This window comes from Agelaius tricolor, unplaced genomic scaffold (genome assembly GCF_023055355.1).
Source record: "Agelaius tricolor isolate 1412-34295 unplaced genomic scaffold, bAgeTri1.0.p SCAF_7, whole genome shotgun sequence".
Lineage (NCBI taxonomy): Eukaryota > Metazoa > Chordata > Aves > Passeriformes > Icteridae > Agelaius > Agelaius tricolor.
In genome coordinates, this window is record NW_027269267.1 from 32,999,325 (window position 1) to 33,133,766 (window position 134,442).

Genomic DNA, 134,442 nt, shown 5'->3' on the forward strand with positions numbered 1-134,442 from the left:
CATCATGCTTCAACACTGTTAGGTCTTGATAAACATTTCCTTTCCAACAAAGCATGTAATATGTCTGATTAAGCATCAGTAACACTTTAAATATTATATCAACATTTTTATTAACAAAGAATAATTAAAATACCTACCTGTTGCAGTAGGACACCAGCCATCTTGAGATGGGGAGAGTTTTCTGACCTGCCAGATGTGCTCTGCTTCCATTTTTTTGGTGGTGGTTTGAAGGATTTTTCATTTAGTTTAGCATTTTGTTGCTAAGGGGCAAGCCTGGGTTTTGTAGACAACCATGGACAAACAAAAACTCAGCCTGGTTGTTTTTCACTTCAACATCAACAATGTAGTTGATTAAACTAAAATCACAAAACATCCTATCCATTCTGTCTATTGCAGTTCCTGGTTTCAGTCCACTACTGTATTTTGATCTTTCCTATAGTCATCTTATAGTCTGGAAATTTTTACATCTTGATCTTCATACAGTCAATTAAGATGTAAATTTTCCAGCAGTCTGGTTAATATTTATTTCAGGTGGTATGAAAAGCCTGTTGAAACCTCTGAGAGCTTTTCTTTCAACTATAATGGGCTTTGGATCAGAACTCATAATAGCAGTAATTTGCTTGAATCTATTCTAGCTAATGAGTGATTAGCAGATGCTTTTTCCCCTCTTTACCTAACACTTGATAAACCAGAATCCACGAGGAGCTGTGTACTAAATAATGGTGTGATTTTACAACCCTCAAATTGCTTTAGAAAATAGATTTATAAATCATGCACATAAAGGCAAAGGATATTGACAAATTCTCTGCTATTAAAGAGGTGGCTTGCCGTGCTTTATGTGAGCCTCTCAACAATAATGTGTTACCTGTCATGGGGCACTGGGAAAAACTATCATGTCTTTATATATATTGGTGTCTCCTTTCTGTTTTCTTTTATTTGAGGTGATTTACATGTCTTTGGTATTTCAGCTCAAATTTCCTCTATTTTAGGATCAAATACTTATTTAAATGTTGTTAAACAATTGTTCCTTTGTGCAGAAAGAGAGTTATGCAAAGGAATTACTCGTTGTTATTCTCTAAGTCACCTTTCAATCCAAGCAACCTTTCCAAAACTGAAAGATACCGACTATCAGGATTTGTTCTACTCAACCTTTCTTGATATTTAGGCATCTGGCTTTCCAGCTCAAGTAATCAAGATGATAATTAAACCTACATCTTTGTGAATGTCAAAACTGTCATCTGCATTCAGGATGTTACAGGTCTGCAAGAAATCATGATCAAGAGAAATTTAACATCAGTGAGGTCATTAGTAAATTGTTCCAGCATTGGCTTCACCAAAAACTACCTTGTCAAAACAAATGAGATACATGGAAGTGTGTTATATTAACTTCCCCTACAGAATACCCAATCAGTGTTGTTATAAAATAACCATATTTGTCAAATAGAACTATCAGGAGTATTTTAAATAATGCCCAGCAGTTGTTGCAGGTAATGAGTATCCTTTAGAATGTTTCACTTCTAATATCTTGCACAATGTGCAGTTGTATATGCATTTATAACACCAATTAATCACTTTCCTGCTGCAAATTGTATCTTTAGAGAAACCAACAAAAACTCTCTATGCTTCATATTAAAAAATGGAAAATCAAATGGTAATTCAAAAATTAATTAATGATGCAGTAGCTTCCAGCTTAGAATAAGACAGTCAGGTCCATTAAGTTCATGCCAAAACATGTCTTGAAATTGTTCCCATTTGCAAATGAAGTAATGTCACATTTTCTTATCCCCAAACAATCAGAACTGATTTTCCAATAGCCAATGTGGTTCTGAGTTTTCAGCCAAAGCTGTGAACCCACACTCAGCTCTCACTGACACCAAAGGGAGGCATCCACTGTTGGTCATGATATGGGGTCACCCAAATCACAGGATGTCTTCTGTCATCTGCACTGAAATTGTTTCATCCAAAACATTATAAATATAGGCAAGTGTAGGAATTATTTCCACTTCCCTGGCATTATTTCTCTCTCATGCTCCCTATCACATGCAAAATTCAAGCACAGCAACTCCAGCTGCAGAGAAGCATGCAAGAGCACTTCTGTGCACAAGTTTCCTCAGCTCAAATCTTTCTTTGGAGATGCTTTTGCAGCTAGTCGAAGAAATGAAGCTAAAAATGTTGGCTTGGAACTCCAAATGGGTGCTTTAAATAGCCAGGATGATAGTATGTATTTTCATGTGTTAAAAATAGGGTTTACAAAGATGGAAGGACTAACTGGATACCTCAGATAAATGTGCCATGTGGGATGGAGTGAATTCAGTCCATGTGTCCTCTCCTGTGGCAGGAGAATCGTACAGCTCTGCAGGGCAAAGCTGCACGTCCAGTGTGCAACTGTCCAGGAGCAGTGGTAAGAAATAGAGAGTGTAGGGAGAATCCATGCCTTGAAGGCACTCCCAGAGACATGCCTGGCACCCAAAGCCTTTTCATGACAGGAGACTCCCCTCTATCTAAAATGCAGTTAGATGTAGTGCTTTTGTCAGCTCTTTACATCGGAGGCAGATGCCTAAAGCACTTGCCCAAAGAGTGCTCTGGGTCATGTCCCAGGATCATTCTCAGCTGAGCTGGAATTTCCATCAAAACTCTCCAGCTGCTCAGCCAAGAAGAAAGACCTTTGAAAGCAGGAGGAGCACACGTGCCTGACTCCAGCCTAGCTCTTGGCTAGCTTGCACAGGCAGATTTACTGTGCTGGTCCCTGCTCCTGTAGTTTGTGCCTTTCATGTTAAATAGCTCCAGTGGAAAAAAAAGATGTACAGATTGTTGCTAGAAATTTAAAATACTTCAGCATTTACCTACATTACTTGTGTTTTGGACTGCAAACTCTTAAGAGTAGCCCTGGGCAGGAAATTTTGTACCAAATTACTTCTGTCCCTGTAGATTAAATTTATAACTTGAAGCAAAATGTGAGCCTGGGTGAACGGAGAGAGGTTCTTAATTATCTGACAGCCTGCAAATTCCTCTTTTTCTAGTATTTTTCAAAGGATGGCAAAACAGGGTCCCTAGTGGCAGTGCTGGCATTTTAGGAGAAGGTGTGAAGCAGCAGCTTGTTGTTAGACTAATTATAGCATCTGATCTGTGAGAGACTCTCTAACAAGCAGAGGATTTAACGGCACAGCTGAGCAAGTCAGCCCTTGGCAGCACACGCCTGCAGGTCTGGGCTCTCAGTAGGGGGGTGGTTAACCTAGTGCAGGGGCAATGCAAACTCTGACCTGTGGTGGGGATGAGAAATGGAGGAAATGCCCAGGAGAGTACTTCTGGGCAGATTTAAAGTGTTTAGAAAAACTTCCCACGCTCTGTCCCAGGTATAAAAAGCACCAGCATCTGGAGAGAAGTGTGCTAACCCTTGAAGGCTAGAACAAAACTGAAATATAGTTTAATAGAATATTAGAATGGATAACCTAAAGATTACCATGATGTATCTTAGCCCTGAGTCCACATGCTGTTTGCCAGTGTACCTTCTGACAGCTGGGGTAACAGCTACTTTATCTCCAGGTTTTTACAGCAGGAGCAATAACAGCTGAAACAACCCAACTCCTTGTGGAAAGCTGGGGGATAATTCAGAGTTAGGCTAAGGCTCCCTCTGGAGTTAAAGGAATGATCAGTGCCTCCAAGGAGGGATTCAGAGATGGGATCAGAGTCTTTCTGGAGAGCTCAGTGTAGAGAAAACCCAGAGAGGTTCTCTCCCTTTGCCTTCCTGGAGCTATGCCAGTGCAGGGCCACTTTCTGGGTTTTCTCTGTTACTGGGGAGAAGAAAACTTGCTAACCTAAATTAGGCTGCAGTGCTGGTGCAGTGCATACCACAGTGAATGTTGCAAAGCTAAGGGACATTGTCCAAACAAATATTGTGCTGGCTAAAGCATTACCTTAAGTTTAGTTAATTAGTGATTTAAACTTTGGCTGGTTTTAGGGGTAGTTGTTTTTTTTATTTTTGTAGTATTTCATATTCTATCCACATAGCTTTAGTTTTCAAGTACAAGTGATCCTGAATTTTGGGAAAACTGTCAAAAGGTTTGATTTTCTGAATGTGTACATCAGGGTCTACAAGTCAGCTCTCACAAGCTATATGGAACACATAAATTAAACATCCACGATCTGAAATAATTTTTGTAAAGCTCTGACCCTGTATTTGGAGGAGTTTGAGGGCACTTATGGGAGATTTCTTTGTCCAAAAGCAATTCAGAGAAGCCTTGAGATGTCCACTGGTTTAGTTGTTTTCAGCTACTGATGTACCTCTCTTAGCAGGTGGCACTTGCTGTTGTGACCATTGTGACTATAAAACAAACCTCTGTGGAAATAGGCTTGATACTAACAGGACCATAACTATTTGGAGAAAAGAACCCATCATTTCTACTAGAACCTGAAGTCCTTTGATATAATGAGTAGTACTTGAGCAATAAATAGCATTTATCCATTCATCATCTCCAATATACACAAAGAAATGCATCTCTTAGCAAACATTCCCAATCACAAAACTAAGCTTGCCACAGGGTTAATCTCTCCCATTCTACAATGCAGGCTGGACTAGAAAAAATAGATCATAGATGTTACAACCTGGGAAGCATTGCTAAAAGTGAGCAGAAATGTGCTGAAATAAGAGGGAGCCTTTCTGTTGATTTAAAAGGCCATTACAACTATGGTGCTGAATATTTTTATCTGCTTTTAAAATTGTGACACGTATCATTAGCTACTATGAGATTTAAGCAAGCATAAGACAGTTTGTTCCTGCTTTCCAAATTTTCAAGGTATTTTTTGGTTTTGGGGGAAGGGGTTGTAGCACTAATATCAAGGTGTCTTTAAAATCCCCTTTCACAAAATTCTCTGTAACCTGACTCCTCTAAAATAACTTATTTAGCAATAAAAAGTTTAATGAACACAGTTTTTGATTACTGAAACATATAAATAAACATGGTCTTGTTTTGATATTAAAAACCTCTTTTGTGTCCTGGGTAGAAGCAGGCTTTTTCATACAAAGCACAGAACAAACTTTTTGCTCTCAACTGGCAATACCACAGCTTGAAGACAAATTGGTTTGCTATTAACAATCTTGCTAAGTCAGTGGATGTAGTTTTTCCTTCTTCCTTTATCTACTATATAAAGCAATAGGAAATATCGTTCAATGCTCCAGAGTCTCATCTTCTATTTGTGTGTTGTTCAGAAAATGCTTCCATATTTAGTCTTTTTCTATAAAATGTGTAAGACTAATCATTACATGCTATTTAAGATTAAATTTGGCTAAACAGTCATCACACTCCCTCCATTCCCAGAAAAAAAAACCCCAATCAAATAATTTTTAAATCCTTTTTAATAAATTAATATTCATTCATCAATATTTTCATAAAGCATCTCTTCATCATTCCATTTTACTATTCTTTTTTTTCACTGCAGAAGAATACCAAAAATACATAGCTGTGCCTTAAGCAAAAAGAACTGGGTTTTAGTTTATCTTTACAATGGGATGAAATCAACTTGGAGTTAAACCACCACAATATTTCTACTGTTTATTGACCCTTTGGGCTATAACAGAAGATAGTTCCAGTTTTCCTTTTTTTAAATGCCTTTTACAAACAAATTATGTGTAAATGTTATTTATAGTAGTGTTGAGTTACAAAGGAGTTAATTAGCTATGAAATACAATACTCTGGTGCGATTTAATTGAAATTTCTGTTTTTAGTCTTAAAGCAATCTATGGTTAAAATAATATACTGCAGCTAGTGCACAGGGTCAAGAGCCAGAAAATGGGAGGTCAAGGCAAACACTGCTCTTAACACATGGTTGTATGTGTGTTTTTGTGTGTAAGAAGTCGTGCTGGGACTGTAGGAACAGAATTGGCAAAAAAAGGCACAAAAAATGTGTGTGTAAGATGATGAAGTACTAACCTTAAGCAAGTTTTCCTGGCTTTTTTCAAGTCAAACCAAGACTTGGATCTGTTCAAGGTTAAAGCTGTTTGTGACTAAACCAATGAATGTGAAGTCTTTTGAAAAAGCTGAAATGTGCAACTGCCTATTTTTGCAAGGACAGGCAAGATGGGGAGCACACTTCCCTGAAGGGGGCTGCAGTAACGTGCTGCCCTCCAGTAGTGCAAAGGGTAAGAGAGGGGGAGAGTCTTCAGAGACTCAGCCTCTTGCACATGCAGGGCCCTGAAAAATCCACACTGCCTCTTTGCTCTGTACAGAGAGTCATTTTCTGCCTTCTTGGAAATTCCGGTTGAAGCCACTGAAGAATTGATTTCAGTGGGATTTGGAATACACATTTCTAGCACAACTAAAAAGTCACTTCTTATTGAAGGTTTCTGCCTGGCCATGTGATTCCTAGGAGGTGGGGCTGGAACAAAAGGGAGTGCTGTGGTACAATCATGAGGGCAGGACCATTCTCAAATCCGACTTCTTAGGGTAGTTCTTTTAGGGCACTTACAGGAAGACTTGCTTGGGGATAATTTCAGTAGGGAAATTTTTCTAAAGCAAAGCCTACCATTTATGATTTTTATTAAAATCAGATCGTTTTATTTAAACATATTTTGCTATTAAGATAAAAACTTAGAAGAGATTTTCAACAATTCTATCTAATATGTATTTTGGGAGGGTGCTAATTGTTAGTCACTTTGATTATAAAGGTGACAATGTACTCTATAATCCCTTCACAGTCTGGAGAGATATTCGAGAGCTCACAATACATTGCGCTTTACCAATGGGACTTAATACTGAGGAGCTTTTAAACACCAAGTTTTTCTGCTCCAGCTATACGGGTTCCTTTGAGGCTCTTCATGCTGTGTAGTTGTCTGCAGACACAGTGCTTAAAAACTGCAGCTTCAGCCACTTTGCACCCTTGCCAAGGCTGCAGCGGGACTGCGGCGCGGATCCTGCCCACGGCAGCAGCCGGGGCTCCGGTGAACACTCCCGGCTGGGGATCGCACTGCAGCGACGCCGCAAGGCAACCGTGCCAGCCCACCCATGCTCAGGGAGCAGCCTTGGGGATGGAACCGAAACACCTTTGCACACCAGGCTCATCTACAGTGAAATTTTGGTCCAGAGCAGTTTTGCAGTTCAGCTGCAAATAGGGGTGAGAACAGTAATGGGCCGTGTATCGCTGCTCTACTCACAGGTAAATCAAGTCCTAGCGAGAACAGGGGGCGGTTGTTACTGAGCCAGGGCAGCCTTTTCACTTCCATTCATAGTTGGTGGTTTTTCTAGATGCATATCCACACTTATTTTTGCCCATAGAACTCTCCAGCTAGCATTCAAAGCTCTCTGTCAAAAAATCCCATTGATATCCACAGGAATTTAGCATGCAGAGAACTGTCAGGGCTAAGCCTGAATTCTATTTATTTTAGATCTATTTAAGCTACTGTATTTGTTGTTATTTGAGAATGTACATGATAGAAACACTGTTTACAAAAAATATATCTTCTTTTCTTTAGAAAGATTTAGTTCTGCTAAATAACAAATTAGGTTTACAGATCTGAAATTGGCATACCTCGATGACTACAATTTACTAGACTGAAAAAAGTTGGAATCCCAGTGAGGGAACAAACTGGGATCAAAACTAAAATGGTCACATTTGCATGAAGGGTATGTTAGAACACAGTTAATGCTGAAACAAAACATACTCTTGTGATCTGTGATGGCAGCACACTACCTTGGTAAGTGTAGGCGTATACTTTCAGTATATAAATAAAATATGAAAATGCTCCATTACTGAATCAAAGTATCAGAAGTGCTCTATTTGCTCAACTCTAGAGAATAAAAAGTTATAACATCACAGAAACAAAAATATGACATAACATGCGGTCACGATAGCAAGCACAGGAAAGAAAAATATTGAGAAAATATACTTATATGCATATTATGCAAATATATTTTACATTAACATACAATGTTATAAGAATGTTAAATAATATGAATGCATGTTTAAAAAAGGCTACAGCTAGGTGATTTCATGTTGAAGTAACAAATAACCTGAGACATCTTCTATGCTTTCACTGGAATAACAATCTTTAAATCTACAGCAGATGTAGAGCACATTGACAGTAGTTGAATTCTCAGCTAAATTATACTAGAAATGTGCTGTTCTTTTTCAAAATGACATGGCAGCTGGAATCAGTCCAAGGGAAGGAAAATGTGCTGTACATTTACAGTACTTACAAAAGATTCATGTCACTGTTGATGGACACTTAAAATGTTTGTTTGAAATATTATAAACCTGTATATGTCTCCAAAGACCTACAACACTCCCATGATCAGCTCACTTACTGCAGAAGAGAAAGCAAGAGATCATTAAAAACTATGTCCATCCTGGACTGGGAAAATATGACATATATAAACCCAAAAAATTTTATCAAAGAAAAATAAATTTGGCTTGATGAAATGGTAGTTGATGGATCTGCAATATAAATACTTACTTTAAACTTACCAGTGTAACTTTACTGCTTTATGATTCATGTGTATGGCATCATTTACAAAGGATGTTACTAAACACTGACTTTATACATGATTACAGCTGTTCAAAAATTTCTATGACAAAGTTTTGTAGTGATAACTTACAACACTTACTTTCTCAAGGCTTGCTTCTTTGATGACACCTGCCTTTCAATTTAAAAAGTTCCTGTGAAGTGCATTCTATGTTAAAGTGTCCATAACCTCAGAATGAATGTGTTCATGTGTGTGTGCATACATATATTTTTGCTTTGCAGTATGTGCTTTAAAGTACACACGGTTCTTTGCTACATGTATTCACACATACATGAGTATGGTCTACATAGTAAAAGTTCATATATATATTTTTTTTATATATAAATATATATATAAATATATATATAAACTCTGCAGGCAAGTAGTACTTCACTTGTTATAGTTGAAGTCCTTTAAAAAAACTAAGTCACTCAGTTAACATAGTATAGCCAGTAAATTAAATTGAAAAGAGAAAATGTGAATGGAAACACCATTCTTGACCATCTGTCGATGGCATTCACATCTGTTAGATCGGGGATTTTTATTTTCAGTTGCGAAGACCTTCTTCGTAAATGGCCCCTCTTGCTATGGGAGCCTGTTCTTTCTGATGGACGCCTTCCAAAGCTTTCACGATGTGAGCTTTGCTTTCTGTACTGGATTCCTGAGTTGTCAAAGGATATGGTTGAATTTCGGGCTTCTGTAACGCTGGTGGTGACCTCGTTGCTTGCCACCTCGTTGTGAATTTCAAGCGATGTTAGCAGAATGTTTCCATGGGTGTCCACCTAGGGGGAAAAAATAGAAACATAAAGTCTTTCAAAAGACTTGACATCGATGAGCAGAATGTGGGTGTATGTAAATATCCAAACCCATACATATCTAGAAAAATAATGTAATTATTTTTAAGCATGTGATAATCTTAAAAAAGAAATGGGACTATTCAGCTGCCTAAAATTAGGCAAGTACTTGAATACTTACAAACAGGGTTATCATCATACTACCAAACATCCAGTACAAAACCATACTTAGCAAACTCCACTGTTTTCTTCTCCCTCTGAACCAGCCACATTTTAAAGGATGGTGCAGTTCAGTGAAACCTCTGCATTGCTGGCAATAGAGTGAGAGAATAAGGGATGGATCCTCTCTCTGCTACAGTAGGAAATTAAATTAAACTGGCTAGATTCTTTTTTTCCTAACTGTGATCTAAAATAAGATTTTAAAAAGTGCCTGTGAAGTTTGCTAAAATCACAAGAACAGGTCAGATGTGCTGAACTCTGTATTTTACAATCACGGAGCTTATTTACAACTTATCTCCTGAAGTTTTCCTTCCAAAGTCATTTGCAGTTTTCCAATCGTGGCAGTTTTTAACTGCAGGGATTTTCTGCCTGCGTGATTGATCTTAAAAACCAATGAACTTAACGCATATTAAAAAAGTGAATGAATTGAGGAAGTAGGAGGGACTCTTCCCTTTCACCACCCTATTCCAGAGGCAGTGACCAGCGTTTAGCACAAAGTATATTTATCATGCTAACAAAGTCAAAGTCTTGGTGAGAGAAACTTGACAGTGATTTCTATGTAGATATCTTGGTTTAGTATTAATAATACTTTGCTTAATTTAATAGCAACTACAACTACAGCAAGGTCAATGTTTATGTTAGCAGTAACCCATACCCAGTCAAGGACTAGGCATCAGCCTGATAGACAAAAAACTAGATCCCTGGTCAGGCATATCACAGAGAGCTCCACACAAAAATCAAAATAACCCCATATAAATTTCCAAGTACAGAGCAGTGTGATGCCATTTTGAGTAATAAAGAAAAGGTCCTGATCATTTAGCCTCTTAAAATCTGAGCCAGATTCTCCAGTCTCCTGAGTGGCAAAAGAGGAGCAGCACAGAGTTGCATATGGCTCCAGCAGTCCAGAAACCTTAAGAGTTTCCATGAGTGGCACTGAGGAGAAGTTCCAAGGAATGGTGTCTTAATCAGTATTTGATAGTTTCATTGGTGGGCAGCACAACCCCCATGCCCCAGGCCCTACAGGCTGAAGGATGAGCAGTCAATACAGGTAATGCAGGGATCAGCTCCATATTTTCTACCAGTTTTGGGCAAGGAAAATGATGGCTGTAGGTAAAAAGAAATGCCATGTGCTGGGTATTTTCAGACAGTTAACACACGTGTGACTCTGTTCAAGAGAATTTATTTCTCCATGTCAGAAATAGATAGTGAATCATGGAATAGAGGATAATTTCCAGTTTTACATATGCAATTTATTCATCCATAATTCATCGCACAATTAATACATTTTTCTAACCTGCCACATGATCTAGCTGTTTGAACTGTGTAGCAGTTGAACATTTCATTCTAGAAGCATCAGTTTAAAAGTGATTGTAAAAACAGGCTATTGTCACAGCCTTCTGAAGTTTGCACAGTCATCTCATACCATGTCCTTTGCAAGCTGTGTGATGGATTAAAAGTGTGCGCAGCTATGTGTCTGTCCATCTGCTTTTAACTTCTTTCATTCTTATTGAAATTTTGTGAAATTGATATTTCTTTCATCAATTATTGATGCTTCAGCTTATCTCTTCTCAGGGAAGACAATTATGATAGTACATCAGTAATGCTTTGCCAAGGTGCTTGCAAATGGAAAAAAAAGAATGTAAAATGTTACAAATGATATACAGGCAAGTAGGAAAAAAAATTTAAGGTATCTAACAAATCTTGCTGCTGTAGGCAATGGCACATTATGCTGATGAGTGCCTATAAATAAAAATAAACAACATGAACAAAAATAATGGCATGGAGAAGCCTCAGTGGTGATTAAGAAGAATTTATTTTCTCCATTGCAGAAACCCTTTGGGTACAAAAGTAAGATCTCAAGGTTTGTAAAAAGGAGTTCATGCTGTTGAGCAGTGTCTGTAACCAGGGAATAAACATAAGTGTAAAATACAGTCATGGATATCATCACTACTTATGGTGGTCTCTGAAAAAACTGATTTCAGTTTCTTCTGTTGCTTTTTTTTTTCCACTAAGAATACAAATTATGATCAGGGTATTTTTTGTGCAATGCATAAGATATCTCAACAACCTGTTTTTTCCTTGTGAAGCTTAAAACTAAATCTCTCATCCGGACCCCCATGGCATCAAATGTCATCTTTCCCATCTCCTCCCAGGCTTTGAGAAACATCCTTCAGCTTATAAAAATGTCATAGCAGAGACCATTTTGGTGGGCTTCACCCCTAGAGCCCTTGCAGATCTCTATTCCCTATCCTTCTACCAACACAAACGCCAACTCCTCTTTCCCTCAGGACTTCCTGATCTCTCCTGATTCTGTCTGCCACCTACATAGACACAGACATCAGCCCATCCTGGGTACTTTGTCCTTCTACACTGAACCTTGACTGGTGTGAACTGTCAGTTGAAAGCCTGTATTATGGAGGGTACACCTATGCATTCAGGCTTCTCCTCATCAAGGAATTAATTTTATTCCTAGAAGGAAATAATAGGAATAAAATTAATCCCTTGATCAGGAGAAGCCTGAATGCACCTTCTTCACCTTCTTCCACAGCCTTCTTCACCTTATCTGCCAACTTCACATGCCACCTTAACATGGCTTCTGCCTTTGATGTGCCAACTTTTCACTGTTTGTCACTGCACCTAGATGCATCTGCATCAAACCAGAAAGGTGGTCAAGAAAGTTGCAACTTTTGTGTAAATTCTTTTTCTAAAGATACCAGTATGTCCTATGAAGCTGCATAATAGTATACATTTTTCTCAAAATGTCAAATGAAACATATTTGGAAACATACTTTAGAAATTCATCTCTTTGCTAATGGAGTAACAGGCTTGCATGTCAAATAAGAGGAAGGAGCAGATGGAGAGAAGAAGGGGTCTGCAGAAGTTAAATCAGCCTCTGGTCCACAGATACGCTTGAGATTTATTCTCTCAAATTGATTCCTTCAGAGGTTTTGAATAAACCACCTAAGCTGTTGACAACATTAGAGCTAATACTTTGTGACAATCTTAAGGTGATGTCCTAAAGTATGAATACTTAATGCATGCAGCATGTTAGAAAGTATTTGCACATAAGCATGACTTTGGAATCATTTAAGCAATGATTTAAATTACTTTGACAAAGGTACACAAGCTCTCTCAACAAATAAAGAAGCTAACCAATAATGGCAGGGTAACCTGTGCAAGTTGCCTCATGCTTGCCTGAATATACAGGGAAGGCAAAATCCTTCATGAGTGAACACGAGTGTTGCTCAGTGGCTCCAGGGAAAATGTTACCCCAGGTATAGATTAAGAAAAGTAGCTCACTGGATTACAGGCAGTTACTGCTATGAAGGACAAACAAGGCTAATGTCTTTGATAAAATTTAGTTTTACTCTGTATGAGCCTTAGAATACAATACCTTGCTCAAAAATGTCACTCTGTGCACTGGAAATTCTCCACAAAATGCTAATATCAGGCTTTACTCTCAAATGCTGTTATAAATCAGAGAGAACACTGGATTTGGCCAATTTCCCCTCAATTTTTACCATCCTTCTTTGACCAAAGTATTTCCCTTTCGTCACTTCTCTGCCAGCCCTGTGCTTCCATTCTATCTGCAGCCTTTTTTCTCCCACTTTGGCTCCACTGAAGCCATTCCTTCCTGCTTCTCCGCTATGGTCTCCATGTTTGATTCTCACATCTCCTCCCCAACACAAGCAAGGGTTGTGTTGGGGAGGAGTACCAAATCATTAATTAATTCTCTGCTGAATCAGCATGGATACAAATATGCAAAACCAGTGCTCTTATTTCAGAATAAATTTTTATCAAACTCCACCCCTCCCACCTCTGAGTAACTACATCTCCTGCACCAGGGTGAAGTGACTGAATCTCACATAAGTGCATTTTGAGAAGCAGATTCACCTTTGAAGGTTTACCATTTCTGAACTATGCATATTACAGTACAAGTAAAAAGTTCAAATACTCCAGCAGCCTAATGTCATTACCCAAAAATGACTGTGACTCACCTAACTGAAGCCAGAAGGAGGAGAATTAAGACAACGTTCACAAAGAACCTATTCCTTGCTCTTGGAGTAACACCATGTCACCAGTGGGCTCAACTTGGATTATATGTTCCAGGTCCAAAACTCCAGTGCCCTCTTATATCTGGGAAGTCCTAAATCTACTTCTTAATTCTGCCTAGCATCCAGGCTCATTTAGATGTTAGCTATTCTAGTTTAAAAACAAAATATAATAGCTGCTATTAAATACCTTTCTCCAATATTTTTTTAAAACATCAACTTTAAAGCCAGTTTGAAAGCACTTTACTAGGGCCAGAAAACTACCATAAGCCTTGATTTATTATTAGGTAGAGTCTGAATTGTTTCAAGTTCATTTAGTTTTCTGTTTAATATTCCATAAATTTTAAAGAGTGTGTTACAATGAAATCTCTTTTTCCTCGTAAGTCTTTCAGAGGAAGCATTTTGCTCAAAAATAGGAAGCATTTTGTTCAAACCCCATAGGTATGTTTACTTGTTCATCAATCCCAAATTTTCAAATACCATGTAAATACTTCTCATCATGTGAAGCAATATAAATGCAAATAGGGGGTTTAAATAACATAATGAAAAGCTCTGTCTCTGTAGTTAGTCTTGCATTATTTTACATCAAAATTAGTATTTAAGTACATACAGAATCACAGAATATTCTGAGTTGGAAGAGACCCACAAGGATCATCTGGTCTGACTCCTGACCCTGCAAAGAACCATCCCCAAGAGTCACACCATGTGCCTGAGAGTGTTGTCCAAACATTCCTTGAACTCTGTCAGGCTTGGTGCTGTGACCACTGCCCTGTAGAGCTGTTCCAGTGCCCAAACACCCTCTGGGAGAAGAACCTTTTTCTAATATCCAACCTGAACCTGCTCTGACACAACTTCAGGCCGTTCCTTTGAGTCCTGTCACTGGTCACCAGAGAGATCAGTGTCTACCTTTTCACCTTCTTTGCTTATGCATAAATGGCTTTCAAAAATGTAGAAAAACATGCAATCAAGCTTAAAGTTTTATCTGTTCTTAAAGCTAAATACATTGACTACATTATGCCTTGGATATTTAAAAATTTTAAACTGCAGGCAAAACAAAAACTATAGTGTTGAGTGTTCTCCCTGAGTCTAAAAATTGATACTTCTCTCACTGCCATTTAAATATGTTTATATTAATTAATAAGCATCAAAAAATGGAAGAGGTAATTATGTTATATTAGCTTAGTAGATGAACCCAGGATAACCAGCAGAACTGGGAAGATGGAAAGACCTTGAAAAACAGGGAAAGCATGAAGAAGCAAACTAATTAGGAACTTCCATATTATTTTCACTGTCTGTCAAGTAATAATGAAGTTTTACAATTAGCCTTGATATATTTCAATGGAGGAAGAAAATGAAACAAATGCATAGTCCTCCTTTGCCCTGTATTTCACATTGTCTGGATTATTACAGCCTCTAAGATGTCCTATGCACATCCTTCTTACCATCTCAGGATTTGCACAATGCATACTTGTGCAAAATGGTTGTAAAATAAAACTTGTACATGTATGAGTCTCAGTGCACAGTGAATGTCCCCACCATGAGCTACAGGATGAGTGTTCTTCCCACAAGAACTGTGCTTATCACCCTTGACAGATATATTTCAAAATTTGGTACCTACTCATCACAGTGGTGATATAAAAATCTCCCACTGTTAAAAAAAGCACTGAAAAAAGTATCCAGGAAAGATGAAGATACACAGGAGAATACTGCCAGTTTTGCTATTCTCGTACTTTCCAATTTAAACTGAGTGATAATTCTTCCACAGAAGTCAAGATATTAATCTTCACAATAAAACCCCACTTATGAGAAGGGCTGCTACAATTAACAAAACTGCTAAGTAGATGTAAGTGGCCTGAGCCTCTATTCTCAGCAATGCCTGGTGGGAAGCAGCTGCCTTGGCCAACAGCGGGGGTTGGAGCCAGGAATCTCCAGAGCTAAAAATATATGTAGACACTGCCTGATGAGAAGGGCCTTTTTATAAAGGGTTATTGCATTATTCTTGTCAGAGGAAGCTCTTCCCACATGTCTGACAGCCATTGAGGGTTTGAAGCTTGAATGAGCTTGTGTGGTAATTACCCTCCTGATTGACACTCTGGGGCTGAACTTTTGGTCCCACCAAACTGAAAACATAAATTGCCACAGTTTGAACCAAAAAGCAATGTGTTCAGCAGGGGACTTTAGCACATATCACACAAGCTCAGAAGGTCCAGAAGGATTGGCCCAGAAGGAGCAATGCCCAAAACACATGCTCATCATCTGATTATACAAGTAGCCTCCACCACAAGAGTGAACCACAAGTGACAACAAGATTTCCTTAAAGCTCTCTCACGCTGATTTAGTCATAAATTAGGCTTTATCTGAGCCCTATTTAAAATTAACAACTTATGTAGCAAAACTGAAAGCTTTGAGAGATAAAAATGAAGCCTCAATCTGCCAACACAAACAGGATAAATGGAATTGATTCGTAACAATGGCAATCAATTTTCAAAGGAAACATTTTCCTTTTCTTTTCTGACCGTTTTTCTACAATCAGAGGACTTTAATTCAAGCATCAATACCATGTCAGAAGAAATATTTAATGAAAAATAAAAATTAATTTCTTCCTTGATCCTAGAGCTTGCCTTCATATATGAAGCAGAGCATCAAGGCTTTCAAAAGAGAGTTTTCAATCCCAAACGAGTATGTGTATGAAAATTGGTTAAACACACAAAAAAAACCCCCAGCATCCTGTGTTTGTCTCAGTAACTATGGTGTACTGCTATAGGCTGGAACAATTCAGTGAGGAATACTATTTACAGTGCATTATCTGAAATAAAATGTGATGCAAAAGCAGTCAAAAGAAGAGACAGCTAAGTGTGAAATTTCCTCTGTAGTCAGCTGCTGATCCACAGATGAGTCACTCAGAAAGGATCACTCAGGTTTCATCTCATCACCAGCTCTGAATCTGCTGAAACCTTTTCCAGAGATTCAATTTAGTCAGACGTGCTTCAGCCATAATGCCACCTTCAGCAGTGCTGCACAGGAAAATAGAGAGCAGAGTTTTTCTCTCCCCACTGCTTTTCTTTGTCACCTCTGCAACCTGAGGACACTGGCTGTGCCAATTCCATGCTGCAAGAGCTCTTCTTTCCCTTACACCTGGAGCTATTTGGCTCACTGGATTCAACACATGGACAGAGCTGGACAGCAAGCCATAATGGGAGCACTGAAGCCAAGAGACAGCTCAGCAGCAGCAGCTGGTGGAGCCCTCCTCAACACAGCAAGACTGAGTGGTAGCATATCAGGAATAACTCAGAGAGAAGTACCCAAAGGCCTGGCACATCCAGAGCAGCAGCACCAAAATGGGGGTGGCTGTGCCAATTTTGGCTTTTCAAACCCATAACCTCTGACAATGCAAATGCTTTCATTATGAAGAAGATTTACTGAGCATGAAGTTACTGCTTTGCAAAGCAGTTATCAAATACAACACCAACATATCCACATCTGTGCATTTTGTTGTCTAGAACATTTTTTTTTTAATAAAAACCTCTGTTGCTCTACAGTCCAATAGGAAAAGCAAGAAAAGCCCTTTTGCTACTATAAGAGGAGTGTTTTTAACCAAGCCTGCTAGCTTGCACTCCAGATTTCAGTTCTCTGATGTGTAAAAAATAGACTACAATAGTAGTATCATGCTGGTTTTCATGGGCTAATACACTTCTGGGTGGAAATAACATGCAATTTTCTCACTGCCTTCTCTTGTTCCCTTTGCCTGAAAGACACTGTCTCAGCAGCACTTCCAGTCTTGGCAACCATAAAAGAAAAGCTTGAACTCAGGACCTGAGCACCAGGCAATGTGTTGAGCTGCCCCTTCTCTGCTAGTGCTGCCTCCCAACACAAGGGATTTCCACCACACCACCAGCTCCTCCTGACTGTGGCTGGACCTGATACACCACTAAGCACTAAGTCACTACACCCACAAGTTAGAGCATCTGATGTGGACAATAAATTGAATAATGTTTATTTTTTTATTTGGCTCAGTTTGGTTTTTTGATTTGTTTTGTTTTGTTTTCCTAGCGCCCTCAGCTAGTATTTTTAATCAGTGGCAGGGAGTTCATGCACATGGTTCATAAACAAGCAAATTCAATTACTAAAACAAAACAGCAACAGAGCAACCCAAAATAGTAGTCAGAAATAAACTAATAATAATGCCTTCTTCCAGTTTTATATTTGAACATTTTTCAATCTCCTTTCCAGCACAGCTTACATTTGACAGTCATGAAACAGTGGTGATAAGTGCAAAGTGGGCTGCCTGCTTTTGGCATTCTCCCTTTCTTTAAAAATGTCGCTCAGCCCCAAAACACATGAGATTGGAAAAATTTTCCAGAATTAGAAACCTTCTCTTTCTGAATGGAATTACACTTCATGGAAGACTGAAGCCTCAGCAAAACCACAAAACCAATAATGTCATTGAACTTGCACAAAGAAGTCTTCCTGTGTGTCTCTGAGCCTCCCTTACTGTGCAGTACTGGGGTACACTGTGTGAGCCTGTCCCAGAACATCCAGCACCGGAGTCCCAACTCTAAAGCAAGAAGCTCAACAGCCACCAAAGGAGAGCCTGGAAGTTAATCACTCTTTACTATCCCTGAAGTGGTCAGAACCAAGGTTGCAGAGCTTTCAGGTACTGTCTTCCATAGAAAGTATGCTAAGAACTCTTGCATGACTCTAGTCCTGCTGCATCCATGGATATCTGTATAGCATGGTAAATGGTGGACATGATTCAGAAGATAGGACATTTTCCTGCTTCAAGGCTGTGGTATCTCAAAGCCATGGAAAACCTCGTCCAAAGTAGATCTGTTAGATGTATTTTCCCTGAGATGCACATCTTGAAATGCATGGGACCTCTTGCCTGTTCTGATCAGTTTCCTATGCTTCACATTTGCCAGTGTTTCTCAAATGAGAAATTTGACATCCTACATCCAATGAATCTTCTATCCATGTTTTTTTTTCAAAGGAAGATTTCTGATTAGCTCTACCTAATGTTTCTGTGTTTCAGTTGCATGCTGGCACTGCTTTTCTGAAGGCACTGAATCCAGAAACTGAAACAGAGCTCTGCTGAATTCCCCAGCTGAGGCCTGGAGACAAAATGATTTCTACTCAGAAAGGGATCATACCATATGATTTAACCTGTGTTATTTGAACATCAAATACAGTAAATATGAGTATATATGATTCTACAATGCATACAGAGTTCCCTTTCACACCTGGGACTCCAAGGGACAAAGTAACACACTCTTCTTTAAACTCTGGTACGCTGAATTTGTATCCTTATTTGACAGAATCATAGAATCTCTTAGGCTAAGAAGTCCCCTAAGGTCACTGAGTTCATCTGTTAACCCAGAACCATGTTCACCAATGAAGCTTGTCCCCACATGCCACATCCACATGAATTTTGAACTCTTCCAGTGATGGTGATTCCAATGCCTGACTTTCTCTTCTGTGAATAAATGTTTCCTAATATAGAATCTAATCCTCCCCTAATGCAACTTGAGGCCACTTCCTCTCATTCTGTCACTTGCTACGTGGGAGAAGAGACCAGCCCCCACTGTGCCACAACCATGTCTCCAAGTGCCACATCTGAACATCTTTTAAATATCTCCAGGGATAGTGATTCAACCACTTCCCTGGGCAGCCTGTTCCAATGTTTGACAACCCTTGCTGTGAAGAAATTTTTCATTCATGCACGGTTGATATTAAACCAGCAGAAAAAGCAGAACAGTTCTTTATATTTGCTTGGGATGCTTCAGAAACAAAAGAAAAGGTTGTAAGTCAAAAGCCAGGGAAAAAAAAAGGATTGCTATATAGTATGAGCAGATTCAGGATATAAAAAAATGGCATGAACTGGGTATAAAAATATACATTTTCATTAGTTAAGGTGCTTATGAATATTTTGAAAATTTAGATAAATTGATCTCGAGATAGAAGAATTGTCAGGCTTGGGGTAGTATTGGACCCATTAACAAGTCTTGTACTGAATTATGTAAATCATTTAAATGGATGAGATACACCAGATGGTTTCCAGCAGGAGAATTAAACCTTAGTGCATACATCTGCATTACCTGCTTGCAGTTAAAATCTTCTCCATGGCCTTCAATTCAGACACTCTTTTATTTCCCTATCTGTATTTTTTTATTATTAGGACTATTTATTTTTCCAGTAAAGGGAATTTCTTTGTCCTGATATCTTAGTTCTAAGTAGACCTGCCAACTGTGATGAGAATCTGGTTTCATAATACAGTGGAAAAAAATATGTTTACTGCTTCGGAATTGTTTCATATATAGAAGTGCTGATAATTAGGTGTAGCTCTGCATTACATTTACTATAGCAGACAAAATCATTAGGATAAACAAATATAGCCTGAAATTACTTTTATGATACTGGTTTTGATAAACAGGTAGGAGTTTTGTCACTGTGAATTCTTCTAATTTATAGCTTATAGAAAAAAAAACACAGTTTACTCAATAGAACTGAATGAAAAAGCCTCATTGGGAACATTTTAGTTAAAAAAAAAAAAGAAAGATGTTCTATTTGTTCTATTCAAACTGACATGGCTTGTTAATGTCAGATACTGCTGAATACCTTGAATTTTTCTCCGAAAGATTAAAAAATGAGGTATTCACTGGATAAAGTAATACTCCAGGCAAGGAAATAGGCTGGAGGATAATCAGCATAGACCTTGCCAATATCATGTTCAGAAATCAATCTGAAAGTTTCTCTAGGACTTACACTTTCCTGCTGGTTTTTAACAGCAGCAGATGACAATGCCACACACAGCATTGAACTATGCTAGCCAGTTAATTAGCATGGCAGAACTAATCCTTCTTTATCTGTTCTCTCCCATGGTAAATGCATCTCCTCTAAGTGAAGTGAGGAAAGGTGTGCTCAGATCCTGGATTATATTACACAGGAAATGTACATATGTACTTAAAATCACAGTTAGATTATATTTGATTTAGACAAATAAATGTCTTTGTAGATCTGAGCCTTTATTTTCAAGCTAGCTTCCCTCCCACTGTCTTCTTCTTACACTTACTTGTCATACAGATCATACTCCCTTCCACATCTGTATGCTTACATATGCTTACAGTCCTCTATGTCAGCTCCTGAAAATGTAAATGGCCAAGTTTGTCCACAAAAAGATGGATTGTATGTATGATTCTTTCATACTGATAGTCTTTCCAATTTAAAAATAGAATATATATAAATTCAAGAAACTTACCCGACTGCCTTCAAACCTTGAGCGATCGTTGTTTGCCTTTGTTGTTTTTTCTGCAAGTTTCTTCTGCCTTTGAGGGCCTTTTCCAAAGAAAATGTAGTTGACAAAGGCGTATTCAAGTAAGGCCAAGAAGACAAACACAAAGCAGCCCATGAGATACATGTCAATGGCTTTAACATACGGAATTTTAGGCAAAGTCTCTCGCAGGTGAGTGTTGATTGTTGTCATAGTCAGCACAGTCGTAATTCCTACACAAAGAAAAAAGATCACATATCTTACAACTCCAAGCCTTCAGTTTTATTTTCCTTCTTGGCAAACATGCCTTGTGAGTGGGAAGAAGCTGAAAAATTTGTAAAAGATATCTTGCAGGTGACATCACTGCAAAAAAAGAGCAAAATTAAAACTTGATACATTATTATTTTGTTACAATTATTTCCTTCCTATGAGTGGGGGAGCAGCTAACAAGGGGATCTGGCACCGCTGCCATGAGTTAATGTAGCTTCATGGAAGCCAAGTGTAGCTCCATTGAAAATCTCTTCCATGGAGACCAAACTGATGTGCAACAAGAACAGTGTTCACACAGATGGTGAAAGACTTCTCCCACAGTTTTAATTTTCTAAGAGTCAGGCAGTTTGTTGATGTCAGTCCTGTAGGGTCCCCCTGTGGCAGATGGGGAGAGACAGGTACCTTTCTAGAGCTGTTCATCCCATCTAGATTAGATACCTATTTCAGGAAAGGACAATCTATAAGTGGAATTTGAGATGACTAATTTGCAGCAGTAGGCTAGTTACATAGAAACAAATGAGGTGAGCAATGAGAGAAAGACAGGTATGTGAATTTTTGGGAGGAAGAAGGAGGAAGAACAGTATTTTTATAGCAACAAACTGGACACTAATAAAATATCTACAAAATACCTATATCAACATTATGTCAAGGTATTTATCTAAGGATGGACATAGCACCTGAAAATATATAACAGAGCACTGTTATGAAAATCTGGAAAGAAAAGTAAATTTATTGTCAGTCTGCCTGAATTCACAATAAACTGCAGGATCTGTTTCTCTGCTGGAAATTCTATGGGAATTGCAAATCACAGGTTGCTGAAAACACTGATTTGTGGAATAAGTCTCATTTCAAGGCAAGTCATTCTATTAGTTCTCCTCCATTACTATTTTCTTTGATTCCATAATTATACCATCAGTTTACATGTAGTCACTAAAATACAGGCAGAACAAAAATAAAGGACAAAATAAAATTGCTGCCATATAATAAAGCACAGCTTCTTTTACCTGAAGAGACCGAAATAAAGACAATGTAACTCAAAACCAAGCCATCAGTGTAAGCAGTGCCACTCCAGAGAACTGTAGTAATACCCTATGAGATTGTGTAACAGATATTTTGGATATTTAGTGGGTTAGTGTCATGCAGTTTTCAGTGTTTTTCCTCTAAACTGTGAAACAAGTGTGCATTGATGCCAGATGTCTGGTGATCTGGAAGATTAAGCACACTGAATAGAAAAGTAGCTATCACTAACCAAAGGGAAATACATTCCCTGGGAGATCTGGAAATCCTGTGGCCAAATGTCCTTCTGAAGCTCAATAATTTATTTTAAAGCACAGCTGGAGGAAAAGAAGCTGACACTCCCCTAAAACAAAAAAATAAGATAATCTCGTGATTATAGTCCTTCCCACAAGGGAGGACTCCAGACATTATTCTTCTCCTCACTCAAAGCACTGAATTTAGGAACCCCTAGGGGTAACTAGCAGAAAGTTGAGAGCAGAATTGATAGGTTTGACTATTTCTCTTGAGATCAGCCCTATATCACTATCACTATCTGTCTGCATTGTCCATAGCACATAGTCTCTGAATGAATGAGCTGGCCTTTGCTCTGAACCTTGGCTTCACTCTGGAGGCAACCATTTGGTTCAGTGCAGCAAGGGTTCAGGCACAGGGGCAAAACATGGAAGTGAATGAATAGAATCAGGCTCTTGCAAAGAATACCAGCTTCTTGTAGGGGTTGAGTAAAAGTTTGTGTCCCAAGAATTGCACAGGGAATGCTTCCTTGAACAAATACTTAGGAAATCAAGTATACCTTCTTTGTACTGAGCTTTTCAGAGCCAATCATATAGGACCAAAGGTGCTACATTGCCTTTAAGCTTTTTTACCACTTCACATTAGGATGCCATGTAAGTTCACAGGCACTACATAACAGGGAGCAGCTGTAGTCTCCCCTGGAGGCAGGAAGGCCCTGCAGAGAGACCTTGAAAATTAGAGGACTGGGCAGGCAATCACCAACCATGTGGAATTTCAATGAGAGGAAATGCCAGATTCTGCACCTGGGATGGGGCAAACCTCAATGTACATGCAGACTGGGGAACAAAAGGCTGGAGAGCAGTGCTGCAGAAAGTGCTGGGGGTCCTGGTGGATGGCAGCTTGAACATGAGTCAGAAGTGCCTTGACAGCCAGGAGGGCCAAGCGTGTCCTGGGGAGCATCAGACACAACATGGCCAGCCAGGCAAGGGAGGGCATTGTCCCGCTCTCCTTTGCACTGGGGTGGCCTCACCTTGAATATTGTGTGCAGCTTTGGGCACCACACTATAAAAAAGATATTGAACTATTAGAAAGTGTCCAGTGGAGGGCAACGAGGATGGTGAAAGGTCGTGAGGGGAAGCCGTATGAGGAGCAAGTCACTCAGTCTGTTCAGCCTGGAGACCTCATTGCAGTCTACAGCTTCTTCATGAGGGGAAGAGGAGGGACAGGGACTGACCTCTGTGGTGACCAGTGACAGGACCCAAGGGAATGGCCTCAAGTTGTGTCAGGGGAGGTTTAGATTGGATATCAGAAAAAGGTTCTTCACCCAGAGGATGTTTGGGCACTGGAACAGCTCCCCAGGGCAGTGGTCACAGCACCAGCCTGACAGAGTTCAAGAAGCATTTGGACAATCCTCTTGAGCCCATGGTGGGACTCTTGGAGATGGTCCTGTGCAGGGACAGGTGTTGGACTCCTGTGGGTCCCTCGTGGGACATTTCAACTCAGCATTTTCTGTGATTCTGTGATACCAGCTTAAGACTAATAAGAGGGGGTATACAAAGGAGCATAGGATTAGACCCATGATACCGAACTTTATTATATAAACACCACTGACACAATCACCAAGGCACGAATTCTTTTCTGAAAAGAAACTATTAGATGGATTTTTGTCCTCTCAAAAGGACTTTCTACCAATTGGAAATAGAACATCTGGTCTCCTGAGCTTGCCTTGTACTCTCTGATTTTCGTTCTAATATTTGTTTTACAGCACTTGATGAACTTGTGCTACACAGAAATGGGTCACATGAGACAGTCTTGCTCCTTAAACAAGAAAAAATCTCATTAACCTGTAACGGAAGGGCATGGAATGTCATTGGCTATGGTAACTTCTGTGTAGCCATCTGTTCTCTGCAGTCCTGGCCAGTATGTACCTAATGGTGATGGTTGTGTTTGAAGTGCTGCCCTCACTTGGTCCACTTGGGTGTATCTATGCTATCCAGTAGCTCATTTATGAACACACCAGAAGTGTTTGGGCTTTATGCCCCACTTCCTATTAAGCTACTACTTAGCTTCAAGCTGCTAAACAAGCCCTGGCTGCTGAGTGGTAATGCCAGACTGTGTGATGCCCATACGCACCAGTTAACCCACAGTATATGCAGAATTACTGCACAGTAACTGCAGTTAATCTACAGTATCTCCCTCTACCCAAATTCAGATGCTGGATAATATGTTGCACAAAGGTGGCTAGCCTGCCTTCTTTCGTATGTGGGACCTTGGGAGACATGGAGTAAGGAAAAGGGGAATCACAGGGACACAGGTTGGAGTCTGAGTTTGCTGTGGTACATTACAGAAAAATAAGGGAACTAGGGAGTATGCTCCTGTTTTAAAAAAATAAGATAATACAGCAGGTAGATAGCACAGATTTAGTGACAAGTTTTGGGTAATGGGGCAGTGACAAGGTACGTGCAATTGAGAAGCACAGGGTTGAAGATAGAATTTGTGACAAGATGAGAGGCAGAAATATTTGTAAGGATTTATAGATCCATTTAATCTTCCTTAGGTATAGCTATCCCTGAGTATGCTTCTGTAAAGGATGAAATATTTGCTGTGAGATATTGTTATAGAATCTGTCCTGGTTCTGGCCAGGACAGGGTTTGTTTTTGCAGTAGCCAGGAGGGGGCATGGCTAGGACCCAAAGGTTATTCTATATCACCTCACATCATTGCCACAGGTTGCTGGAAGGGAGTCTTTTTCTGGGAGGAAGGTTTCTCTTCAGGTTGGGGAAAAGGTGGCAACCATTGAGTCACAAGTGAGCATTTTTGCTTGGGAATCACTCTCTTTTGTACAGTCTTGTTATTAGTATGTTTTTTTGTGTCTCATTGCTGTTTCCAGTAAATTGTTCTTATCTCAGCCTAGGATCTTTGCCTTTTGTGCCTCCAATTCTCTCCAGCCACCCACAATGGGAAGAGGGACAGGGAAAGGAAGCAGCAGTGTAGTTTTAATAGGACCACTAAATTGGAAAATATCCTAACTCTAATCCTAACCCTACGCTATGACAGAATCACAGAATTGTTTGGCTTGGAAGGGACCTTAAACACTATCTAAGTTTGCTGCCATGAGCAGTTCAAGTTGCTTGAAGACACATCTAACTTGGCCTTCAACACTTCAAGGGATGGGGAATCCACAACTCCTATGGGCAACCCGCTCCAGTGCCTCACCATCCTTACAATCAAGAATTTCTTCTTAATCTAAATCTATTCTCTCTCATTTTGAAGCCATTCCTCTTTGTCCTGTCACTACATGTGCTTGTATGGAGTCCCTTTCCAGCTTTCCTGTACGCCCCTTTTGGGTACTGGAAGGTGCTGTAAGATTACTCTGGCTGAACAAAACCAAGTCTCTTGGCCTGTCTTGACAGGAGAGGTGCTCCAGTCCCAGATCACCTTCATGACCCTTCTCTGGACTCACGCCAACAGGTCCATGACCTTCTTATGTTGAGGACCCCAAACCCAGATCCAGTATTCCAGCTGGGGTGTCATGACAGCAGTCAAGGAGAAGAATCACCGCCCTCACCCTGCTGGCCGCACTGGTTTTGGTGCAGCCCAGACACAGTTGGCTTTCTGGACTGCAAGGGCTCATTACTAGGTCGTGTTGAGCTCCTTGGCAACCAACACCCCAAGTCCTTCTCCTCAGGGCTGTTTCTCAACCCATTCTCTACCCAGCCTGCACTTGTTCTTGGGATTGGCTGACCCACATGCAGGATCTTGCACTTGGCCTGGTTGAACTTCATGGGGTTCATGCAGGTTTACCTCTCAAGCTTGTCAAGGTCTTTCTGGATGGCACCCCTTCCCTCCAATGTGTCGACTGCACAATTTTCTAGTGACCTTCCCTTATTTAAAGGATACCTTGATCTGAAAAGTTCTTGGGCAGGAATCACACACCTGTGCCAAATCCATGTTTTTCTGTCATGAGGTAAATGACACTTTAGGCTGTCATAAACATGTACTTAACATGCCATGTACTCTGAGGGGTAGGTGGCACGGCATGGTCCATAGCTGATGTGCCCCTGCATGCTGAACTGTTTCTGCCAGTGTCATTTAAAGCTGAGGTCCTCTCCTAGGACCTCAGGAGGAGGCTTGGAGCCACATTTGTCCTCCCACACTGAGCTGGACTAAAGCCCACACTCAAGTATGATTGTGGAGCTGGTCTCCTAGATAAAATTACAACAGCATTAACTTGATGAGAACAAGTCTGGGACCTGTATGAGTAGCTCGTGTCAGAGATTTAGTGGTAGCTACACTCTTGCATGAAGGGGGAAACATCTCTTTTGAGGCAATGCTGGATGACATGATTTTGACGCAAATTATTTTGGAATTTCAAAACACTGACATCATGTCGTAGTTTTTAACAACCTCTGAAGGCTACATTAAATCTGACATTTTAATGTCCCACTCATTTTTAGCACATACCAAGGGCAACTCTTGCTGCTGATGCATCATAATTGATCCAGAATGACACCCATGATAAAATGGTAATCAGTATGGAGGGCATATAGGTTTGAAGAATAAAGTAGCCAATATTTCTCTTCAACCTGAAGCTCAGTGAAAGTCTTGGATAGGCACCTGAGAAAAGAGAGAGGAAAACAGTGTTATTTATACTGAAGGAAAGACACTTGTAGATAGCTGCCTTCAGTTTCTACACATTTTGTGGGGTAGTATGACATCTGCAGAACAGTAGGGATGACACTTTCACTGTATTATTCATCTGTATTAAAAGAAACCTTGCAGTGAATACAGTGATAGCCAAGTAATTTGTATTTGGGAAGAAAAAGAGTGAATTACTTTAGACTATTGAACAGATAAGTGAGTACCAGTTAGTTTTTACAAACAATTGCTTAGGTGTCCAAATAAAATAGTTATCCAAGTACAGAGTTTTCCGCATAGAATTTATATTGAGAGAATAAGTAATGTGCATAGTTTTTTCCTTTACAATGAGGAGTTGTTCAAGTGATGAAACTTCTTAATAACATCTGAAGTATAAGAAATATGCGGCCTGTGGTGTCAAAAATAAATTGTTATGAATTTCACTAAAGGAAAAGCATTCAGACTAGATCCTCTAAAATCAGTTATAGCCAGCCCAAATTTTTCTTCTAAACATATTTTAAACAAACAAACAAAAAAAATTGAATTTTGTGTGCATATATATAGTTCATGAACAGTTACAAACAGAAAAAAATTAATAATGGAAAGAATTAATAACCTCAATACCAACTTAATTTCAAATTGGTGTATATCTTACTGAATTGGTATTAATCTTACTCAATATATTTTAGACACACATACACCCATATATATATATGTGTATATATATGTATATATATATATATTCAGATGAATATATTTAGAAATCTCAAATTGTTAAAAATAATTGTGACTTTTTTCACCAACTGCAAAGATGATTAAATCTAAATAGAGCTGTATAAGAAAAAGGTAGTCATTCACACATTAGCTCCATGATTTCAGTGTTCACACTACCAGTCCTAGATACACTTCTAACAGCTCATCTAAAACATTTAGTTAGTCAACATCCTAAAAAAAATTTTAGCACATACCAAGAGCCCAACCAGATATTAGAACACTTCCCACCCATTCTAGCGCAAATATGTAAGATTACATCTAGAGAAAAAATGAAAAATTAAAAACTTCCCTTAAAATTATATTCATGTGTTTGCATATGGGCTAAAGGAACTATATTTGCCCATATAGATATGAATAATGGATTTCCTAAGAAAGAAAGGGAAAGAAGGAAGGGAAAACTGCAGATTTCTCTCCATCACATTCCTGATAAGTTTGTTACACTTGGAGTCATACAACAGAAAAATGCCACACCATTTCCAGGCAGCAGGAGCATCAAGGTAATATCAAACTTGTGCTAATATCCTTAACTGTTGTATCAAACAATCTCAGAACAACTATCACCAGGAACAGAAATAACTGGTACTTGTATCTGGTTGCCGTGATTGCTTCAATCAGTAGCATTTTTTTCAGGTTGAAATGCCTTTTAGTTTCACCAATAGAAGTATATTGGTGGAATCAGAAGGATGTATTTCAGCCTGATTAGACCAAGGTTTCCTGCTCTCTGGAGCAGTCGACACAGTTTTCAGCAAGCAAACATCCATACTGCAGCTTGCTTAACATCTTCATTTTCAGAGAAACAATGTTTCGTTTCAAATGACAAGTTTTCTCATTGAAACCAGCCTTGCTTTTTTTTTTTTTTTTTTGCAAAGCTTAACATTTTCATTTGGATTCTTATGAAAATGTTTCTGTGGCCTTGGGTCTGCAGATTATATAAATAAAACAGGAGACCATAATGAAATATATAAACTGTGCTGTCATGAAATACATTAAAAATGCAGCAGACCTGATCACCTTTCTGCAATAAGAGTAGAGCATCAGACAGAAATCTTTATAAAGCTCTGCTGAGAAAAATTATTTCATATAATGCACTACCCACTCAAAGGGATTCTCTATAAATGTGTATAAAATTTTTCAAAAGCCCTGTCCAGGTCTGGATATCTGTGGAATATTATTGATAGAGGTGACAACTGAAATACTGATTCTTTGATTAAATAGCATGAAGGATTAATTCAAGAAAGTTCAGTAGAACTGAATCACTGAATCAGACGCAATTCTTGGTTTCCTCCAGAGCCAAGGACCCTGAATGCACTAGGGAAATTCAGAGAAAGAAGAGAGAACTTCACCATTGATAAAGCACAGAAAATGGTGTGGGTGAAAGAGGTGTGTATCAACAGGGGAGGGAATAATGTGTCACATATGTTATTAATGTTCAGTAATGAAATCCCAAACTGAGAAACCATATAACTGAGTGAGCTTTAGACATTTATCTTGAATGCTTCACCTGTGACCATGAACCATTACCTCAGCACCATTTCTGTCTAATTAGGTTAGGTAATTACTGAAACTAGTGAGATGTGGCCTTAAAGGGGGACTTCCCAGAGAGCTGACCTCAACACCAACCTAAATATGCTTGAAGCAACAGGTTTTTGTTCTGAAATTAGAATCCCAAGAACCATGTCTAGGGCTGTCAGTGCCTTCTGTCTTCCTGCTCTAGAGTTGGAGTTGACTGCAACAGAGATTCACTTGTTAATCTGATGGTGCCCTGATCCTTTTGAGATGCCCTGTGACATCTCTCAGACACCAGCATGCAGCTGATGGATGGATATGATTTACCCCCCTACATCTTTTTGATGAGCATGTGGATACCATGAAGGCTGCTGTGTGCCCTCTGAAATAGCAGTTGATTAAGCAACTCACTTGAGCTGCTTACACATGAGCTTGGTTGTGCTTACACATAAGCCCCAGTTCATCCAGTCAATCTGGCAAATGAAACCTAGAGAATTATCCACCAACTCCTAAAATGGACTCCTGTAGGTATACTGAATTTGTTTCCAGACTCCACCAACTGCATGGACTCTATTCTGACCAACTCAGACACCTAGTTCAAATGCAGACACTGAAATAATTTGTGACACCACAAATCAGAACAAGATTAATCCAGACCCTGCAAGTCTCAGGGTAGATTTTGATGGTGTGAGGCTGCTGGGCAATATAAACAAAAGTCTTGCTGGCATTACAGCTGCTTACTGCAGTTGACACATATAGTAGAGTATAAACTTTGTTAAGGTCTGGTTGAAATTGAAACATGAACTGGTAGCCTCATTTTTTATCATACTACATAGCCAGGGTTCTCCTTTAGGTACCTCTCCCTGAGACTGTGAGAATTTATATTACTTTCAACTGAATTGCTTTTATGTCTTCAAAAATTATCTATTCACCCTGCATCCAGCCTGCCCTCTCTGCTGCAGTATCTCACCTCCAGCAAACAGGCCACATGAGTCTGTGGAAAAAACCTATTAAAAGAAGGACCCCTCTTTATTTCCTGTAGTTAATTCCCCCTCTTTGTCTGAATGGCTAAAGCTCTGTGAAAAGGATGGATCCTAACCTTTATGGAGCAAGGACTGTAAGTCAGATCTTTATTTATCTAGAAAGATCCATCCTGTGGATTACTTATTTAATATAAGTTGACTTCTGGGTAAGCTCAACAATTACACTGTTACTTGTCTGATTATGATTGCATAATGATTTGTCAATTAAGGCTCAGTACATTTAGAGATTAATTGCCAGGAAATTCTAGTTATTAAGTTTCCATAAAAAACTTTTTTTTTTTCCTTTTAACCTTGTTTTGCCTTGTTATCCTTCCTCTCATATAACAGGTTGATGTATATGGGCTGATTTAAATACTACAGGAATAACAGAATTTTGCCAGAAATATTTCAATCTAACAGTATTGGGAATGAAAGTATGAAAATAAATACTTAATCAATACTTGAGCCCCAAATGTTCCTTTTTCACAGTTTTGGGCACTTGATAAAAAGAGATTACTTGTTTCTGTTCCAATTTCATTAAAAGCTAGCAAGCTGAAATATCTGGCTTCAAGGCTAAATTAGTCTCTTGCTGTTTTATCCAAGTATGAAACAAGATAACAAAGTTGGTCAGTTACAAAATTTTTCTTTTAATATATTCTTCTGGGAAGGTTCTTTGACTAATTGGAAATGTACTTTACATACTGATCTTTCAGAATACAGCAAATATTTAATTTTCAAATCTTTTAAGACTATCCTCCTCTTACCAACAGGTTGCTAATATGGCTTTGGCTGCTATGTGACTTGAAGCTTTAAGGTGGTGTTTTACATATCCCCATTCCTGTTCACTATCCAAGCATTTTGGGATAACAAACATTTAGGAGGCAGATTCAGGTAACAGAATCTTAACACTACATTTCAGGTGTTTGAATGCAGGTATTTGCTCATGCATGGAGCATGAGCTGTTAGTGGAACCCATGGAGATCTAGCCTTAGAGTCAGCTGATTCTAAGGGTGTGATTTAACTCTCCATACTGAGGTGTCTAAAGCCATTTGAGATGTGATAGGCTAAAGAAGAGCAGAACAGAACACTACTTAAGCAATCAATACTGAAGCAGTAGATGGTGAACAGAAAACACAAAGCTGTAAGATGCCAGAACACCAGTCTAACTGCTAACCAGGATCTTCTACAGCAGCTCAAGAAGCAGCAGACTGTTTTGTTTAGGCAACTGAATATGTCTTAAAATATTCATTTGAGAAAACAGAGGTGTTCAAGAGCTGAATAGCTCTTCAGGCTTCACTGACAGCACTGACTGGATAGCATTTGACTATGGGCTTCATTCAATTACTGACACATGTGCATCCAGTGCCATTTAAATATCTTATGGTATCCTGTATGGCCTTCAGCTAGTGTGACAAAGATAGTCAAACCAGGTATTTCTTCTTCACAGCAATTCAAAAATCATGAATAAAGGGAACAGACTATTCTACATGGCTTTGCAGGTACTTTCTAGACACCTGAAGGTTTTATTCAATTCCCAATCAAGTGTTCTCTTTTTTTTAAACTACGTGACCATACTTGTTTCTCCATTAATCTCAGGTATGCCATTTGCTAGATTTTCACTCACACTTACTTCACACTTACTTCACACTTACTTATTTTCCATAAACCCTTTTCTATTGCTCCATTACTGTCTTCAAGAGTGCTACCCTTGACCAAAAATACAAAGCTTAAGCATTATCAATGTAAATCAGACTTCTTTTTATTATGAGATTTGTGGTTTTGTTTGTTTCTTTTCTTTTTCTCCCAAAAAAGATCTTATTGGCTCATATTCAGTTTGAGATCAACAACAACCCCTATATTTCTACACACAGAACCCTGGCATAACCTGGCATTCTCTATCCTTAATTTGGATAGGAATAATTAGTTGCACACATGCTGTATTTTGAACTTGCCCATACTGAATTTTATACTTTTCTCAGATACATTTTTTTGCTACTTTGGCAAGATAAATTTTAGCTTCCATTGTATACTTCAACAGTATGCAGTTCCTCCAGCATTCTTGCAGCTCCACCCAGATTTCTGCCATTATTGATGGGGGTTTTCCCATGCTTATCATTGTTTCTCAGTAGTAACTATGGGAACAGATTTTTCCCCTTTGCCTAAGTTACACAAGATTATACAGCACAGTTTCTTTTGAAGGATAGGAGAAAAAACTAATCCAAAAGCTGTTTATGGCATGACTCTGAAGTCTTCTTTTAGTTTTATTCAATCAAAGCACACTAGGACTGAAATCTCTGAAATATTCCCTGAGATATTGCGCTCAAAGAACTAATATCTCCCCCTGAGACTTCAATAACCTCAAAGCCAAAAACATGCCTAACTTACTTTCAAAAAAAATGTAGCAACTGGCCCTAATTACTAGGACTGTAAAAAAAACTCTTGAGAAGAAACTTGAAAAGTGTCTGCTGACTTTATGTATCCGAGCTGCTGGCATGCTTTAGATTTAGATTTAAACGTGGTTTTGAGAAACAAATGTGATGTTTCCCTGCATGGAATACTTGTCATAAAATGTCATAATTAATCAAGCATTTTTATAATGTCCTGTATCAAAGCAATAGTAAATTCAGTATTGTGTCTTTATCAGTGAAAAAAATTAAATGTTCAGAAAACAGCACAAGAAACATGCTGTTCTCTGTGAGTCCCTAATGCCAAGCTGTCTTAAACCCTGAAGCATGAGACTTTTTTTATTCCTTTCACTAGTACTTTTAAGAAAGAACCATTAATATTCTGAACATTTGGTCAGTCACAGAAATATGTACTCCTAGTTTTTTTAGTCTCTCTTGTATTTGTCACATATCTCTTTGGATTTCTCGTTTTCCTGATTTTTTACAAATCTCTCATCTCTACATTACTAAGTCATGCATTTAGTGAAATATTTCATACTGAACTAAAAGGTGGCCTTGGACTGTCATAAAAATCACTCCACAAATAAGTTCTCTGTATTCTCATTCTTGTCTAAACCAGCCTTCCTACAAAAGCATATCCAGTCCTGTGGAGAGGCAGGTAAGCCCTGGCTGCCAAAGGTGACACTAGCTGCAGGACAGAAAGATGTAGGATTAGAGCAACTGATTCTCTATATAAAAAAATCTTCCATTCACAATGGTAAACGAGAACAGCAGCAGCTGGCAAACCCCCTCATACTAATTTCAATCCCAGCAATATTTACATTTTGTTCTGAAATACAACTTGTGTTTCTGTGTACTTTGAAACAGATGCTGTGTCCAAAGAGTGGGTGAAGTGATGCTTACAAACATGATTCAGCTGTGCTTCATTTGTTCTGGTGTGCTGAGACAGATGGAACAGCACACTCCTGTGGTCTGAACAGCACTGAAAATCTGAAGGCCTCAATAATGAACAAAGTAATGGCCCCACATGTGATGATGGCTTTCTGTGTTGCTTTGGTTTTGTCACACATATTCCTATTTTGGTGTCTAACACCAAATATGTAAGCCAACCTTGCACTTTGTAATCTAAAGACATCCAGTACTGTCAGTTGCTACTAACTTTTATTCTATCTTCAAGGAAACAAGCAGGGATTGAATTTTAACACTTTAACACTTTACAAATGCTCTGGATGGCTATATATAAAGCATTGTATATCAGTGCAAATCAAGAGACAAAAGACATTATATTCACTATATAACAACAAAACAAACATGCACTGAAAAGTTGCAGCAAGGTGTTTATAAAATTGGTACCTTTTTGACCTAGCATGCCAAAACACATTTATGTACGATCAGTTACCTGTAGGTTACATTTAAACTCATGATTCAGAGGTGAATGACTTAACACTTATTTAGATCATAGGTATTTAGGTGTCTAGTTAAGTATCACACACATACACAAAAAATAAAAATAAACAAGGAGGCAAAGAATCTGAAAATGGTTTGGATTGGAAGGGATCTTAAAGACTATATAGTTACAACCCCAGTGCCATAGGCTGGGACACTTTTGACTAGACCAGGCTACTCAAAGCTCCATCCAACCTGGCCTTCAATACTTCCAGGGATGAAGCATCTACAACTTCTCTGGGCAACCTACTGCCTCACCACTGTTACAGTAAAGAATTTCTTCGCATATTTATTCTAAATATACCCTCTTTCAGTATGAAGCCATTTGCCCTTGTGCTATCACTACATGTTTTTGTAAAAAGTCCCTCCCTACCTCTCTTGTTGGCCCTATTAAATGCTGGAAGGCTGCTAGAAGGTTCTCTTCTCCAGGCTCATCCCCAACTCTCTCAGCCTGTTTTCATTGGAGAGGGGCTACAGCCCCTGATCATCTTTGTGGCCCTGCCTGGGACTTGTTCTAACAGGTCCGTGTCCCTCTTGTGTTGGAGGCCCCAGAGCTGAGTCCAGTACTGAATGCTAGTCTGGAATTTTCATGGGCTCCTACCTCCAGGTGTTGTCAAGTAATTTCTTTATCCAAACATGCAACACAGGCCACATATTGTGACTGGTAATAATAGTTAATTATTATTAACAAAACAGTAATTTCATGCACAAGAAAATGAAACACTAAATGGACAAATGGCAATACTTGCCTGTGGCAAAGACAACATTCTTTGACACCAGTCTGTATTCCACAATAGAGAACTGAGGAAGTTCAATCCTCTCCACTCCAGTGACTGCATTGTCTCCACCTCTCCAGTAGAACTCTATGTCATCAGTTGTGTAGCCATCTGCAGGCAAAGCAAGAGAGTCAGAAATAACAGCAGACTCAAACATAGCTTCAAACATGCAGCTTGTCATTTGTGACAAGAAAAAGAATTGGCACAGCTGGAGAGCTGTATGGTATTTTGCCTGTGGGAAGGTCTCCTAAATTGCTACACCATTACAGTCTGCCTGGGAATTTTAGGCAAAATACTCAGCTTTCTTTTTATTTTACTTTTTTTTTTATCACTCATGTATTATTCACCAATGGTCACAGTGAGAAGAAAACACTATCCAAGATTTAGGATATCAAATGCATTTAGCACTGAAACTAAATGTATATTTACACTGATAATCACCAGAAGAAGGTTGATTGTTCAATGAACACAGAGAAACATAACTGGGGCAGACCTTTTCCACTCACAGTAAACTGTGAGTTGCATTATTTCCACTAGCTTCCACTAGTGGAGGACTACAGCTGAATATGGAATATATACTAGTGTTTTCTGTATATGGCCCACATTTTCCAGCCAGTAGCAGAAATGGACCAGGTACTTCTGAAGTGCAAATATTGCAATCCAAGGACATGACTAGGAGAAAGGGAGAATACTGCTCTTTTTGTAACACAGTTTCAAATCATAAATGGGGTCAGTCTGAAAGCCCATGGTAGGTCCTGCACCAAGATGATCCATACATAATAAAGCATACTGAAAGGAAAGTGTATCACAGTGTTTGCTCTCTTGAAAATAAATCTGCTAAAAATACAAATATTCATCTCTCATGTTGAAGATAAGCATCCAGTCACTACCTCTGCCAAGTCAGGCAGGAATACTAAATGACTTCATTCTGTCCTCACCTCATTTTTCTAGGATGTATTCGTCTATCTAGGAATGGATGACTCCTCATATCTTTTAATAATTCAAATAAACAGACAAACAAAAAAATCCAAATGGTGATAATTACATGATTCAAATAGTGTTTATAGACACATGAGTAAATATTAAACAGTTCTATAAAACAACCAAAAAACCCAACTCTATCCAAATTAGATTTCACATGCATTTTTTTTAGGTACGTACAGCTTTCTATTTCCAGAGTACAGTTTTGTTCATCTAATGGGTATCTTCTCAAGTCCATCATACATGCTGCAGTGGTTGTGATTCTGAAAAAAAAGCATCAAACAGTTTTACCATAAAGCCAGTAATCCAGGTTTTGGGTGGTGGGGTTATCTTCCAAAGTGAAGACCCTCTGAAGAATAGCTTACCATAACTGAGAATCTGGTCCATATTTTTACATTGAGCAGCAGCCTAATAGAGCAGCAATTACACTGACTTTCAGTGGAACAACTGGCTGTGAATTACCCTTATGCAACCAGCCCCCTTGGGTTTCAATGGACCTATCCTCATATGCAAATATTACATGAACATTTGCTGAGATTAAAAGATACAACTTTATAACAGAAACCATGAAGTGAAAATAGTCTGCTACAAATGTCAAAATGATTGCAGCTGCATGAATAACTGATTTCTTGGTTTCGTGGCAGGTCTAGAAAAAAAACACTGAAATGTTGAAAAAAGTTTTAAGTCCAGCAAAATGCTTTGTTTTAAATCTTACTTCCTTGGTTTTCAAATTGAAAGAGGATTTTGTTGTGAAGCTCCATATTGAATTTTAGGTTTTCTCCTCAAATAACAAAACACTTTCACTTCTCTGTCTATTTAACCATTTAGCACCCTAAGGACGGTTTTGCAAAACATTTCACTACTGATGAATCAGCATTATTCATCAACATCTTGCAGATCAGGAGAGTCAACAACAAACATGTGCAACCAGAACAACTGTCTTAACAGTTTCACACAGCACTGTCACTTCATTTTGTAATTATGGATTTATATATTTGTTCTAACTTTAGACACATAAAACCATATGCTCATAATTAATCTGCAGCATATTCTGATGTTTTTCTGAATCACAGCCTTCACCAAGGGTATGTACATTATTATGCATCATTGTTTTTATAATGGCTTAGTATAAATTATCTTCTGAATCTGACTAGCTCCATTCCTTATTGATCCTTTTTTTGATATAAATAAGACATGGACGTTGCACAGTTTGTTCCTAAACAAATAATATTCTAGTGATAATTTATGCTAATAAATACAAGATGGAAAAATTCCTTAAATGTACCTCTAAAAGCTAGAACCCTCAATGTTAATGTTTTTTTCATGTGTTTTCTCTGAAGTTCTTTCTTCTACCCATTAACCTTCTCAAATTACAGTCTTCTAATCTGGTAAACTACTTTAATATTCCAGGGCAATGTTTCAAGAGAAAAAAGTATTTAGGTGCCTTTCTTCACATCTTTCACAGTAAAAAAAAACCTTTATGTTTTTATTATGAATGTTGTATCCAATCTCAAAGAAAAGGAAGGAAAGACTGCTTATCCTTAGTATATAGGACCATCTTAGATGAATAACTACATCATATCTGAAGAAAGGTATTGAGACCATTATTGCTATCTCATAGCACAACAGAAGCCACTCTTCACTGACTGAGAAGGCTCTTTTGCAAGAAAATATTGTAATTTCTTTGCAGAGGGAGAGACAATTGTATGAGCACAAAGGCAATGAAAGAGGAAGGAGAGGGAAAAGCTCAAGGATCTGTTACTCAGCACATCTTTTCACTTATGTTCCTACCAGTAGCCAGTGTGAAAGGCACACACCTGATCTTTGTGCTTTCTAGCCTTACCTACAACATGATCAGGTCTTTGTCACCACTGGCTCTTCTGACTGTCCTCTGAATAGTCTTATGCTAGACCCACAGGATTTCAGGTCCTAAGTATTGTATCACAAGAGGATACTTAGGTCAGCCTTCCTCCAAGCTGCAACTGGGAATTGCTCTGGCTCCTCTGGTAACACAAATTCCAGTGGGCTGGAGCTGTGTACAAACAGCAGTTCCTCAGTCGCTCTGCAGTTTAGGGAAATGTCTTCTCTGCAACCAACATCTGCAAATGCCCTTCTGGAACCTCAGGCAGGGTGGTAAGACACAGAGCTATTAACTATGGAGATGATTAATCATCTGGGTTGTTTACCCTGGAGAAGAGAAGGTTCCAGGGGGATCTTATAGCAGCTTTCCAGTACCAAAAGATAGACTACAAGAGAGCTGGAGTAGGACTTTTTAGAAGGATGTGTAGTGGTAGGACAAGGAGGGATGGCTTTAAACTGAAAGGTGGTAGATTTAGATCAGATTTTAGGATGAAATTTTGACTTTGAGTGTGGTGAGGCACTGGAACAAGTTGCCCAGAGAAGTTCTGGATTCTCCATCCCTGTAAATGTTGAAGCCTGCACAGGGCTTTGAGCAACCTGATCTAATCAAAGATGTCCCTGCCCATGGCAGGATGATTTAAAGGTCCTTCCCAACCCAAAGCTTTCTATGATTCTTTGAATGCCTCCTCAATATGATTCCTAAGAGCAGATCTAGCTAAGCATATAAAACAAGGATTAACATACAGTCTTAGAGGAGAAAACTTATTCTTAAATCTGTGATTATTGATAAGCAAGCCATGATGCCCTTAACAAAGCCATACTGATTGTGCAATGAAAGGATCTTGCTCCTGAGCCAAATAATAACTGTGTTCAAAGTAAAACAAGTAGGCATGCTTGGAAATTGTTGATATGAAGGTTCTCTCCCGTGCTTTAGAAGATTTGCCTACACTAACCTGGGTCTCATGTGGGATCCTGCAGCAGAATCCACATGAGCTAAGTTGATACAAAAGGGAATGTGCTAGCAGACTTTTAACTATTATGTTGTATAACTAGCTATAAATGCTAGCCTTACAGAACACAAATTATTAATTTTACAATATTGTAAAAAATTATACAGCTTGCAGATTTATATTCAACTTAATAATTGTGTTATGACTTTTAAGGAATGTATTTTTATTTTGGTCTGTTCACATACTCTAGGGGTTTGCATCACAAGTTCCAGTACCAGAAACTACACATTCTTGCTCAAGAAAATTTTTTACACTACAGAAAAATGAACTAGAAAAGGAGATACAGCCAGAAATAGACAGAAACAAATTTACCTCATTTTTTCAAAGTAAGTTTAGTTCTCAGAGGTCCCTCCTGAATGAACATTCAAGCAATCAAATTTAACTTGCACAAATGCACACCAAAAGCAAATATGAATGGCTCAGGCTTGTGCATGCTCCCAGGGAAGAGCAGATTTACTTTTTACAGGATAGGATGGTGCCTGACACAAGACAACAAGGTTTCAAGAACCCATCATCATGGCAGTGACAGAGGAATGACTACGAGCCAGACAAAGATGAAGCGGGACACAGACACAGACACACATACAAATTGGGTCAAAGCAACACACAAAGGAAATGTTTTTAATTTTTTATAATTTCATACTCTGGTTTTCTTTCCTCTGGATATAGATTCTCTTATTTTCTGGGCTCAGATTATATTGCTGTGTTGTATAGGAACCCCATATGTGATGGGCTGTGAGGTGCTGTGTACATAACTGAGAGAAGGATATTTTATGTCCCCAAAACTTTTACAGTATGAATCAGTCAAGGCAATCTAGATACTTCATATGTGACTAGGTCACAGTCCTGTTTACTTTCTTGATACAGAAATACATTCATCCAAAAAGCATAGAAGTAAGCATGGTTGCCTTGTCTGACTGATCACAATTAACCTCTTCACCTGCAAACATCTATCACATTTCAATTATGGGTAATAATTATGTGAGTCCTTTCGGATAAAATACATATATTCCTCAGCTCCAGTTACTTTTAATGTTTAACATTGTACTGCCTAAAACCAAGAAGCTTATGCATGAGAAACACACAAGCAGTCAAACTCTATTTTTGATCCCCAGACTATAAAATAGTTACTTCCTCCATAGTCTCTTATGAAAAAAAAAAACAACTGTTTTATCATTTTTCTTGTAGATTGTTCTGGAGAAGATAGAAAAAAATCAGTGTGTTGGCCAAAGAAAAAATTCCCCAGAAATGAGCTGAACTTCAAAAAGCTATTGTTCCATTCCCCCACTATCACAGACTTCTGCTGCAGTAGCTAAGTGCTTTCTCTAAAGCAGAGAGGAACCTTGGACTACTGAAGGTCAAGTCCTTCAAAAGTGTGATAAATCCTACATTGTTCTGAAGAGAACATACATTCAGTGTGGCCTTGGGATCACTTTCAATTGTATTTGTGTTGAGGAACTGCTTTGTTCTGTGGATGTCCTGTAATTGGTTGCAACCCTCCAAAATTTCACCTATTATTCTGAGTGACCCTGCACTTTGTGGAACATAAAACTCCAAGTTCTGGCCTCAACTCACGTTGCTCCTGGACTGCAGCTTGAGCTCAATGCCATTGGGATGCTCTGAAGCCATAAAAGAGGAAGTAGGGTAGTGATGGAACAACACAAAGCACAAGTCTTTAAATTGGCAGAGATAAGGCTCAGATATCTTCTTCCTGTTGATCATAATGTCTGTATTTTGACATGATTTAATTTAAGATAGTCATTCTTCAGTATGTAACTTAGTTGCTTCATATCATGGATATCTCACCCTGGATATTACACGCTTTCAGAGAAAAGGAAAGGGAAGAAGTATGCTACACATGAGCCACTGGTGAAAACCCTGCTGAGAAAATCCTATTATGTGAAATGCATCTGCTGTGGACACTTGTATTTTGCAGAAGAGAAAGCCAACTTATTCAAATACACTACTCTATGACAGATAATCCTCACCTGAATGGGTCCAAATGTTTTTAGAGTGTGACAGAAAGACTTCCACATATTACTAGATACACAAGAATTCTAATCTCCTTTACTTTTTTTATTATATTGCTGTGGGGATATTTCTTGACATGAAGAAAAACAAGTATATCTCAGATAACTTTTTCTTACATGTAACCACTTGAGAAAAGCATCCTAAACCTGTAGTGTTCCATACTGGGTCAATACCTTGCAAAACAAAAGCCTCCTTTTGCTAAAACTAGTTAATTACAGAGAAAACATTCTAAACTTCTTCGAAGTTTCATATTAGGACAAGTCCATCTATTTTGTCTAGAAAGATTCATTCAATTCTCAATAATGTAATAGGAGTTAAAAAGGTGAGGGCCAAGACTCAAGTCAAGTAAAAAGTTCAACCAATAAAAAAGAGAAGCAGGCAAAACACTGATACTGGATATATAACACATCTGCACCACTTTTCCGATCTCTTTCATTTCTATATTAGGGACTTTTTAATCCTTCACTACCTATGTGCACCAATCTTCAGTAATTATCTCTGCTTAAATATACAAGAAATTTCCAACTACGGAAAAGGAGCTTTCACTGGCAAAGACTTGGTTTGCTGGTTCAAACCACTGGAGCAAATGAAAAACCTGTTCAAAGAAAGCAATATTCTGATACTACTGGATTTTCCGTAAGGATTTTTGCTGGTGTACTTAAGTTTGCTAAGGGAAGGATACTTCAGCATTTCTAACCAAAAACGTTACGGCAGAAAAGAAAGAAAACACAAGTCAAACCTAAAATAGGTAGAAAGTAAGAGAATGTAAGGTTACTTTGTACCTCTGGTTTGAAATGTAGCAATTACAGTGCTGATTCCTGCTTGAAGAAATCACTGAAAGTACTGGGTCATGATCTTAGCTGTGGCTGACTCTCCCCAGCCAGGGCTACTTCTGGCTTTTTTTTTTTTTTATAGACTATGAACAAATCAAGAGACAACATAAGCACCCACATTCAGTCTTACTGCCTGAATTTTGGACAGGATTTTCAGGTTTACAATTAATATGTGCCTTTCTGCTGCCTATAGCCAGTGGGCTTTCCAGATATGGTGACTGTACAGAAACAGATAAAACCTGACTGAAGGCGCTTCTGGCAAAATTAAGAAACATCCAGTGTGTCATTTGTTTTCTACTGGCATCTCTTAGAGTTACAGGGAAGGTTACATAATAAGCTAGCCAATGTTTGTAATAACCTTGTACCAGGAAGCAAACATCAACAGCACATAACAGCAGTGATGAAATCTTCATTGTGGGAGCACAGACCTGAGGCCGTAAAGCACCGTTCCGTCCGGGTGGAGGCGAATCATTCGGTTCTTCACCGTAACGCCGTGCACAAATGATTTCTTGTCGTTTAAGAAGTAAGTGTCAGGCACCCAAAGCTGATCTGCCACTCGGTTATCAAGCGTGAGGTTGAGAGGTATGCCAGCATAAGCCAGCCTCTTATCTCTCCAGTATTGTTGAAAATACATAGTCAAAGTGTAATCCTGGTGAGGAAAAAAAAAGAGAAATACAAGGGTCAACCATACTTTGTGTAACTAGGAGAATAATTTCCCTCTCAATAGCTTATTTTGCTGTTGATTAAATTTATTATTTTTAAATGTTTAATAAAAATTAAATATTTGTATCACTTAATAAATAGTTTATATCATTCAAGTATTGCTCTATACTAAGGGGAAATTTCAACTCCTATAAAATAATTCAGCAGGTATCAGTATAATTTGTCCTGTTCCTGCTTTTCTTTCATGTAGTTCTACTGACAACTGCCCAAAATTATCATATTTATGGAATGATAAATGACACCATGGGTAAATACTGCCACCTTCCCCATTTTTAAAAATGGCAGATAAATGGAAAAACATTTAAAGTATTTTGAAGCAGTATGCAAATTTTCGCCTGAAAAATAAGCTCAAGGTATGTTGATTATACATGTATGTTTGTGTGAGACTGCATTTTGCAGTAACACAAATATTTTCTCATCAACAGACTACACTGATACTTTGAATAACAGTAAATTGTATTAGTCTCCCTAATATCAATGTTTGGTTTTCATAACTTTGTCAGTTTTAAGGTTTATGGTATCTTCTACAAGCTGTGATCACTAATTTAAAAGCATAAACATGGATACAGAAGCTTAAAACATCCGTTTAAAAATTCTTTATTTCATTTCAGAATTTGCTAACCTGACTTCTTCATATCATAATAATGCTATATTGAAATGCTTTGAAAGGCTTAGATGATAGGCCTCATTCATTAGCTTCATGGTATTATAAAACATTAAAAAAAATTCCTGTGAACATTTTAAAGTTATGTACCAGCAAAACTGAAAAAAAAAAAATCACATTAAATAAATGAGACCATAAGTACAGGCTATTAAAACTCTGATTTTCAAATTACAGAAGCTCACTAAACAATAAAACACTTCATGAGATTCTTCACAAAATACTAAGAAATTTATGTGATCTCCAAACACATTTAAATATTTAGCAGCAGGTGTGCAAGCCACAGGATACCTGCATTTGCATCTGGTTCTACAAGCTGGTGATGCAAAACCCCTCAGGCTTGCCGCTTGTTTGGGAAAAGGATGCTCAAGTTTTCCAAGCACGGCTGTTGGGAATGGTCCATTCTTGTAATGGGTTTCATGTGGACACAATCCAATTCCAGGCACCGCTCCTGCCCTGTTTCCCTCAAGCTCAATGGTCTTTCCTTGAAATCATATGAAACTTGAGCGTGCCTTTCACACTCAGAGACTTTGCATTTTTGATTCAGTGATTCATTCTCTTTAATGAGGGAGCTGCTATGGTTTAAAGAAATCAAATTTAATTGCTTAGAAAAATAAATCATTATAGATATCAAGGAAAAGCTGTTCTTATTTTAAGAAACTAATAGGAGATCTTTGAAAACAAAAGGGTCCAGTGATGGGAGAAAGGAGCCCACGTGGAACTGCCTGGAAGGAATCTCGTTCCTCAAACCTTAATCAGACATGACTGCTCAAGAGAATGAGCTCTAACCTTTTTGTCAGCAGCTTTCTTCAGTGGGACTGATGGTCCCTGCTCAGCAGGGAATGAGGTGCATGAGACACTGGGCACACCTGCCTCGCTCCCAATGCCATGTCACAAAGGCCACCTCTCTCCTCACGTTCTCTGCAATCAGTCTTCTAACACCGATGCTATGGAAACAATATCCTCTACCAGCTCTGTTTTGCTCTGTTTAATTAAAGCTTTTTTCAATTAACATTCAAAACTTGCTGGCTTCTATAATGGTTTGCACAGCAATGTCAAGAAATTTGGAATTATAAAAGTTTTGGACGCAAGAACGGTACACCAAAAGCTCACTATGTGTAATTGCACAGTATATGCACAAAATAATACAAAGAAATTAAATAAAGAAAAGGGGAGGTACTGCATAGCATTGGAAGAAATGAGCTGGCCAGCACCAAAATATAAGAGAAGCAATCCATCTAAAAAAAAATGTTTTAGGCTAGCTTTACTTTTTCCTTTGGTTTAAGATAAAATATATGCTAACATCTAATGAATGGAGAAATTAATTAGCTAAATAATACATACATAACAATACAAGAACTAATTATCTAGCATTTTATTTTCAGGTAACATTTACTATGTCAGGGAGCAACTTTACAAATTATACACAGAAACAAAACAACCATCAAACATCCAAAACTTACTGTGTCTTGAATGAAAAAAGGACTTCCAAAACACATTCTCTCAGGTACAAATTTCACTAGTGCTTTCTCTGTTAACCCTGTTTACTTATAATATCATCTTAATTTTAAATTTTAAAAAACCCTCAAAACTCTATGTCTAATTATGTATATGATTATATTTGCATTTTGTACATTTGGGCTCTGCCAGCCTCACCTGCTCTGAAGATGGTGACAGAAAGAATTAATATGAAACATGCTTGGCCACCATCACACTTTTTTCAGTTCCCTCAAAAAAAAGGGAGCAACAAGCTTATATAAGAACTGCACTGAAACTGCTTGGCTGTACAAGGAGTGATAAATGAGCAGGACGGGCCAGTTCCTTAGGGTGGCTCCACTAAGTCGCTCACCACCTGCAGAAAATATACTTTTTAAAACCCATACAGATCAGTTCTCATTCTTTGATTAACTAATTTTCAAGACTTTGTAAGTATAAAGAAAGTTTTTCCCTAGTCTAGACCCCAGAGGAAAATGCAAAAATGGTTTGAGTGTAGACTGGAAAATATGAACTAGATATTTCAGGTAAATGAGAAAATGAACTTTTAACACTCAGTAAGTAGTCTACAAAGTTTATTAAGGGCTACCTCTCTCCAGAGAGCTTCTGGTGACTGGTTCTGATATGGAGGTCAAGAGGGTAGATGTCGAAAGCCAGATGAGATTCACACCACTAGAGCTCCTGCATTAGGGTGCTATTGTATATCAAAGACGACACAGAGCTGCCAGCTTTAGGAAATTCTAGCTACTGCAAAGAGCAGTGGACAATTTTCTCAGCAGCAAAGACCTCCATAAAACATATTTTATTCCCCCAAACAATACAATGCAACATTCAACATTTACCTCTCCAGATCCTCACAGTAATAACACACTTCAGGTCAAGCATGGTAACAACATCACTCAAAACTCTGACAGCCAACAAACCCAGCGCTTCTCAAGTACAGGTGAAATGTCCTCAGAATGGGAAAAGCTCGACTGCACAGGCAACAAAATCTTTCTTTTGTGAATTTAAAGACCCTGAAACATCCTACAAGGATAAAAGACAGTGCTGGGCATCCTTGAATTTCTAGCACTGTAACAATGCCACTAATGTAAGGAAAGGCACACAAAAAAGTTGTTGAATTAAAAGTTGAATGTTCTTTCAATATAGTTTTCCCTGGTCAAGGGGAGTGGAAAACACAATTAAAAAACCTCAAATAGTAGGTAATACTTTGGATATTATCAAGATAAGACATTTAGATACAACAATAAAGAGGCTGATATCACAACTTAAATAGTGTATGATATCTGTGGTCTTTGTATGTACTGCTTATGATTTTAATATATCTTAAGAAGAATTATAGACTAATAAATATTGTATATGCTAACCATGTGCAAAGACATTTTAAGCATTTTCTACATTATATTTGTCCCTCTTGGACTGAGCATACCATGCAGGAAACAGAACTAACCCACTCCTAAAAAGCCACTTCAGACAGATAAAGTACAGTACCTAACACACTGACTGTAAGACCAATTAATGAAAAATACTAATATGCTGTAATAGCAAAGGAAACAATTACTTGTTTTCTATTACAGAGCTTGTTATCTCTAGTTTTCCTCTCCTTCACTCAATAACAGTGAAAGAAAAATTTGAAAATACAACTTGCTCATCAAAATAAAATTAACATAATTATAGCAGCAATAATGCTCTAAATTTGGCTTTCACTGTTTGCTGTCTTACTATGTCATGAATCACTGATGTTACAAGTTTTCTATTAGCTGTAAAAATGTTCCTTCAAAATGATTGCTAGATAAACATGCAATTAATATTTAAGATGGAATACTGTTAATATGGCAAATAAGCAAAAGAAATTCTTAATGCAAAAGGAAAGAATATATTGCAAATTATTGGAAATATTAGAAAAAATGGTGCAAAAAAGAACTATTTCACTGCTTGGGAAGATAGCCTTGTGTCCACCAAAATGCAGTTTTCTGATTTAAATTTGCAGTCAGATGTAAATTCACATCCTTGCTTTCTTGACCAAAAGACAAATGTGATTATTACCATCAGTTTCTGGATTGTTTCATTTTCATGAGTTAATAAAGTAAGTAATTATTCATTGGATAAAAATATTTATTGAAAATCCATGCCTTAATAACTTCAAAGTCTCTTCCCTCACCTTCTACACGATTTCAAAAATTAGATATGGCTCCTGTAGTATAAAGAGCTATTTCTGCACCATTGATGATTGAATTACATTCTTCCCAATAAGCCCAAAGTGAGTTGCAAAGCCAAACTCATGAAACCTATGCTTTGACAACATATCTGTAAATCTGTTACCCTACCATATGCAGAAGAGACCTGACAAATAGATTAATGCACACATTAATTCACATAGCTAAAAATGAGTTTAATAAAGACATTTTCAGAGAGGCTAACCATAAGAAATCAGAATTTACCAGCAATGCTAGTCAGCTGTGTGAGATGATCACATAAACATTTTTCTCAGAATTCAAAATTTTCTAATGGCTTCAGCAACTTTCACATTAAAGAAAAAAAATATTAAAGAAAGAATTTTGAACAATAGAATCATTAATGCTGGAAAAGACCTCTAAGATCATTGAGTCCAATCACTAACCACCATGATCAGACCAAACCTTATCCCCACATTCCACATTTACAAGCCTTTTGAACACTTCCAGGAATGGTGATTCCACCACTTCCCTGGGCAGCCTGTTCTAATGCCTGAAACTTGTATTTTCACATTATATTTTACTTGGTGACAGGTTGGGTTGTCCAATGTCTAAACAATACAGTTTCTTACTTCATAGCCAGAAAATGGAGAAAGCCACCAAAGTCTGTTTTTCTGTAAGGTCTCTTAGGGAACTGCCTGATGAGAGTGCCTTTGGCAACAGATGGAGTTCCTGGGCAGCCTGAGTGAAGGAGACCTGAGCATGCACACAGACACACACACTCATCCACTCTAGTCCACCAAAGCTTCTTCTCCTAATGTTCCTTGGCCTACCTGCTGTCACACTAAAGGTTCATCTCACATATAAGATCCTGATTCGGGCTTTTCTTTGACATTATGCAAAACATCTACAATACTGACAGGTTGAAAACATAGCACATATTGTCTTGAGCATGTGGCTACAACACTCTTCCATTAAGCAAATGCTAAAGCAGCTCAATCATGCTGATTTCAGTGTGACCCTCCATACATCAATCTTGTCTTGGTATCTTTTGTACAAAATTACCATTACTGTTTTCCTCTTCTATTGAAACATAAAAGGATGGTGTTATAAACAAGAATTATTTAGCCTCCAAGAACCTACTTGATTCTACAAAACACTTTTCCAAATAAATGTGTGATTGCACGGGTCTTTCCTGCCCCTCATACCCTTTGGACTGAGCTTCCACCTCCACTGCTACCCCAGTGCCTTCTCCAAAGAGCCTGTTCCCCATTGAGCATCCTTGGGTGCTCTGAGGAGGGTTGCCATACCAACCAGCACTTGGCTTTCTGCAGGCAAAGAGAGCACAGTTGACATAGCAACCAGCCAAAGCAGCTCCTCCGCTGCTTCTCGGGCACAGGTGGTGGTCACTGCAGTGGAATTGAAGCTTCTGAGCAGGAATGAAGGGAGCAACCAGGCACCCTGAGGGGTACTGCCCCCAGCACCTTCCTGCCATGGCCAGTGGAGCTCACTCTTCAAAATCTGGGTACTGGCTCTTTTCTCTCTGCTCCTCTACCCACCCAAATGATGGGGATGCTTTCCTGCTCTTGGAGCGTTCTCTCATCCCAACATCAGAGGACACCAGCTGACAAGAAAGCAATTGCTTGGGATGAGCTTTGGAAGGTGAATATAGAGAAAAAACAAGTTCCTGCAAATATTTAAGTTGAGGGAGATAAGACAACAGGAAGACAGTCTGGGCTATTTAATCTCTGACAGATGAGAATGGGGGGAGAATACTTCAATGTACCTTTTCTGATTTAGAGTGTCACAGGTATTACAAAATCCCAGGCTTCTCAGTAATCAGGAATTTCTATTCCCAAAGGACTGATCAAAGGAAAACTAACACACACCTTTACACCTGATGGGTATAATACTCTCTGACCTGGAGCAGAAAGCTAGCAAAAAAAGTATGGTCTTACACTCCCTGAAGAGCTGTCCACAGAATTTGTGATAAATTACAATCAAAATCCACTTACTGATGGACAGATAGAACAAAAAATTCAATATCTGATAGGTCACTCCTGAGAAGGAAGAATAGAAATGCCAGATGTATAGATGCTGGTCTTGAAAACTCTCAAAGAGATCAAGTCACAAAAAATACCATCAAATACCCTTAAAAAAAAAGACATACAAAAGAAAAATAATGCTAGGCTAAGTGATTCACTGAACTTGTTTCAAGAAGCACATTTTAATGCCAACAAGACCTCATAAAAACAGGTACATTTAATTGCACTAATTGAAATCCTCTAACAACATACAGGGAAGAAAAAATCAACTTCTATCAGCTGTCAGCTGGTTCCCACAATTGAGGCAGCTGACCTTAGAGAGATGGGAACTGACAACTAATGGATTGTGCCTCCTACACAGTTACAGGATGTGCCACCAGTGAGTTGGAGAAATGAGCTACTGCTCTATCATCTTAAAGCTGTAGGTTAACTTTGGTTTTAGTTTGGAGGCATGAAAAGAGGTTAAAAATTTAGGATATACCAGGTACCCATTTTAGAGAATGAAGGACTTCTCACACTTCTACTTTATTCTTTCCATAAATACACAATGTTATATCTTTCCTTTGCATTTTTTGAACTATCAATATAAATCTGGGAGGAAAAAAAACTCTCTGAGAAGGCCCTGTAAGTTGATATTATTTGTCATATTTATTCAGGCCTTACAACTTCTTAGACAATTGAATGCATGAACTCTTTTAGTGTCTGCAAGGTGTTCCAGCACAGACCCTAAAGTTGGCCATACACAGATGTGTTTTAAATACTGTGACCATAAATACATAGCTCCATGCCTGTTCTAGGGTGACATTATGATGCTTGTATCCCCATTCATGTGCTCTGTTTAGCCCTAAACCAGGACAATGCCCCTCTTATTTGCTGTGATTAAACATGAAAAACATTAAAAAAAAATTTCAGTAAACAGTATTTGACGCTGAAAAGTCTACAGTTTTTTTTGTCACCACTGAATTGTAAAAAGACCACTGTAAAGGCACTTGTAGATATTTTTTAATCACTCCAGAGTCCACAAAAAAATCCAAACTATATTTAGGAACAGAGAGCTGATGGATACGTGCAGTCGAATGAAAATAGGTATCTGTTCACATCCACATACTTTGGTTAAAAAAAAAAGGAGTATTTACTCCACTGTGAGAAGAATTTCTTAAATTTTCTCATCTCCCAACCTATCCATTTGCTGACTCTGGGAGCCAGCCAATCTCACTGGCACTGGAGCACCAAGGCTGACACCCGAAGTTCTACTTGCTGTCTGTAATTATGTGAAACAGCAGATATTCTTACAGGAAAACCCATTCAAGACAGACACAGTGAACAAAACACCCTTTGAGAAAGACAGCAAGAACACATAAGCCATCATATGCTTTAGCTATGCTAAACTGGAAACATAATCTGTGTATTTTCAGTACCAGGCTGGAGGGCAGCCCCACACCCTGCCAGAGCCAAGGGCCCAGGACTCCAGGTCAGCCCCTTGGGTCCATCAGTTCCTGCCACAGCAGGGCTGGTCTCCAGTTTGCACAGCTGCCCTGGGCCAGCCAAGCCCAGCCCACCCGTGGGTCCATGACTTGTCCCCAGCCCCAGGGAGCTGCCACACCCAGGCTGGGGCTGTCATGGTGCCCCCAGCTGCCCTGCTCTGGGCTGGGGATGGGATGGGCCCTGGCTGCCCGCTGCCTCTCTGCCTTTCATGAGGATCCCCTGCCACTACAGACACCTTGGCCACTGAGGCACTTTATGTGTAAGAGGATGGTTCATTTGTACCAGGCTTTTATCTGTTCATATCAGAGCAAGGGAACAAACTTAAAGAGATTTATCCATGGTGGCTGAGGTTTGCAGAGGTAATGCCTGAACTATCCTCTGCTGCCTCCTCCCTTCCCTCCAGATGTGTCACTCACACTGCCAGCTTCTCTCACATCTTCCTTTCACTCCATCAGTAATGCTAATTCCAACATCTTACAGCAACAAAATTAGGATGCATGCTAAGTCAAAAGGAAAACATGCATTTACTCGCAACTCATTACAGCGGGTAGGACAAACACCCTGTGACACAGCAATGCTCATGAAACTCAGCAAAGCACAAAATAAATAAATGGACAACCCTCCCAAATACTGCAGCCAAGAGGACATATTGCAAGCATACATGATATTTAACATCCACACAAACTTCTTGCTGTACAGGGAGCTGTGGAAGAAGTGGAGGAGAGCATGTCTTCTGACAGTGTCCTTGAAAGATCAGGCTGTGAGTGATTTTATGGAGAAATATCCATCTGGGGGAGAGTCTCCCCTCTTGCATGGGATCCGAGCATCCTGCAAAGATCTGCTAAAAACCTTTGGAAGGGAATCAAAATGTGCAATTGCAAAAAGAAAAAGAAGGAGAGTTTCAAACTACAATGCTGCCTAACTCCTTAAGCCAGAAACAGTATGTTCTGGCAGATATGTTCTGGAATCTGTGTCTACTTAGGATATTTGAGAGCAAAACTGATCCTGTAGGAGATAATTACTTTCCCCTTTGTGTGAACCTCGTGAAGTTCAATAAGGCCAAGTGCAAAGTCCTGTACATGCCTCAGGGCAAACCCAAGCACAAATTCAGGCTGGATGGAGAAGGGATTGAGAGCAGCCCTGAGGAGGGCTGGGGAATGCCAGTGCCTGGGAAGTGGGACATGATCCAGCAATGTGCACTCACAGAAAAATTCCTCATATACATCTGTGCTAGGTGAACACACTGATTTCAAAGACACACCTCAAATTCAGAAGCACAGGCAGGGACAAGTTATTTACAGAAACTGAGTAGTCTTTCCCACAGGTACAGCCTATAACCACTGCTTGATTACTTACTTAATTCATCTACTATTGTCAAATACTTCAGAAGCAGGAAGTGCATTTATGAGGCAAGAAATCATTTTCCCTTTTGGGAAAGGGGAAAAGGCCTTTGGGTGGAAAAAATGTGTCTGTGTAAATCAGCATGAGCAAGGTACATTATATGCCATTGCTTTCAGATAGAGATTAGTATTCTGCAGAGTCACTCAGCTAGGATGACCAGGTGACCTCCCAAATATGAAAATTATATCCTTGACCATCTATCTACCTCTGCTCTTTGCTGTGGTGTGAAAAACATTGCTCCAGCAGTGTTTTTCATGCTGGCTTCAGACAATGGTGTAGGAATGGAAGGTTTAAACTCATCAGGAACTGGACAAACTTTGCACAAAGTCTTTACAGCAAAAATGGGATTCAGATAAAGCTGCTGTAAGTAAAGACCAGGAAGGTCACTGAAGAAGGAGATTGAATTAAAGAATACAGGAAACTTAAACAGGTGCAGAAGAAAATCTGGCTTGGGGATATATCATAGAGGGCTGAAATTATAAAAAGCTTTATATTCTTGAGAAGAAACATAGGACAGAAGTTCATAAAACTCAGGTAGGACACAAGTTCATTCTGTGCCTGAAAATACCATTTAAAGATAGCATAGAAAAAATAGCAACCAAATCAAATACATGCATCTAACTATTGAAATGCTACGAGTTTTAAATTAGATACAGGAATGAGGACACTTAGTTTTAAGAGACAATATTGACCTAACAGGAGCATGAAAGACTTGATGGAAGGAAAGGCTGTTAGTGGGAGCTACAAACTACACAGGCAAGGAACAAAGGATGCAGTGTGTGTTAAAGAATGCTTTGCATAAGATAATTGTTCTGAATGTTGCACATTATAGACACCAGGACTACAGAGATATTAGAAAGAGCTGTCACTCCCTAATCAGGATGACAGTGGTGTGAGTGAGGTACCAAGAGAGATTTAAAAGACAATAAGAAAACAAATTAGTAATGAAAAACTTCAATCATCCCCACACAGACTGGGTAAATGTCAGGTTGGGGTGTGATGAAGAGACTAAATGACACCACAAATGACTGATTCATGGAAGAGCTTTTGCTAAAAGCTGAAACAAGCCAAGATACCCCTCACTGGGTTCTGAGAAATGGCTCAAGTCATGGGGCAAAATGCTGTGACAGAAACACTGCTCATTAACATGATGGAATTGGGAAATTCTCTTTTTAAACTGAGAAAATACTAAATTAACATAAAAATAGGTTTTGATTTCAAAAACTAAAACATAAAAAACTAGCTTCAAAGTTGGAGAAGATTCTTTATATTCATCATAATATGATTTCCTAAATATCGAAAGCAACTGTTGAATAACAAACAAAGAAATCCCAGAATGTTTACTTTATTACAACTAAAAATATGTACTTCAAACATAAGAAGTCACATCCAAAGGAGAAGAAACTAGCTAAGAAGATATACAAGAAAAGCAAAATCAACGCTGATGCAAAGTAATGCACATGGGGAAAAAAACAAAAACCACTAACTATGGATTACTTTGTAGGTTCTGAGCTAACTATGGCCACTCAGGAAAAAAAAAATTGGTATTAACCAGCATTTTAGTGAATAAATCGGTTCAGTATTCTGTAAAATCAAAATAAGCAAACATTACTAACATTATTTGGAAAAGAGATAGAAAGGTCAGTCTGTGTGGAGCTCTGAGCAACCTGATCTAGTGAGTGGCATCCCTGCACATGGTGGCAGGGTTGGAAACATAATCTTTATGGTCCAACCCAAACCATTCCATGGTTTCTGAAAGTGTTGAAGAAAAAAGGAAAACTCACTGCACTGCATCCTTGAATACTGAGCACAGTTCAGGCCCCTGTTCCCACCAGGGCAGAGCACAGCAAGGTACAAGGCACTGCAGCAAGGGGAATGAAGGGCACAAAACACCATATAAAACCAGACTAAACATGCAAGGACTTTTCTGCTTACAAAAGAAGAACCAAGTGATAAATTGAAGATATCTGTAATAATGTTGGGGAGGAGGCCAACAGCTATTTACTCCTCCTCACTTGTAAGAAACAGAGACCAGCAAATGAAATTACCAGATGCTGGGCTCTGAACAACTGAAAGGATACTCTATGTTCACACATATGTATATGCATATGTATGCTTAAACTAGGTGTTCTTACCCACTGCTTGACACCAAAAATAAGCAGATGTCCCAGGAAGTCCCTGAGCAGTTTCATAGTTTGATGCTGGAAGAATATTAGAAAACTAACACAACTTAGTCTAAACCTACTTTTATGCCATTCTAGAGCATTCATCATTGCCCACAGCAGGAAACTGAATACCAAGAAAGGCAGATTTCAGGTTAAACTTCATTTCTTGTGTCTTTATCTTCTTGGAGCATGCAATGAAGTCATTTAGGACTCTGCAGTGTTGTTCAGGAGCTGATGTGACTGTCCTGTGGTGTTAATAAGCATTGCTGTCAGGGCTGACAACTTATCTTTCCCAGGGGAAAGGAAGTAGAAGTTGTAACCTGAAACACTTCTACAATTCATTTTTGATCCAACTGCATATGATGATTTTGAACATGAGATTTTTACAAATAGCACAAATATGTCAATGTAGAATATTTTACTGCCTGTCAAAGTTCAGAAATTATTTTAGAGTCACTTCTTTAATGATTTTGAGTGATACTCATGTTCACTTTAATTTAGCATCTGCTCACTGGCAAATGTAAGCAGACCTGTCTAATTATTACCTTTTGATACTTGTATATGCGTAGTATGAGTAAGATCATGAAGAAAACAGAGTTTTGTGAAGAGGAGGCAAAATACCTTTGAAGCCAATGACATGGCAATGAATCAGATAGCTAAAGTATCTATTTTATAGTTGTGAAGTTGGCAAATAATCACAAGCCATATATTATTCCAAGAGAAAACATAGTTTGAAGATGATAGATACATAAGTAAATTTAGATTAGGTTGGAGCTTGACATCAGAACTGTGTTCTTTCTAATTTAAGCTCATGAAATCATAGAATCAGATCCTGAGTCAGAAGGGACCTAGAATCATTGAAGTCCAACTCCTGATGAGTTGATCAACAGGGGTAACATCCTTGACCTTATTTTTCAACTGTAACAGCATTCACATTTTATTTGAATGGGTTTTGCCTATTGAAAGATTTTAAATTGGTTAAAACACCAGTTAAAATGGTACCTTTTAACACAACACAACAATTACAGGCAGAAGTTTAACCATAAACCCCCTGTAGAACCTCTAACCCCACAACTGCATGTGCAGCTTCTCCACCTCCCTCAGGTACATCTACAGTCTTGGATTTTGGGCCACTTGTCGACTGCTCAGCTCCTGGACTTGCTGCTGTGTCCAGGGACAAATTGCTAGAGAGTCTCTGGAATCTTTGGGGTTATAAAAGGTATCTCAGAAAGGGAGTGTGGTGGGTTTCTAGGGTGATATGATCAGGAAAAACTGAAATCTGACAACTGCTGTGAGAGCAGTGCAGTGTCAAATCAAGAGGTCACACTGTTCATACCAAATGCAAAGTTGGTTATGTTATCTCACGCACACAGATCATGCCAGTAAAGGAGGAAATATTTTATTTTAAAGTATCTATTAAAACCACAGAAAAATTCTTTTAGCAGTTTAAATTTTAAGAATGTGTACTTCAGTATTATATCACCTGGTTTTGTCCACAGTATGCAGACAAGATGATTCTGCTTATGACCAAGTATCAAAATTTGTATGTGGTACAAAACTTGTAAATAGTTCAAATTCCGCTAGATGAGAAAGATGTACCTAAAACCATATTACATGCCAATATAGATAATTAGAGAAGCTAACATAATTGTTCCTCCACCTTATTGTACTATTTTCAATTTTGATTCTGTTTCTATTTATACAAACAAATACTTTTTTTCCACTATTGGCTACTTTTTGTGACAAATACTATAGTGTTTGTCTTTTTCAAATCAGATTTGCAATTTTCAGCTACAAGCAGAAACAGAATTACTAAACTATTAACTGTATAAAACAAGAACATAAAGTACCCCATATCTCTAACTCAGAAACTAAATGTAAATCTATGGGTGATATAACCTAGTATTACATTATCTCTTCCACATTTGCTCAGGTTCATCTCACAAAGAATTCATTCCTATATGTTCACCTGTTCTATGTGGTCCCAAACCTAGCAGCTCACCTTCAGAGTAGAGGCTGCTGGGTGCTGAACACATTAAAACATCTGATGCTATAGTGGGAAAAGAGATCTCAGAAATTTGGCTGTAATGACAGAAATGGATGCATTTGAAAAACACGGTTGATTGATTATCTTTTACAACTAACTGTAACAAATGTGTTTACACTAAAAAAAGAACTGACTTTCTTTGAACTCAGACTCTGTTCCCCAGCTAAGTGATTTATTCTATGCTTAGAAAAAGGCCTTTGCTTGAGTTATTGATCTATGCATTATTATTGTAATAGCATGACATAGTAGACATATTGCAAATGGATTCATAAAGTGGGTCCCTGATTATATAATGACTAAATACAAATTTAAAGAATTTATCTTTCCTACCAGGAGCACAGATTATACACGCATTTCTATGGGCAGACATGCAGCCTCTAAATCCTGGTTCCATGCTACTGTATATGAGAGAGACACACAGTGTCTTTCAACCACACTAACTCATCTTTTCAGTAACATGGCATGCCTACCTAGGCTTTAAAAAGGCTCTGGGTTATAGTCAACATTTCAAGAAAACTAATTTGTGATCATTCACCAGCCACCTGTAATACATGAAGGATTGAAGCTATTGTTTCAAAACCTTTACCTGTGGCTATGAATTCTAGAAGGCTAATTTAATTAGAAGTGATTTTTAAAATATCACTAGGCAATATTGCTTTTTTTGAGAAGAAGAATTTATTTCACATACTTCAAATTTTCAAAACTGATTGACATTTCTTTGCAGGAAATGTCTACAAAATGCAATGCCATTTGGGTGTTTCCATTAAAGACAACGACAAATTATATTGAAAACCGTGGAAAATTAGCTCCTGCTTTTCATAAGACTAGACTTTATTTGACTGTCATAGTAGGGGGTACACTTCAGTTACTCTACTAAGCTCTTCTTTCAGTCAAAATGAATTAAATTATTTGAAACTGGGGAACACAGAAGAGGAAAGCTGCATGACCAGGGACCGAAACCAACAATAGTTGATCAGTCTGTAGAAATCATAGATGATGAAGCTGGGTATTCTGGACAGTTATAAGAGCAGGCATGTGTGATACTGATATTTCATATCAATGAAATGCATATGTGAAAGATGCTACTATAATCCTAGCGTGCAGCAGGCAATGGAAATCAAAGTGCCACTGCACAAGGTACCAGTTTAAATTTCCTCTAAAATAGGCTGAAAAGTTCTGGTCACCTTTCTTCAAAAACTTTAGCTGGGGAAAGTGCAGGAGAAGGGCTAATGGAAGCCCAAGGGAAGAGAGCACCTGTCTTCTGAATCAAACACTGGCTTGTTTAGCTCAGTGACATGAAAAATGGAGTGTATGGTGACTCCATCCATGCACCACATGCACTGTTTCCTTTCAGACTGAGTAACTAGAGATGAACAGATCATCTTAGCAAAACACACTGTCAGCATGTATCTGCTCTATTTACTTTGATCCTAAGGAAGGAAATACTCCATGCTCAGATGTAATCAAAGACAGTGTACAATTGATTGCCTCAAGAACCACACACACACAGTTCTTCATCATTTAGCATTAACCTGTCACAGAAAGTCCAAAAAAACTTCAACTTTTATTAAAAAGTAACCAACAGGTCCTTTTTTTTTTAAAGGTGTTTAGGTGCAGTTAGGATGTAGGCTCCCAAGCTACCTATGATCTTGAAATCCTTACTGAAGCTCTATGGAAATAAATTGTTCAAATTTCAATGGGAATTCATTAGAATAATGTAATCAGATCTTTTTCTTATTTCTTAGGAAAAAAACATTAATTATATTTAGAGGCATCAGTTGCCTAATTAATGTTGATCTGATTCATTGGTTGCGGTCATTGATTACTACTAATAAAAGTAGTGCTAAAACCAGAAAATCTGAACTAAACCAGAAGTTGTGGGACTAGCCCAAGCTACAAGGCTACTTATCTATAGTAATCCTGTTCAAGTGTGCACTTCACACTGCACAAATGTGCATTTGGAAACCCAAACACAGACCTCAAGAGCAGTGAAACCATGAGCACAAAGTCTGCTGATATTGGAGGGCTGACAGCAGCAAGCTGCACCTATGCAGCCTGTGGAGACACCATGGGGCTGATGGGCTGCCTGACCAAAAAAAGGGACATAAAGGCTCGGGAGTATGAGAAAGAGAGACAAGACTCTGCTTTGAGGGTGCAGTTTGAACAGCCTGATGAGTCAGGAGACAGGAGCTGCAGCCCTTTGTGCTTTTTTGATTTGAACTGCAGTTTCCTAGGAGTAGTCTAGTGCCCCAGTACCAGGTCCAAGTGTGACTGATTTACAGGGAAGAGCTCATGAGAGGCTGATGAAGAAATAAGACACAAAGCAGGGCTAACACTCTTCTTTGGCATCCCAACACCTTGCAAAACCAGGGAGTAAGTTACAACACAGGTATAAGCAGTTTCTGTTTCCAGACTGTTTCTACATCATCATGTCAGGATGATGTCTTGTGGGATCTCAGCACATCGTTCCCGATGTCCAGAGATGCCAGGAGAACCCTTGGGGGTCTCGAAAATCCTGGAATGTTGCCAAGAGTGTTTGGTGGCTTGATTTTGATCCATCCACAGAAGTAACAAGAGTTTGAGGACAAGAGAATCACTTTAGAGTACAAGGTGTAAAAGAGACACATTTAGAGGGTGAAATATAAACTTTAAGGTTTTTGGTACAGGGGGGTTATGGAGACAAGATGGAGGGATCAGGGCGTGTCTTGTCCTTCTTCTTTCTTCTTCTTGTCCTCCATCTCCTGTGATGATGTTGGCACTTGGGGATTGGTTTCTGGTGAAGGTGCACTTGCTAACATGGGTGAAAAGTATTGGGAAATAAAGGTAAATATTGTGTACGTAGATTTTAGTATAAAAAGACATGACCGCCCCGTGAGTGGTCAGAGAGTGCCTGTGACTGCTTGCAGATCAGACCTCTGTTAGGCAGACAGAAAAATTTGTAGATAAGAAATAATAAACAACCTGAAGACCGAAAAGCTGAAGAGTCCAGACTCGTCCTTTGCATCGCGCCCACCAAAGAACCACTCTACCCATGTCGGGGCAGAGACAGACAGCCGAACCCGACAATGTCTTATTTTAAGTATGCTTATTCTGGAATTCAAGGGTTATGCTCACTTTTGACTGAAAGGAAGCATCAGATGGAGAAAGTATTGATAAAAACCTGGAACAACAGTGATAGTGTGCAGCTTCCACTCAAATACTGGTAATCTTGCACTTAGATAGGATGAAAGCACATTCACAGCTTTAATGGAGACCTCTGGCATGTCCATGCCCAGATAAGCATTCTCTAGAACACAGCCACAGCAGAAGAGCTGCCCATTTAAACTATTTCTATCATGTGATTCAGATTCTGGACTGAGCTCAAACAGACAATTTACAGATAATGGGCCACATTCAGCTAATGTGATACTATTAGAACTCTACAGGTTCTGATGGGGTTGTACCATTATCTCCTGTGCAAAGGAGATGTTAATTTCTCCCAATAAACAATAAAATAATGATTCATGTAGAATGCTATGATGCAAGACTAAATACAAACCAAAATTAAACATGTATTTTTCCCTTCTTTCAGGGAAAGCATTGCATTGGCTTTTTCTGTTGTGTTCTGCCTTCTTCACATTTCTTCCTCCTTCTATAAACTGTTTCTGCTCAGGCAAAATCTTCATTTATCGATTCATTTCTTTTTACTATTCAACCCACAATCATCCATGATACAGTCTATGTCACTGGAGCTTTATCCTATTTGCCATATTTTTGTTTCTGAGTATATCTAATTCGATCTCTGCTTTTAAATGCATTTCTCCTTCCATGGAAATCATATTTCTTCCTATAAATGTATTCCCCCATACTTGTTTCTACCAGTATGTGCTTTTTAGATTACCTTTGTTACAGTATTATCAAACCAGAGCAATAGATTCCTCCTTATTTCTCCACTGTGGATTTAGTCTGGATTCACACAGATATAATGGTACAGAAACTGAAATAGAACATTTTAAGGTGTTGGGATCAATATTTTTCCAGAAGCCAGTACTTGTATTTATGTGTATATGTTTTAATAAATATTTCTCTTCCTTCTGAAAGTGCTGTGAATAACAAGCAGTAATGGAATTCTGCAGGGGTGGTCTTAGAAATTTTGCTGGTTGCTATTTTCTGGCTTTTACCATTTTTCTGTCCATCAGCTGTGTTTATTCACTGTTAGATATAACCAGTTTGAATGTCACTAATCTAAACCTCTCTTAAACACATAGGTAGTAAATATAACTCCCTCCCTGAAAAAAATACAAATCTTTGATGCCATCTAAAAACTAACCATTTTATCAATATGCTCAAGTTTTTACATGTTATCTGAGCTACCTGGACTCATGTTTATCAGGACCATAAATTCAATAGAAAGAAGAAAGATGAGAGACTAAAAGACTTCAACTAGAAGCATTCTGCATTTTGTTCTAAGATTTACATGCAGGTAAAAAAGGTAAATGGCTACTGATCCCTCTCTTTGTGGGAGCTTCCAAGGGCTGATACTGCTGTGTGTTTTAATGTTGAATTACAGAAGGAGGAGTATTCACTGGTTCATTCAGGTCTCACCACCTGGGTATTTATGCATACAGTGTTAAGGAAATGGCACTTAGTTGTTTGGAGACTTTCCTTTGAATTACACAGATTTCAAATCAGTCCCTCCAAAAGGCCTCAGGATAACCTTGAGAATAATTAAAACATTCATTATTAAGGAATGAATCACAGTAGATGGCAACCAAACTAATCTGATGCAGGGACTGCATTTCCTTATTTGTTGCCTTCATAAACATATATCACAACTTTCCCAGGATGCTGAAACTTCCTTCAGATGAATTAGCCAAACTATTTCTAAGCAATTTTTAAAAATCCGTTCTAAAAATAAGTAATTCTATTCCGAATATAGCACCCTTACTGAACATTTTGTTCTTTTAGTCTTCACATGTTGCATCTTTACTGATCAATTCATTCTTTACTGAACATTTTATTCTTTTACTCTTCACATGCAAGGAAAAAGTTGACACCTTTTACTCAAAACATACTAAAATATTCTGGAGTGTACACACTTTCCCTTCACTGATCACTTTAACTGTGAAGTTGTTACCAGAAAATTTCAATCAGAAATTCTTCAGCAATCTTGGTCCAGCAAGTTCTAAACTACAAAGTAACTTCCAATAGTCTTTGCTGTTTTCTGTCTCAAAAGAAAACTGGAATAATCATAAAAGCATAAAAATTCAGCCCTAACCTGTTAAACCTGTAGTGCAGTTTTTACTAAGGCCTCCAACCATAATGATGAAATCCAATTCACTTTGTGTAGCTGTCACTCCACAAGAAGAAAAAGCTTTGCAGAAAACACCACAACTGATTTGTACCCCTTTGCATGTGTACAATTTAGTTACAGTCTAGAAATAATCCAAGCAGCAGAGATGGAAACTGTTTGGCAATACAAATGTTCTGTTGCAATGAAGTCAGCCTGGCTTGAGGGGCTGTGCTCTCTCTCGTTTGGCAATGCAAGACACAAATATTTTGATTATTGCTGTCACATGTCACTAGCTGATAGAATTTAAACCAGTACAAATGAAAGGAGCACAGAATGACATCCATATGCAATAAATATTGACCCCAAAATATTTATGTCATATATTTTCACTGAAGCTGGAGGAAAAAAAACTAAGCTCTAGCTCTAAATTTCCTTAAGAAGCCTTGCAAGTATTTCAGTCAAAGGGAGATACAGCATTTTTGCAGTTATGCTTTTCACCAGAAGAACCCACACCTCTGATGAAAGAACAGAGATAGCTGAAACAACATTTCACATGATTTAGTTAGGCAAGAAAAGTTATGTGTCATTCCAGTGCCTGAAACAATTTGAAAATGCAGATGTTGGAGATTTAGTATCTTCATAAATACACATATGAAAAGCAGAAAGGACCAAAGTAAAAATCACAGAATCACACTCAATGGTTTGGGGTGGAAGGAACCCTAAAGACCATCTAATTCCAACACCCCCTACCATGGGACACCTTCACTACATCAGGCTGCTCAAAGTCCCATCCACCCTAGCCTTTCAATACTTCCAGGGATGTGGCATCCACAGCTTCTCTGGGCAACCTGTTCCAGTGCCTCACCACCCTCAGAGCAAAGAATTTCTTCCTTCTATCTGATATAAATCTACCCTCTTCCAGTCTGAAGCCACTCCCCTTGGTCCTATCACTACACATCCTTGTATGCAGTCCCTCTCCATCACTCTAGTGGGCCCCTTTACACACTAGAAGGTGCCAGAAGGTCTCCCTGAAACCTTCTCCAGGCTGAATCATCCCAACTCTCTCAGCTTTACACCATAAGAGACGTGCTCCATCCCTCTGACCATTCTGGTGACCTTCTTCTGGACTCTTTCCAACAGAGTCCCTTGTCTTTCTAGTAGTGGTGGCCTCAGAGCTGGATGGAGCACTCCAGGTGGGGCCTCACAGGGGCAGAGTGGGGGTGGAAAATCACATCCTTGACCTGCTGGCCACGCTGCTTTTGATGGAGCCCAGGATATGATGTGCTGGTCCCAATACTGACCCCTGAGGAATGTCACTGGGACATTGGGCAGTTGAGTGAGACCATCCAGACAATTCTTCATCCACTGAGTGGCCCACCTACCAAATCCATATCTTACCAGTGCAGAGAAGAGGAGCTCATGTGGGACAAAGTCAAATGTTTTTCTAGGCTTGCACCATCACTTGCACTATCAGTGAGGAGACCTCTGCATGTGTAGTCCTGCAAGAAAGCCAAGACCCACAGCTGGGGTTTTGGGTGGAGTGCTTGTGACCTACTTATTTCTGAACACAAGGGAGATTTCTCTTGTATGCACACAATGGGACCAGGAATACAAGACCTTTCAAATACTCTTACTTTTGTGTGTTTCCCTTGTAAATAAACACCCTTGCTAGACCAAACACCACCAAACACATTCATTTCCCTTTCTCACCAAAAAGGTAACAAGATGCAATATGCTATCACTCTGCGTGAATCTCGACAAAATAATATGAAAACGTGCTGCTACAGTTGTAATGATTAATTAACTACAATTCACAAACTAAATTTCACTATTTAGCATTTAAAAAATTGACTCTGTCTGGAATACACAGTATGAAACATCAGATGAATGGAGAAGATGAAAGGCAACATGCTCAGAGGCTGTTCATATATTAATGTATTTTAATATGCTTGAAATAATTTTTCAGAAAAACTTTACTTTTCACTTCAAACATTGAGGCATACACCACTGTTGAAGTAGAGATAATTGACACTCTGTGGATGCAGAATAGAAACAGACAGTATTAAGGAAATAGAAACAAGACAGTTTTGCTTTATACATACAATATAAAAAAAAAAGGTAAACAAAGGAATTCCTAATTACCTGTGTATTGAACTCAAGGGCTGGCTGAATCAGCTCATTCCTAGAGCTATGCTACCATTTCAGTGCTTCCCATTTAGTAAAACATCAGTCTACAACAACTGGAGTATGTGGTTAAAATACAAGATTTGGTAATTTCCTGCTCATAGAAAATTTATTATCTTATTAAATGAAATTAATTTAAAAACAAGTTGCCTGCTTAAGAAATAGCAAACATCTTCAGCTTAATGCCTTTGCTGAGGGTAGCAGGTGAAAACACCTCTTTTTTTCAGAATCAGTGACTGCCATTTCAGGCTGCAAAAAATAGAAAGCAGTAAAATGTCAGCTGACACAATGAATATCTGTATAAAAGCAATGATACAACTTGGCTAAAGCTAGGGAGATGTATGTGATAGCTGAGGGCAGTAGAGCTGTCAGACTGCTATGCAGATTTTATTGTATTTCTTATTAAAAAAGAGAAACATCATTTATATTGTGCACTACAGATACAATATTTTTGTATTTGTTAGTGCTTACTTTTCTATCAGCACTTTTACTTTGCCACTGACATAAATTTGAAGTATTTGTAGCCACAGGAAAAAAATATGCAACAGGATGTAGACTTCATTAACTGGCATCTGCTTGTACACTTGTTCAATTAAATCAGGTCAATACAAGTGTTAAAGCAAACTTGATCAAAAAGTAATCCTATTTACTTAGATAAACAAAATAATTGCATTAATCAAACCAGAGCATCTGTAAAATTTCCATCATGTCATTTTTAGTGAAGAAGCAATCCCACACTCCATGGGCAGCCACCCCAATGCTTCTGAGGATATTTCACCTACACAAGTGCACATCATTTGCATCCCCATAAACATGAGAAAAACACATTTCTTTCTTACATCTGTCCTGTTTTGGTAGCTTTGGACTATTATGTGACCTCTCCTACCAATATAATCTGGCTGGCACTAATTCAAAGAGTTTGTTCCTGCCAAATAGTTTCCTCTATGACAAAAAAGCTTCCTACTTCTCCTTCTGTACTCCCACACATATTTTCATCCATCTTTGATAGCCTGTGGACTGCCGGGCCTTAGCAAACACTCAAAAAAGTTTGCAGAAAATAAACTCTTTTAGCTGCAGAAAAATGAATTGAGAATGTTTTTAATGTCTGAGAAAATATGTTAATATTCATACTGTCCACTGCAGCTGGTTTGATGATGTTGTTCTCAATGGCAGTACATAAAGACCATGAGCTCATAAAAAACAGAACAAGGATTAAAAGAGCATCTAAATGTCAAATAACTTAGGTAAACTGGGGTCATCAGTAAACACCATGGTGAAGCCAAAATGTATTTTCCTGGTACACAATGCTGATGTGACAACAGATAAGAACAGTGAGAGTAGTAGCAAATAATGTAAACCACTTCCTACTGATTCCAGTACAAGCCCTTATGTTTTTTTTTTACCAAAAAAATGGCATCATATAAAAACAGGATGGAAAATCAATGGCAATGACTGGTAGGAGATTTTATTCCCTTTTTTACTCTTAATGAAGCAACAGCATAAAAATTATAAATGAAAATAAAAAGAAAATTCTACCTAACAGACACTGTTAACTTACACTGTAAGAATTTAACATAAACTCAGATAGATCTATAATGCTTCCAGTTTTGCTTAGATGTTTGATGTGTAAACATTGCTTGAAAGGATATATACATAAAAACATAACATTGTTTCCTGAAATCTGTAAAGTGGTCATGGAAGCACATTTGTTCTGAAGAACAAACATTACAAATATGAGAAAGCTTATTCAAATCTAGGACTGTAAACACCAAATAAATTAACTTAGAAAAATTTGGGCTTTTTTCCCAAACAGTCTCTTTTTCCCAAACAAACCCATTTTAGGGTCTCATAAGACTTTTTTCAGTGACTCTTTACAAACCACCACATACTGTCAATAAGTATATTACTTATAGCTCATTTAGTGGTCAAGGTTGTGCTTTTTCAGACTGCTCAGAATCTGGCATCCAAACACCAGTTTGTGACCTTGTAATTTAGTAACCCATCTCACATCTTTTACAAAAAAGAACAGATTCACTCTACTGGATACTTGACATAAGAACACTGAATGTTTGGCAACTTCAGGCAACCAGGCGAAGACGCCATTTTCTGAACCATCTAGTACCTTGGTGACTACTTCATAAAACAGCTCAAATTTTCCTGTTCCAAGCCATGACTTCTTTTTCATTTACTCTTGCCTTTTTTCTCTCCCCTCCTCTTCCCTAACATCTGCTTCTCTTACTCCAGTTCTTCCCTTCCCTTCCCTTCCCTTCTCTTTTTTTTTTTTTTTTTGCTTTTTTTTCTTATAAAAAATAGCAACATCCATCATTAGAACCACTGTGCAGCAAAGGCAGTGAAAAGAAACTCAAGTGAATGTTGTGTGACAACAGGAATGGTACTCCCTGAGCTCACCCAGGATACTCTTGCTGTATTTTAGTGCTAGTCTATCACATTCTTAATTCTCCAGCCCTGGCTTCCTCCTGAGCAGAGATGCACACAACCATTTCTCAGCAGGAAGATGTGATTGCATATTTCAGTTACAGCTTCCATATTCTGAACACTTGTGGTCACTGAAAAGCTCCTTCACGGCCAATAATACCACATATTGCTGGACACTAAAGAGGCAAAAGATTCTAAGGAAAGAAATACACACTATAATAAATATCTGAAATGAGGCCAGTCTTGTATTTTGTTTTATGAACAGTAATTCTAGATACAGGCTACATGGCAACCACATTTTCTTTTTCATGAATGACAGAAACAAGAAAAAGGAAAACCGCTATTAATTCTTCTGAGAGCATCAAGTCCTTAGGCCCAGGGTCATGCTGCTGTATTTTAAGCACTTACATGAATGAGATACGTAATTGCCCTAGGCCAGTGGAGAAGAATATTTAGATCTTTGACAAGCTGAAGCCTCTGAGGGGCACTTCCCTTTCCATTGACTGTATATGCAACCGAGGACAAATGCACCCATAATTTAGATGCCTCATATGAACCCCAATACAGATTTCATAGGCAAGATACTCAATCTGGACTAATTAGGGTTGAAACAAAGCCATCTCTGAACTAAATACTGCAGAATCCGAATCAAATGTCTACTGCAAATGCAGTTTTAGATTTGCTGTTCCAATTTGCACCACATAATTGCAAGCAACTATTGCCCATTTCATCTCCTCCTTACATTTCAAGAGTTCAAGAGTTGATATTTGTTTGTAATGGGCTTAGAAAAAAGCTTTAGATTTCAATTTCCTGATGCCTCTAAATATTCTGTTACAGGGATGATTGTCTACTTATCCCTCAAGAAAATAAACAGATAACTAACCTCTTCAAGTACAGCATATGTCTCTATAAATATTTCACCACACATTTTGTTGTAGAAATAGAGTAAGAAATAGCACACCCACTTCCACTAGAATTGATTCTGGCACTTACACTTGCCAGACAGACTCAACGAGTACTGGACGAGCATTGGTGTATGGCTGTCATCTTACAAATACACTTTAAATTCTCATCCCAAAGTTATAAATAAATAATTTGTATTTACAAACCCTACCTTAATTTGGTTAGACTATCTAAAGCTGTAATTCAATATTTATTAGAAAGCTTTTTCGTTTGGTTGTTTTTTTCATTTACTGAAAGGAAAAAGGGGGTATGTGAACAAAGAAAGATCATGGAATCATTTAGGGTAGTAAAGACATCCAACATCATTGAGTTCAATCTTTGACCAAACACCACCTTGTCAACTAGACTGTGGCATTTTCCCACATTGTTTCCTGAACACCTCCAGGGACAGTGACTTCACCTCTTCCCTGGGAAGCCCATTCCAATGCCTGACCACTCTTTCCATAAAGAATTTTTTCCTGATGTCCAATCTAAATGTCCCCTAGTGCAGCTTGAGGTTATATCATCTCATCCTGTCACTGGTTGTCTGGAAGAAGAGCCTGACCCCCACCTGGCTACGACTTCCTTTCAGGGAGTTGTAGAAATGACACGGTCCCCCCAAGCTTCCTTTTGTTTAGGCTAAACAATCCCACCTACCTCAGCCACTCCTCATGGGACTTACCCTCTAGACCCCTCACCAGCTCCATTGTCCCTCTCTGGACACACTTCCAGTACCTCAATGTCCTTCTTTAATTGAGGGGTCCAGAACTGAATATGGGATTCAAGGCGTGGGCTCACCAGTGCTGAGTACAGCAGGACAGTCACTACTCTGATTCTGCTGGCCACACTATTGCTGATACAGGCCAGGATGCCATTGGCCTTCTTGGCCACATGGACACTTTGGCTCATGTTCAGTGGCTGTGGACCAGCATCCTCAAGACTTTTTCCATTGAGCCATTTTCCAGTCATAAAATAATTAACATTACAAAACATATTTTTACTCATAATCAGACCCTAAGTCCAACCTAGCCTTATTCCTATTTCCACAGAGAAATAAAATCTTGGTCTAGAGAAATTATTAATCACAAAGCCAAGTCACTATTTCTACATTAGAAGCATAACATGGGGGAAAACCCTGCCTGCCAAGAAATTTACTACAATAGTTGTAATTGTAGAGAGGTGACTGGATCTCTGACACTGAAATTCTTCCTCCGGGACCCTACTGTATTTCTGCACTGTGCTTTGGCAGATCTTGGTGTTATGTGGTTCTGTGCTTCACAACACCCTGGAGTAATGCCTTTGGCAGGCCTGGAAGCTGATTCACCTGTCCCTTTGGTCCCTGTGAGCAGGGTTTGGTTACCAAGATGTACAAACCTATTCCTCTTGGATAGCTAAAATTTCTACACAAGGCTGCAGATGGGACATATAACTATCAGAAGAGCCTGGAACTCTATTCCTGGAACTGAACCTGGATGCCAGATGGAATAATTGCAACACACAAAGGGACACTGACAAAGGATACTGGCTACCTGTGATTGAGCCAAGGAATATAAAACTCTCAATTACAAAATTAACACAAATTTAAAGAAAGAAAAAAAAAAATTAAGAAAGAAAATAGATGACCAGAAGTTGCAAAGGTATTGGACTGAAATAGCTAACCACATCAGAAGTAGCAGGCAAAAATATGGCCCACAAATTCTGATGCTAAACAAATTTCATGTCTCCTGTGTAAATTCTCCCACTTTCTGTTCTATTTTGCTAATTTAGTCATAGAAGAAGCCCCACACTTTCATTTATTCTTTATAAATGAGTCAAAAATAAAAAAGGTATGACTGATTACAATAAATACTTAACTGATTCAACTCTTTTTCAGCCCCTGTCTGTGATATTCCTTTACACCTTTTCCACCCAGACACCCTCAGGGTACATTACCTGAATGGGAATTTCAACTCTCAAAGCTGCAAAAAACTCCAGACAAACAATGTTTTACAAAATATGCCCTGGAACTGTAAACACACACTTTCCTGAATAGCACCTTGCCAAAGTCTTGAAAGACAGCAGGATTTTTGCCTTGAGTAAGTGATCAGTTCTTAATATCTCTACATGTATAGGAAATAACCATATAGAAACAGCATCTTCAAGGAACTAATCTTGCTGGTATAAAATTTGTCCTTCAGAATTACATGCCTGGTACTTGTGCTTCTGGTTCAAGCACTCCAGTTCTTTCCATGTAGAAAGGGGAATAAAAACATAGCTTAATTACACCAATATTAGAGTTCCTACCTATTTTTTGACCTAAAATGATAAAAGGTGTAGGTTTGAGTACTCAAATACATATGTATCTGAAAACTAGAAGAGTGTCTACATTTATTCATCTCCTGTGTTCAAAAGTAATCTTTGAAAATTCACAAAACAGAGTCAACAAGAAAAGCAGGGAAAGATTCAGTTGTTCTCATTAATTCTACATTGAATTAATTGGGCAACTTAATAGCAGAAGTGTATCTGTCAGACATCACTCACTTTACAGTCATTAAAACTCAAGGTAAGAAATATTGGATGGAAAGTAGATGAGCTGTAAGATACAAGCCTTTAAACAGAATAGTAAAATCATACCCCATGCAAATTGTTGTTCAACTAAGGCAATTTTACATATTTTAATTTTTTTTACAATAATTATTTAAAAGCTGTTGAACAAACTTTTGGGATTTAAAACAGGCAATATGATTTAGTTCTGGGACAAAGTAGGACCAATTCTGGATCAAGTGTGTGCATTCTCTTCAAGAAATCTAGTGAGGCAAAATAAAAATAATCCCATCCCATGGGGGCATCCATTAGAAACTGGGAGAAGATATTCGTGCCATTCCTGAGTATACTTTCTGGGGAAATTTGATCAGGATAAATGTACTGGAAGGATACCTCTGAGTAGAGGTAGTCAAACAGGAAAATGGCTCCAGGCAAAGCTGCAGTACAGACCTTCCAAGAGAGTGGCTTGAAACAGGCTCAGCAATGAGTTCACTTCTGCTGATGGCTGACAAAAGATTGAGAGACAGAAAAAGGGGAAGGAGCAAAGGAGCTTTCAGTATGATTCAAGCCACTGTAGCCAAAGAAATCAGAAATTCCAGTGGGAAATTTTAAAAGGCTGCAGGTATTTCAAGTGGATGTTGGATGATTTGAGTGACAAGCTGAAAATAATCCTGCCCAGTTTGGTACAGCCACAGTGGAGCTGCTGCTGCAAAACTCTATCCATGTTTGGCACAGATAAGGGGAGCTTTTACTGGCTGTCTGGAGAGACCAAGGACGTTGAGCAAGTTGTTCCATCTGAAAAGGAGCTATGAATGATTAAGCCTTGGATGTATGTGTCAGAGTACAGGGCAGTCCTAAAAGAGCCCTCAAAGGTAAGCCATACAGCTGCCTGACTGCTCCCAGGCTTCTGCCCCTTGCACAGGGTTCCCAGGCTGTCTGCAGAGCACAGAACAGGCTGGAGACAAACACAAACCTGGGACATTGCTCTAGAGCACACAGGTGTATGGGCTGCTTCAGAGAGTCTTTGGATAGCAACAGAAACCAGAGAGACTTAGTCTAAATTTTACCTTTGTTTTCAAACACGCAAGGAAAACCAAGACCAGCCAAAATACCAGCAGATTACATTAGGAGCAAGGATGCAATTTTACCTCCCTGGGAAAAGAGGTTAACATCAGTAGGCTTGCAGTACTGATGCCAGATGGACTTTTTCAAGCATCTGTACATGAAACTGAAGTCTTCAGGCAAATCAGAGACAAATACATGTCAGTGTCCATGACCCACTCATAAACAGTATCAGGAAAACTAAACCAACCAAATAAGCAAATGAAAACAAACCTGGAGGCAGAACTTTCTATGTTTTAGGCATTAACTGAGAAGTGTAACGCTGTAATTTCTTTGTGGTCAGCTACTCCAGCAGAGACGTGAGGCAAAATTACTCCAGCTAAGCAGGACTTAGAACAATTTTGACAGAAATGTGCAAAGTATACAATCAGAAACAATATGCTTTTAAAGCAAAAATGTTGTTTACACAGAAATGTGTTACAGACATGACTAAAATATTGCAAAATTCCAAATGAACATTTTTCTGCTTGGATTAGCCATGCTAAATGGGCAATAGTTTTGCCCTTTTTCTTCACAACTCAGTGCTTAACACTGTGCAACACAGTGCCTCTTAGTTCAGATTAAAGTGAGAAGATGTAGGTCACTTGTGGGAAAAAAAAAAGACAACAGCAAAATTAACCATTTTTACTAATAATTTAGCAACAGAACCAAGAAATACCAACATTTTGGAAATGCCAGGATGGTACTTTAGAGCCACACTTTGCTTTTTTCCATGGTCTACGTATAAAGCAATTGTTTCAATCTCAGGAAACATCCCTGCATGTCACCTCCAAGTGTCGAGAATGGTGAATCTCAGCATCAGGGGACCTGCAAGATTCTTGCCTGTAGACAGCTGCTTCTTGCTGTGCTCTGTGAGTACGATGCCTGGGAAGGCTGGAACTGAACTTCCATCCACAACCTCTTCCCCACTCATACTTGTGTGGGAGAGCAAGAGCCACACAGGTCTTGCTGTCTCCTTCTCTGTTCCCATACCCAAATATATGAGACACAGCCTATGGTAGCATCTATACCAGCAAGCTACACCTTTTCAATTTCCAGCTTGGATTAACCAAATCAGCTGATTTGATAAAACTGATCATCAAAAAGGACGCTAATGAGACAATCAGTGTCAATCACTTTAAGTACAATCACAGTAACAAAAGCAGAAAGACAGACTTTGAACTACTCAGTACAAGAAAGAAGGAAAGCAAAAAGGGGCTACTGCATCGTTTTCTGTAATTCTGAAAAGCTAAGTCCCCTTCAGCTCCAAGCTACTGCAGTAAAATATAGTACTTATGGAATCTGAAATAGATTTTCCAAGGAAAAAGATGTGCCACTTTCATGCCAGCCACAGAAATGCTACTTTATTTGTTGTTTTCCAATGACAGTCATAGTAAATCTTAAGGATGAATCTTGCATAATTCTGCAGCTCATTCTCTCTTGTAGATTTAATTAGAGATGGATAAGGTATGGCCCAGATAACTTTAAATATAGGAGAAAAATATTTACAACAAGTTACACAAGAAAGTAATTATATTTACCAGTGCAAATGTATGCTGTTTATTTAATTTGTTTAAAAACATATGCCAAACACCTTCCTCTAATAACCATCAACTAGCAACACAGAAAAGATGTGAAGAGTGTACAGTTATGCTGAATACTCTCTGGTGGAAACTTTTATTTGTGTGGAGGTCCCTGTGAGTGCATATAAAATGAGCGTTGAAATAATAAACAGGGCATAGGGAAAAGGGATGGACTGAGGCTTTGTGGTCTGAGTTAGTTGTTTGTGTTTGGTACTTTGATGATGCTACAGAGTTGTTATAGCAACAGGCCAGAACCATCTTGGGGAGAAAAAAAGAAGGGGAAAAAAAACCCCAACAAGCTGAAACAGTTTATGTGACTTGCAGGTCACTGTGCATGTTTTTATTGACCAGATATGGGGAATGGACCCTGTCTCATTATAACTTCCATAAAAGCTTGAATTTCTCCACTTGTTTCACTTGGGACTTTACGATCCATTAGACTCTACAGTCAAATGTGCACATCCCTCCTTTAATCAAAATAAAATCTTGGCGAGTCTGGTCAAGTAGAGGAAAACATATGAGGATATTCCAAAAACCAGAGAACTTTTTTCTGACTGTATTGGGTCTGGCTGAGCTGGAGTTCATTTTCCTTTGGCAGCCCTCACAGTGCTGTGCTTTGCATTGGTAGCTGCAAAGGTGCTGATAACACCCCAGCTTTTTGGCTACTGCTGAGAAATGCTGGCACAGCATCAGCGCTGTCTCCTCAACATTCTGCACCCCACCAGCAGGATGGGCTTGGGCAAGATCCTGGGAGGGGACACAAGCAGGCCAGCTCACCCAAAGTAACCAGAGGGGCATCCTATACCATGTGATGTAAACTCAGCTATAAAAGCTAAAGGAGAGAGGAGGAATGGGGGGCATTTGTTATTTCACAGTGTTTGCCTTCCAGAGCAGCCCCTGCTGAAGTCCTGCTTCCCGGGAAGTGCCCGAACATCGCTCGCCGATGGGAAGTAGAGATTAATTATTTTTTCCCCTCTGCTTAAGTGTGTGCCAACTTTTGCTTTTTTTTTTTTTTTTTTTCCTTTAGTAAACTGCCTTATCACAACATACAAGTTGTTTTCTATCTTTTTCTCTCTTCCCCCTGGGAAGAGGAGTGATAGAGCTGCTTGGTAGGCTCATGGCACCCTGCTTCATGAAAGCTCTGACAATCCTTAACTTTTCCTCTCCTGCCACTCATGCCTTCACCTCACCCCCCACTTTTGTGATCAACCACAGCAGCAAATTCTAATGTAAGTGTTTTGAAAGGATTAGTATGGTAAGGGAGTTGACTTGACTTAGACTGAACTTGGAAGCATGGAAACTCCTGAACTGTAAACAATTTCAGGCTCTTTACTGTTTACTGTTATGCTTTTCTGCCTCCTTCTCATTTACCTTTGCTGGATTTTGAAAGACTCACCAAAACCTGACCATTCCTAACAATCTTCTCAAGAATAATAGTTAGTGTCTGGAAACTTCAAGAAAACATTTTTCATTTTATTAATAAAAAATACCAATAAGGGATAATTCATCATTGTAGGCCAATTTTAAATATTAAAACTATCCAGATATGTTATTCTTACTATTTTTTTTTGGCAGGAAAATTGTGAAAAAAATTTTATTTAACAATGCATCACAAGAAAAAAGCACTGAAAAATCTGAATTTTAGTATCTTCATCATCTTGAAAACAATAGACAGAATTAAAAGGGTATTTCAGAAATGTATTAATTCTAAACATTCATGTCAGCATTGGTGTGGGGAAAGTCACACATCACCTTGCTATAGTAATGAAGACTGACTATAAAGAACCAAAGCAACCTGGACATCAATGTTCACATCTGGGTGCATGGCATGTAGCATATTGTAGTTTTTGGTTTAAATTGTCAAATGTAGATACAGGAAGGGGTAACATCAAGTTATGACAACTACATTATTTGGATACAGCAAATCTAAGTTTCTAAAGCCTTTGGGGCTCTACAGTATGTCAAACATTGTTACATTCTTATGTTTAGTGGCCCTTAAATGTGTATCCTAATTATGTAAATACCTACATTTTACATAAAACTCCTCCAGGACTACTGACAGGCAAGGGGACATACCTTTTGTATAAACAAACACATACCAGGAAGTGGCATCCCCAATGTTTCAGCTCTTTTTAGCCTAGGACTGGCACAGAGCTGGAGGAGAAGGTGAAGTGCTTGAACAGGCATGAGCAGAGAATGACTTTTCTCTGATGCCTTTCACCCACTCACCAAATTCACATAAGACATAAATGTGACTCCTTGTACTATGCAGGGAACAAAGATCTTTTCAAAAACACATCCAGTTCAGCGCAGAAATGAATTAGCCCCTGCACATTCAGCTCTGTGGGTATGTGCTGAGGATGGCTGAGGATTACTCATGGCTGTGAAACCTGCTCTCAGCATTTACAGCTGATAAGCATACAGTGCATGGCCTTTTGGCTGTCTATATTTGTACCACTCTGCTTAGAGGGCTTTGCATTTGCTTAGCATTGGTCAGGTCATTACATCAGGCATCAGTGCTTCCCCGTAAAGCAGAACGATTGCCTGAAGCAGTTTTAATCAGTTTGTAACTGGAAATGTTCCATACAGGTCAATGGCTATCAGTTGTTGGAGCGTGCACAATGTAATTAGAATGGGCTAAAATTGCTATTTTGGACTTAAATAAGGGCCTTTTTGCTAAAATCCACAGCTCTATATGGACAGATACTGAACTCTCTATCTTACAGTAGTGTCACAGTCCATAGAGGCTTTACTCCCCAAATCAAGAAAATTTGGACTGTTTGAAGAGAAACATTATGCATAAATACTTCTGGGAGGTCAGAAGGATGAAGGACCTGTTTGGCTTTCTACAAGTCAATATTCTGCTGCCCTAGCTCTGCAGAATTCAGAAGCTGTCTTTCTTTTATTAGTCAAAACAGAACATGTATTGATTAATACATGTTGGGGTGCATGAAAAATGTTACTGCTTTTACCACATACCTTGTAAAGCCCTCCACAGACTGTTCCCTGTTATGTCACACATTATTCACCAGATAGCAATTTTGTCTTCTAAGTCTTTTGGACTCGGCTGTCTTATTTCAGCAGAACCTTGGATCAATAACTCTCTGCTCCTAGATGTCCACACCTCTAAAAGCATTTGTGAACTAAAAGGTCAATACCTTTCCTTCAAGCTCCCTCCAAGCTTCAGGATTTCCTGCAGCTCCTCCTCAGATAAACCAGTGAACAGCTTCTGAAGAACTTCCCTGTGTTTCTAAGTTATTTGGTAATTAAACAGACCTGTCTTTGAGAGGAAGATCATGCAATTATTCTGAGGAAAACAAGATAACTTTTCCAGGCTCCTGATAGTATCTGCTGCCCTCTCATTGCATTTTACATATTTAAAGCCTAACTTTCATCACAAGGTAAAATTAGCACTGAAGCAGATAATTTTTAAAGCATCTCTTCATAATGTTAAACAGGGCAAGGGACTTTCCTTTTGAATTCACGTGTTAGCATCAGTCCCTACAGTCTGTGTGTTCCTTTTATTAAATGGCAACAGGAAAAAAAACCAACCAAAAACAGGGAGGCAGAACAACTGCAACGAGTAATTATGAACTAAAATTTTATTTAGTGCTACAAAAAATTCCTTTTATTATTAAACAGCACTGTTAACCCAGCACTTGAATGTATTGGTTTAGATTGGGCTATATTTGGTAGCTACTGCAGAGAACGGACATGAACAGTCTTCACTCTGTTTATGCTCCCAAAGACACTGAGATAGAAAAGGATGTTTGGACAGAGATACAACCAATTCTACTGGTATACTGACCACTTTGCATACTAAAATAATAATCTGTTTCTATTTTTCATATCCCATCATCCTCTCAATGTACTGGAAAGCACTAAAATTTAGAGCTTCGTCTCTGGCATTTCAGCAGAAACGGGACATGAGCAGCCTGAAACCTTATCTGTGATGAAGAACTGCATAAAAAAGTGTGGGGAAGATGAGGATAGCTCCCTTTGCAGAGGAGTATAAAGCAATTTGATAAAATACGAAAATGAACCATACAGGAAAGATATAGTGGTTTCCAGAAGATGAAAAACACAAAGTGAATGTGATGGAAGAAGATGAGGCAGTTCAGGGATTCCCAGTGTGAGACTTCTGAATCCAAGATTACCAGAAAAAAAAAACAAAAACAAACCTACAATTGCTTTAAGTGTCTGTGCTTAAAAGAAGAAGGAAAAAGGAGAAATATGTGAGATAAAACAGAAAAGGAAAGGCAGTGTCACTAAAGGGCATGGAAGTAAGCTTGAATCACGCCAGGAAATATTTTAGAAAATTACTGTAGATATGCATTGGCAATTACAAGCAGAAAGAGAAAAAATAAAATTAGTTGTAACCTTAAACAAAAATAGAATATGAATGGAAAAGCAAGCCTGGGCTCCTTATTTATCTGTGAATTGTTGAATCTCGATCAAGGAAACCTTTGGATCCAAATGGCAACAATGATCAAATAAAAAATATATTGGCAATAGTTAGTTCTCATTCAGATGTAGGCTACAGAATTAACAAAAGGGTTTAATTATCATATATGTACAAAGGGAATACTTTGGTAGCAATTTGAAAAAAGAAAGAAATTCAAGCATGGTATCTTGTCTAAATACAGTCAATGCTGAAGAAACCTTTCTAATCACAATCTGCACATTTAGAACTTGGAGGGGGGGGTGGTTTTTGTTTGTAGTTTTGTTTTTTTAACTGCTGTGTCTGTAACATAATTATTAATTATTCAATGCATGGTTCTGTGGAGAGAAATGCCAGTCTGTTTCAGATGACCAGCTGCTGGAATTACAGCCAACTTAATTGTTTGCTCAACCTTCTTCTTTACAGCCTCAGTCTAGTGCCTCTCTGTGATCTTTGCACACTCCTTTTGCTGTTCCCCTCGCCCCATTCTTGACAGAGAGATGGAAATTTTGAATACCAAGTGTGAGAGGAAGGCAAGAGGAGACCACTTTGAAGTCCTTCTTTCTCCCCATGCTCTGCAGACTTCTCTACTTGCAACCTGGGGTATGCTCCCCTGTTTCTGAAAGGCAGAAGAGAGGGAGGGGGCTACTTGGCCTGGTAACTTGTGCCCAATCTCCTTACCTGTTTGTAGAAATGGGTATCAGTGCAAAAAACTTTAGAAATATTTGGTGTTCACTGTCATTTATAGCTGAGGGAAGAAAACAGGGGATGTGAAGAGCATTGCTACCCAAATATGTTTTGGCTTAAATCTGATTGCAAACTTTAAAAAAAATCCAAACAAAGAAAACTTCACTTCCTCTTCACAGCAGGGAGGCTTCACGGGAGTAATGAGTGCACTCCCAGATATTCTTCTTTATACTTGTTTAATCAAGACCGAAATGCTAAGCTTCATAGGCAAGGTCTATTATGCAAATTAACTTGAATAGTTCAAAATGGCTTAATTTGTATTGAAAACATCCCATTAGTATGTGCATTCTTCAAACAAAAGGAAATCTGTATACTAGTGTAGGGTGTTTTTATCTGTATAATTAGTGTAATTGTAATAGCTGCAAAATGAAGATCTGTAGGCACATCCTAGAAAACATGAAGTAACCAGTAATAATTACCATTCCAATTGATATAATATGCTAACTGGCTGAAGAGCTCCCTTGTAGAGACTTTTAAATGTGTTTAGTTTAGAAGGAGAATGAGAAATCCCAATATCACAGGATCACAGAATGGATAAGATTGAAAGGGAACGATGGTGGGGTCATCTGGTCCAACATTCCTGCTCAACCAGGGTCATCCTAGAGCACATGGCACAGGACTGTGTCCAGACAGCTCTTGAGCATCTCTAGAAAGGCTAAATCCAGCACAGGTTAAAAAGCTAGACATTCAGTTCCATACCAAGTGTGGTTTACAGCTTATATGAATACTTCATTCCCCTTAATGAAGTCTTCAAAAGCACATAAAAAACATAGTTAAGGCACAAATGCTGAGAGATGATTAAAAAGTTGCTGGTTTTGGGTTTTTTTTAAGCTTGACTAAATAAATTCACATTGTCCACAACATTCCTAACTTTATGCCTGGGCAGAGGTCACACTGAAGGAGGGAGCACAACATACATGCTCCAGGTTAAAGACACACCAAAGTGAGCTGTTAGATAAGACCTAAATTACACCTTTGTGAGGAAGCTCAGCTGGGAGGCCAAAGCCATAGAGGAGAAATTACCACTTTGCCCTCAGATATTTCTTCCTTCAGACACAAACAGAATTCCATTCTCCCCAGGGGGCTGGGGAGTTTTTTGCCTTGAGGATAGACAGATAGATATGATTTTCTATCCAGACTAGGGAGAGCCATAATACAACAACCCCCTCCAATACCCCTGCTAGCACTCCAGGGGATCTGGGCTTCTGAAGTGAGCTCCTGAGCAGATTTCAGCCTGGCTCTCCACTTCTTGTGTAATAATCATGCTGCTTTTCAGGATGCTAACATCATGGTCTCAAATTAAAACCTGAAAATCCACAGACGAAATCCAGAATGTGAATTTTATTCCAGATTTGAAGAGTTGTTCACTGGCATTCGAGTAACGTAGGAAGATAAAATATCCTGCTCTCGGAAGAGCAGGATAACCTCTGTTAATAAGACCTTTGGAAAGCACACACTATTGAGCTGAGTACTTAAGAGCTAAGGATATAATTCTCAAGCAGCAGTGACTGAATTGTGTCTTGAGACAGGAGTGTCACTCTACTGAATACTGTTTCCAATCTAGCTCTTTGTTATGGTGTTCTTACTCAAATGATTTGTATTCAAATACATATCAATATGTCCAAAGAAAAAAAGACTTTTTATGCTATTGATGAGTAGACCATAAGTTAGCCTGCATCTTTGATATCTAAGATGAAAATATTAATATTTCTATTATCTTAGAGAACCAGGCTACAGAGCTCCCCCACAAGGAGTTTTCACATTATTTTCTGCCCACTATACTCCTGGATTTACATTCTAGTAGAAAACAGAAGTCATTCATTTCCCAGCATACTCCAGTTTGCAAGAGGAGATCAAGCACATTATGAGAACAAGATGTCAGAGGAAAAAAAAAAGTCTAGCTGTTTGAAATGATAACTAATTTACCATAACAAATAGAAAGAAAAAACATTTGGCAGGTGGTGATTGACTTAGCATTGCTGCTAGCAAATTTCAGTTTACTTTCTGTAACAGCATGTTCACTGCATAGTAACCCTGAGTTTACTTTGACAAAATCAGTGGAGAAACAGCCTGTCAACTGCAATAGATATAGCTGGCTCTAGGGAGCTGGTCTAGGGTACTCAAAGTAGTGAGTAGACGAGGCCTGTCTTCCATTTGGAGGCACAGCATTCACAGAATCACAAAATCAATTAGGTTGGAAAAGACCCCTGGGATCACTGAGCCCAACCTATAACCCAACACCACCCTGTCAATTAGACCATGGCACTGAGTGCCAGGTCCAGTCTTCCTTAAACACCTCCAGGGACAGTCACTCCATCACCTCCTGGGGCAGCCCATTCCAATATTTAATTTCCCCTTCTGTGAAGAATTTTTCCTAATGTCCAACCTAAACCTCTCCCGGTGCAGCTTAAGAGTGTGTCCTCTAGTCCTGTCACTGTTTCCCTTGGAGACCAACACCCACCTGGCCACAGCCTCTTTTCAGGTGGTTGTAGAGAGTCAGGTCACCCCTGAGCCTCCCTTTCTCCAGGCTGAACACCCCCCAGCTCCATCAGCTGCTCTTCATAGGACTTGCTCCAGACCCTTCACCAGGTCCATTTCCCTTCTCTAGAAGGCATGTTCCAGCCCTGCAGAGCTTTTCCTGAACTGAGGGGCCCAGACCCGGACACAGGATTTGAGGTGCAGCCACACCACTGCCCAGTACAGGGGGACAATCCCTGCCCTGCTCCTGCTGGCCACACCATTGCTGATACAGGCCAGGTCACCATTGGCCTTCTTGGCCACCTGGGCACTGCTGGGTCACGTTCAGCTGCTGTGGACCAGCACCCCCAGGTCCTTTTCCACTGGGCAGCTTCCCAGCCTCTCTGCTCCAGCCTGTAGTGCTGCATTGTGGCCAAAGACCAACTTTGTTAGTCTTGTTGAACTTCATGCTGTGGTCTCAGCTCATCTACCCAGTCTGTTGAGATCCCTCTGCAGAGCCCTCCTAGATCCTAGCACCCAGCTTGGAGTCATCTGCAAATCTGCTAATGGTGGACACAATCCCCTCATCCAGATCATCAGTGGAGATATTAAACAGAACTAGGCCAAACACAGATCCCTGGGGGACACCCCTGGCACAGGACATCAGCTGGATGCAAAACCATTCAGCAGGACTCTCTGGGCCTGGCCATGCAGACAGTTTTTATCCAGCAAAGGGTGAACCTTTCCAAGCTTTTCCAGGAAAGTGCTATGAGAGATGGTGTCAGAGACTTCGCTGAAGTCCAGGTAGACAATATCCATGGCCTTCCCCACATCCATCAGGCAGGTCACCTGGTCATGAAAGGGGATCAGATTGATCAGGAAGGGCCAGCCCTTCCTAAAATCATGCTGGCTTTTCATAGTTTTCTTTGCCTCTACTCTATGGGCTCTTCTTTATATTTACAAAGGCATATAAAGTACTGAACAGTAATCCTCTTATTTTATCTGACCATTGATGTTCAATGAGGCTCATATTGATCTATCCTGTACATCAAAATGTGTAATTTGAGAAAAAAAAAATACAATTCTTAAATGGAAAATGGAAACAGGAAACGAGGGCTGAAAAGGAGGACTGCAGATTAAATATTAAAGAACACAAATATGGCTTGACCATCTAAAACAATTCCTCAGCTGAGAAATGTCAGCTTTCTACAAACAGAGTTGCTTCCTTGTAAGTATTTTATAAATCACTATTCTGCTGGTGAATAGTATGCAACCCGTTAAGCCCTGAGAGATGTTATTTCTACATCAGAAAAGAATGGCTCTATTTTTAGCCACAAACATGTTCTGGGTAAAGAAAAGCAAAGTAAAGCGATGGCAATTAAACCTAATAGCTGTGCACAGCAGTCCTGTCAGGCTGCCTCTCCATAGGTGAATGGAAAATGCAGTGGGACTAAAAGCTCTGTAGCTAAAGGAAATTGCACAATTAAGATGCTTTTCTGATTTGGTATTTGTAATCTGTTTTTTTTAGGGGAGAGAAGCCATGCATTTGAGATTTTCTTCTAATTACACAGAAAACATTTCAGTGAGATTTGGTCCCTTGATCCTATACCATATTCCTTCCAAGAATTAGAAATAAAGTGATTTTCAATTTCTTAGCTCCTGCTCTTTTATGGATTAAAAAAATGAAAAAAACTGAGAGGAAGATCTAGTCATGCACCATTTGGCTCTCTGCTTTCCTTCCAGGATTCTCAACTCCACCTCTAGTCTTTAGATCCTTGGGAAAAAACCACACACCAACCACCAAGCAAACATTAAAAAAATCAAACAAACAAAAACCCCACAACCAATGAAACAAACAAAACAATAAAAACAAAGAAACAAAAAAACCCACAAAACTCCCCACAACCCTGAAACACAAAACCAAAAGAAACTCCTAACACAAAAAATGCTCATTTATTTTTCATATTTTGCAGATATTTCTCATTAGCCATTGGCCCAAATCTGACAGTGCTTGGGTACAGCCCTTGTAAGATACAATATTCAGGATAAATAGGTGCTAATTATGTTTTGAAGAGTCTCTTAGCACTTTTTGACATGTTGCATCTCCAAAAATTGTCTGTTCTGAAAATTTCAAATAAAGCACATCTGAAGTGAGATGTAGCTGAAAAGAGACATTAGAAGTGGCATGAAGGCATTCTGGGACATTATTTGTTGGCAATCACAAAAATAAGAAGAATCCTGGGAGCTTTGAAGATTTTTAAAGAATGCAAAATTACTAAATACTATTTGGAGTCCTCATCATTATGCTCAACTTTGGGAAAGCACAGTTTTGGAGGAAACAAAGGAGTAACAAGATTGCTAAAATGGTGGAACTGAGCTGTCTACCACGTTGTTGAGTGACATCCACTTTTCATAGCAACAAGCAAGAAGTTTTACATCCAGCAGCACTTTAAGATGAAGTTTGTACCATGACATTAGTACCTGAATTAGAGATGCTGCCTTTAGGTTTGCATTGGAAAAACATAATAGCACTAAACTGGAAGATTTACCATGCTGAGGCTTACACGTTATGGCTCTCGGTATCACACATCTGGACCTTCGCATCTTACACCCAAAGAAAAGGACCCAAAAGCTCTTCCACATGATGCTATGAAGAGCAGAAAATAATCACAGTGTTTATCAGCCAGACCCCAGAACAGGGTGCTGAGGTCCAGCATTAAAGCATTTAAGCATTGTGGTCTTGGAGTCTTCTCTCTGAGGAAGAAGTCTTGCAGTGCTTCTGCTCACAGGCTGTGATAAGGGTCAGCTGCAGGTGGAAAAAAATGGATGATAACTGGCACATCTAATTGAGCTTCCAGCACCTGTGAGGGTTTTTTCCTTCTTGGGAAAACATAATCAGTAGCAGACAGCTTTCTAATGTATGTTTATAGGGATGCTGGAATCAGACATTTACAGAGTGGAAAAAAGGATTTCAAACCATAGCCAATGAAAATATACAATCTCAAAATTTGCACATCCGTCTTAAAATAAAGGGTTAGAACCCATTTATGATCTCTGAACAAACCTAGGCTCTTTGACAGTCTCTATGCAGTCATTTCTTTATACAACTGCCTTTTTCTTACCCTCCAGCCCAGATCTTCATAGCTAGAAGCACCATTACATGTAACTCTGTCTTAGTCAAATGGTTTGCTTCCAAATGGCTATCACAAAGATTTCATTTTTCCTTTCTTAAGAGGGCATATGCTCCTACCAACTCAAACCCTGAGTCTGAAGTACCTCCTCATCCATAACAAAGGCATATCACAGCAGTTACAGATACAGACTCTGTGTCAGTGAACACCCAGGACCACAGCCCTATTTGTTACAGCTTTGTATCTCTGAAGGTCTGTAAGGAATCAATATGTGCAGACAGCAGGAATACTGAGTAACTGCCAAGGACAGACACAGCTCTCCAAATGCTGGAGGAGAGGCAAGGGAAATGGAGAATCATGAAGTAGAATGAAGAACCCACAGACCCATGAAAACTCCTCTGCGAACATTTTGTCCCTATGTCTTGCAGAGAAAATATACAGAAAATGTATTTCTAGAGGAAAAAAGTCTGTATTTAGCTAACATTATAGTTCAGAACATACTTTAGTAACTAACAGTAATACAAAAGTATTTTACCTGTAGTGAAATAAACATTAAAAGAGGAGGAAAGAAATTGAGTGTTAAATACAACTAAAACTGAAAGATTCAAAAGCACTGAAAAATGTGTTATCCAAGTACCCTTGGGTCTGTCCAAAAGCTATTCAATGCAAGAACCAACAAAAACAACAAAAAAAAAACAGTTCAGTAATTCAGAGATATCCTTTTTTCACCAGAAAAAAGGGCTTAATTTTCATCAGCAATACAGAAAAACAATTATTTAAATTCAACTTTTAAATTTTTATACTAATACTATCCTCTGGGATCAACAGAGAGCTCAAGACAGAAACTGTAACTTAGTGCTGTAACTCCCATCAGCTTGACTAAGGGCAAAAGACTCAGGTCCACCTTCCACAAGGTTTTCCTGTGAACCCTTATATTATATACATATATATATATATATATATATATATATATATATATATATATATAGCAGCAGAGGGAGAAAGAACCTGACCTTAAACTGTTAATTTAACAAAAATACAATTGCGCTTTTCAGCCTGAAGCCAGTGTTACATAAGAACAGTAATAGAGAAAAATGGTTTCCATGCAACGTAGCCTGATAATCTATCTGAATAAGAAGCTATTTTTAGTTTTTGAGAAAAATGACATCTTCAGATGAAAGCATCACTTTCACTACACTGAAAAATTACTTCTTGTTAGTCATAAGTATAATGTGTACCATCTATTTACATATTTTGCCCAGATTTGATACTTTACCTGATACATTTCCTACACGTAAAGTTCTATCAAAATACATATAATTTAGTAGAATATTTTATTCCAGTAAATTCTGTTTATTGAAATGAATAAATGCAAGATTTTTCTTGCAGCCAACTGCATTATGTTCTGTAAATAGAAGTCAATGATGTTTCTGTAGTTGTAATTATTAAAGACACTGATGTAATTTCCTTGTAAACCAATTTCTAATAACAGTAGGTAAAATAGGATAATAAAGTTGTTTTTTTTCCCCCAGCTTACCCTTTGCCCATTCAAAAATTCTTTCTCCTGGATGCATGGTACTTATACATAATGCTCATCACAAGCAGAATTCAGAAGATGCTGGTAATTGTGTCACTGTTTTGTATTGAAACTACACTACAGGATTAATTTAGAACAGGATCCCACACCAGAAGTCTCTGAGCTAGTACCTAAAACCAAGTACTCATACACCAAGGAAAGTTAAAGAATAAAAAAACAGAAAGGAGAGCATGACAGCAAATGAAGTCATGTTAGTGTCACAGAGAGCACCATGATTTCCATGTATAAATATAGGCAGCATCACAGAAGAATTGGGAAGGCAAAAATGTCAGCAGAGAGGGAGCTCAACAGAAGAGGGAATGGTAGAAAAAAAATTGTGTAATAAAAGTTTAGGGAGAGAGTTAATCTCAGTGGAGATTAGTGGATGGAGAGAGGAGCACACAAATAATCACAGGTGACTAAAGGCCTGTGATTCCAGCTGTAACTCTGCAACTCGAGAGGGACTACCCTCAGCCCAACCCCTTGGTGAAGTAAAACCACCTGGAACCCCAGGCAAGTGACTTTAACCAGTGAAGTGTACTTGATGAACAGGAATGCAGGATTGTGAGTACAGTCACTTGATGCTGAGGCACCATCCAACTTCTCATTTAGTGAGAGCAGCTCTGTGTCCTCAGCAAGAGCAGCTCTTGTCTGAGCTGAGGGCACAATCACCACAGGCTTCATGCACACTTTTGTTTACCAAGACATAGTGATGGCCAGCATGATTGTTCACATTTATGTTTTTCCATGATGATCAGTTCTGCATGTGTATGTTAAGAAAATTCTGGATTTAGTTCATATATATTTGGAGGTAATAATGCAATTCAGCACTACCAACTTCATCTCCTGGGAAAAAGAACAGTTATTTAGCATAAACACTTTGTTTACAGCCCAAACTCAAAAACAATGCTGGCTAGCCAGCTGACATATGCCTAAAGCATGTTTATCTAACAAAGGAAAACTCCCTCAAACAAGGACAACACAGTAATGAACAAACAAATTATATCTATTGGCCTCATAACACTGTAATTAGGATGGGATTTAAAGATGGCAATACCTTTAAGGGAAAATCTGGGGGAAAACATAAACCAAAGCAGTTACTGTTTCTAGAAGGAGAGCTGAAAACATGTCAAAAATTATAACTGAAGTTATTAATCTACAAAAGCTATTTCAAATTTCTGTATCATTGCATGCTGTTTTGCAATTGTGCCAATGCCACAGTTATAGAGCCTTTTTGTGAAGTGCATTAGCTGAAACAATGATTGACACAGGTGGACCGAGCACTGCAGTGCCGTGACCACCAACCTGGCACAGCAGGGGCAAAGGCCAAAGAAGCACTTGGGGCCACAGGAAGGGGAAAGCAGCAAAGCCACCTTTGCCAGTGGAGAAAATACGGCATCCTCAGTTCCCTTAGCAGCGAGTCCCCTTTTCCCTGAAACAAGATGTCAATACTCCCTTCTTAACTTCTAAATCTTTTATGAATTCTGGTATTGCTTCACTAACATTAAATTCAGAAGGGCAATCTATGTTAAGCCATCAGGGTTTGGCTTCTATTGAATGTATTACTAAGATAATATTATTTTCAAAGTTGTTGACATCAAACACACAATGGAAGGGGTTTTTTATCATTACATCATTTTATCATTTCATCGTTGTCTCACGTGTGTTACATAATAAGAACTCCTACCAAAGAAAACATTGATGCACCAAAGTATCACCATGCAATATAACAAAATATCTAATATATTTTAAGACTTTGAAGAGAAAGGAAGAATCAATGAATGGACAAAAATGTAAATCTATTTATGAATAAGTAAACAAGAATAAATCCTAAGGTGTTGGGAGTTGCTTTTGGTGGATTTTTTTTTCCACTTTACAAAGTACTGTTTAGAAGAATATACAAGATATAGATTAAATATATAAAACACATACATAATCACATTTGAAACTTATTGCTGCCAGATCCTTATTTTTAGGCTTTGGTCTGGGATGAAGGATGACCTTGACAAGGGCTATGTAGCTCTGGAACACAGAAGAGTTTGACTGTCACCTGAGGCAGCAAGAGCCGGAAAACTCTGAATAACCATTTTGTGCACGTATGGGAAAATCAGTTTTTATGAGCGAGGGGGCTCTCACACAAACCCTTTTAGTGCCTGAATGTGTAGAAGGGGAACTTGTAGCTGGATAATGTGATGGTCACCAGGGAACCTGGGAAAAATAAGATGCATTTTTGTGGATCTTTTCCAGCAAGTCTTTTGCAGAATTCAGAGCAAGACACTCCATCAAGAAGTGTGTGTCCTTGTGGCATGTACAAACAAAACTTCAGTTAGTAGCTGTAGCTGTAAATCCTTTCTTTATTGTTAATATTATGCACCAAGTCTTTATTTAAGGGGTTTCTGTTTCTTCTATTATTTTTTTTTTTAAATTCGAACAGTATTATAGATGCATTTCAGTTGGGGTCAGCCTGAAGATCGTTACAGCAATTGCTGGCACAATTTTTGACCAAATGTGTTTGGACTGAGACAACTTGGTTATTTAATTTAATTAAGTTCTCTACTCTTCTCTTTTCCATCACATATAATTTAAGTCATGTGTAGAATCTTAGATTAGTGCAGCAGTGAGAAAGCAAATCTATCTACTGCCAATTCTCCAAGCAAATCTTACAGTTGGTATTAATAAAACGAGTCAGAGACTGAATGAGAACAATCTTATGTTTAATAGTTTTTAAAACATTGTACTTTTAAGGAATAATAAAAATTCTTAATGCTAGTATATCAGTGGTGTTCTTTTATACTATATATTCTTTAGCTGGCACAGACCCAAGGATATTGCTGATAAAGCACCATAGCTGAAATCATTATGCCACTTACACATTTAGGATGTTGGACTAAGCAAGCTGATTGCTATTATCAGCATTTGCCTTTTGATGCAAAATAATAACTCAGAATATAATTCAGTGGTAAAGGAGGAAAAAAAACAATCCACAAACCAATTTCACCTGTGGCACAATTCCAGTGAATATACACGAGGAAGACTTTGGAGCAATTCATCAACTAAATCTCTTGTATTACATATGTTCACTTAAGGTACCATGATTTTATTCTGAAAAATGCTGAAGCAGCACAAAATAAGCAATGAATCTGTATGCAGCAGAAATTTCAATTACCTGAAATGTTTCTTGAAGCTCCAAGTCAATCTTTAGCTGCCATTGAGAGATCATAATACAAGATTTCCTAATATTTTTTTCTTCATAAACTACACCCTTGTGGGTCCCTTCCAACTCAGGATATTCTATAATTCTATAAAGGCAGCCTGTGGGCCTTTGGGCTTTTTTTTCTCCCTTGTGATGCAAAAACTTTTCCAGTTGCTGTTTCCTCTGTTTTGGATCCCCTATTTCATGTAACTACCTGACTGGACTACACATTTCTGCTCAATGCTGAAAAAATCAGAGCACATACCCACTCCCACATCACAGTAATCATGACAGCTGTCATTTTTGCTGTCAAATCTTCTAGGGTCAGTGTTGCCTCCTTGTCTCCCTTTTTTAAGGCTGAGGATAATCTGTTCTTACAACCCACTTAATGCTGTTGTTCACACATGTAGCCAATCCCCAATATACCCTGTAAAAAAAACCCGAAAACCAAAACAACCCAAAATAAGAAAATGATTAGTCAAATACACATACATGCTTCATTTTGGTGGTAAAACAAGAGGAAATGGCCTTGCATTGCTCCAGGGGAGGAAAAAATTCTTCACAGAAAGGGCTGTCAAGCATTGAATGGGTGGCTCAGGGAAGTAGTTGAGTCACAGTCCCTAGAGGTACTTAAAAGACATTTAGAAGTAGCACTTGGGGATACAGTTAACTGTTGGACTCAATGATCTTAGAGGTCTTTTACAGCATACATGGTTCTATGACTCTATGAATGTTACAACAAGTAGAAGAAAAATTCATGAGTATTGCAGAATGCTTCTTAAGGTATATAATATATACTATTTCATGTATTAAGCAACTGAAAGGATATTTAAAAGGAAAAGGAAAATTAGACACTGTTAGACACTTTAGGTTATGAGAATCAAAGAGCATTATATACAATTATGACATTTCAGTTCTGAAAGCAGGGAAGAGCCAAAAACCAAAAAATCTGATCACCTACGTTCTGACAGGTCCAAAAAAATTCCCATCATCATAGGAAACTCTGATGCTTTCAGCCCAGAGTTAGAAAAACTTTTGTCTACCAGAGTAAAAATAATTAAACTTATTACTGTGCCAGAAGTTTTCTACTTTTCATGCTATTTATTAACTGCTGGCAAAAATTAGTTTACATGTCTTGAATTTTTAATAGAGATCTATGTCTACTGCCCTCTGGACAGTCTAGATCTCTTAAATTACATCTACTTACTAAGAATTTTAATAACTGCTTCAGTGATTTTTGCTTTTGGTTTCTGGATCATTAAGAGCTGAATACAAAGAAAGCAGCACTTCAGTGATAATTATCAAACTGCAGTTTTAGGTAAATACCTGAAACAAAAGAAAGTTTTCTTCAGCAGGAATGAAAGTATCTTGGAAAAAAAAAATTATCTTGTTTTATATATAAAATGAAGTTTCCTAAGGGAATTTGGAAAAACTCTTCATAGAGAATGACTTGGGGCACCCTTTATATCCTGAACAGGAAAAGCAAGGAAAGGAATGTGTGTAAGTGGGAATGGGTGGGGGGAATCCTTCAATGCAAATTGTATCACATAAGTACCATACTATTTTGCTCAAACTTGATAATATTACATAAGAAAACTGCAGGGAAGGCTGGACTCTAGTCTTCATTGTGCTGCAGTAAGCCTTTCAGAAGCCACAGGAACCCCAAATGTAAAAGAACTGATCATTAAGGTTAGGACAATCAGAATCAGATCCTTCTCTCTCTCTCTTTTCAAAGTGAAATCTGATGGTTTTATTAAAACACAGAAAAAAATCAAAATTTTTAAAAAAATCAAAGAAAATATAAGGAAGTCCCAGAAAATTTGTTGTTTTGAAAAACACATCCCCAAGCTATTTGCAATTATTTTGGTGTTACCCATCAATTCTCTTCAGGATTTTTGGTTTTTTTGTTTAATTTGGGTTTTTGTTGTTTTTTTTTTTTGGATTTGTGTGTGTGTGTGTGTGTTTTGTTGTTGTTGTTGTGTTTTGGTTTTTTTTTTGTTGTTGCTGGGTTTTGGGTCTTTTTGGTTTGGTTGATTTTGGTTTTTTGAGGTTTTTTTGATGTGTTTTGCTTTGCTTTGGGTTTTTTGGGTGGATTTTTTTGTTTGTTTGGGCTTTTCTGGGGGAAGGGGGGGGGGGGGGGGCTTGGCAAAACATCCTATTAAGTAACAGAGAGAGGAGCCCAGAAGGAAGCCCTGTATTATAATTTACTCACTATTAGTCTGATTCCTTGATCACTAACAAGTGCAGGTGCAAGGAGAGCCAGGGATAGATAGTGGAAATCAGATAGTGGATAGTGAAAATCAGAACACAGATTAGACCATTTTAACAATGATAAGCAGAATCAGGGAAAGGGAGAAAGGAAAAGACAGAGAAGTTGTAATAGATACACTCCAGCTGGTGCAGAGCAAAGGTGATGGCAAGACATATCTAATCACACATTGCTTTAAACATACACCAGATGACATAAGAGAACTGAGATTTCCACAGCATGATAAAGCTTGAAAGACTCAAAAACTCTGAGACAACAGTTTTGCTGCCTGATGAATACATCAGAAGGCCCTCTAGAACTTGAGCCACCATAAATACCAAAACTACAAACTGATAATGCTGAGGTAACACAAACAACAAAAAGATGAGTTAGAGCAATCCCTTAACATCACAAATACTAATCAGCAAATTACCTGACACAAATTCCAGCATCCTCAAAGAAAGGCAATCTTGTCAAAAGTTCTGTTTCTAAATTGAAAATCCATCTTCATTTGTACAGCTGCTGAGCTGGCATTAACCTCACCAGTCCAGCTGGAATGGCTGGGATGCCTGCATCACTGAAGAGTATGATTTACAGATTTTACCTATTTCCTGAGAACCCAGAAAAATTTCCCAGCTAAAAGCATGTTTTTTAGCAGGAAAGGTGTGCAAAGTGAAGAATGCTGCAGCTCATGTGCTACAAAATGTTCTGCAAAAACTGTTTATGACACAGAAACCTGTACAGTTGTCTGTGCATCTCATCAACTTGACTCATTTACTGCCACATGGGCCCTCTTAACAGCCAGTAATCATTACAAACACTGCTGCTTACAGTTCACCCAGTGTTCCCCATCTGTGGACTGGCCAAGAACAACTCATGAGATTTGTTTTCCAAGCTGTACAGATCATCCTGATAAACCAAACAAGCTTAGAAGTGTTTCTGGAAAGGAAAATGATGATTTGTAGAAGAGAGGTGCCTTTAAAAACCTGGGGTTTCCCTATGTGGCACAACCTAATGTCTGAGGATAAACAATATACAGATAATCTCTAAAGAAAGCCTACACTGGTTATTGTAAGATTGCTTCAAGGCTTCATCCCCAGTTACTGGACTGTCTGCCTGGGCTGATTAAGCCTGCTGACATTTTTATGAAGATATTTTCAGCATTTTGAAGTTCTGAGTCTAAAGGGTGAAAGGAACACCTTTCAATCAAGCAAGATTTGCAAATATTCAAATAATTTCAGCCTGCACACTGGTCTAGCCCTGAATGCTAAAATTATTATTTAACTCCTTACTGACCACCTCTTCCTAACTTTAATCATGTTTTGCACACAGGGCATGGAAGAGTCCTTGACTCTGGAAATACTGGCTGCATTTAAATAAATCCACTACAGATTTCTGAGAGAACAGGAAGTGCCATAAAAATTACTGAATGCCATCCCTTGCAATGGCAGGATACAATGGAGTCAGAATTCCACCCTCTGTTAGAACCAGAAGTAAGTTACTAAACAGTAGCCTTAGAAGGGCAGAGGCAGACTCTTAAATTAAGGTTGATGAGATGAAGACTGGTGGACGTTGTTTTTCCTGTTACTAATCATTATGTAAAAGGTGAGACTTCCAGTTTGCAAGCTTAATGCTCCCATTTCCAGAGGCTTTCTCTGGGCAAAATTGCTCCAGTGCCTGCAGAAGTCACACACAGCAGTTTAAATAGAAGCAATGCCTGCTCAGGTAAACCGTGCGGCACAGTAAAGAGTGTCTTCTCCAAAATCTCAGGAACTTCACTTCTGATTTGTTTTACCATGGGGTGGAATGACCAGCCTTTGAGAGTGCCAATGGACAGAACTCCACTGTCATTTCAGAATCAAAGTTCTTGGACACAATGCAAACTCTTTTGGCATATTTTGGGTAGGCAACTCCTGATCAGCTTCAGTACTAAAATGATGCCAGGTTCCTCTCCTCATTGTCTGCCAGGGCTGTTTCTTCAGCATCCAGGTGGTCAAACAGTGAAAGTTGACAGGTAAAATCTGGCAAATCAATATCTGCTTGACTAGATATTTCAGTGTTTATACACAAAGTACTGCCTTCCTATGTACTGAAATTACCAGTGATGCTGGAGCAGGTCTGCTTCCCAAAGTAATCTGATGCACTGCAAGATAGAAATTGTTTAGACATGAGAGGTTTTTCCATGTGGTAGGTGACACAGAGGAGGACTGAGTAAAACCACAGTACACTGTACCAATGGAAAGGGAGAGATAAAATGTCTTGCTCATGCTCTCATTCCCATGGCACAGCAGTAGGATGGCTCCAAGCTCAGCAGCTCTAGCCAGGTCCTCCAAACACATGATCTGTATGAGGACCACGACACCATTCCTCCAACAGGCACAGCCTCTGTGTGTTTTGATATGCCCTTGGAAGAACCAGTCCCACAGAGACACAGCCTTGAGGAGGGATGTAGCCTGCTCCAGCCACTTCTGGTTTGGATGACTCAACAGACTTCCCCATATTGAAGGGGATGACTGCAAATGTAGCACAAGCTGCTTGCCTTTTGTTTCTGGATGTGTGGCATTTCCAGAAAAGGGATATTAATGCTGCCCTGTCATGGTCTTGGTTCAGAGCAGTGAAGTCTGAAAGCTTCTAGTAGAAAAAAATTCTGGTATTTTACCAATAGGGAGGGAACTAAAGAAACAAATGGGAAAAAAAGGCAGAAAATCTGCACTCCAGTAATGTTGGAGAAATATTCCAGTGAAAGAATGTGGATAATGTAAGGCAGAGGTGGAAAAGCAGATGAAGACAAAGATGAAGAAAATGGGCAAGAGGCCCTAGGATCATTTTTTAAATGCAGATTTTGTTCATTGCAGCAGAAATAGAGGTGATTTCTTTTGAAACTTATCTTCTTTATCTATACTACTAGTCCACTGTTCATTTGGGGTGTCCTCTAAGGCAAAAGCTATTGCAAGTGCAAAACAAGAAACAGCACTCTAAAGAACTAGGCAGCCATATTTCATCTAAGGAGGAAATTACTGGACCTTTTTATAAATAAAGTTTAAAACTGAGATTTCTAATACTGGAGGATAGTGGTTTGCATGAAGTATGGACAGCAAAGAACTTCCAAGTTTTATCACAGTATTTACTCCATTTCAGCAAGTGTATCACTTTAGCTAACATCTTCCTGAACCAAACAGAGCTAGGCATTTAAATGTATTTTTAAGCACATAGATAGGTGGTTTGATGCCTCTCAGCTGCAGTTTCAGCAAAGTAAATAAGGCCCGTTAAATAAACATTAAAACATTACTAAACATTTCATGAAGAAAATATTGTGATGTGATGCATCAGGAGACCTGAGTATGCTCCACTTCATGGTCTACTGCCACACTGCTCAAAAAAAAGCAGCTCAGGCTGAACACTTTTGAAGGCAAACATTCAATACCTAATTACATTTTACAAGGACTCTAATGGTGGCCCCATATCCCAACATTACTAAAAGGAGTATAAATATTATTGAATCATTTATACAGATAAAAGCAACCAATTTTTATTTTACATTATCTATTACAAAGTAGGCAAAGAAGTTATTTTCATCTTAACTCATCAAAATTCCAGCCTGGGATAAGCAGTGTGAGATAAAAGTGTGATTGCTGTGCAGCCATTCAATAAGAGCCCAGTATACATCTCAGTAGGATAGTGGAGGGCAGAAGAAGCAGTTCTGTACTTAAGCTCCAGGTGTAATATCTGCCACATTTAGTTCAACTACAAGTTTTTTTTAAGCAATAATTTGTGACAGGTATTATCATTAGAGGATTCATAGCAAAAAAAAAAAAGAGTATTTTTATCTGTATTATCAGTTCTTGAACTCTGTACCCATGGATATTATTCTTTCTTTACCTAAAATATTCACTATCACCAAAGTAAACAATTTAATTTATGTTTCTGGTATATTTCTGGATTAAATCTTGACTTACATGTGTTTGTTTACCAGCAGCTTCTCCTCAAGATACAGAACATCAGTGTTCCACAGTGGTCAGCATGAATAATGGAGGCTGATGTTTGCTAAAGTGGGTTTTTTCATCTTGGCATGTGAAAATCTGAAGTGGGATTTGTGACCCAGCCCTTGCAAGCATGCAGTAGCATATTTGACTATAGATGTGGAACACCTGTATTTGAGGTCTATGTTCAAATTCCCTTCCCTAAAATGCAAAAGCAGCCTTAGTCTCATCAAGAGAAATTTTTGGCAGTTTGATCAGCTTAATGTGTAAAACCTCACAAAGCTTAAGATAGGTTTTTCAATATCCTCCAAATCAAACAATTTGTCCCAAATACAACCCACTAATTTAATTAAGTACACTAGGATGTATCAGGCTGTGAAGTGATTTGTCAGTAGCTTTCCATATAGACTGAAACCTCTGCAAACATAAAGAACAATCTTTTCCAAATCTCCAGCAGCTTTTTTCATTCCCTCGCTTATTTTTCAAAGAAATGGGGATGGACATCAAATAAATGGTTTGAAATAGTCCTGTTAAAATTATATGCAAGCCCAAAGCTGTAAACTACACAGGCCAAATTAGTTCTTCCTTCTCTTAACATTTTCATTAGAGAGTAAAATTTTTCCTTTACATGCCTTGAAAACCTGATTCAATTTAATTATGCTTTAGCTTTCATCCAAATAACATAAATGGAGTGATTTTGGTGATAAACAAATATAGTAGAACTACAACCCACTTACACTGCATGCTGTATTTTTTCAAATCTGTTCAATAAATACATATTTAGTTAATTAAATGACTAGCAATTCGCTCAGAGGACAAACACTGAAGCTAAACACTGACTCTTAAATATGCATAACATGGGCAGTTATCAATTCTTAATCTGGTTTCATTGTCTGGAAAAAAAAGGGAGCCTATTGCACATATCCTAATAAAATTCTCAATTATTAACAAAACCAAAGTATGCCATGTTGTAGACAGATTTCAGGTAATAATAATAATAATAAATTAGGCTGTCTGTGCTCTTAATACATGTAAACATTACAACTCCCTATAAAAATACCAAAACAGTGGAAGAATTATTTATTGTGTTTTCTCAATAATTTATGGGTCAAGAGATTTCAATGAAACCTGTCTTTTTGATGTTCTCTGTGAAGTGCCTGAAAATTCAAATAAAATGGCTGAGGTTCAGAGCTGTCAAGCCAGAAAAATCTCACTTGGAGGAGGAATAATGAATCATGGTGCCTTTGAGATAATTTGGACTCTTTCCCTCTCCAACATTTTCAGGTACACTTATTGTAGATACACAGCTAGAAACACATCTGGGCACATAGCTGGCAAGTAAAACAGCTGAAGACTATCCACTTCTATATTCAAATCTTTCCACCCCTATCAGAAGTGAAAAAGAACTTTCCATTACATAGAGAACTTAATGGAAGATTGAAGAAACAGCTACTATTTATTTTACATTAGTCTTTAATGGAAAATGTTTCTTTCAATCACTTATTATTTACTCACAGTACTCCAACTTCACATCAAGAAATATTGTGTCGGGCCTTGCATAAAGACTTTTTTGAAGGACCAGCCTCATGAGAGAAGAATCAAAAATTATGTCTGCTTCACTAAAACTTCAAGGAAGAACAAACCCTGCCAAATTCCTGCACTTTTCTCTTTCATCATGACTACCTCCCTCTGATTTTCCTTCTTCTGGAGGTTTTGTTCAGAGGTACATCCCATTACCAAGGAGCTCTGCATAAAAATATAAAGGTGCAGGAAACCAGCTCTGGTTTTGGAGACAGATAACTCCATGGTTTCTAGAGGTTTCTAGCCCTTATAGTTGCATAAGAAAAAAAACTTTAAAAAGTGAGTTCTCATGGATCAAAACCAAGAACACAACAAAATGCCTTACAAATTGGTTTCATATCTGAGAAGCACTAATAGAACTTTATAATCAGTTTCAAGACGTGACAGGCATAATTGACTTCACATCTGACACCTGGCCATGAAACAGAGCACTGACACCTTCCTGCTCAGCACTGTGACTTTCTCCTGCCAGATGATCCCAGCCCATCCCTCTGCTCCAGTGCTGGCTCTCTCACCTATCAGGGAATATAGAGTTCACACTGCTCCAGTTCTACACTCTTTCCTGGAGTTTAAGATCATATCATGAATATGACTCAGACCCCAATTCAAAAATGAAGACAAAAAGTGTTCAATGAGTTCTTCAAAGGCAAATATTAGAGGTTCAATACTTCTGCATTCTCAATCATTTGTCTTTGCTAAGGATCACAATGGTATTGAAGAAATATGTTTTACAAATGAGGTATGTACACCCAAAACTATATTATTCAAATTTTATGAGTGAGTCATCTTGTCACTTAATGATTTGAAATTGCTTCTTCCTAAGCATGTAGGTATGCAGTTTATAAATGGAGATTTCCACTAGTTAACTGTAAATCTCCTCCACAGCTCAACAAATCCCACTGACCACCTCTTCCTCACAGTTGTTCTAAACAACCACCACACAGATAATTCATGGGTATGCATATGTTATGTTTCCTCTAATGACTCTGGATTGCTCCTAATCTTTTCAATATCTGTGCACTATAAACAGAGATTATCTCAGGATTAGGGTGTTAATATAGAGTGGATCATGTGGTTAGAGAAACTATTCTTGTGTTTGATGTGATGCCACTTAAACCTTAAGCCAATTTGCAATTCCTTCGTTGAGATGTAAACAATTTCCAGCTAATTGTTAACAATTATTTGGACTTTTTTCCCTGATCTTCCTACAGAATGTGCATTCTGGTTTTAAAATTTAAAATGTAAAGAAGATTATGTGGGATAGAACAAAGTGCTAGTTAATACTGTACATGATGTTGTACTCGAACTACCCAAGCATGTGAACAATGTAAGGGGAAAATAAGGCTTTACTCATAAAATATTTTACTCTTGAAGTATCAGGTCATTTATCAAATTGTGTTTTTAAATGGACCATAAACCTTGAAATTGTCTTTTCTAAAATTTTCCACAAAAAACATTTTAAAAGCATTTTTCCTCCAGTTACAACATCAAGTCAGGAAAGCACCTTTATTCACTTTTATTCAGCAAAACCTTTCACATCAGGACTGCTTGTAACTCACACTCTGAGCAGAGCATGCCTCACAGTAATGCTGAAGCCAGGACTTAAAACATCATTGCCAGTTTGAACAGCCCTGGCAAGGCTTTCCCCTTGTCCTCCATCCTTTCTCCATCCATCACTGTGCCACAATGCCACTGTGAACCAAATCAAAAGGACTCTGGAAAAGCCTGACTGGAATGCCAGAACTTTGGCAGTCCCAAGGGGGTCTTGAATGGATGAGCTGAAAGGAAATCCTGCAGCCAGATTGCAAACTGTGGGCCTTGGGCTGTGCTCCTGCAGAGCACAGAACACTGACAAAGCTGACCCAGAGCATACACCATGTTTATTTTTTCCTTCCCTTTGCAGCTGGCAATCTCTCTTTGAAGCAGGTACAGAGGTTTGTGCTGTCAGCACGAGGGAAGAAGAATTAAAACACCACAGCTGCTGCAACATTCCATCACCTGGGGTGAGCAGCAAGGGTCTGGAAATGGCAATTCCTTGGGGAAGGCTCCCAGAAGGGAGCAGCCACTCCCTGCCTCCCCTCACCTGTGTCACTCACTCTGCTGGAGCAATCTGCTCCTTCTGAGACCTCTCAAATGCATGGGAGTTAAATATTCTCAATTTGACTAAATCTAGTTGCTCTGAGGGGACAGTAAGTATTTCAAGTTCTATCTGATTTCTGGCAGGGCAATAAATTTAGGTAGTCAGGATGGAATTTAAATTTGAGAAGAATAATTTATTTTTGATCCCTGACTCTTCATTTCTCTGTTTCTTGTGATATAGAAAATAATAAAAATGGCAAGACATATTTATCTTTTAAAACCACTTCTATTCCCAAAAGGTGAAGCTGCATTTGCTCATATTTCCACTCAAGAACACGATAAAAACATTTAAGCCAAAATGAATAATTCTTGTCAGAAATCATCCACGCTTCTAAGACATGACAAAAAATGGATTAGAAATTTATGACTATAATCAAGGCAGGTTCTCTACATTAAAGAAATTGGTTTTAATTAACATAGCAGAAAACCTGCCCAGAGCCTCCAGAGACTCTCTGGGATGCTCTGGGAGTTTGGAAGTCACTTCCAGCTTATTCAGAGGGTTTTTCCTCCCGTGGCCACTCTGCTGCATTATGAAACGCACTCTGTGTCACTGCAGTGCAAGAACTTGTAACAAACTCCATTGGCACTGGCATTAGAAATTTATGATGAACTCTCCAAGTATAAAAGACCATTTAAAATAACTGCCAGAAGGGAGAATGTTGGAATTGCTACTGCTTTTATCAGTCCCTGCAGGAAAACCAATGAAAAAGTGTACTTTAGAGTTTTAACAGTAACATGTTAATAAGCATGGGTCAACGCTTGGTTTTGAAAACTTTAAATATAATAATGCAATTGCAGAAAGAAAAGAAGCCTTTTTTTGGTACTGTTTCTCTACATTTTGCTTGCAGTCATCCAACTCATCTTTAAGAAATACTCAGCAACTCCATCAAAAGAAAATAAATTTCAAAATAAACAATTTTTTAATCCTCTAATTTTATCCAAGTACTAGGAAAAGAAATGCACAAGATGGTAATGAAAACAGAAGTTATTTTTGTTAGCATTACAGGTTTGAAAGAAGGATACTCTTAAAAGCCTTGTTTTTTCATGCACAGGAACAAAAAGCAGAGTTTAGTCAAACAATACAACATTTAGTGTTGGTTCATTCTACTTCCTTCTCTTTGAGAATACAAAATTATCCATGATTTTACCTTTCTAAAACATTAACTGGAAGACTTGCAGAAGACTGAGTGCAACACAGGACTCTACCTTGGAGGCAAATGCCTACCTTACGAGGAGAAGCAGTTCAGACACTACAAAAATGCATATGAATTGCTCAAGCAGAAACATGATCTGTACAAAAAAAAAGTTATTTTGAAAAATTAAATGACAACAGGCCAGGACATATTTATGTAAAATGTCCAAATTTTGTCTGTGTTAATTTCTAATATGATGAGATATTTTAAAGGAAAATAAAATGACAATCCAGATGAGTAATGTTCTATTAAGCAATCAAGAAGTTATAAATAATGACACACTTGTCTATGCGCTATTAAATGAATATTTTTTACATTTATTAGTACCCTCACATGCACATAGTACTAGGAGTCTAATGCATCAGTAAGATATACCCAAAATTATAAGAAATGATTTTTTATGTTAATATATTCTTAGGACCCAGTACAGAGATATTTTTGAAGCTGGGATTTTTGCCTGCCTATTTTATTGTATTCCTCTGTGAAATGTTTCCAAATCAGCATGTTTCTGAAATATTGGTCCTAAGACATTTTTTGCAATCATCATTCCATTTAATTTAAATAGATTGTTTTATGCATAGATATAACTAATAAAGTTTAAAGTTTAACAATACCACCCTCACACTAAATTATTCTGCAGGCAAAGGAAGAAAATGTGACATTTTCCCCCAAAAAATAACCTGAGCAAAACCTGGGCAGTTTATGGAGGGCAATCAATTACCTCCATAACTTTATTCTAGCGCACCGAATCTAAATTAAATTATTGAAATGTAGCATATTAGAATACCATCCCATCTCCTATTCATACAAGAGATGATATAAAGCACCTTTAAATAAAATTCTCAATTGATACTAAATAGTCACAGTTTTCTGCATTAACTTCAGAAGTGAGATACTGCAGGTACTGGCACATGTCTTGAGTGATGGCATGATCTCATCAAAGAAACAAGTTTGTCACCTGTCTCGGGTGCATGACAGTGCTCACAGGCCACCATCTGAGATGCATGTCGTGTGTCAGCACCAAGAACAAGAAAAATACTTTCTGCAGCAATTCAGAAGGTTCTGGCAAGAAGGCAGCTTGTTGCTTGCTACCAGCAGCCTCACTGGAGGACACCACTGAAAACACTGCAACTTCAAAAAACCTTTTCAGTTTCATCTGCAATATTTCCTTTCCTCTTCACTATAATTCAATAATATATATGTAGCTGCACAAGTTATTGAGGATATAAAAGATGTACTTTCTGTGGTGGTTAAAGTGTAAAAACATATTAAATAATTCTATTGTGAAAATAAATGGGCAAATTATGCATCAAGCATAAGATGCACGGAGATTCAGCCTCTATTTTAAAGCAATTTGTAAAGCAGTCTTGCTCCTCCAGTGGCAATCACTCTAATTCAATGACATGGCTTTTAAAATGCCACATCATTGCACATACCTGGACCTACTTTCCTGAGCTGGGACTGTAAGCAGAACAGCAGGATCTTAAGGAGCACATAATTATCCCAGCATGGCCCCAGCTGTAAGTCTGTGCTGAGAGCTGAGGGCTTTCTGTGGTTTTTGTGATACCCGTGGTCTTACCTAGGAATTAAAAATCTAATCAATGCATGCATCAGTTAATGACTTCTACAATCCTGGTATAGAACAACTCTTAGTCTGGCTCTGCTTCAGTTCAGCCTGCTGACAGAGTGTTTAAGGATATGCTGCTGTATCTGTGCACACACTGCTGGCTGGCACACCCAGTCCTAGTGCTACACCTTTCATCTTGGGCTTCATCAGATAAAATAGCTTAGCAACCCTTCACATCTGCCCTGTCCACAATGACAGCCATACACTTCATGCAGTCATTCAGCCAACTTCATAGAGGAAACAATACCCTAAGAGCATCAGGCCTTTTTTGAGTGGATGTAACTTTACAGTGGCTGATAAAGATCTGGCTAATAGGCTGTATTCACATGCTATCTTTTGAGACTAGTCAGTCAGAATTGATTGCAACTATAAACCCTCGGAGAAATATTTAATAGGTCTGTGATGCTTACTTCTCTGAAAGTTTCTGATGCATCTGGATCTCACTGGGAAGGACTAAATTTTTTTAGGCACACTTTTTTGGAAAAAAAAAAAACCTAAAAAAGAAATAATGAAATAAATGGCAAATCATATCTATGCAATAAACTGATTTCAAACAGAGACCTCCTAGAACATGACATGGAATAAACTACAAAACACAGGAGTGGTCATCCTATGCTGAAATACTGGTTTTACCTGTGCTGTCTAAAATAACAGTGACAAAAGAACTTTAAAGCTCGGGCTTTAATCCACTTCTGCATTCCTGGGTTAGCTGTGCCATTGCTTCTACATAGTACTAAGTAAACAAAAGCCATTTTAAATCTTTATTTTCCCACTTATGCCAAAAGGATTCAGCAGGCACAGAGACAGTGGCTTTGTTACACACACACTCTTTTACTTTGCTAGGAATGCTTAGCACCATAATGAGTAGATTCCAATAGCATTGTAGTTGATCCCACAATGATAAAAAGTATCATCAAAATTTGTCTGCCAAAATATATTGATTTTGAGAAAATGTAATTTAGAAAAAAAAGTCATTGAAGAAAATCAATGTTTTGTTGCAACATCTCTGTAAGTGTTTCACTATTACATTATTCAGTATTCAGTTTCATATTAAATTAGAAGTACAAAGGAAAAAAGTCAGCATTAAGATAATATTATTAAGTCTACTACTTGGTGTGCTCCTGCCCTAAACTCCAGAATCCTTTCAGAAGGCTTCTAAAGAGCCTTTTCTTTATACCCTGCCAAACTAAGAGTTTTAATTCCTCAAAAGGCACCTTCAGTCTGTCTCCTATCTGATCACAGCAGGAATCCACACTGGAGTCTAAAAACTCATAGCTGTCCTTAAGGAGAGGTGAAGAATGTCTAGGTACTTGTGAATTCTCTTGCACCATCTGGTCATTTGGTGAAAAAAGTCTTTCAACTGAAAAAAAACACTTGAAATAAATCACTGGGGGGGATTTTTGAGCATTCTGAAGGAAGGATTAGCTTCTCCCTTTGTCTGCCCACTTTTTGTTCACCTCCTGCTCTTCAGCACACCTGAAACTACAGCAATTGACTTATCTGGAAAACTCTACACTGGTTCCAGGATAGATAACAGCAAAGAAGATGCTGAAGTGAAGAACCTGAGAAAGTACATTCTGAAAAATTAAGACTGTGTCAGTGAAAGGTCTGTGTGTGCAGTAGGAAGCACAAATTATGTCTAATCTTAGACACTGGGGGACTCACCATTAACTCCTGATTAAGGGTGTTTGTCTTCAGGTGCCATACCTCAAGTATGACCTCTCTACAGGAAAATAATCCTGTTTTCTACTTTTTTATGAAGCAAATACAAATTATTGTCCAATCCCTGAGATGCAGTACTTAAACCTGAGTTCTACTGGATTTCCTGCCCCAGATTTCACAATGACTTAGTTCTGAAGCTTTATCTTTTTGGAAAGGAGGAGTCACGAGTTCCAGAAAGAATACCTCATCCGCTCTCAATTCCTATTCTGCATTAAAAAATACAGATTTTAAATTCTTTCAAAATGTATTACAGTTTCTTTTTTTAAAGTTCATTGAAGTCATCAAAAACTCTCATCTCAGGGATTACACACTACCTTATACCATGGAACTTGGTATTGTAAGCAAAAGGAGCTTGAGGAACAGTCTCTATTAATCCACGACTGAATATTCAAAGACATTTGGATTTTCTCTTCCTGAATTCCCAGTAGCATAATTCAAACATTGCTTCCAAAAGATTTTTGAGGACTAGTGCAAATTAATGCAAAAGATCTGCTGCTTGCAAAATTCTGGACTAGAAAGTCTAGAAATTTAAGGTAGAGTTTACAGTTTTTCCCTGTTACAGCCACAGACAGACACACACTGCTTTATACTGCTTGCACCTGGAAGTTTTCTGACATTCAGAGGAAACAGCTGGGGAAAGTAAGCAACTTCCAAAATCTGCACGTGTGCACAGAGGCAGATTTCATGGCAGTGTCAGTAGTTAACACTGGGCAGCTCTGGGGATTTAATGAGCATAGCTAACAATGATGATGATGAGAATTACAACAATATGTTGTAGAAAAGTATGATGTACAAAAAAAAAACGTGGCTAAAACTTACATATAGCTATTCCCTTCATGTAGGTGCACATAGGCTAAATAAGCAGAATAATTTATTTTAATATCCTTTGGATTAAGCATTATGAAACCAATTGCAACCACATATATTCCTGAAGCAAAGTCATGGATGCTGGGAGATTTTCCAGGGAAACACGGCTTTTTTTTGTTATTTATTAAGTACCTGACACTAGCCCCAGTGAGAGATATGATACTGGGCTAAGACACATTTGGTATGAACTGACACAGCAATTCCTACACCTGTTTACCACTGCCACTCACAAACAGTTGAAAAATGAGAGTAAAGAGGAAGGTATCACTTCAAAGTAGTTGCTAATTAAGTCATGAATAAGAAACACATCAGATGGAGATGTGCTTCAGTGTCCCAAAATGAAATGACAATTAATTCTAGAAACAGGAGTCAGAATGGCTTTGAGTTGTCTATATTAGCACTGTGGTTCTAATTGGGAATATGCTTTTGAAGTGCATCTGCCAAATGGTCTCCCTTTCTACACCTTGGTGCATGCTGCAAACCTGCTCTGGAGCATGTCTCAGAATTGTAGAGTAACAGGGTGCTCTGGGTGGGACAGGACATTAAACACCACCTAGTTCCAACCCCACTGCCATGGGCAGGCATACCTTCCACTGTCCCAGGTTGCTCAAAACCCTATCCAATGTGACCTTCAATGCTTTCAGGGATGGGGGATCTACAACTTTTCTGTACACCTTGGATGGGCCCAAGCCAGAGGTGCTCTCCATAAGCATACCTAGAGCACCAACTATGAATTATGCCCACTGAACCAAACCAGAACTACTTGTACAAAGCAAACTCTCAGCATTTAATATGGACATTGGCCACCCAGCTGCATTCCACAGATCTTCACCTACTGGGCTGAACAGTACCAGCTTTTGTCACCAAAAATTGGACCAGACCCCAGGAATATAGGTTTCACTGGTCAGCTGAAGGATCTAGGACATGCTTCCTCTCTTGTCTGTTGTCGCCCAGTGCAAGACTTTTAAGCCCCTTTAGATGGAACTTGGAGACCTATTAATGAAAAGCGATTTCCAGTTATTTCAAACACATACTAAACATGACATTCTGGTAATTCATCCCCTTACTGATTGTGTTGTACCTTGGATTTGTAAACTACCTATTCCTCACCCACATCTCACTTGTCAGACTCTTCACTGGAGCCAAGACACGTTTGGGCAGAAGCAAACTCTCTGGACCCTGTGAGGTCCTCCTGCAGAGCACACAGGTAGCTCAGTGCCAAGAAGGCATTTTTTAATGGAAATCTTACAGATTGCTACTAGGAATGGCAATGTCTCTTGGCTTCCTTTTCCACTGATATGATTCCAAAATAGACAACTTCCCACTTTTATTAACATAAAGCCTCCACAGTAATTCTACATGGTATTAAAAAAAATCACCTAATTTGATCAGTATACATCAAACAAATTTTTATCCATGTTAACTTTATTGACATTTTTTACCTCACCTCTTATACATACTGGATATGAAATATTTCTTTGGAGTGCTACAAAGGAAAGTGGAAGCTAAATTTGCATCATAAAAGCACTCTAATGGTGCCAAGGATGAAAAGAACAAGATGATGGCATCACACAACTGGCCATGGCACCCAACAGAGACAACTTGCCATTGCAGCATCAGCTGTAGGTCTCAGGCTTGAGTAGGGAGTCATGCACTTTGTCCAGAAAAAAATTTATTTGGGAAAAGCTAAACTGCAAACATCACTGGAGACTTTTGTCACAGAAAACTGCGGGGAATTTTTACCAACTCTGAATTCCTGCTGAGAATTCACCTCCATTTAAAAGTTCAACATGTATGGCTTAGTGAGGATACTTAATAAGGTTAAATGCAGTACAGACAGTACTTCTGGTACCAAAAAAAAAGCTGAATTTATTAGGCCTGCAGATCAGTAGATAAATTTCTCAAAGAGACTCTATAGCTATCTCTCCACTAGTGGATTAAACATGACTAGAATATTAAACATATACTCTGGCACGAGCATCTCAAGTCCTTACTATTAGACTATCTCACCCTCCAAAATGGGGTGTCCATATGTTAGCTGGGTGTCTGGCACTTGCAGGCTCCTGGGCAGTGCCTGGGAAGCCTGGAAAGAGCTGGCAGGGGCCAAAACCACATGTGAGTGCTCCAACAATTTACTGGTTGGGCTGGTTGGAGTTAGAGTACGCAGGAATTTTTTCCAACATCTGTTGTGAAGTACCCTAATGGCAGCAATGTCTGTACACGTCCCCCCACTACATTTTTTTCTGGAAGTCAGGAGTCATGGTGGGGCAGCAGAAGAAACACAGACACACAAAAGCATAAAATAAAGCTCAGGGAAATTCAGTTCTTGGGGATATTTCTTCATGGTCAGCAGTAACTGTTGAACTGTACAGTCTTTAAAAATTTCTTTAGGATGTATATTAACTCTAAATGACACCAAGGCTCTGAAGATTACTGAATAATTAAAAAAAAAAACATGTTGCCTCCCCTTTTATCATGTTTAATACTCTGGTTTGTTTATTCCTGTGAAGGGAAAACAAAGGGAAAAAATGGTGTTGGACCTATGGGTTGATATAACAAATTTTTTTATTTAGATTTCGTATTTTTCACTGGGAGTTTAGCTTGAAAAGAATTAAGAAAATATTTTGATGTCCATCAGATAGAATAGAACAGCTCAAGGGAAAAATGGGAGAAGTTGTCTCAGAAACCTTCTTTTCCCTCTGTTCCCAAGCTAGCCAGGCTGAGCCAGCCCTCAGCATGAACTGCAGCACAGTAAGGACTACAGAAATAAGAAAGACAAGTCCTCTAAGTGTCAAACAGAACCCAGTGCACACAAATTCTATTTTCTGCTCACCCTGACAAGCTCCTTTCTGTATCGCACCCAGACAGAAAGAGAGTATTAGCTCCAGGGAGGCATTTTCAACAGCATGCCCAAAGAGAATCCTCAGTTTCTTATTTAGTCTCTTGTACTGAAACAACATCCAACACCTAGAGCCCAGAAAAGGATCTGGCTATTTCTTAGACCTCTAGATTAAAAAAATCCCCTTTTCATACATAAAGCTTACATAACAACACTAGAAAGGTATCAGCAGGAATCCCGACTGTCATTATTGTTATTGGCCACTAAAGAGAACCCTCTATTAACAACAACAAAGATAAGCTGGAGAGTAATTAATGCAAAAGGGCAGGTTTTAGAAACACATCATCATTTGAGAGCTCCAGCAATATTCTTGCAAGCCTGAGGAGTGATACTGTTAATATCTGTATGAAGATGTTGAACTGAACACAGCCCTAGTTCTGTTACTAGATTTTGTTTAAAAAAAAAAAAAAAAGAGAGGACAGGATGAGACATAAAATTTGTACTTAGCAAGGGACAGGTAATGTCTGAAAAAAAATTCAAAGAAATGAATATTTGAAATGTTTTTGGAATTCAGTTTTGTAATTACATACAATTCTGCTGCTGCTTTTAGCACACACTCAAATACTCACAATGCTGGGGTCCTAGTTTTTCAGGGATTATACACAGAATTGGAAACATGGCCATTCCTTGCCCTTCAAAGCACCTAAAAATTCAGGTGATGATACCTAACTACTTAAAAATTCTGCTCTTGGTGTGAAGATCTGCAAGTCTTTAACTTGGGTGTCATCCTACGATGACACAATGGGATAACTGATGGTTGGAATATCAGCAGTAGCACTGAATGGATTTGCCTCTGCCATTCTGTATGACAGATAACATAAGATGGGCCAAAACCTCTTCCCTTTGACCATTGGAATTGCACCACTGCATGTAACAGCCAAATTTGACACAGTATTTGCCCTGGAAAGGAAAAGACAATGTGTTCCTCAGAAGTCTGATATGACATAATATGCTAAACTAGTCTCCTCTGGAGTTTTTTCAGTCAATCAATAAAATAACTGTCCTGGAGGATTATTGAATACATGATTTTGATGACATGGAGACTACAGCTGCTTCTGAGTGCCTGCCTGTTTACCAATGGGTTTTGTGAAAAACAATCAACATACCCTGTCCCTGCTGAGCGATGATAACCAAATAAAATTGAACTTTCACTCCACTGTGATCACAGAGTAATCTAAACATCGAACAATTCCCTCCCACCTTCCTTCCTTGCTTTCTCTAATGCCATTAGAAGCAGTCACAGTTATGGTATGGCTCATTGCAGCAAAAGCACAGGTAGGAGTATACTGGAGGATTTTTTTCCAAAGGTCTGGTACAGCAACCTTTTTAAAAATATAACCCTTCTTATATTTCATTATACAGCACAAATATCTGCTATTCAAGTCAAAAGTCAAAATAAATAAACAAGTAAGACATTGTGTAATGGTATCATTAAAAATAAGCACTTTCTGTTTTCAAAGAAATTAGCATACCATAAAACATAAATAAATAAATAAATAAATAAAATTACTGACAGCTCTGCCACACCAGCAGAAAAGGCAACATGGCAAAGGACTTGAGGCTGAGCATTCAGCACTGAGGCCAGGGCGCTGGCTGTAGGCAAGGGCATCTTGAAGAATATGAAACAGCCTAACTGGCAGGGGGTTGGTTATGCTGCACAAACTGATGAAAAAATATCACCCTTCTGACAACAAAAGATGACTAGAGAATAACAGACATGAAGGGAACAACAGGGAGAAGAAGATGGAAATGTACTAGTAGCCACAGTAAGAGCTAGGACAAAATCTAGTTGCAGTGATAGATGACCACAATTCAATGACAGATTGAAAAGTAACCCTGACACTTTCATCCTTTGATTGCCTTCATCAACATTACATCTAGTCAATTTTTCATACCCATTATTTCCACGTATCTGAAGATTTATCACTCATCTTTGAAAGGTAGTGTTTAATTTTGTGTCCTCTAGAAGCAATTAACTAAATCCATCTTCTGAATCTTCAGCACTGTTACTGCATTATTGCCATGTTTTAATCGAATCCCTCCGAAGTGATCTGCCATTAAGCATAGATTCATCATAACATTTTATTTCAGGTTTGCTCTTGTTTTATGATTATGAAGGGCACCACAATAACATGAATATATAAAGAGACATAGGATTCAACAATGCCACACACATTAGGGTACAGTTGACATTAAATGTCATGTAAATGTTAAAAACAAATGGCATATAGAGGTGCAAAGAATTTTAGAACTCATTTATTACCATATTTTGCAGTATCAAGCCCAGGAGAGCTAGCTAATTGTGTGCCAGAGAGTAGCAAGCTATGTTTGTATTTAGCTTCATTCAGCAGTGTTTTTAGGGAGAGGGTTGGATCTGGTTTTCCCTACAACAGGTTTTTTTGTTTGTTTTTTGGGGGGTTTGTTGGTTTGGTTTTTTTATGAGACTACATATCCTAGGAATAGGACAATTAAAATAATGACAAGAAATACCCAGCCTCCTGCTTTCCAGCACAAAAGATGTGAATAATCAAGAGTCGAGAGGGATGAGAAAGAAAAATTGCAGAAGATTCATACAGGAGTCTCATGAGATTTGGTCACTTGCTCAAGCTATTAACAAAAATCATTCAGGGACTTGCAGGGAAAAGTAGTAGTAAATGACTGTGACTTCTGTCTTAAAGACAGCTGCTCACTGAGCACCAGCAGTCAAATTAATGGATATACTTACATCTCAGTAGAGTAATTCTTTTTTCATTTAGGCCACCTTGCTCATACAGAAACCTTTGTGCCAGCAGGTTACTAAATGATGTGTCTATACATGTGTGTCTCTAAGTAACTTACAGGAATATAATGCAAGATTGTAAATGAGATCCTTATAGATGTGACTAATGAAAGAAAAGCATAACACAACAAGTGTTAGGGCTAGATGACTCCTTGAGGAAGGCTATGCAAAAGGGATCTTCTTTGGAGGTTAAAGCTTTTCTTTTTAATGTAAAGATCATGAAATCATAGAATACCAGCTTGGAAGGTATCCCATCTTCCAGATCCCTCACGATGGTATTACACAGATATTTATAAAACCAATAAAGAATATTATACTAATGGATAACAAGATTACATTATGCAAACTTCCGGCTTCCTTTTCCAAATTACAGCACCAGCATCCAATTCAAAAGGCACCCAATGCCATATAAATGGGTATGCTGGGAAAGACATACAGTATTAGCCTTGATGCAGTCAGGTTAATAATATATGAGCATGTGACTAAAGTGGGTCTACTGGAAAGATAAGCTGATCAACTACCTTAAATGCATTTGCTAATTCACTGCCCATCTTTTTATTCCTCCTTTTTTTTCCCTGTCCATTTAAGGGGGATGGTTTATAAAAAGAATTGCAGGCAGATAATCAGCATTTTTAAAATAGCTAAGTTATTCCCCAGCTAGCTCAACCATTTTTCTGAGGGAAAAAAAAGGATTAAATGCCAAAGGAGACACTATTTTTGATTAAAAGGAAATGAGATATTTCCTCCTTAAAATTGATTTCTCTTAATCACCTCTTGTTCATCACACAAACACACACAGCTAGTGCTAACTACTTCTCTACACATTCCATAAGCCCTTACTGCCCAAGGACAACCTGCTCTCTCTGTCACACAAGGTTAAAGTGAAATCCAGTCCATCTCATCTGTGCAATTAGTTTGCACCTACGTTCTAGGTACCTAACAAAGGTTGCTTATGGGACTCTGGTACTTTAGTTTGTTTCCACAAAGTAAGTATGCTGGAAGTCCTTCACCTATAGAACCTTATCTATCTAAACTGAAGTGAACAAGCTCTCATTTGAATTTAAGTGCATGTAAACTGCCTAGTGTAGCTGTCCTGTGTTCCACCTCAAGCTCCTCCTTCTCTTCTTCAGTGGCTGTCTCTCACCTACCACATCTTTCTGCTCAGTCAGGCAGGGCACCATGCAGCATTTGAACTGTGTGGAGCTGCTGTCAAGGGGCATGAAGTCAAGCGAGATCAAGAGACAGAGTTCACCCCTCAAAAACAAGACTGCAACAGCAGTTTCCCAACATGTGGGGAATATCTGTCCACCTATTTTCTCAAAGCAGAAAAAAAAAGTTGACAGCTCTGACACCAATGCAGGTGGCATTCACGTCACTGACTGCCAGAAGGGTAACAGATGAGCATTTGGCTTAAGCCACATTCACTGTACAGAGAATGGAAAGAAACAAGGCACAATGAATTATCTACAAGCTCATTGAGCTCTACAATGAGCTGTCTTCTAATACAGATCTACCAATCAGATCAGCTGCATGACCCTCTGGAAAATCACAGCTCTCCCACTAGAAATGATGGCTACATAACCTCACATGGATGCAATGAATTGCACTTTCTGGATAGATCTAACATAACAAATTAAGTGAGCCAAGGAGTTTTCTTGTCTGGAGGACAAGTGTTGTTGCACAGCACAATTTGTTTCTATCTAGATTAATTTATTTCACAGCACAACTAGCTGCATCCAAGCTGCCTATGAGCGGTGGAGCTGGCATGTGCTGACCTCCAGACAGTATCAAACCTGGAAAACTGCTGAGACAAATCCATGCTAGTGACTGACAAACAAGTGCATGACTGAGCACAGGTGCTGTGCTCAAGCACCTAAGTACTGACATTCTACAGATATCAGGAGCACCACAACTCTGAAATTTAGCAGTGCCATACTCTGTGGCTCAAAACCAAAACTAAGGGTCATATATATGACTCCATGTTCTGCAAATCCTGAAGACCTCTTCCTATGTAAAGTTCCAGTTGGTTTGGGAGATATTTTTGTTATCCAAATAGAAACCTATTGTACATGATTGGAAAATGCTTAGAAAGTCCAAATGACTAACACAGGATTCCTATCTAAATAGCCTAGGAGGTCAGAAGCTAAAGCAAATCACTTCTGATGCAGAGAAAAAAAAAAGACATGTCAGTGTGTTATATTCTGAAAAAAAAGGCTTAAATAAATTCTTTGTATCTTTAACAACAAGACTTACCGCATTACCCAGTAATATTGAGAATTTAAATGCAATTTTGTATCATCTAGTATTTTCAACTTCAAACTCTCAGCGCATTCTAAAAGGCACAGTAGCATAAGAAACCAGGACCTGACCAGGGAAAATGGTCATCAGAAAACACCAAGAAAAATGGTCATCTGTTTACAAAATAACATTTGATAAAGTAAGAAAATTAATTTATATTTTAGGCTTCTAAATCTGGAAGATTCAATTTCTTACTCCTCCTGAATTATTTCCCCACTGAAAAATGTGACAGGGGCTCTGATTCCCTGCACAGTCAAGTGCAGCTCCTGGAAGGCAAAGCCCTCAGCTTTTAGACTGTGCTTCAGCCCAGTCCAAAAGCATGCAGGACCCTGCCCAGCCGAGCTCAAGTGCACCTGCATTGGATTACAGCTCAACCTTTGACATTGCAGCTAAGCAAGGAGCTCACATGCTAAAGCCATGATGGGTAAGGAACAACCAGAATGGGAAACCTTAAAATATCCCTCATGTGAACAAGACATAGTTAGGGGAATGAAGCTCTTCCTTTCAAGTAACTTTAGGGTTAACAGGCCAGCAGAGTAAGACAGTGGGGCTATCTTGCATCTCAATTCAAAGAACAAGGGATGACCTATTTTTAATCACATGGATTTGAGGTTACTTTCAAAGCCTATCTTCTCTGTCCTACATGTATTTTGATTCAGAATTCATACAAAATCTATATGAAAAACCCTCTGCAGTTCACACTGTGCGCAGAATTCACATGCAGGGCATTGACCTGCTGGCTAATACTACTTAGTCAACTAAAGCTCAGCTGTGTACCAGTTCAGGGCTGTCTTCTAATGATCTTCAAAAAGGCAGGTTAAGAAGGAGCAACAGGTGGAATTCATTCCAACATGAACTGGAAAAAAGCATCTATCCTAAGTCAGTCAACTCCTCTCATTGTCTTCTCTGTCCCATTACCCTATTAGTACCTCCAGATAGGTACTTCAGAGGGCCAGTCATCCTTGTCTTAAATACCTGTTCTAGAACAAAAAATACTCCCTTACAGAAGTGCTCCTCTCTGTTAAAGGGCACTCTGATGATCAGCTCTGGCTGGATGCTGGTCATACACCAGATAACCTATTTAAAGCTTATGAGATAAGTCTTATTCTGAGACACAACTCCCACTGGTACAAGCATTCTGTACAGAGCTCCATGTTGACATAACTTCACAGCATCCAGAAATTCTACTAGCTGCACCAGAGGTACTTTTGACATCTCTGCAGAGTGCTGTATTGTGCCATGGAGACATACCCATGAACTAATGAAAATTCAACATTCATATTAGTATTAAGAAAAAAGTCATTAACTGCTATTGAACTGCCAATTATCCAGTGTAACTGCAGACCTCCCAGCACAGCTGTTTTATCTTCCCTCTCTGCTGCGTGCAATATTACATTCATATTGCAGATTACATTATCACAGCGACCTGTAACCAGCTCCTAACTGCTGAGAGAACAAATTATTTTGCCAAAGTTATCGGTTCAAATCTGTAATAGTGAATAATGAATTAGACATGCCCAGACTTGGGGATTTTTTTCCTTGCAATATCGGTAGTTATGAGGAACTGTGACATTCAATTACAAATATTAAATAAACCATCGCTTTGAAATTATTCTTCTTCCAGCTATTTTTTATGACTCCATGTCACAGGAGAGAAAAAAAGAAATTTTGTCCTGGATAAGCTAAAACCCCTAATGGTAGCTTAATATTATTCAGCCTCTTCCACTGAAAGTTTTTTATTATCCTTCAGTATTGATGGATTGCACTTGATACTACCCAAGTCTAAATTCTTTATATAATCATATCTTTATTAAAAGGAAAACTGTGGGGAAAAGTGATTTTTTTACTAAATCATCCCAGTGCTCTGGTGACACCTAAACAAAAGGTACTCTCTTCAAGTTACAAATCACTGGACATGGTAAAAGTAACCTAGAGAAGTAGTAACGTGTTTATTGGTCTCCTCCCCAAGTATCCACCACCAGCAAGCAGCAGAGTCAGGACATCTGGCACTGAGGACCATTGTGGCAGTTGTGTCATGAAAGTTTCTATGTTTGTCCCTTGTCTTCTGCCAAGCATGACATTGCCTGCCATGCCTTTATCAAATTGCTAACTTTCTGTATCACTAAAGACATTAAACTATCTAAATAAAAATTCAGTGCACTTTTAAAGATCTTCATATAAATATCCTTCTTTCCTTTATCTCTTTTTCTTTCTGTCTTCAAGAGAGTGAAAAAAAAATTGCTAGGTATAGAGTAAGTAAAAATTCATAAAGTTTCTGTCAATTTTCCATTCCTATTGACTTAAATTAGTGCACTTCTTCATTACCAGGGCATTATAAAAGTCTTTCAGCAGAAGTAAAAATATATAATGTATACATGCACAGAAGTCCTGACCTTGTAGCTTCATAACTTTTTTCAATGACTACTACATATATTTGAAAGAACATACATGTGACACCTGGTGCAATGGATGCAAATCTACTAAGAACACAATAAAGATTTATATACAATGTTGGTGCCTAATGACATCTCAGCTGGCAAGGCATATACTTATGGCACTGGCATTTATTTACAAATGTCCTATGGGAAACTTCCCATCTTCTGAGACATCTTTATTTACAAATGTCTTATGCTCATCTTCTGAGGCATCAGCATGATACCAGCAGGAGCAGCTGAAACCACACCAAGACACACTTGTGAGGACTGACAGAAATAATAATGAAATCAGAGCAGAATTTCTCAGAAACAGAGTGCTGGAAAACAGCTCAAAGCATCATCCTCCCCAAAGGCAGGAGCAACACCACTGGAAGAGGTATTTATCTAATCCCTTCTTGAAAACCTGAAAAAAGGAGGTGCTACAAAATTGTAGTTAGATGAAAACCAATTGGAAATCAATTCCCTAATTTCTTCAGATCTTAATTCATTTGGTTCCAAAGAGCAACTGATCATCATTCTCTCACTGCCAGCATCCTACTTATTGAGAACTTTTATTTCTTCTCCCCATCCTATCTTTCAGTGTTAAACAAACCCATTTACTTCAGCGTCACCACATGTGCCCTGTTTTATAATTATTTTAGTTAGAAACACTTTTTTTTCTGTTCCTTACACCTCCTGCTTCTTTCCATCTCCCTGAAAGTCAATGAGGAAACACTGGACACAACATTCTTGCTCAGGCTTAACTAATGACAAAGCAAACTCTGGGTCTTGTGAATGACACTTCTATTTGTGTACCCCAAGGTAAAATGTGTCTTTTTTCAATTATACTGCACCTGTGACTTTTTCACTTGCTTTAGATTCTGGTCCAATAAGACCTTTTTTTTAGTGTTCTACTGCTTAGCCAAATCTTTATCATTTTAAATAATGGATTCATCATTCCTTATATAACACAGCACTTCATGCTTGCTCCCTCTTTATTTGGGCTATTCCTCTAGTTTGTAAGCATAATTTTGAATCCCTTTTTGTCCATGGAATATTTGCAATTATTCCAGATTGATGTCATCACAGATCATATCTATTTCATCATCCAAGTCTGGATGATTCAATGCTGGCAGCTGGAGCTGGTTTTTAAATAGTCTATTGGCACCTCCCAGCAACATTTACTACCTCCCTGTCTCTGCATGAGCAGGTATTCCTTCCCCTTCAGGGTAGCTGCTTTCCACTGCAGATAAGCAGAAGCCTGTCATCAATTCCCCTGGACAAACAGGAGTCATTTCCCTATCACACTGTCTGCTACAAGCACTTCTTTCCCTCTCTCTGTCAATAAGAACTATGAAACATGACAGAGATGGAGAGAGAGAGAAAGTGAGGCAGGCTGGGGGAGTTCATGGGTACTGTTCTGAGGAAGAAAAACAGATGGAGACAAGGCAGAGGATGGGTGATCCTGTGGCCAGCTGGTAAGTAGTGACCTGTAAGGTAGACTGTCCTCCAGGATCAGTGCCTGTTGCTGTGCCCCTCTTGTCGTGGATGGATGCTGGCTCATCACCAGCACAGTGACAGCACTCTTTGCAGGGCTATGATGGCCCCAGGAGATCCTTCCCTGCTTGGGCACTACTTCTTTCTGCTTCCTTTTCCCCCCCCTATATACAACACACATACATATATACATGTATTTGATAGATAACTACCAAATACATGTATATATGTATGTATGCTGTATATACACACATATATGCAAAATTATCTATGTGGTCTTTCTACCATAGTACGATTTACTATTCTCCCTAAATAACATTAAATTAAAAAAAAATTAAATTATAAAATATATAAAAGCAAAATCATATTATAAAGTTACATATTCTACTTTATACTCCCGTGATTTGTGAACTAGTAATAGGCACTGCACACATGGATCCTTTTCTAGCCAGACAACTGGTGTTTGCAATATGATTATGTAACCATTGTATCAGAACAATTCCTTTAATTTCTCCATCTAAATATTCAAATAGAAGTTTGTCAAAACTTGGTTATGATTTCCTGCAGGAGATAATATCAAGATTCTGCCTGCAAAATATTTAGGAAATATCTGTTTATGGCAGGAAATATAAACTACATTTCTGGTTGGAAACACAGGTTACATTTCACTGTGTGTACTCAAAAACTAGCCAAGTTGCCTTGGCTCTCTCCATTGCTATTCAGGAAACAAGGACACCTCCCAGAAATACTAATCCTTCCATTTTAAAAATAACCATACACACATCTAAGATATCTGTGGCAAAATAGTGACTGTCACCTTCTTCTGATTCCAGAGGGAGCCTGGAGGATAGGCTTTGGCTGTACATCTAAGGAAAAATTCAGTTACCTAAGCAAAGGTGTCTGGTGCCATTTTGGATGCCTGGATTATGCAGGACCCCTGCATAGGGCTGGCACTGCAAAGGATATATGAAGGTTCACTTAAGTTCTAGAGAGGCAGCTGGAGTCCAAACAAAATACCTTGAGGCACCTAAAATATCTAAGAAGCACTATTACATTGCCTTTTTTATTTTAAGCTCTCTTGATTGCATCACCTGTATTGACAAGAACAAGACTCAGTTGTTTAAATTTCAGGAGCTGGTGTTGTGTCTAAAACCTGGGCACAGAGACATGGCAGAGGATTTGCAGGAGATCTGCACCAACCTGGACTGGAAACAGGAGGACAAGTATGAGACTGTGAAACCAAAATGACAGTAGACACCTTTGCCCAAGCATCCACATTCTGTTCTAGACCTCCATTAACTGCACTTGTAGAGTTTAGCAATCCAGCTCTCACTCAGACATCTAATGCTATAAATCTCAATTTACATAAATGGAATCCACCAAATTTTTTATCATATTAAGTAAGATGTGACAGATTTCATTAACAGAAGCATGATGTTCTGCACCCTCAGAACTTCAGGTGAAGTATGGATTAATTCACCTAAAAAAATTTGTGTATCCCTGTCAAGGAAAATAGACAATATTTAGTCTCAATGAGTAGTAAGTTCAGTAAACCTTAGGGCAGCAACTAAAAGAGCTTGTCAGAAAGATGTCAAAATTGCTTTAAAAATCAGCAGGCACCCAATGATGTCCATATGCATACTTGCAGTTTTATAAAGGCACATGCATAAAAATAAAAATTACAGTGTTAGCAGAGAAGAGATTACATCTTTTTTAGAGTGACAGCATAGAATAAATGACATCTTTTTCAGAAACAACAACTCATCTGTTTTAAGGTCTGACTTTATGTCAAACTAATTTTCTGACTACAGTATTCTTAAAGCAGCAGGACAACTTTATAGCAAATGATACCTCCTGGGTTTTGCTGGTTTAATTTTATAAAAATTAGAGCCTTTGAAAAACCCTAGATGGACAACTCTGAAGTCCTCTCTATAAACAAAGACAATGCAGACAGCACTTCTGAGAGCAGTAGCCCATTTCCTATTCTCTGCAAAACATTATCTCTAAGAAGAAAGGTTCATTTTTGCACTAATCCCCTTGTTTTCTCCATCCACTTTAAAGCATTATTTCCCATAAACTATGAAACACATTCTAAAATTATAGTAAAATGAAAGTACAGTACTTTGCTCTTCCAGCTATAATAATGACTTTAAAGAGGGGGTTATTTGGAGATTCAAAGCATTGATTATTTAACTTCCTAAGATACAGAAGCATTTAGATGCTTGAAAATTGAATGCCTGGAACTAACGCATTTGATTCACAGACCAAACATTCAAGAAGAATCAGACTGTTTAAAAAATTGCAAATTGTGGTCACTTGTCTGAATGGAAATAGGCTGACATACTAGCAAAAGCACAAGAACTATTTCTTTTTCAATTCATGTAATGTGAGCAAAACACCTAAAAACACAGCAAAACCAAAATACAATCAACCTGAATAATGAAAAATGACAAAATTTATGGCTAAGTTATTGAAACCTGGCAACAGTAATCTTCCATACTCTTTATTTGTAAGATGACTTACAGTATATTCTCAGTATTGCATCTGTTTTTATTATTGATCAGTATTTTGTTTGGAGATTTATATTTCTGTACAATTTATAGTGGTTTTAAATGCAGTTATTGGCAGTAGGCACAAAAATAGGTAGGTGCCTAAGTACCCAGTTACACATATCATTTGTGAAATAGGCAAATAATTATGGTAGAGTATGTACAGGTTAAGCAGGGGAGTAAAGCACACTGACATATAGATATAGACATATGTGCAGGTAATTAACAGACTGCAGCCCTTCCCTGAGCAATGCACTTCTTATATGCAACTTCATTAATTCCCCCTTGCTACCATATATATGTAACTTAAATTTTAAATATCTAATCATGTGATTTTTATAACAGAGAGGTTTACAATTTCACTAATGCCACTCAATATTTTCAAGATGTTGTGAAATCAAATAGAAACTGCTTATTTACAACTTTTCATTAAAACAAGTCAATGATCTGCAATTCTGATACTTGCATCTGTCCTCCTGATCCAGCTTAGCATTTCAGCATCAAAAGTAAAGACAATGTTAATCATTTCATGTAATACAAGGAAGATGTACATGGCTACCAGTAAGTCTATTCTAAAAAATATCTACAGGTACCCTGGATGTATAGGCAAAGGACTCTTAGTGATTTTCAACAGAAAGACTAAAACCGCACAAATAAATTTTTAAAAGGCTGGAAAGCTTAATAAACAGCTAGCAAATAAAGATTCATAGAGGAATATATTATATATAAACCTACAGTTTGATTATGAATAGAAAAGAGCATGATACAAGCTGTAATTCCTGTAACAAAGAACTGTCATCATGTCACTGAAAGCAATATTACAGGCTGCCTAGAAAGGAGCATAACAAAACTTGCTGTAATAACATTTTATTTATGTCCATAAAATTGAAGAATGGTAAATCTCTGGTTATTTTATTTTTAATACAGAGATGAATTTTAACAAGCTAATTTATAAAAGGTTACATCAGTGTCTAGATTTAAATCAAAGGAATTAATGTCCTCACTACCACAGTTCACACAGAGAAATTTTTGTAACACATTTCAATAGCTGATGAGGCTAAAGGTCAACATTCACAATATCTGTTTGGAATTAAATGAAAGAATATGCCAAAGTTTAAAAGTTTAGTTGGTAACCAGAATGAAGTTCAACAGCTCTGCCTCAGTTCTTCAAACTAACTAGGCCTTTTTCTTCCTGTCCAAATTATTACTTAGAATAAATACTTGAGTAATCTTGAAAAGCTCTGTCCCTTCATCCTTATTCGGTGTTCATTGATATATACATTGATACATATTTGCTGTACATTGATATATACAAGAATAAGAATTCTTGCAGACCAGTAAAAAGTTACTTAAAACAAGTAGAAGTAACCAACTCAGGTAGTACCTGAACATAGCTGTGCCTAGTCAAAGATGACTTCTTTTCCTTGCAGGTGAGACAAGCTTAGCTGAAATCCTGGTTGCAGTAAGGTGTTCATCAATCAGAAGCCCTTCCTGCTCATTTTTCCTGAAGTAAACTACTACAGTTTTTATAGCAAAGGTACTCTAGCAACTTGCTTCAGAAACACATCATTTCTTTCTGTTGCAAGATCTGTATTGATGTTTTTCATATTTTGCATTGCTCCATAAGAGGGCACAGAAAAAAGCTGCCACTTCTCTGCAGCTGCTCTGGCAACTAATGGGCAAGAGTGGGCACTGACTGCTGTGGCAGCTAGAAACTTAAGCACTTGGTGCTTTGGGGACAAACTGACCATCTTCTGGAGGAGCTCCTGTATCACTGAGGATCTGATTACCCAGCCTAGCATAAGAAGCAGTGTAATTACTTACTTTTCCTTATACCCTTGTTACAGTGGGTTGGACAAATTGTTATTTAAACCTAATAGGCTTTCCTGCAGCTAGGAAAAAAGAAAGAAAAAGCACAAAAAGCAGTATACATCCCCTCATTTTCTTCCCAATCTCAGGATGCCTTTCTCTGATATTTATTGCCTCTCTGGCACTTCACATACACAGTGTTATATATTAATTTAATGAGTCATGTAATGCTTCCCTAAGACTGGAACATATCCAGAGGTGGGGAAGGTGGCAGTGGGGATAGTGAAGTCAGATTTTTCAATTACGCTTCAGAGGGAATCTTTCATTCAGCTCCCTTTTTTTTCACTTGATAGGAAATCCTACAGGTACAGAAAACCCTGTCAAATACATGAGGTGTCTCTGCAGTTGCCTGAATCTGCATGAAGCCTAAGACAAACTCTTGTAAGTAAGAACTATCTCATTTTTTTCCCTCCTGAATGAGTAGAAAAGCTGGCATTGGTGATACTTTTAACTGCAAACAGGTAACTGTATCTCTGTCAAAAACATTTGTTAGAAGATGAGAAGTAGAGCAAAAGTTTCTCTCTCAGAATTTCAAGTAGAGGGGGGGAAAGTAGTGGCAGGATTAATGAAAACACAGGGAACATATATCAAGCCAAGATACGCCAGCATGTAACACTGCAACAGTGCATTGAAGGAGAGGTAGTGCAGTGTTAGCATCATACGTACTACAAGAGAGCTCAGCTTCCAAAAGTATACATATTATTTTTAATGCCATAAAGGTAACTACAGCATTGCAGAGTGACTGGTCTTTCTACACTAGGTTTGCAAAAGGAAGAATACAAGGAAAAAAAAACCTGAGACACAAAGGGAAGGAGTAACTTCCTGAGGAACATGAAAAATTCACCTCAGATTTAGGATTAGGACAAGAAACAGAAATTGTAGTTTTTAACATTGAATCATCAAGGTATACAGACGAGAGGATCAAAACGCAGAAAAGCACTAAACACCTCCCTGTCCATCGGTGAACACGACAGCCCACACAGCATCACTTTCCGAGACAAGACTAGACTACTATTCCTCCCAAGTCCATTCACAACCGCGCCGGCTCTGGGTGCTCATCAAACCTTAAAGCACTCGCACATGTCAGAGTTTACCCACAGACAACCTGGGCTGATCGGTTTTTTTGCCCTGAAGCGCGCAAGAAACAGTGAGATGTCGATAGCCGCGGCCCTCCACCACCGGCCCCGGCAAGCCCGCATCCCGCCTCGCATCCCGCTCCGCATCCCGCCCCGCATCCCGCGGGCTGCGAGGCCGCGGCAAGTGCCGGGGCCCCGGCGGAGCAGCGAGCTCCGGCCGCCCGGGGCTACAGCGGGAGGGGAAGGCGGCTTGGTGCCAACCGGCGGCCCGGCACATTCGCGGAGACGGCCGCCGGCAGTGAGAGTGGAGAAGGGGGGAAGGAGGAAAGCGCGTCTCCAGGGAAATAAAGTTTTCAAGCGAAGAGGGCAGCGCTCGGAGCGCCGCGCAGCCCCGCGGCCGCCCGCCGAGACAGCGGCGACTTGGTGAGAAACGAGGGACGGGAAACGGGCGGCCGTGACCCTGGCGACAGCCCCGCCGCCGGCCGGGCTCGCCCGCCACTCACCATGTTGACTTCGGAAACCATGTCGATGCTGGCGATGTCGATGTTCATCCCCACGCAGACGGGCGGACCTGCAGGCAGAGCAGACCTTTTAGCCGGCGGCGAGAGGAGCCGCGGCAGCGCGGGCGGGCGGGGTGGCCGGAGCCGCCGTGCGGGAGCGGCGGCAGCACCGGGGACAGCTGCGGGGGAGGGGGAGATCGCCGGACGGCCAGCCCGGGCAGGGCGACTCACCTCCGAAATCCGGCCGGAGGCGGATGTCGTAGCCCTTCAACAATTTATCCACAGTTTCTTTCACGAAGGACATGTTGCCGGGATCGTTCACACTGTGGGGAGAAAGAGACGGGGGTGTCGGGCGGGAGAGGCAGAAGCCGGGGTGCGGGGGGCCAGGGGCGACGGCGGGAGCGGGGCGGGAGGGGGAGGGCGGGGGGAGCGCATCAGCTTGTTCCCCTGGAGAAACGCATCCCCCGCCGCCGCCGCCGGGGCACGCTGGCTCCTACCTCTGGGCGCAGCAGACCACGGCCACCAGGACGGGAGCAGAGAAGATCCCGAAGATCCTGCCTCTCCCAAAGCCCCACATCCCTCCGCTCCACGCTCCCTTCGCGCAGCAGCAGCAGCAGCCGCCGCCGCGATCCGGCTGCCCCGGCTGCTGCTGAGGAAGAGGCGGAGGCGACAGTCCCCGTTCTCCCCCCACTCGCCCTCCCTCCCCAAAAAAAAATCCCCCACCCCCTGCCCCAGCACCACCACCCGGCCCGCGGGAGCCGCCCGCGCACCCGGCTGCGCTGCCCCGCGGCCGGACGCCGCCGAGCCCCGGAGGAAGCTGCCCTCCGCCGGAGCCCGGCCAGCCGCCTCCCCTCCGCCCGCCGCCGCCCGCCCCGCCGCCTTCCCGCCAGCCGGGAGGGGAGGGGACGGAGGGAGGGCGCCGCCGTCCCTCCGGGCGGAGAGCCCGAGGTGGGGCGGCGGGGGAGCGGGGCTGGCGGGGCCGGGACCGGCAGCGAGGGGCGGCGGCTCCCCGGGCACCGCCTCGGGGCACGCCCGACCTCGGCACGGCACCGGCCCCGCGGTCCCGCCCGGAGACGGCCATGGTCACCGGCAGTCCCCGCCGGGTCTCCCCGCAGCCGGCTCCGTCTCCCCGGGGTAGGAGCGGGACTGCGGGACTAGGGCAGCCCGCAGGGTCCCCCCTGGAGCCGGGTGAGCAGGGGCTGCCCGACGCCGTGCCTCTGTCCGCCCCTGCCCCTCGGCCTGCCCCTCTGTTTTGGGGACTGTGCCCACCTGCCCTGTGGCGCATCCTGGGAGCGGTGCCCGGGGTGAGCCGCTGGGGCGGGAGAGGGAGCTGGCCTGGCTGCCCTGCCGTGACTTGCAAGGGCCTGAAGCTGTCTCTGCCCGGCCAGGGATGTGGTGTGCATGTAGAGGTGCCGGGCCTGAGGCTCCCTCAGCCGTGCCTGCGAGGGTGCCAGCTGCGCTGGCAGAGATGGACGTGCCTTGCCAGGCAGACGCTCTGCTGGGTTCAAAACGTGTGTAGCCAGGCTTGCCATACGGGACAGGAATGAAGGGAATGACACTGGTACCAGAGATGTAGGGTGAGAGTTGTCTCCTGTGAGCTTCCGGATGCTCTCAACTTTGTATAAAACATTGGTTGGGGAAAGACAGCACAGTTGTTATTATTTTCAATCTTCTTCCATGCTAATTAGTACTTTCAGCAGGATTTATTGGCATGGAAACAGAAGAATGTTGACCTAGGGATATTGGCTTTGGTTGCAGAGGCAGCTCCTCACCACCTCACCAGCTCTTCACCATGCTCTATGAAAGTACAGACATGCCCTTGGCCAGCTTCTGATTCTGGTTACATTGCAATCAACGGCCACTGGTCCATGACAAAGCACAACATTTCAGTAGCCAAGAGAGAAAAGCTTTGTCTTTCTTTTGCACTTTATCTTTTAACACCTCTTTTTCCTTCCACACATTCTCTTTCCTTATAGAAACTGCTGTGAAAGGATGGACATTGAGTAATGCCGTTCTGTTAGCTACAGGTGAGAAAACATGGATGGCTTTTCCTCTCTCCTCAGCAAATTACTGAAAAGAAAGACAAGTGCAATCCATTGTCCTGACCTTGTTGCTGTTACAGTTAATAATAGAGATCCAAATAAAAGAAGGAGCAAGCTCAGTTTTAAAAACAATATCAAGCTCGATAGGCAATGAAGGAAAATGTAAGAGAAACTGAGTGTTGCCAAATCTTGTGATTTCATGTTAATATTTGGATTTTTAATAGTGCCATAATTACTATGATTATAAAGTAAGTGAAAATCTCAGCATTTATTTAAAAACCTTATTAGGCTTATGATGAAAGCTTGAGAGTTGTGGCATGAAGCATACATGACTCAAGGGTTCAAAAATGAAAAGTCAAATAATAAGTAACTATGTAAGTAATTTTAACACACTGGGTCCTGATGGTTTCTTTAATGCTTTAGATGAGCAGTATTGAAGACCAGTTCTTTCAAAGACCTCAGAGGGAGTGAATGTAGGAAAGGGTACTAATTCAATTCTGTCCCCCTAAATTCTGAAAGAAATTATTAATACCAAAGAAAATATTTCCTATGAAGAGTTTAACATGTTTTAAAAGCACATTTAAACACTAATAACTTTTCTTAAATAGATTTTCAGTTTTATAACAGAAATAAAAAAAGTTAAAGAGCACTATTTCTGATTAATGTGCTCTCTTGGTACTTTGGAAACACATCTGAGGTAGAAATGAATCAACAGTGCTGTAGAGTCTGTCATATTTTATCACACTTCATTTAAGTATTTGTCTTCTTGATCTTACAGAGCAACCATTTACTTGGGAACAGCATAAAGATAATCTAGGCTGGAGCTGATGGAACATGGAAGTATTTAGTTGGTTATGGAGCTTTTGTTCCTTGGGACTCTGGGTTCAGTTAGGCTTAGCAGTAACCGAAAGATGTTAAAAACTGTAAACAATCAATGAATTTCATGAAAGGTAAAAATCATCTTGACTTCTCTGTGACATGGCAGTTAAAGTAGCACTGTGGGTTTTGTCTGCAGGAAAAGCTCATAAATAAGCTTCTGTGGCAATGGACTGGAGGTTAGACCTAGCAAAGACCTGCACCAGGCACAGTATTAAAGGAAATAGTGGAAGCCCAGACTTTTGGGAAGCTATTTTATGTGGCCAATAAGGAAAAAATGGGCACAGAAATAGATTCCTTGTCCTGCCCCAGAATTCAACATCCTGACTTTGCTTCTGGAATTAAGCTCCCAAACATCTCCTTTTAAAAGGCAAGCAGATTATTTCAAGGCATGGCTGGAACTTTTATTCACTAAAGCAAAACTAAGCATCCAGTCACAACCTGTAGATTGTCTATCAAAGAAAATCCAGGGATGTATCTCCTGAGTTAAGCCCAGACTCCAGGATCACAGGGTAAACTTTTATTTTTTGAAATGTCCACAATCTCGGGGTAAACTTTTGGTTTTTTGAAATGTTCCACTTCTCAGCAAATAGTTAAGTAGGAGAGAGGGAAGGAGTTAACATTACTCTGTGGCCTAGTGGTTTGGCTGTTGCCTGGGAAGTACTGTTATTTCATAAATAATCCAGCGATTCATGAAATAATTACTGGGTAAAATCAATGTTCAGTGGTATAAGGAACAGAACCCAATTCTCTCCTGCCTTTAGGTGCCTTCATCATTGTTCGTTCTCTCTCCTTGCTCTTTTTTCAATGTACAGTCTTACTGTCCCAGTAAAACTATCCCTGTAAAATATGAGACTTTGAACATTGTAGTTCAGGGACTGAAATTCGTCACATTTTCTACAACTTTGGTGAATGTTCCAGCCTCTGGGCCACTGGACAGTTAAGATCTATGCTCCTGATCAAATTTTGTTCAATGAGGCAAGCACAGCGTGTTTTCTTTAATTCCTCAGCATTGCCAATATTGTACAGGCCACTTCAACAATGGATAAGTCTAAACTGCAAAGGTGAGCATTATGTGTGAAGGAGCAAAAGGATTGTCCTTGCTGCAATGCAAATAAGTGTGGAGGAATGCAACTGCCAAGCCTACACATGAAAGAAGTCCTTGGGGAAGTTGGATTATAATGGATTCATCAACTAAACCTGGGTTAGCAGGTAAAGGAGCTGGTCTCTAGAGCAAAACTCATTGCTGGGGATGTGCCTGGTCTCTGGAGCAAAACTCATTGCTGGGATCCATGCCATACACATTTGTTGTTTTGAGTTTGATATATATATTTTTTTTACCCCATTAGGAAAAGTGGGGAAATCTGGACCACTAGACTAAATGCTCATTAGCAGTTCGAGCAATGTGCTGCTGGGGTGCATTTTTCTACTTATAAAAGGAGTTTGAAAGGAGTCATGTTCATGTACTCTGAGACTGCTCTGAGATGTGAAACAAAGCACAGTAAGTGGGAATGATCAAGTGATTCACTTTGCAAGCACAGTCCTGGTCTGCAGTAAAATGCTATGTAGATGCATCCATCATCCCATTTCAGAAGGAGCTGGAACAGAGCACACTCAGCCCTTGTCAAAGGACAGAAATGGTTGAAGGCAGTGGAATTGGAATGAGAAGCGACTCAAAATTTTGGAACAAATTCCAGTTTCCTTCATCATTGTCAATACTAATGGAGATACAGCAGAGGAGGCAATGACAGGAAGGGTAAAGAAGAGGAGAGAGGTCTGCTCACAACTGATGCATTTGCAGTGCTACCACTATCAGTCACCAGATGTAGGAGAAAGCCTGGCTTGGGAATCAGGGAAGAAGTATTTGATCACACCATGCAATACATCACTGAACTCCTGCACTGGAAAGTGGTGCTAGGGGTTTACCTGACAAAATGAACTTAACTCCACTTAGAGACTGAGGTCAGAATCACTTATCAAATATTTTCTTTTTCATTTTCCTTTCTGGCTTGTCTGTCATTGAACTGATTTTGACAAAGATCCAGTCTTATCCTGAACCAAACTGCAATCACAAAGGGTTCAGAGATACAAAAGAGAGAGAGAGAGACTGAAACTAAAAGTAAGTGGGAAGAATTGCTTTTATGGCTGAAATGTTGTCTTCTGAGGAAAAAAGGACATTAATCTTACTAGGCTGAGACCCATGCTGCTGCTTACCTACACTGCCTTGCAGCAATTTTAATAGCCTGCTGGTTTAACCTGCTGAGAAGGTGTAATTAATAAAACTGGCTGGGAAAAAAAGCACAAGAAAAATTTCAACTCTTTTTTTCTTTTTTTCCTAAACCTGACTTCTTTTTCACTTTATGAAATCAAAAGTTGAGGATCATTTTTGTCAAAATACTATACAACAGAAAATTAGTATTTCCTTCACAAAGCTCAATTTTCCTATTTTCTGCCCTGCAGTATCTCAGCAGAAGCAGAGCTTTAGAGTGACAAACACATGCTGGGAAGCATTAGGACTTAAGGAATACTCTGCACTTTGGCAGTTTTACACTGTGTTTTGCCCATTCAGATAAAGAGCAGTGGTTGTTGGACATACTCTGTGAGGAGAACAAGATTATGTTTATTTACTATATGTATTTATCAAAAATTGTGTGTAATATTTGCTGTTGGGTAATACTCAACAGTTTATTTAACTGACAGTGAGTTTATACTCATTGTCCCCATTTCTGTCAGACAGATTGAAAGCAGCCTTGCATGAATGCATTTGCTTTGGTTGTATAATTTGCTGGTTTACATTTAATTATACAGAAATATTAATGGTCTAATGTCAACAGTTCTGATGTAGTGGAGATCTGAATGTTTCAGTGGGCCACATAAAGAATAAGTTATTAATTCATAGGAGTAATGGGGAAAATTTGCCTTTAATAAGAGGCTTGACCCAAATTGTCTTGAACAGCTGTTTAAATTTCAGATGGGTATTTTTTCTTCATATTCAAGAACATAGAACAAAAATTTGAATTATCTGAATGAATTTAAAAGAGTATTCCTGCAACATTCCATTCCTTATGCGGCAAAACCTCTGGATTATGCACATAGTGAGTCAGACACATCAAAATAAAAATCCATTGACACTTTGGCAGAGGAAGATATAATCATGGCTCTTTATAGCTCACATTTTTTCATCATAAAGATTAATGATTATGCACTGAAATAACACAAATACATTAGAGAAGCCTATCGTGCATTAGAAATACTATTCTTTTAAGTCTCTGTCTGGATGAAAACAGAGTCTTTTGAGAAAAACAGATAAGTAATTGAGTTATGACATTTTAAATTTTTTTTACTGTTACTGCAGTTGAGGAAGTGCTATTTTATATAGGACTTCTGTGTTAAGTTTCAACTTGAGTGGATTCATCTAAATCCCTTTGGCAGGAGCACATTATTCTTAACAAAACAGTATGCAGTATGTATACCTTTTTTCTATAAAGCTATATCAGAAGGATGTAGTCCATATATTTATATTTTCATATTTATCAATGCCTTTACGAACCTTATTTGTGTTAATTATTGGTTATGCAATTTTTTACTAACAGCAGCCAGAATTCCAAGATCCCAGCCGCCTTTTGCAGGTGATTATACAGAGTGAAGAAGACAAGCATGAGTTGGTTGAATTGCTTATATTTAATATTATGTATATTTAAAGGAAGATCAAGCCAGGATCCTAACTGATGCATCTGTATTAGGACTGGCTAAAACACCAAGATGTTGGTTCCTGACATTTCATCCAAATGTCCCTTTGAATTTTAACAGAGGAAAAGAGGAAAGACAAGGAAAAAAAGGACCAAGGGGAGGGAAGTGCAAACACTTCCACATAAAATAGGATAAGCAATGAGAAGGAAGTGAAGTGAAATTTGTTCATTATCTAGACACCACTGAGGAAGTGAAAATCCAGGGTAACAAAGAAAAAGCTATGGGTAGAATAAAGTGAAAATCTGATGTATGTCTTGCTCTTATCCTTTCAGAAGGACACAAATACTTTTTTCCTTCCTCTGAGGAGTGCCCTTAACAGGAACCATTCTATGAAGGATGACGGGGAAGGAAAGGCTTCAGAATGAGGAGGGGTGCTTATGCAGAGGCTGCATCCACAGCCTTCCACTGCCAGGGCACAGCTCTCTGCTGGTCTCTCTAAATGCATCCTCTTCTCCCCAGGCTGTGCCAGCCAGCCCTTCGCTCTCACTCCCCAAACACTGGCATCAGGAGCAGACACAGTTAAGCTCATAATACACAGATCAGGATGGTGGGCCATATTCTATCTGGGAAATAACATGTAAATTAAGCTGGTTGTGTAATGGTATTTCTTTGTCATATGCAGTGTACACAGAGGGGGAAGTCACTATATTTTAGGGGAAATCATTATTAGGTATATATAGAATTGTGTGTGATGGGTTAAAATATTTTTCATTTTGCCTTAAAGATTACTTTGCAGCTCTGGAAAAAAAAGGTTAATAATAATTTTTTAACATTTTGAAGGATTTACATTCTATTACAGATAATAATCACATGCTTAAAGTAATTTTAGTAACTCACCTTGTGTCATAAATTGCATATAATTTTTTGTTTTCTTCAACTGCATTCCTAAAAAGAGAGAAAAAGAGCATATTAGTTACATGCCTTGTGTCCATTGCCAAAAAAACCCCCTTGTTTATGGCTCTAAATGTTTTCAGACCATCATTGTAGAATCTAGAAGTGGGAAAAAAATAACCTATAAATTGACTTGTTCAACCCCTCACATGACAAGATTGTAATAATCCTTTGGAAATTGCCTAAGTGGGTTTTTAATTATAGATCCATGACTCTGTTGCCAAGAAATGAAAAAAGAAAAAAATAGTAACTGCTTTTGTGAAAAACACAATGAAAAGATATGTTTTTGATAGAGCTACAGGAATAATTTTCAGCAATGCTTTCCAGTTGATCCAGATGAACATTATCCAATTCAGTTATTCATAATTTTTTTAATAAATGAAACTAAACAAATACATCGAAATCTAATGCACTTATTTACACTTAATGTGAGTAAATAATTGAATGCTGATATTTTGAATACTTTTAGGCATGATTAAACATTGAGGTTCATATAAAAAAAAGCATATTGAAAATTCAAAGCTAGAGTCTATATTTTTGAGCTTTTTGCAATTGAAATCCACATGACTTTGCAAAACACATTTTGCATTCTTTAACTGTAAAAAAGAGGGGTTTTTTTCCCTGGACTTTTTTGTTGAACTGTTCCTGAGCATGTGGGGGAAAAAAAGTACTCTTCTGAAATAGTGCTAGTGATTTGAGGGAGAGCAAGAAATGTTGTCTGAAATGTGTCGGCTTTGCTGGAATCAGCAATAAAATATAAGTTTTAGCTAAGTAGTTTCTGAGAAGGCGTGATGAATCTAAGAGGCACTCCATAATAAGTATTGATTTGTATCTTACAATCTGATTTATGTCTCTGTGCATTACTTTACCTGTCTACTTAGAGAAGTTAAGGAGAAGCAACTGAAAGCATGGGGTGAATGATCCTGAGTTTGGATGCATTAAGCTCCACTTGCATGGGAAAGTTAGATGCTGGGTTTGGTCCCTGTTCCTGGCGTGGTTATGCCTTTTCCATTAAGTATGCACTGGCTAAAGGATATTAAAAGCTGACTTTTGTGCATGCTCAACTCTCTTGTGCATAGGCTAAGGAGATGTGGGGCCTCTCTCGTGTCTTGGATCTCCATGAAATAGCCAGCTGTGTAAAACAGAGTGGGTGCTGCTGAGCTGGCCTCAAATTGGCTGCCAACACCTGGTCCATTTAAGGTGTCCTGAGGTACCTGAGACACTGCAGAGAGTTGCCAGTTACCCCACAGGACCTACAGGGCACCCACACCCTACTGGAGAGTTAATTGGAGTTCCAGGGGGACACCTTGGAGAATTCCAATGTCTCAGAATGCTTGTGTGTGGGAAGAACTGGTCTGAAACTCTCAGGTCAGATTCCACCCAGGAGAAGGATCCCCAGCTTTCTGTACAAAGGCTACGTTAACTGAGTTGACTAGATCTCTGTTGACATAATGGGAACGCCCAGGTCTTGTGTAGACACCTATGCCTAATCTTCAGATTAATCCTACTCCAAATATCAAAATATCTTATGTTATTTTGATTGTTCTAGCATCAAGATTCACAAACCACATTGCTCTGGATTTAAAGATCATAGTATTGGATGCCTGCAACCACACCTGGGCGTGCTCTGTTGGGCTTTGATGGATATTCTCAAGTACAGTTTCATTTATTCTCCACACTTCTTGGCTCTCTGTTCCTCCGTGACCCCCACTGGGTAATTTCTTGAGCTCAGCAAAGGAGAGAGAAGGGGAGGAATAGCAGAGAAGCAGCATCTGAAACCTGAACACTGACCAAATATATCTCCTGATTATAGTTAGGCATCTCATATTGGTAGAGTCATATGCTCAATGCTGAGACAAGGAGATGGCTGGGCTCTTTTCTGAAGTGCACATTGCAACTTGCTGCAAGGTACTGGAACATCCACTGCATTTGCAGAGGCTGGGTCCAGAGACTCAGGGAGCAAACTTAGCCTTCATCATCCTTTAGGACTATGCTCCCAAACACAGGCAGTGACACCTGGGAGACAGACACAGCTCAACTTGTAACCATGACAACTGGCATGGGATTTAACAGCAAACTAGCTATGGGTGGAAGAGGGCACTACTTCTAAATGAAAACCTACAGTATAGATGGAATAAGTATCTGGTTTCCATGTCATTGCCTAAATAGATCCATACCCATGAGATAAAAAGAAATTTGAATACAATAGAGTTTTCTTTAATTAGTAGATTTGTGAAAATTTTCAGAACTGGGCGAAACATCATGTGTGGCCACTCTGTGTTTATAAATTTTGACATCCATCATCAAAAATGCCAGTGGCAGAATGGAATGAGCTTCCTTATTGGTAGAGAGATGACAATGGCAAAAGGAGATCAGGAAAATAAACATCAGGCAAATGTAACAGGAAAGAATCAAATTTGATCTTTTAAGTGTTGAAGTTTCACAATCAGCTTTTATTCAGACTGATAATGCACTCCATTTTTTTCTTCTCTTGCAAAAATTGCAGACACATCTTAATGTTGAAATTCTCTTATTCAGCAGGGTAGTAAAATCATGTGGTCCCTGCATTGAAAAATGCCTTCTTGTGAATGAGGACTAAATGGAGTTCAGGAGTCTCCTAGTGTGTCTCTGTCTGCCTGGCACCAACAGAAGACATACTTCTGAAAGTATTACAAAATTAATTCCCCCGTCACAAAAGCATCACATTAAAAGTACTTATATTAAAAGCACTTTGTTGTATATGAATATCATTATATAATTGATTATTCCCATTAAAATGCTTTGCCTCCTTATCACAACTTTAATAAAAGAACAAAACTGCTTTGAATATTATGCATGCACTTGCCTAGAGCCACTATTAAGCAGAGAGGCTCTGTGTGCAGCCAGGCAGTTGTTGATGGTAAATCAAATGGAGGGCATATGGTTTCAGTATGGCTGCTGGTGGAGTTTTTGTTGCTAGAAAGAGATAATGTTTTGCATTTAGGATTATTAAAGTAACAGAAATAGTAGTTTATCTTTCCCCCTTTTTTTTCCTTTCCAGCTCTCTTGAAGGTCCACTAATAGAATACAGAAAAACATGCTAGGAACAACCCATGCTGGAATGTTAGGATTTCCCTGAACTCCAGACTTAGAATGTTGTGTGTTTTTTTAAAGACCACACAATTTCTGGATGATACCATGAGTCAGAATGCCTCTGGTTGGGATTCCTCCTTGCTAATGTAAGCATCAGAGATTAAATGTGTAAGTCTGAGCCAGTTACCATGGGCTACTTTAATAATCAGTGAGGACAGCAAATGCAAGTCCAAAGACTGAAAGAAACTCCAGAGGGTGAAATAGACTAAAATAGTGTAAATGAATCACCCTCCAGGAGTACCTAATAACTATGAACATATAGCCCATAGCTATCAAGACATCTAACTTTTGGGTAGGTAGTATTGCCTAAGATATATCCCATTTATGTGATTTAATGGGAATGAAGGAAAGATCTGTTTCAGTACATTGAGCATATTGCCCTACAAAAGTTTATTAGACCAAGATGTCTTTAGGTTGGAGTTCCATGAAGAATATCTCTGCTAATGTCAAGTGGGCAGCAAAGAAGCAGAAAAGTTGCTAAGTTAATACTTTATTTCTGGACTTTCTGGAGTCTTTTATCCAAATGGAAGTAGAATTTTAAACAAGGATCATCCTTTCTGTATTAGGGGTGCAATACAAAGCAGTGGCAGTGGATGAGAGGCTGGACATGACCCAGCAATGTGCATTTGGAGCCCAGAAAGCAAATTGTATCCTGGGCTACATCAAAAGCAGCATGGCCAGCAGGGTGAGGTGAGACCCCACATGGAGTGCTGCACCCACCCCTGGGATCCCCAGAACAGGAAGGAGATGGACCTCTTGGAGCAAGTCCAGAGGAGGAGCACCAAGATGATTGGAGGGATGGAGAACTTCTCCTATGAGGAAAGGCTGAGACAAGTGGGGTTTGTTCAGTCTGGAGAAGAGAAGGCTTTGGGATGACCTAATTGCAACCTTCCAGTACTTAAAGAGAACATATAAGAAAGATGGAGAGGTAGTTCTAGCAAGAAGATGTAATTACCATACAAAGAGAAATGGATTCTGACTAAAAGGGAGTTCATCTAGATTAAATATTAGGAAAAAAAATTCAAACATGACAGTGGTGAGATACTAGAATAGGTTGTTGAGGGTGCCCAATCCCTGGAAGTGTTCAGGGCCAGGCTGGAGGGGGCTCTGAGAAACCTGGTCTAGTGGAAGGTGTCCCTGCCCATATAAGGGGATTGGAACTAAATGATCTTTAAGGTCTCTTCCAACCCAAATCATTCTATGATTTTATACCTCACTGCTGGTGAGTCACAGGATGCTTAACAAGGACTCCTGACATTATGTATCTAACAAAATGATTCAGCATGAAAATATAGATACAAAGGCTAATTTTATAGCTTGTTAGACAATGATAAGCGTAAGGAAGTGAGATATTTTAGCTTCAGATTTGAAAGCATCTGAACATGGAAGGCCGCTACTGAGAGAAAAATACTTGCTTTTTCTTCTTTGGGAAGAATTCTCAGAGTACATCTCACACAAGTTATTTTCAAACAGGAAGAAAAAAACTGTGATGCTAAACTCCCTCTCCACTGGCTCGGGGAATGTACACCTCATGTTTGAGCCTTATTCACTTTGAAATGAAGAAAATAGAGCTGCTGGTTGAGCCAGCATACACAATAGAGGCTGAGTGAAGCCCATTTTACATGGCTTTGGTGCAATAACTATTGGTTACAAAGGCAAAGCCCAACTGTAAATTTTCCTCCCTAGAACAGCTGATTTTAGGCTTCTACTTCAGGACTGTTCAACCCACTTTGCAAACTCTCCCTCCAGAAACTTCAGAAGCAGTGAGGCACTTGCATCAATGAGTCAATAAAATTCACTTTTCCTAGGAGGTTCAACCCTTGCTCACCACGTTAGGTATGCAAGGGCATCACTGTCACATAGCGTGATAGGCACTAACTAATTATTTTTAGTACCTAGAAGCCTATCAAGAAAAGTAAGAAAGTACAGACTAAAATGTCAAATGCAAAAATGGGAAACTGTGTTTAAAACTCCCAGGATATTGTAGACACAGTTATTGAATTACCATTGTAGATCTGCTGAAACCTCAGTAAGCAGCAGACGATGGAAGTTTTTGCTATAAATATGAGATTCACATAGCTATCTCTTATTTTTTAAAATATAAATTAAGTGGATGCAAGCCAAGTTTTCATAAATAATGCCAAAAATGTTTATGTATGAGCAGCTTAAACTATGTAGCTCTAGCTGAAATAAATGTTTCAGTGAACATGATTTTGAACATGATTTATTCAAATGTTATGTTAAGTAAGCATTCAATATGCTTTTATGTAATACTGATGCCCAAGTTACATGTAATTATGATGACATTATAGCATCCTTGATCTTTCATAACCTCTCTAGAAAATCATTTTTCCCAGCATCAAGCTCCACAAATAGTATGGAAGTGACAATGTCAGATAGTATAAACAGTTACCAGAACAATACTCTTCAGTTCCACTTCTATGAGGACAAGCCAGTCTTGACTCCTTTTGACATCAGCCAGAGATGGGAAGTTTAGTACTGCTCAGAAACATGCCAATGAATTAGCAAGTCTACAAACCCGTTTGTTGGCATTTCAGAGCAAGATAAGAAGGATGAAGCGAGGCTGTGTCAAGTTGTAGACTCCTGTTTGCTCACATTTAATCACTGATATTTTTGAGTGTGCCTAGTTCTAGTTCAAGTTCTCTAGTTTATATAGCATTATTTTAGCCAACAAAATTTAATTCCTCTTTTCTTTTTAATGCATTCTATTTCCAAATATAAAAATAATAGGCATAGAGAAAGCCATGAAAACACACAGAAGACCAGTGCATACATTTTCCATTATCTTGACACTGAAGATCTCAGTGTCACTGCAAATAGTTTAGTGAAGGTTCCAGCTCCGTGCTCAGCAGAGGTCAAAAAGGTAAACAAGTGCTAAGAACTATGAGGGAATCAATGAAACAAAATAGGATCAGTACAGTATTGTAGGAATCTGTGTTCTACCCACAGCCTTGAAGATCCGCGTTGTTCTCTTCCATCTCAAAGAGCTTGAGAGCTCAGTAAATGTACAGGAAAGAGCTACAGGGATGAATAGAACTATGGAATGGATTTGGTAGGAAGAACAAGATTTTGGCTGAGACACTTAAGT

At 39.0% G+C, this 134,442-nt stretch overlaps 1 protein-coding gene across 1 annotated transcript; it reads right to left on the reverse strand.

Annotated features, from left to right (window-relative positions):
* Positions 1-5,335: 5,335 nt before the first annotated feature.
* Positions 5,336-121,348, reverse strand: GABRB3 (gamma-aminobutyric acid type A receptor subunit beta3). Its single transcript, XM_071430885.1, has 9 exons — positions 121,140-121,348; positions 120,874-120,965; positions 120,646-120,713; positions 42,052-42,272; positions 36,070-36,152; positions 34,882-35,019; positions 26,806-26,958; positions 20,813-21,057; positions 5,336-9,277 (listed from the first exon to the last, which is right to left on the reverse strand). The coding sequence occupies exons 1-9, from the start codon at positions 121,217-121,219 to the stop codon at positions 8,927-8,929; spliced, it is 1,431 nt and encodes a 476-aa protein (XP_071286986.1). The 5' UTR covers positions 121,220-121,348; the 3' UTR covers positions 5,336-8,926.
* Between the last annotated feature and the right edge of the window lie 13,094 nt (positions 121,349-134,442).

Bases quoted from the DNA above. Each gene is read 5' to 3' on its own strand.
- GABRB3 (XM_071430885.1), bottom strand. From the start codon at position 121,219: ATGTGGGGCTTTGGGAGAGGCAGGATCTTCGGGATCTTCTCTGCTCCC. The intron at 120,966-121,139 runs GTAGGAGCCAGC...TTCTCCCCACAG, and splicing joins GTGGTCTGCTGCGCCCAGAG to TGTGAACGATCCCGGCAACA. The intron at 21,058-26,805 runs GTATGTGCTAAA...TTCTTTGTGTAG, and splicing joins AGCAGCAAGAGTTGCCCTTG to GAATTACGACTGTGCTGACT.